Here is a 144,179-nt window from a genome sequence, read left to right as displayed (position 1 = left end):
TTTCCTGTTCCCTTTCCACAGTATCCAACAAATCATGCCCAATAGAGCATAACTTTGTCTGCTTTTTAAAGACCTTAAAAAAATTGAATTGTACAACTGCCATCAATGATTTGGTCAAATGTTTGGGAAGTATCAACAAGAAGTTCTTCCTTAAACTGAAGGGCTGTCCATCAATTGAAAAATGGCTGAATAAATTATGGTATATGAATGTTATAGAATATTATTGTTCTTAAAAAATGACCAACAGGATGATTTCAGAGAAGCCTGGAGAGGCTTACATGAACTGATGATGAGTGAAATGAGCAGAACCAGGAGATCATTATACATAGCAACAACAAGACTATACAATGATCAATTCCTGATGGACACAGCTCTCTTCAACAATGAGATGATTCAAATCAGTTCCACTTGTTCAGTGATGAAAAGAGCCATCTACACCCAAAGAGAAGACAGTGGGAACTGAGTGTGGACCACAACATAACATTCTCACTCTTTCTGTTGTTGTTTGCTTGTATTTTATTTTCTTTCTCAGTTGTTTTTTTTTCCTTCTTGTGCAGCAAGGTAACTATATTAGACTACCTGACATATAGGGGAAGGGATTGGGGAAAAGAGAGGATAATTTCGAACAGAAGGTTTTGCAAGGGACAATGTTGAAAAATTACCCATGCATATGTTTTGTAAATAAAAAGCTTTAATTAAAAAAAAAAAGTTCTTCCTTAGTGCTAAACTAATACCTTCATTGCCAATTCTTATGTCTATTTATTCTTGTTCTTACTTCAGTGAAGGCTGATAACAAGCTGATTACATTCCTTTTGAAGACAGCACTATATTTACAATTCTTGGAAATCACTATGGAAGTGCTTCTTAGCCTTCTCTCACCCAGATAAATAATTCCAGGTCCTTTAACCTCTCATTTTATATCTTTATTATCCTACTCTTTAATCATCTTTGACTTTCCTTTTAACTGAATCCAAGTTCTCTTCATGCCTTATAATTTAATTTATGATGTGAAGATCAAAATAGAAGTAAATTAAAAGGATCACTAAAAATGATTACTTCTGCCCTCCTACTTCTATAGGACTGCTTGCCAGTGGAAATATCCTATTTGTTAACTAAAGCTATATAACCCACAGAGTGCATGACTATTGGTCAGATAATTGGGGTCTGTGAAGCAGAGAGTTGAATGTATGTACTTTAAGGAAAAAAAAAATCAACATTCTCTAATAGGTCACTTCAAGTGATATCTGAAAACTGATAAAGCAAAACCAAATACCTCAAACTCCTCCAAGAATTATTAGGGAGGGTATAAACTCCTCCTGACCAGCTTAGCGTGAGAAGAACACTTACTTCTGGATTTAATGAAGGTTCTTTGTGCAAGTTTTGTGCAAGCTACAAATGTCATTTTGAAAAGAGCAGTCATCAAGAATTTAGAATTTAAATCATCTTTTGCTTATGTAACTGGAGTGAGAGTCAGACACTCTGAATTACAAAATGGATGGTAAATTGTGCACTTTAAAATTTAGCTGCTACAAGGAGTTTCCTCATATATAAGCCTATGTCTTCTTATGTCTATTTATTCTTGTTCTTACTTCAGTGAAGGCTGATAACAAGCTGATTACATTCCTTTTGAAGACAGCACTATATTTACAATTCTTGGAAATCACTATGGAAGTGCTTCTTAGCCTTCTCTCACCCAGATAAATAATTCCAGGTCCTTTAACCTCTCATTTTATATCTTTATTATAATGCATTGCACAGAATGAGGGCTTAATAAATCTTTTAATGGATGGATGGATGAAATACAATAGTCATAATAAACAGATCAGATCATCTTCATAGACCTTGCAAATCATGAATACATAGCTGATTTAACTATTTTTGTTGACTGATGAAATAACTACTACCTAAGAAAGAAAATGCCATAAGAATTAAATCATGTCAAGACTTACTTTGAACTCCTTCATGGAAATCCAGGAGGAGAGGTGATATTTTTCCATAGATGCTGAGACAACAGTGAAATATAATGGGAATAAAGGGGAAAGAGAGGAGGAAATACCTGGAATTCATCTTTCTTTCTCTCAATCCCAATGAATTAGGCTCTAGTTTAGCCAAAATGATGATGTGGGTGGTATAAATATCAGATCAAAATAAAGTAAGCATTATATTTGAAATCAGGATATAAGAGTTTTTGCCCCACCTCTATTAACTCCATTGTATGACTTTTAATATATTTAAGACCCAATTTTAACTCCACTTAACACATATTTATTAAGGACTTAATGTGTTTAAGACTGCACACTAGTCATTAGGGACCCAGATTTTTTTAAATTATAAAATCCTTGCCCTCAAGGAAATTATATTTTATTGAGGAAGCAGGATAAATATTTAGGTGTTAGGGAAGGTACACATATGCACAGGTAAATATAACTTAAGGTAGGAAGTGACTTCAGCAAAAGAGAGATTCAGATGTTATTCTAGAGAAATTTGAGAGTAGATATGATATTATTATCTGAATGGGGATCAGTGAGTGGTAGGACCTGATTTTAATCCTTCAGGATCCTAAAAATAAGAGAAAAGAAATAGTAAATTTCAAGGATGTAGGGTAACCTGTTTTATAGGGATAAAAGGCATTAGTGAGTTTGGGCAATGCTTAGTAGGTCACTTTGCCTAAAACATAGAGTGCACGGGGGCAAATAATATGAAATGAAATGACAAAGGTAGGTTTTAAAGGCCAAACTGAGAAATTGTGTTTTGCCCTAGAGACTACTGGGAGCAATTGGCAGGTTTTGAACACTTTGAAAATAGGTTGTGAATGAGCAGACAACAAAAAAAGAACCTGACCCTAAAAAAAATTACTGTGGTGACAGGGAAGATCAAGACACAAATCAAAAAGAAAACAGTTAACTCAAAGTAGCTTTATGCAAAGCCTCAAAAAAAAAAAAAAAAAAGTGAGTTTGTCACAGCTCCAAAAAGAATTCCAAAAAGCTTTTTAAAGTTAAATCAGAGAGGTTGAGAGGAAAAATTGGGGGGGAAATGAGAATGACACAAGAAAATCGTGAAAAGAGAGTCAACAGTTTGGTAATAGGGGCACACAAATCCCTTGAAGAGAAATCTTTTAAAAGCAAAATTGGCCAGATGGGGAAAAAGTACAAAAAACTCACTGAAGGAAATAATTGCCTAAAAATTGGAAATAGACAAAGAGAAGCTAGTGACTAGATAAGATGTCAAAAATAATGAAGTAAAATTAGAAGAATTAAAAAACAGAAGAAAATGTGAAATATTTCATTGGAAAAATGACTGACTTGGAAAGTAGATTTGAGGAAAGCTAATTTTACTATTGGATTATGGAAAGCCATGATTTAAAAAAAAAAAAAAAAAAGAGCCTAGACATCATATTTCAAGAAACTATCAAAGAAAATTGCCTTGATATCCTAGAATGAGTGTAAAATAGAAATTGAAAGAGTTCACTTATCATTTTCAGAAAGCAATTCCAAAATGAAAACTCCCAGGAATATTATTACCAAATTGCATAGCTTCCAGGTCAAACAGAAAATTTTGCAATTAGAAAGAAGCAATTCAGATATCATGGAACCATAGTTAGGAATGTACACATGAGATTTAGCAGCTTCTACATTAAAAGATTGAAAAGCTTAAAATACGATGTTCTGAAAGGCAAACAAGCTAGGATTACAACCAGGAATCACTTTCCTAGTAAAATGAATGTTTAATACTTCAAGAACAAAAATACTTATTCAGTGAAATACATGACTTTCAAGTATTCCTGATGAAACTACCAGAGCTCAATAGAAAACTTGACTTTTAAATACAAGATTCAAAAAAAGTATTTTGAAAAGGTAAACATAGGGGCAGCTAGATGACAGGTGGATAGAGTACCAGCCCTGAAATCAGGAAGACCTGAGTTCAAATCAGGCCTCAGACACTTAATACTTTCTAGCTGTGTGACCTTGAGTAAGTCACTTAACCTTAAGTCAGCAAAAATAAATTAATAACTTAATAAAAGGTAAAAATAAAAGAAAAATAATAAGGCATTCAAAAGGGTTGAGCCCTTCCTAAATGGAAAAATGATACTTGTAACTAAAAGGAACTTTATTATTTTTAGGACAATAAAAATCAGTATAAATAGAAGGAATGGTTGTGAGTAGACTGTGATGGAATGATTTCAAAAAAATTGAGGGGTGAGAGAGGAATGCACTGGAAGAAGGGGGAAAGGAGAGGCATATAGAAGAGGTACAAAAGGAAGAATTTTAACAGAAGAAAGGAAGATGGGGATGGTGGGCAATGCTTGAACATTATTGTCATCAGAATTGTACCAAAGAAGGAATAACATACATAATCAGTTGAGAATAGAAATCTATCTTATCCTATAGGGAATAAGGAGGAGAAACAAGAGAAATGAAGATGGGGAGCTGGTAGAAATAAGGGCAGATTGGGGAAGGTGATGGATAGAAGCAAAACACCTTTGAGGGGGGACAGGATGAAAGGACAGAAAGAAAAAGATAAACAAAGGAAAATGGGATGGAAAAAATACACAATAATCATAACAGTAAATGTGAATGGAATGAATTTGGCCATAAAATGGAAGCAGATAGCAGAGTGAGTTTTTAGATTTGGCAATATGTTGTTTACAAGAAACACACTTGAAGCAGAGAAACACATATAGAATAAAGAGGCTTGAAGTAGAATCTAATATGCTTCAGCTGAAGTTAAAAAAAACTGGAGTAGAAATTATAATCTCAAAGTAAAAACAAAAATAGATGTAATTAGAAATGATAAGCAGAGAAACTACATTTTGCTAAAATGTATCACAGATAATGAAGGAATATCAATACTGAATATATATGTACCAAATGGTATAGCTTTCAAATTCTTAAAGGTAAAGCTAAATGAGTTATAGGAGAAAATAGACAATAAAACTATACTAGTAGGGGATCTCCTTTCTCAGAACTAAATAAATCTAAAAATAAAGAAAAAATGGAATACAAGGTTTTGCAAGGGTGAATATTGAAAATTATTTATGCATATGTTTTTTGTTTGTTTGTTTGTTTTTTGTTTTTGTTTTTGTTTTTTGCTGAGGCAATTAGGGTTAAATGACTTGCCCAGGGTCACACAGCTAGGACATATTAAGTGTCTGAGGCTGGTTTCAACTCAGGTCCTCCTGACTTCAGGTCTAGTGCTCTATCCATTGGGCCATCTAGCTGCCTTATATGCATATGTTTTGAAAATAAAACGCTTTAATAATAATAATAAAATAATAAATAAATAAGAATAAAAGAAATTAAGGAGATGAAAAGAATTTTAGACAGAGACATAGAAGAATGAATGGAATAGAAAGGAATATACTTCTCAGTGGTATATGGAACCTACATAAAAACTGATTATGTAATAAGACATAAAAACCTTACAACTAAATGCAAAGAAGCAAAGTATTAAATGCATCCTTTTCAGATCATAATGCAACAAAAAATGCATTTAACAAAAGGATATGGATACATAAACTAAAAATTAATTGGAAACTAAATAATCTAATCCTATAGAATAAGTGGGTAAACAAGCCAAATCATAGAAATAATCATTAATTGTATTGAAGAGAATGACAACAATTTGTGAAAATGTGCCAAAGCAGTACTTAAGAAAAAATTCTGTCTCTAAATGCTTACATAAATAAAATAGAGAAAGAATAGATCAACGAATTGGGCATGCAACTAAAAAAAACTGGGAAGGGAATAAATTAAAATCCCCAATTAAACACTGAATTGAAAATCCTACAAATCTAGGAGAAAATAAATAAAACTGAAAATAAGAAAATCATTGAACTAATAAATAAAACTAGAAGCTGTTTCTATAAGGAAAAAACACAATAAAATAGATAAATCATTGACTAATTTGATTTTTAAAAGAAAGGAGGAAACCAAGTTGTCAACATCAAAAATTAAAAGAAAGTATTTATCACCAATGGAGATGAAATTAAATCAATTTCAAACCAATAATATGATAATAAATCTAATAATCTAAGTGATATGGATGAATATTTTTCAAAAACATAAATTGCTCAATGTCCAGAAAAGGAAATATATTATTTAAATAACTCTATCTTAAAAAAAAAAAAACAGAAATTGAACAAGCCATCAATAAACTGTCTAAGAAAAACTTCCCCAAAATTGGTAGATGTAGAAATGAATTCTCCCAAACATTTTTAAAAATTTAATTCCAAAAACTACATAAGTCATATGGAAAAACATGCGAAGAAAAAAATCCTACCAAATCCCTTTTATGACACAAACATGCTGCTGATACCTAATCCTAAAAAAGCAAAAACAGAGGAAAAACTCAAAACTATAGATCACTTTTCCTAATGAATATTGACAAAAAAAAAATGTTAAACTAGCAAGGATATTGCAGTTATACATCACAAAGATCATGCACTTTAATCAGGTAAGATTTATACCAGGAATGCAGAGCTGGCTCAGTATTAGAAAATTATCCACATAAAAGACCACATTAATAATAAAATCAACAAAAAAGCCCAAAATTATCGCTATCGATGCAGGAAAAGCTTTTGACAAAATACAACATTCATTCTTAATTTTAAAAATGGAAAGCATAGGACTACTTCCTTAAAATTAGAAGTAATATCTATCTAAAACTATCTACATGCATTATCTGTAATAGGGATAAGCTAGAAACTATTCCTGTAAGATTAGGGATAAAGCAAGGATGCCCACTACTATTATTTAATTTTATACTAAAAATATTAGCAATAGCAATAAGAGAAGAAAAAAAAACTGAAGGAATTAGAAGAGGTAATGAGGAAACAAAGCTATTAATCTTTGCAGATGATATGATATTATACTTTAAGAACTGGCTAAAAAACTAGTTGAAATAATCAACTACTTTAGCAAAATTACAAGACATAGAAGAAATTTACATAAATCATCTGCATCCCTACACGTCACCAACGAAGTCCAGCAGCAAAAGGTAAGAAGAGAAATTTCATTTAAGACCATTGCAGATGATTTGAAATACTGTGGATTCTACCTGCCAAGACACACCCAGGAGCTCCATGAATATAATTATAAACTCGTTTTCACACAAATAAAGTCAGATTTAAACAATTGAAAAGAATATTAATTGATCATGGGTAATCCAAGTCAATATAATAAAAATGACAATCCTATCTAAATTAAGTTACTTTTTTGGTGCAAGTTACTTTTTTTGGAGCAAGGGAAAATTAGTAACAAAATTCATCTGGAAGAAAAAAAAGTTCAAAGATATCAAGGGAATTGATGGGGGGGAAATGTGAATACAGTATTACAGAAAAGTAATCATCAAAACAATCTCGTAACACACCAAGATCTTTTAGGCTTCACTCTCTCTCAAAATCTGTTCAAGTTCATACTCATCATTTATGTGATGCTATCTTTTAAAATTTTTTTAATAGTTTTTCATTCTTCCAAATACATGCAAAGATAGTTTTAATCATTTATCTTTGCAAAGCTTTGTGTTCCCTTGTGTTCCAAATTTTTCTCCCTCTCCTCTTCCTTACACAGCAAGCAATCTGATATAGGTTAAACATGTGCAGTTCTCCTAAACATATTTCTATATTCATATTGCTGTGCAAGAAATATCAGATCAAAATGAGGAAAAAACATGAGAAAGAAAAACATACAAGGAAAAAACAACCAAAAAATTGAAAATATGATGCTTTGTTCCATATTCAGTCTCTATATTTGTCTTTCTGTTTGTGGATGACTCTTTCCATCACAAGTCTACTGAAATTGCCTTGAATCACTTCATTGTTGAAAAGAGCCAAGTCCATCACAGTTGAGCATCACATAATCTTGTTGTTGCTATGTACAATGTTCGCTTGGTTCTGCTCACTTCACTTAGTATTAGTTGCAGGACACTATCAATCTTGTCCTCTGCCATGCCCCTTTCCTTTTCCCTTCAATCTTTCCCAATATCAGAATCATTTCGAGCGAGTCTCATCTTATGTGACCAAATTATTAAAGTTTCAGATTCAGTATTTTACCTTCCAGAGGAGAGCCTGAATTATTTTCTTTAAGTAGTGACTGATTTGACCTCCTTGTTGTCCCAGGAACTCTCAAAAAATCTTTTCCAACATCACAGTTCAAAAGACCAATTCTGCAGTGTTCAGCTTCCCTTATAGTTTAATTCTTTTTTTTTTTTCCTGAGGCAATTGGGGTCAAATGACTTGCCCAGGGTCACATAGGTAGAAAGTGTTAAGTGTCTGAGACTAGATTTGAACTCAGGTCCTCCTGACTTCAGGCTGGTGCTCTATCCACTGCACCACCTAGCTGCCCCTATAGTTTAATTCTTACAATACATTGTCACTAGTAAAACTATATCTTTGATTATATAGACCTTTGCTAGCAAGATAATGTCTCTAATTTTTAGTAATGGCCTGAGTTGCCATTGTTTTCCTTCTAAGGAGCAAGCCTATTTTAATTTCATGACAGCAATTACTTTCTACAGTGATTTTTGAGTCCAAAAATATAAAATGTGACTATTTCCATTTCTTCTGCCCCTGTTTGCCAAGAAATGATGAGAAAAGTCAAGATCTTAGTTTTTTTGACAAGCTTTAATCCAATTTTTATACTCTTCTCTTTCAACTTCATCAAGGGAGTATTACAAGTTATAAAATTAATCATTTTGAATGCATTAAATTTAAAAGGATTTGCATAAACAAAATAAATGCAGCCAAGATTAGAAAGAAAACAGAAATTTGGGAATGGGATATTTACAGCAAGTTTCCCTGATAAAGACATCATTTCTCAAAAACATGGAAACTTGAGTCAGATTGTTAAGAATATGAGTTATTCCCCAATTGATAAATGGTTAAAGCATAAGAACAGGCAGTTTTCAGAAGAAAAAAAAGCTATCCATAATCACATGAAAAAATGCTCTAAATCACTATGGATTAGAGAAACGAAAATTAAAACACCCCTGAGGTACCATCTCATACCTATCAGATTGACTGATGTGACAGAAAAGGACAATGATAAGTGTTGGAAGGAACATAGAAAAATTGAAACATTAATACAGTTGGTCAAATTGTGAAGTGATCCAACCATTCTGCAGAACAATTTGGAACTATGTTCAAAGGTCTTCAAAATTGTACATACTTTTTGGCCCAACAACATCCCAAAGAGATAAAATAAAAATGAACCAGTTTGTACAAAAAGTACAAACTTTAGAGCAGCTCTTTGTATGGTGGCAAAGAATTGGAAATTAAGGGGATGTCCATCAATTGGGAAATGGCTGAGCAAGTGATAGTATATGATTATGATAGAGTACTATAAGAGATAATTAATAGGATGATTTCAGAAAAACCTGAAAAGACTTAAATGAACTGGTGCAAAGTGAAATGAGGAGAACCAGGAAAACATTGTACAATATTATATGATGATCAACTGTTTTCAGCAACACAATGATCCAAGCCTTATGATGAAAAATACTATCTACCTCCAGGGAAAGAACTAATGGAATCTGAATACAGATTTTTAAAATTCATACTTTTTTTAAAAATTATTTTTCTTGGGGGTATTTTAGGGGGAGTCTGTTTTCTTTTGCAACATGACTACTGTTGAAATATATTTTGCATAACTGCATGTGCATAATTGATATCTAATTGCTTGCCATTTCAGGAAGGGATGAGAGGAAGGGAAGAAAAGCAAGTTATAAACAACCATTTGAGGAAAATGCTCCAATTTAGAAAGGCAGACAGACATGCTCATTAAAATAACTGGTATTCCAAACTCACATCCATTAAATTATCAAAAATGACCCCGAAAAGGAAAATACTAATTTTAAAGGGGTTCTGGGAGGGAAAACCCTCACATAAACACACACACACACACACACACACACACATACTAACACACTGCTGTGGAACCATGAATTGATCTAATCTTTTTGGAAATCAATTTGGTGCCATATCCCCAAAGCCACTAAACTGTAAAGATTTGTTTATCCATCAATGCTACAACTTGGCATATTCTCCAAAAATATTTTTAAAAGAGAAAAACAACCTTTAGGCCCAAAAATATTTATATCTTTTTATAGAAAGAACTGAAAAAATGAATATCTATCAATTGGAGAAAGCTGAAAAAAAAAATGTGTGAATATAATAGATTGTTATCTTAAATGGCAAAAGGGATTCAGAGAACCCTATTAGAATTTATGTGATCTGATTCAATTAAGAGAATACAATCGTTGGTTTCCCCATATTTGGGCCCCAAACCTGGATCACTTTTCATGAGGTGCTACGTATCCTATTCTTCTACCATAAATGGGAGAGATAATGCTGCTTTCCTCTCACCCCCGTAGAGCCTACTTCTAGAATCTTCTACATTGTCAGGCTTCCTCAATGAGCATCTTCCAGTCCCCGATAACCTTTTTCAGGACAAATAAATAGCTCTGGCCTCCTGACCTATGGAATATGGAAAATTCCATATTTCTATCTGTTCCTCTCTGTTGTGAAATGGGCCTCCTTGAATCTTACATCATCTCCTTGAGGCTGAACCTCAAGGTTCACACTTGAACTCTGTCTGAACTCATTATTTAATCCTTAGCATGCTTCTATTCCCTTGTATTCACCTCAACTTAGTGATCTTGAGCCCCAAGTATTGCATTACAAACTCCTTTTTCCATCTTCAATTTGATACTCTCTTAACCTCTCTATAACATTCCTCTCCAGATATTCCTATACATGTACTGTGCCCTGTGGGATGCCTATTCCATAATTAACAAATTGCTTTTATTTAAAAATTTTTGTCTTACTTCCTTTATCTTCTAACTCTCACTGAGATCTCTACTCCAGATTATACTATTTCCCTCACCACCCTTTCCATTATCACCACATTTTTCTCATATCTCCCAAATCATATGAATGATTCCAAGTATTCTTGTTCTGCATTGCCATTTCTAGATCCTCCCTCAAAACATCATTATTAAGTAACTCTTTTCTTTTGAGGAGGAATTAACATCTAAGTATAATTTTGAGAAGGAGAATATAATGTTATCTAAATTTATCACTCAATCCAAATCCTGGAAACTATTATCTCTACTATCTTCAGTACATTGTCATTTCCCTACTTCCTTTCTCTCCCCTTACTTAATGAGTTAAGTGCCTGGCTCACAATCTTTCTTCATCCTATACCCCACCTGCCCTTATATTAAGAGATGCATGCTGATACTCCCTCAACTATTCTAAATTTTCAATTCCTAAATCTTCTCAATACTTAAGTATTTCATTTCCATATTCATGAATTCAAAAACTACTTGATCAAGTCATAATTTTTTCTCTTCATTTTCTATGCCTCATAACTATAATTATATTCTTCATATTTACCCTGATCTTTTCTCTTTGTCCCTTAATTTTCGCCCAGACCATCATCACTGAACTGATTACATAATTCTCCCTTACATCTCCTATCATAGAAAACTAAGACCATTCCCCAATGGGTCATTCTCCTTTTCTCCTCACTTGATCACATTATCAAAACGAGGCAATAGATCTTCTTCATTACATCCCCATTGCTAATTTTCTTATATCCCTTCTCCTCTTCATAGCTAAATTCCTTGAGAAAAACATCAACAATCAGTGTCTCCACTTGTCTCATTTTCCCAAACCCTCTGCAATCTGGATTCTGATTTCATGATTCAACCAGTTACCAGTGGTCTCAAAATTAACAATTGTGATGGTCTTTGCTCAATCTTGTTTCTCCTTGACTCTCTGAAGCATTTGACATTGTCTATCATTTCTCCAGGGCAGGACTGTACCCCAATATTTAAATATTTAAATACTCTATCTTCTTATCTCTTTCTCTTTATTTCTTTATTTCTTTCCTTCAAGATTCAGTTCAATGCCCATTTATTGGAGACAGGCCAAACAAATTGTGGTTCAAAATAATGAATTCAAGGAAATGTGGAAAATTTTATATTAACTGATACAAAAGTAAGTATTCCAGAACTAAGAAAAAAAGATATACAATGATTGGAAAATCCTAACAAAGCAAGCAATCAAAAGTGAATGTTGCAAAATTACAAAAATAAGCTAGCTTCAAAAGAAGAATTATGAGAAAACACTCCTCCATCTCCTTTACAAAAGTGGGAGTCAAGTTTAAAACATCGTATTTATTTTCAGGATTTTTTTCAATTTTAGTTTTACTAATTCTTTTTCCTCTTTTAAAGAAAATTCTTTGTTATATGGAATGACTCTCTGAGAGGGGGAACAGGGAAGAATTTTGGAAGGAATTTTAACAATGTAAAACCAAAAGATAACAATAAAAGTGTATTAATTTTTAAAAGAATGTTTTTTTGCAAATCTAATCAAAAAGATTTTAAACTTAAATGAAGGAAAAGGGAGAAATATATCACAGAGAGCAAATGACACTAGATTTTTGGAAAGCATTGGAATCTATGCTCCTTTGGAAGAGGAACTATGAAGGATGGGAAGAAGATTGCCTTCCTTTGAATCATTAGCTCTTAGCACAATGCCTGGCACATAATGACTACTTGCTAAATGCTTGGTGATTAACTTGCGGAATTTACAACATGGCTATAACATTATAAAGAATGAAATGATTTCAAAAGATTTAAGAATTCTGATTCCTAAGGCCCTTTCTGGCATCTCATGTTAGAGTGTTAGGAAACTCAGAGCCCCTAGCTATCTAAACCCAAGTATTCTGTAACACCATTATGATTGTCGTTATTCTAGTCACTACCTACTTCTGGTCTCCAGGGTTTCTAAGGTCCATATCCTAGGGCTTTATGAAGGAAGTCTTATGAACGTCCTGCTTTTGGACACAGAATGTTACTAGCTATATGTGTCCTTAGACATCTGTTGTGATTCTTAGAGGCTACTCTGCCCTGACATTGACCTTGCCAGTTAAATAATAGTTTTCTACTTCCCTTCTAATCTTGTCTATTGCAATAACCTTCTGTGTGGACTCCCTGCCTCAAATTTCTCCCCACTCTAATCCATCTTCCATTCAGCTGTCACACTGATCTTCCTAAAACACATATCTATTTTGGTCATACTTCCCCTCCACTCAATAAAATCCAGGACCAAATATTAAATCCTTTGTTTTATTTTTAAAGTTTTCTATTACCTGGCCTTTTCCAGTCTTCTTTCACCTTTCTCTCCTTCATGACCTCAGATCTAGTGAGTGACATTGATCTCTTCTCTCTTCCTTAAACAGTTCATCTCCCAACTCCAGCATTTTCACTGGCTATTCTCCATGCCTATAATATTCACTCTTCTCAACTTTACCCCTTACTTCCCTGGTTCCTTTCAAATCTTAACCAAAGTCCTTGTGCATGAGGACTTAATGTTATTGCCTTCCATCTGAGATCAGCCTTGATTTATCATATATGAAGCCATGTTAGCTTTTTGTGACTTCTACTTCCTCTTCTGGATGTTGACTAACTAACTATCTCTTTAATAAAATACTCTAATTTTACTGTGAATGAATTTCAAGACCACTGCCCTATATTTGGATTCCATCCTCCTATGTTTTTTGAAGATAAGAATATTTGATCTTCCTTCCCCTTCCATCTTTCCTATTCTGTATTGTCTTTCAAAAATTATTCACTTCTTCCCAAAATACATGTTTGAATTTGAGGCAGCTACATTCCTACTCATATTGGGGGGTTGTCTTGGAGGTTTTTTTAGCAAAGATTGGAGTGGTTTACCACTCCTTCGACTCATTTTACATATGAGGAAACTAAAACAGGGTTAAGTAACTTGTCCAGGATCACACAGCTACACGGAGATGAAGGACCAAAATAGTGTAGAAAGTGATATGAATGATATCTGAGTGATATAAGATGAGGAGACAAACAGAACATCTAATTCAAAGTCTTAATTTTTTTTTCAATTAAATGTGTCAAGATTCTCAGCTGAAGAAAATGGACAATAGTGGAGGTTTGGTTACAGATGAAAAGTTTAGAAAAGCCATTTTGCTACAGTGAGGGCTCGGTTCAGATTATTATTTTTTTCTGATGAGAGTAAGGTTTACTCACCCATCATCTTCTCCATTGTAAAAATTTTTCTTGCCTCTTTTTTTATGGCAGATAATTTGCACCATTCTACTTCTCCCTTTCCCTTTCTCCCAGTACATTCCTCTCTCACCTCTTAATTTCATCATTTAAAAAAATATTCTCTGTTATGGAATATTATTGTTCTGTAAGAAATGACCAGCAGGATGATTTCTGAAAGGCCTGGAGAGACTTACATGAACTGATGCTGAGTGAAATGAGCAGAACCAGGAGATCATTATACACTTCAACAACAATACTATATGATGATCAATTCTGATGGACGTGGCTCTCTTCAACAATAAGATTAACCAAATCAGTTCCATTTGTTCAATAATGAATAGAACCAGCTACACCCAGTGAAAGAACTCTGGGAAATGAGTGTGAACCACTGCATAGCAGTTCTAATTCCTCCGTTTTTGTCCGCTTACATTTTTTATTTCCTTCACAGGTTAATTGTACATTATTTCAAAGTCCGATTCTTCTTGTGCAGTTATTGTTAACTGTATGGATATATATATATATATATATATATATATATATATATATATACATATTGTATTTAACATTTGCTTTAACATATTTAACATCTATTGGTCTGCCTGCCATCTGGGGGAGGGGTTGGGGGGAAGGAGGGGAAAAATTGGAACAAAAGGTTTTGCAATTGTCAATGCTGAAAAACTATCCATGCATATATCTTGTAAATAAAAAGCTATAATAAAAAAAAAGATATACTCCCCTTTAAAAATACATTTTAAAAAATATACCTGTGCCCTCTGTCTACATGTAATGCTAATTGCCATAATAATGAGAAAGTTCTAATGGGTTATAAGTATCATCCTTCCATGTAGAAACGTAAACCAATAAATCTTATTAAGTCCTTTATGATATTACTTTCCTGATGACCTCCTTATGCTTCTCCAGAGTCCTGTATTTGAAAGTCAAATTTTCCATTCAGTTCTGGTCCTTTCATCATGAATGCTTGAAAATTCTCTGTTTCATTGAATAATCACCTTTTTCTCTGGAGGATTATACTGCTTTTCTGGGTAAGTGATTCTTAGTGTAATCCTAACTCCATTGCTCTTTGGAATATCATATTTCAAGCCCTCCAGTTCTTTAATGTAGAAACTGCTAAATCTTGTGTTATCCTGACTGTGGTTCCACAAAACTTGAATTGTTTCTTTCTGAATGCTTGCAATAGTTTCTCCTTAACCTGGGAGTTTTGGAATTTGGCTATAATATTCCTGAGTGTTTTCATTTTGGGATCTCTTTTAGCAGATGATCAGTGGATTCTTTCCATTTCTATTTTATTCCCTGGCTTTACAATATCAGAATGGTTTTCCTTGATAATTTCTTGAAAGATGATGTACAGATTCTTTTTTTGATTATGACTTTCAGGTAGACCAATAATTTTTAAATTATCTCTCCTGCATCTATTTTTAGGTCAATTGTTTTTCCAATGAGATATTTCACATTTTTTTCTATTTTTTCTTTCTTTTGGGGGGGTTGCTTTATTGTATCTTGATTTCTCATAGAGTTATTTGTTTCCTTTTGCTCAATTCTTTTTTAAGGGTTTATTTTTCTCAGTGAGCTTTTAAGTACCTCCTTTCCACTTTAGGTAATTTTACTTTTTTCAGCACTCTTCTCCTCATTAGCTTTTTATATTTCCTTTTGCACCATTCTCAATTCTTTTCCTAATTTTTCCTTTATCACTCTTACTTGATTTTCAAAATTCCTTTTGAGTTCTTTCATGGCCTGAGCCCAGTTCTTATTTTTTTTTTGGAGGCTTTGAATGCAGGAGTTTTGACTTTGTTATCATCTTCTGAGTATGTGTTTTTATCTTTCTTGTCACCATAATAATTTTCTTTTTTAAATAAAGCTTCATTCTCTAATTTATGAGAAATCAAGCCATTCTCCAATTGATAAATGGTCAAAGGATATGAACAGACAATTTTCAGATGATAAATTGAAACTATTTCCACTTATATGAAAGAGTGTTCCAAATCTCTACTGATCAGAGAAATGCAAATTAAGACAATTCTGAGATACCACTACACACCTGTCAGATTGGCTATGATGACAGGGAAAGATAATGCAGAATGTTGGAGAGGATGTGGGAAAACTGGGACACTGATGCATTGTTGGTGGAGATGTAAAAGAATCCAACCATTCTGGAGAGCAATCTGGAATTATGCCCCAAAAGTTATCAAACTGTGCATACTCTTTGATCCAGCAGTGCTACTATTGGGCTTATATCCCAAAGAAATACTAAAGAAGGGAAAGGGACCTGTATGTGCCAAAATGTTTGTGGCAGCCCTTTTTGTAGTGGCTAGAAACTGGAAAATGAATGGATGCCCATCAGTTGGAGAATGGTTGGGAAAATTATGGTATATGAATATTATGGAATATTATTGTTCTATAAGAAATGACTAGCAGGATGTACACAGAGAGGCTTGGAGAGACTTACATAAACTGAGGCTCAGTGAAATGAGCAGAACCAGAAGATCATTATACACTTCAACAACAATTATATATGAGGATATGTTTGATGGAAGTGGATATCTTCAACAAAGAGAATATCTAATTCAGTTCTAGATCAATTACGGACAGAATCAGCTACACCCAGAGAAGGAACACTGGGAAATGAATGTAAACTGTTTGCATTTTTGTTTTTCTCCCCAGGTTATTTTTACCTTCTGAATCCAATTCTTCCTGCGCAACAAGAAATTTGGTTCTGCACACATATATTGTATCTAGGATATATATAACATATTTAACATGTATGGGACTGCCTACCATCTATGGGAGGGGGTAGAGGAAAGGAGGGGAAAATTCGGAACAGAAGTGAGTGCAAGGGATAATGTTGTAAAAAATTACCCATGCATATGAATTGTCTAAAAAAAAGTTATAATTATAAAATTAATAAAAAATAAAGTATGAAATAAAATAATAATAATAAAGCAGCTTCATTTTCAAAACATATGCATGGGTAATTTGACAGCATTGACCCTTACATAGGCTTGTGTTTCAGATTTTCTCCTTCTTCCCCCTATCCCATCCCCTAGATGACAGGCAATCCAGTATATGTTAAAATACATGTTAAATCCAATATGTATAAACATATTTATAAATTCTCTTACTACATAAGAAAAATCAGATTAAAAAAAAGAAAGTAAATGAATAAGAAAATAAAAGACAAGTGAACAACAACAAAAAGAGTGAGAATGTTATGCTGTGATCCACATTCAGTTCCCACAGTCCTCTCTGTGGGTGTAGATGGCTCTCTTCATCACAAGATCATTGGAAATGACATCAATCATCTCATTGTTGGAAAGAATCATATCCATCAGAATTGATCATCATATAATATTGTTGTTGCCTTGTACAATAATCTCCTTGTTCTGCTCATTTCACTGTAAGTCTCTCTAGGCCTTTCTGAAATCATTCTCCTGATCACATAATAACTTTCAATGGTCGAAAACTTTTTCTGTTGTCTGCTCATTTTTCTAGCCTATTATTCTGCTTTTAATTCTTTATTAAACTCTTTTTCCAGGGTAGAGGCTGCACAGTTCTAAGCTTCAGGAATTTTATGCAACTCTTTTTAGAGATCCTTCTAGGAACTTGACCATAAGCACTGTTTTCTGCCCTGGAGGTGTTAGGAGTGTTCCCATCACACAATAGCTGTAAGATCTAGTGTGCTAAAATAACAAAGTCCTGCTTTGCTGATGCTGGGGTCAGGGCTGCATTGGCATAGCCTATGGCCGGGATTGAATGCGCTGTTTCCACTCTGATTCCACAGACCTTTTCTGCTGACCTTCCAAGTCTTTGGTGTCTTTGGGCTGAGTGATCTAGAAACTATCAGAAGTTGGGGCTGGGGCTGGGTTCAGGGCTGTGCCAGGATAGCCTGCACTACATGTCAGACTCCCACCCTGGTGTCACAGACTTTTCCTGCTGATCTTCTAAGTCACCTTCAGCTGGAAATGTTACAATCTATCTTTTGGGATGTTCAATTATTAAACCACCATCTTGACTCCACCTTCCAGTTCAGATTATTTAACAAAAACTTAAAGTAGATTTCATTTTATTCTCCAGTTTCACTCAGCAATACATGAATAGGAGTAAAAGCAGAAAATGGTAAGATCTTATATTCAAATTGAGAAAGGCAACACATAAAATGACACTGAGAAGGAAGTTAGAGGAAAAGGTGCTCATATCACAGTATGGTAGAGATAGTCCATAGGGTTAGAAGCCTGAAGAGGACTGAAGATATGGCTGGCCTGAACACTTAATTTAAAATAAATCAGTGAAGCCAAAGAAGAGACTATAAGGGTTTAATGTATAACTAGTATGTTTCTAAGTGATGTTCAAGAACGAGGATGCATTTGTGATATGGTAAGGAAAAATGAAATTACATATTTTCATCAATGGCAAGAATGCTACCAAAGAGTCATAATGGCCATATCCAGTATGAATCCTCACCTTTCCAGTAGGCTGTGAAGAATTCTTCAACCTTTAGGGAATGCTTTTTCCTCTCTTCCCTGTCCTAACTACTTCAAACATAGCCTCAAGGAAAAATTATGTCTGTGCCTCTGTTTGAAAAGAAAAAAAAACAAAAAAACAAAAAAACAAAAACAAAAACTATTTACAATTAGATCTCAGAACTTTCTGAAAGAGGAATGATCAAAACAAATTTAATTTTAACATATTTTTGAACATATCTGTCATGTTATGCAAGAAAAATCAGAACAAAAGGGGAAAAATCATGAGAAAGAAAAAGCAAACAAAACAAAAGGTCAAAATACTATGCTTTGATCCAAATTCAGTCTCCATGGTTCTCTCTCTCTAAACGGCAGATAGCATTTTCCATTGGAATTGTATCACTGTATTGCTGGGAAGAGCTAACTGTCAAAGTTGATCATCATACCATCTTGCTGTTATGTGTACAATGCTCTCCTGGTTCTGCTCACTTCACTCAATACCAGTTCATACAAGTTTTCTGGGCTTTATTGAAATCAGCCTGCTCATCATTTCTTATAGAACAATAGTATTCCATTACATTCATATACCATAACTTATTTATCCATTCCCCAATTGATGGGCATCTATCTACTAAATGAGAAAATAATTGAAAAGTGCCTACACATAATAAGCATTGTAGAAATATTAATCATTATTATAATTTTTCTGAAAGTGAGTTTTCTTTTTAACCCAAATTTAATCCTCAGAGATCCTGACACCAAAGAGAAGAAATTAGGTTTTTTTCTCACACTCTTCAGTTTATTGTCCCCATTCTAGAGTGAATGCAAAAATTCTTAAAGCTTTTGATTAACTCTCTCCATCTCCACCTCTTAGCAGGATCTGGTCTAGAAAAACATTAAACATACAAAGTAAATTTCTTACATAGGGCAGACATTTATTTCTTCCACCACAAAAATAAATGCTTGAGCAACGGAAGACCAATGAACTCACAATAACACTTAAAACATGAAACATTTTGGGGAAATGAACACATAGTTCATCTTTACTTGAACTTGTACTATCTGCATAACTCACCAGCTCAAATGTCCTGGCAGACCAGGGCACAGTTTAGGTTGTTTTAGTTTTTTTAACTGTATCCTATTCCTGATGATTTCTTCTGATCAAGGTGCATTTTTTCCTTCAAAAAGTAGTATAACTTCAGGAAGTAACTCTCACTGAGCAACCAACACCAACTAGGGAACTCCTGACCTCTAGAAGTCCAGCTAAGGCTGGAAATGTACATTTTCAAGATGGCTATTTGGTGACCATGGCTCACTAAAGAAATGAAACAGAAGTAGCAGCCAAGGCTCTAAGATCCAGCCTCAGACTGGCCTAACCTAGAATATTTCCTTGAGCTGTGTGTGCGTGTGTATGTATGTGTGAGTGTGTGTGTGTGTGTGTGTGTGTGCATGAATACATTCATACACATAAGTGTAGTCACCTTTGCTGAAAGTCTCTTCATTGGAAGTTCAAGAGAGTGTGGACAAAATTCCAAAGAAGAAATCTAAAAAAAGATAAGTTGTTTCTCTTCAGATTCTCTTATAATTGACTTAATTGTTTATTTTATTTTATTTTTTTGCTAAGGAAAGTTAGATTAACTGACCTATTCAGGATCATACAAAACATAAATATTAAGTATCTGAGGCTAGATTTGAATTCAGGTCTTTCTGACTTCAGAGCTGACTCTCTATCCACTGCGCCATCTAGCTTTCCTTTTTCTTTGTTTGATTTTTTTTCTTACAATTGACTTGAAAAAAGTCTTCCTACCTCAGTTATTAGTCTTGTTCAATACATTCCCTAGTCATGGGAACAAATCAGGAACAACCCGGAGATGCTGCTTATACCATTAATTTTACAAGAGGATAAAGTATGTAGTTCACAGGAAGTTTATAGGGTGCATGCTTAGCCTTCCTTGCCATATTTCTGACTTTCTTCTATTCTCTCCTCCATTCTTACTGGTTCCCTGCCTTAGCTCCCTTTTATATACCTTGAGAGCAAGGACTATTTTAGAAGGTTTTTTAGTTTAGGTTTGTTGTTTGTTTTGCTTTAATTTATATCCTCGATGCTTAGCATCATTCCTGTCATATGGTAAGCATTTAATAAATGCTTGCTGCTTTGCCTTGCCTTAACTCCATCACTCCTGCCACATAAGAGTTTGAATTAAGAAACACATGGATGTTAGATATGTTCTGCTTCACTCCAAAGGATAGGAACAATGAGTAGGAACTAGAAAGGCATAAGTTCAAGTCTGAGAGAAGAAGTGGAATGTACTGACTCAAGAAGTACTGATTTGTCTCTTAGCAAAGATCACTTAGTACAGACTAAATGATCACTTGCTGGAGATGCTTCAGAAGGAATTCCACTCCAGGTAAGGGTTAAAAATGTGAAAATGACTCTGGGCATCTGAGTGGATCACAACTAAATGAGTCAGTAGTATATTATGGCATCCAACAAAGCTAATGAAATACGAGGTTACAGTCATAATAATTAATAATGATAGCTAGCATTTATATAGCACCAAATATGTATTAGGCACTGCATTATCTCATTTGATCTTTACAACAACCCTAGGAGAGAGGTGCTATAATTATCCCCATTTTACAGATGAGAAAATTAATGCAAAAAAAAAAAAAAAAAAAAAAAAAAAAAGGTTAAATGACTTGCCCACAGTCACACACTTGGTTAGTATCTAAGGTCACACTTGAATTCAGAACAGGCCCAGTGCCCCATCCATTGCACCACCTAACTATCTAGAAGTATAATGTATCTAGAGCAAAGCTTCCTAAATTTTGGATCACAACTCCATATAGGGTTGTATAAATGAACATGGGAATCATGAAAAGTTTGGCAATAGTAAAAGATTTCTGAATGCAGCAACCAAAAGTTAATTCAAAATCAAACACGTAATTAACATGGTGTCTCTGGCAGCACTTGCCTGCATTTCCTTGAGTGACTAGTACTGTCTTGGTTCTGAATACACAACATGTACAACTTTGCAATGCACATGCACAAACATGCCAGAAATAATGTGGCTGAGATTCGAGATGGGAGTTGTGTAAAAATTTCTTAGGTGTTGTGAGAGAAAAAAGTATAAGAAGCCTTGTTGAATAAGGGAATTGATAGTTCCTCTGTACTCTGCCCTGCCTGGTTAGATAACATCTGGAATTGGTAGTTCCAGTTGCCACATTTTCGAAAGAATGTTGACAAGTGTAAGTACAATCCAGGAAAAAGTGACCAGGTGAAGAACCTCAAGACCATGCCAAATAAAGATTGAATAAAAGAACTGAGGATGTTTAACCTGGAGAATGGACAATTTAGAGGAGACACTTGAGAGCTATTGTCAAGGATTTGAAGGCTATGACTGAGGGACTCAAGTTGCTGTACTTGAAATAGAAAGTAGGATTAGAAAAATGGGTCAAATTTAAAATTAATTAAATTAAAATCTAATAAATGTTTATTATGCATTACATTCAAGGTAATTGTTAGTAATTAGAACTGTTCAAAAGTAGACTGTGTTGATATAGGGATAAGAGAACTAACAATGGAATCCTAGCTCAAACCAGACCAAATCAACCAACATACATTTACTAAATGCCTACAATGTTTCAGGCTCTGTGCTAGACATCAGGGATACAAAATAATAAATAATAAAATGTCACTTACATTCTATGGAGAAACAATGCATATACTCACACATAAATGAAAAACATATATAATGTAACTACATAGGACTAGGGGATGAAATACTAACAAAGCCTCATGTAAAGGGTAGCATAGGAAGCTCAGATTTAAAGGAGCTTAAAATTCTAAGAAGTCGAAATGAAGAGCGAGTCCATTCCAGGCATAGCCTGGTAGACTGCAAATAGGCTGTTGTATATGAGAAGCAAAACAAAACAAAACAAAACAAAAACAAAAACAAAACAAACAAACAAACAAACAAAAAAAAGTTAGGAGCATGGCACCCCCCATCTGGCTCCAAAATCTGGAAAGTTGCTGTAAAATTTTTTTGGCCCTCTCTTTGTACCAAAAAATAATTCTGAATTTTTTTTTCCTTAGTACCTTATTGTAAAATTTGGGTTAACTATTTAGTCATAAACTATATATAGGTCAATGTTAAGCATAAATATTAATTAGCCTTCCTGTGTTGTATGCTGGCTTTTGGGTCCTTTTCACAAACTTTTAACTTTTTTAAAAATATAAGTTTTTTTGAGGACTCTAGATATATTAACCACAATGGGGAAAGTCTCGATGTAGAAAAAATAATTATAGTTTGGTTGAGCTACAATGTTAGAAAAAGATTAATTGTGTTTAATTCAACTGGCAAAGAAGGCTGGAGCCAGATTGGGAAATTTAAATGTCATTTGAAGGGTTTGGTCCTAGAGGTAATAGAAGTCATTGGAGTTTATTTAAGTACAAGGGAAATGACAAGTTTGCACAGGGACTCAAAGCCTAACACAGATGTTAGCTCTAGAAAAAAGCCCTGAGTCTTGCCCTTTGATTTGATCCTGAGAATAATTGAAACTCAAATAAATGAATGAATGGTGGGGAGAAGCCTTATTAAGGGCTTACCTTGTGCAAAGCAATGTCTTGAGTGCTGAGAATATAAATAGAAAAGAAAGGTGGAAATATCCCAAGGTCCTCAGGGAGCAACGGTAAAGCAGATGGGAATGCTTCTTTTTCCAAAGCAAGAGATGTGGATGAAAAGTAGCCTGTCACAGCAGTTACTTCACTTTAGTTTTTTGCCAAAAAAAAAAAAAAAGTTTAATCTGGGCCAGTCTGATAAGGACAGTATTGACTTTGAGTCAATCATCAATTTGAAGGAATGACACAAACAGCTTCATATTGTGAGAACAGGATGGCTAAATTGAGCTTAAAAGTCAGGCTCCAAAATATCTGGAAACATGGCATAGGAAAGTTTTCTCTTGGGCAACTTCATCATCATTTCCACCGTGTGGAAGGAAAGAAATAAGGATGTAAGCACTTGGAGAGAATATTTGAAGGGAAAAAAAAGTGGGATTTTCTAATAATTGTGTGTGTGTCATTTCCAGTCCCATTGGAAAAACTGAAGAAGAAAAACCTCTAGGGTAGGGAGGAAGTGTTTCCAATAACACATTTCTTTGTGTTGTTCCTCACCTCAAGTCCTTAATGGAAAGCCTGAGGCATCCAGTTGTAACTTCCAGAATGGAAAGAGAAAGGAAGAAAAAGATGGGTGGATAAATCCACCTGAATTAGTTTGACTCTTGAAATGATCCCATATCCTTTCAAACCAACTATACTCTTATTGGTCTAGTTGGCATGAATTAATTCAGTGTGACCAAATAGTGCTCATCATAAGAATTGGAGATGGTATAAAGAGAATGAGATGAGGAAATTCCATCCACTAAAGCAGATAAGCACTTTCTCTGCAACTTATAGTCTTATAAATTTGCCTAGAGCACTGACAAGCAAAGTGACTTTTTCAAAATCATATACAACCCATATGTGTAGAAATAGAACCAAAGTCTTCTGAATTTAACATCAAGTTTCTAACCATCCTACCACATGGTCCCTCTTAATACTGGCATGCTGTTAATAATCTCAGGCAGAAGTATAATAGGAATAGGGATAAGGAAGCAACTACCCAGGATGAAGAAAGGAAAGAGAGGAAGGAAAAATGAGGGAGAAAGAAAATTAACGTCCCTTAACTATAATCTAAAAGTGAAAGAGTAAAGGATTTGTACAATGGGTGAATTGAGAGGATATGGAAAAGGAGATATGGGAGTGACTTGAAAATAGTTTTAGAACTTCTTTGTCCTCTGATATGTAACAAATCAGGTAGCAAAAACACAGTAATAAAATTTCTGATTTGAGTTCTCTAAAAATGAATTCATGCTGTGATTTCCATTCCAAGATATCATATAGCATATGATTAAATTCTTCTTGAAGATTTGAGGAAGAGAAAACCACTGCCATTTGTACTATTTTTCCTCTTCCACAGTCACTTTTGGACAGTTCTAATCATTAAGAAATTTCCCTTTCTATCAAGCTAAAATTTGTCTCTCAAAAACTTTTACCCCTTGTATTTAGTTTTGCTGTTATTTGTTGTTTAGTTGTGGCAGGCTCTTCATAATGCCATTTTGGATTTTCTTGGCAAAGATCCTCTAGCTCATTTTGCAGATGAGGAAACTGAGGCAAACAAGGTTAAGTGGCTTATCCAGAGTTCCACACCTAGTGTCTGAGAACTGATTTGACCTCAGGAAGATGAGCTTTTCTGACTCCAGACCCAGAACTCCCTCCAGAAACATGCTCTAGTTTTGTTGCTAAAGACCAACTAAACTATTCTTCCCCATGACAATTTTCTTAAATACCTGAAAGCAGATCTGAACACAAACACTTACTAACACTAAGGAACTGCTGCTGGTCCCAAAGGTGTTAGAAGACTGTGCCTAAACCCTACTCTTCTCAGACATGGTTCTGAAATTAGAGGCCTCTTCATTTTCCCCATTATTCTCTCTTTTCTTTTTCTCTTGAGATTAGTTTTCCCCATTTTACTCAGCCTGGAAGTTCAGAGGCCATATGTCAGTACTGATCATACAAGACCTTTGACCTTATTTTTTCTGACCTGGGCCAGTTCATCCCTCCTCAAGCAGCCTGGTTTTCTCAGGCTCTTCCTCCCTCCTACCCAGTTCCTGGGGACTCACAATATTGATGCTAGTGTTAGTATGAAAACCTAGTTCATTAAACTGAAATGCAATTCAGTTCAAGCTCAAACTATCTAATAATTGTAGTTTCAGTGGCAGTAGGGATTACAGTTGTGTGCCCCATGTCCCATTACCTTGAGGAACCTGCTTCTAATAAGAAAGGATAAACTTTCTTCTCACGTTCTTCATCTCATTAAACCCCAAACCCGGTGTCCTAAATATAAATTTATTTAAAGCTTTGGTTATGATTCATATCTAGTATCTCCCAAAAAGGAGGAATAAAAGGGTACAATAAGAAACAGGCAAAGCACAGGCATTTTATTTTTATACATAAAAGAAATGTTAAGCAAAAACAAACACAATAATTGGAATGTCTTAAGATTCAGTAACTTAATATAGCTTTGTTACATTTTACTGGGAGAAGCTAATGGAACTATTAATTAGGCATTTGACATTTTACCTTAGATCTAGATGCCCCAAAACTCCCAGTCCCTGTCTGTTGGTAAAACTATCAGGCTTTCTTTTTAATGGCTGCCTCTGGTTAAGAAGCTTCCCTGGACATTAATCACTTCCAGTCCAATGGGTGCTAAGCATCTCCAGAATTCTTGAATCTACAAAGTTACCAACAGATCTAGAGATGTCTTCTTCAAGAATAAAGTTCAAACATGTAGGCATGGGTGTGGGGGAAAAGCATGTCTCATGTCCTCATCCCCTCTTTACAAGGAATCAAGACAAAACATTCTGCCACACCTGAGACAGAGAAAAAATGTTGAACCAGAAACTACTATGCCTTTCCCTTATCACTATCAAGAAGCACAGGAAAAACAAAGGGACCAACAAACAGTTTGCTATAACTCACCAAAAAAAACAGTTTTTGAAAAACAGCTACTAGTACTGGGCCACCACATGAATGAAAGCAGATCCCAAAACTTTAACATGTATGACACAAACCAGGATGGGCAATTTCAAATTCAATCCTTGAGATGGCACCAGTTCTACTTGGATATTTGCCCTCCAGAGACTACCCTTCTCTGTCCAGTAAGAGTTCCCAAAGTAAATTATTTCTATTTTCCAACATGTTTTAGAGGAAAGTATACACATGATAGAGAGAAGAGGCAAATCAAAACTGTAGTACAAATATGAATGTATAAAGCATTTCTTATTTATTATCCTTAAGTGGTATTTTAAATAAATGGGAAAAAAAATCAAAGCAGGAAGAGATTAGGGAGATTAGAAAAAAAAATTTCTTGACTTCTGATCCAATGCATTTTTTTTTATTCATTTTTCCAAATTATCCCCTCCCTGCCTCCACTCCCTCCCCCTGATGACAGGTAATCCCATACATTTTACATGTGTTACAATATAACCTAGATACAATATATGTGTGTAAATACCATTTTCTTGTTGCACATTAATTATTAGCTTCTGAAGGCATAAGTAACCTGGGTAGATAGACAGTAGTGCTAACAATTTACATTCACTTCCCAGTGTTCCTTCTCTGAGTGTAGTTATTTCTGTCCATCATTGATCAACTGGAAGTGAGTTGTGATCCAATGCATTTTTAATAAACAATTCTGAGAAAGCATTATATCTCCCTCAAACTCCTACTTGCACCATTTCAGTGATAAAGTAACTTTCTTAAAGGCTAAGCAAAGAATATTAGGAATAAAGGTAGACATGCTCCAGATTCTGCTCCTTCTTCCCTTCCACTCTCCCCTTCTCCCTCCTCCTTTCTTCTCTTCCTCTCCCTTCTTTTTTCCCCCTCCTTTCTTCTTCCTTCCCTTTCCATGTCTAAAAAAGTAGGATAAAGCTACCCTCAGAGTAAAAAAAACTGGGTTCAATTTCTACCTCTGAAACACCTAGCTGTATGATCTTGGGCACATCATTTATCGCCTTATTATCCCATATACTCTTAAGAATATAAAATGCAGAGGTAGTGCTATCTATTTTGGTAGAGGTTGTTCCTCACCCGGAACACCTAAAAGCTATGAAATCACAATGGAATTCGAAAAAGCAAAATATGCATTAACTTTAAGGATGTCAGTGTGCCTGGATCCAAAGTGAAAGAGAAGGTACCGGGAAAGAAACTGAAACCTGTTGACCTAGCTTGAATGAGTGAGAAAGAAAGAGCAGAAGCATGATAGGAATCAGAACCAAGGGACCCAGTGCGGATCAGGGGGCAATCGGGTAGCAAAGCAGATCCCGAATTGGTTTTGGAACAGAGGACTTGAATTTTAATCTTGCTTTTGCCACTTGGACACTTTTCAGGGTCTGGGTTTCCTCCCTTACAAAATGAGGGAGTAAGACCACACGACCTTTAAGGTGCTTTTTAGCTCAAAATCTACCCACCTACGATCAGTTCTGATCACAGCAGTTTTTTTCGAGGAGATTGAAGTTGTGATTTCATTGACAAATGGAAAAAAAAAAAATCCCTTTGCTGCTGCTGATCGATCTGAGTGTATGTGACAATGCAGGTAGTAAGACTATGAACTAGGATTCAAATCCAGGAGTTAGAATCAGATATTTGGAGAAGGAATGGATCTTAGAAAGCCATCTATCTAATCAATATTTACATAGCGTTTCAAAACAAAAATAACAGCAACTTCCCGAGGTAGATACCATTCTTATCCCAACTTTATTGATGCAGAATTTGAATTCAGCTCTTCGAAGCTACAAAGCAAACACTCTTGTATACTGCATCATACTGCCTCCTTGTAACCCAGCTAGTCATTTTATTTTACAGACGAGGAAACTGAAATGGTCATCATATCTAGAGCACTTTTTTACTATTTCAGACATGGAAAGTGGGAGGTAGAGAGAGAATGTAATTGGTTTTATTCTTATTCCTAGAGATTCTAGCAAAGCACCCCTTCAGGACTGCAAGCTCCTGGTGGGCTAGCGAAGATCGAGTCCTGTCCTGTGGTTGATGCACAAAAGCTTGATTTGGGTTTGTAGGACAAAGCTGAGGGGGGGAGGAGAAAGAGGAGGAGGAGGAAAATGAGGGCGTCTCCGGGAAGATTGAGGCCCGCCACCATTGGTCCCAGGACCTCCTCTGGGCCCCAGGGGCGAGGCCAGGGGTTGGAGATAGCTAGGGGTGGAAGAGGCGGGGTCCGGAGCTGGTCCCTCTCGGGCTCGGGTAGTCGGGGCTAGTCGGGGACACAAACCACAGCAGCTGTTGAGAAGGGAGAGGAACCGGGGGAACCAGATAAGACGAGGTGGTGGAGCCTGAAGTCCCCGCAGTGTCCCCGATCTTCATTCATACCATCTTCCTCTCCTCACAAACGGTTTGCCCTCAAATCCAAGAGCCGGAGAACCCAGCGGAATCTGGTACCGCCGTCCGCGATGAGGGAGATCGTCCATATTCAGGCTGGACAGTGCGGGAATCAAATTGGCACTAAGGTGGGACTGTAGGGCTGCGCCCGGAGTGAGGGTGGGTTTGGAGCGGTGTGTGGAAAGTTGTCTGTGTTGGTAGGGGAGGCGCTTCTTAGAGGTTGCCTGCAGGAGTAGGAGATGGGGTTGGGTGGTGCTAAGAATTGCTGTTGAGTGTGGCCCCAGGAGAGATAAATTAGTTGCACGATCCCTCTAAAGCGACATCAATCATTTCCCCTTCCGCAACTCCGTGCACCCACACCCCCGACTCCCTCTCCGCAGCTCCTCCTCTCCTGGGGTCCCATCCCATTATACTTCCCGCAGTCCTCTCCCTGCCCAAAGTTACACATCCAAATGGATATGTAATCCATTTGTTATCCAAAGTTACACAAAACCCTACTCAGCCCAACCGCGTGTAACTCTAAAAAGAAGCTCGAGGCAATAGAGGAGGCAGAGGGAAGGTAGGGAACAGCAGGAAGCCGAGAGCCCAAAATCCGGCACAGGCTACCCCGACATCCCTCGCCCCACCTTATCCCTGGTCCCCCATCCCCCATCCCGGTTTGGCCCATCCAGTCCCGTACTTTCCAGTCCACTCCCTCCCGATGCGGAGAGGGAGCGGCTCAGCGCTGAGCTCAGGCGCGCCAGGAATTCAACAGCTGCTATTCTACGTCCCCCTCACCCCCCGCTCCTCAACTTCCCCACCCACCCACCCACGGATCCCCCCACAGCCCTCCCCTCCGGCCGGGTCAGGAATACTTACTACCCGTCCCTCCCTGAGATTCGAAGAGAAAAGGAGGGGCCGGTGGATGGGGGCTGGAGGGGGATCGGATGGAGGGAGCAGGGATGTTTGGGTGGCAGGGCAGGAAAGGGTCTTGTCCCTCTAAGTGCTTACTTTCTCTCCCTCTCCTCTCCCCCAATCCTCTTTGTTCCTCTTTGCTCTTCCTCCTCCCTCCTCAAGTTTTGGGAAGTGATCAGCGATGAGCACGGGATTGACCCAGCGGGAGGCTACGTGGGTGACTCGGCGCTGCAGCTGGAGAGAATCAACGTCTACTACAATGAGTCATCTAGTGAGTTGTGCCCTGTGTTGTGTGCCAGGAAAGGGGTCAGGGACTGTCTCCTTCCATGAGCTAACGCTCCACCCTGCGAGGCTGGACCTGCTGCAGAGGCCAGCACTCTCCTCCAGGACATGATTCCCTGGCCGTCTGCCTCGCTAGTCGGGCAGGATTCATCATTTCCCTCCTTCAAGACCGCTCTTTTCTGCGCAGGAGAAGAAAGAGGTCCCGGAAGACAGTTATGTTTTCGGAAAAGTTACAATAGGAGTTGCCGCTGCTCCTCCTCCCCTTCTGAGGCGGGAAATCCGCTGTTAATTTAAATGAATTCCAACCAGCAAAGTTCAGCTGTCTAGGATGCCAGTTTTTTCTTCCCTTCCATTTTCAAACCACCTCTCTCCTATTCTCCCTCCACCCCACGGCACCCCTCCCCAATCAAAAAAACACCTTTACACATTTAGGAGAAAATATATTGCAACTCTTGATTCAAAAGGAGTTTGTGTTATCAAACCTTTGGATCATTTGGATTTTTGACTTGCTGCCTGCCTTCTGAGTTTTTATTTCGTTTTTCTGCTTGTGCCTCCAAGGGCAAGACAGTTAAATTCTAATCTGTCAATTTTGCTGCCGAAATTATGATGATTAGTCTTTATGGGGAAGTAAGTTAATAGTGGGGGGTAAAGGTTAAAATTTTAGATTATTGGTGGATTTCAGTTCTCTAAGAACTGGTTATGATTGGTTTTCCAGAAACTTAGGTTATCTTGAACTCTTTGTGTCTAGGGAGTGTTAAAATCGTTTCTGTCCATATTTTACAACAGAAGCAGCTATCCTCTCATTGGGTAGATGGAAACAGTTTCTTTGTTGTCCAATTGGAACAAAAAGACTCCATCCAAATGAAAGCAATCAGCAGGAAGGCAGAGGGCTACATGACTTTAATTTGGAATTTTAAAGAGCCTATTTTGGGAACCAACACCAGTAAGACTGAACTTTTTTAGAGGAGAGAAATTGGCCAAAAAACCAAAAGAGCACCAAATCAGTTACAAAAGAAAAAAAAAAAAAAGTTTATTTTCCATGGAACTAAAAATGGAAAACTTTCCTTTGAAACAAGGAAGTCATAGCCGGTTCATAGCAGTCTCTCCAAATGAGATCCAACTGCCAGGTTACATCCCAAGCAGCTGTCAAGCTTAATGGAATTAGCAAGAGGGAATTTAGTTTCTGCCTTGAAGAGAACCTTAGAAAATAACATGATGGGATGGGTTTTCTTTCTTTTGCAGCCCAGAAGTATGTTCCAAGGGCCATCCTAGTTGACTTGGAACCAGGAACCATGGACAGTGTGAGATCTGGGCCTTTTGGTCAGCTCTTCCGGCCTGACAATTTCATCTTTGGTATGTATGTTCCTGTCCAGTTTTCTCTTGTCACTAGGTGACCATCATAAATATCACTTTAAGCTTTTGTGTCTTTCCTTCTCCACCTGCAAAATGGGAACTGGGCAGTTGGGAGGAGAATGATATGCCTCACTTTCAAACTCATGAGGAACAGGAAAAATGAGGTACTACGTAAATATGAACTTTAAACTCTACAGAAACAGAAAACATTCTTGTATAAAAACAAAATTGTACACTACTGTTAATACCTCTTAAAATATGCCTGATGAAAAAAGTATTTCTCATTCATTTATTCCTTTATTCATTTATAAATTCCTTCAACAAATGCTGCTTACATAATTGCCCCAATGAATCCATAGGCATTTATTGAACTCCTACCACAATCCAGTCCCTAAGCCAGTATAACAAAGGATACACTAGGGATACAAAAACTTTTAAGATATGGACCTCTTCTCCAGGAATTGCAGTCCCATAGGGGAGATAAGACACATACACATGAAAAGATAGATAGCAATTATAAGGAAGTACAAGATCAAATCTTGACAGAAAAAGCTTCTATGAAGGCGAAGATACTTTCAGACTACTGTGTTCGTAGTTTCACAGAGGAATGGATTGAACAGTCCTTAAAGAATGGGGAGGAACTTGAAAAGGAGGGAGATCATTCTAAGCATTAGAATTAGAATTAGCATTCTAATCTTAGAGTAAAAAAGATTTAGTGAGATGGAATTGGATGTATCTCTTCTCTACCCTGTGTTCTATCTCTCTATTTGAATCAGTGTGGTCCATTAATTTTAGCGACCTTCTGTGGCTGTTGCAGAAACCGATTCAAAGTGCAAAAAATTTACTGCAGAAGAGAATTTACATTAAAGATCATAAAAGTTAAAGTGTTAAACATATGCCCACAATTAGATAAAATATTTTCAGAAGCTCTACTAATTAAATTGGTGTTGGGGAAATGGAGTGAATAAGGAATATGCCAATCTATGGGAGTGTTGGGGGGGGGGCAAGGTGGCACTTAAAATGAGCCATACTGAATATTGCTGCTCTACCCAAATCCTGAGTGTACACTACAATACCTAAACATCAGGTTAGGTATGCTGTCATGGGAAAAAGGGAGACCCCCGCTACAGCCCATTGCATTACCATTCCTAAGGTTGTAGGACTAGATAGTAAACTGTTGCTACTTAGTTGTACAAGGTTATCTTTGCAAAAACTAGAACACAGACCAAATTTCTTGGCTTGTCTGGCTTTCCTCTCTCTTAAGTAGTAAATAAGCTGATGATATTAGGAAAGCAGGTATCCCAGCCTATAGAACTATACTTGGCTCATATTTTCTGACCTCCATCACTTTATAAATGAGGAAAGTGAAAAAACTAATTTGCTGAAGGTCATACAATTGTTATAGACATATAATTTTATGTATATATGTATGTATATGAGACTTGAATCAAGAGTTTCTGGGTCCAATACCAATAATCATTCCACTATCCCCAGAGATAATGGCTCAAATGTAGAGCAGGATCTATATGAAATGTGGGCAATGAGTAACTGATGGGTCTAACAAAGTCATGTGCCCAACTATCCCAGCTCCAGGACCACTGCAATAAGTCCTGGAAAGACATAGTTGGCCAAAAGAGGGAGTGATTTGGGTAGGGCTCATGTCTGAGTTTGACTTCGGTTTCTACAGTTATTTAGGAAAATAGCCAAAATCCCCAAAGCTCTTCTCTTTGTAAAAGAGATGTTACCAAGCTGAACTTTCACTGAACCTTGCCTCTAAACTTGTAGGTCTATTTTTAGGGACCTCCCACTATCTTTATGACAACACAGAGATCATAAAGATGTCCATCCTTCATTTTCTCCCCTCACTGAGAAAATATTGATAAATAAGACTAGTCACAGTATACTTACAGGAAATATGCAGAAGAAATGGCCCAAGTCCAAGGGGAATTCTCTCTTAGGGAGAACCAATGAAGTTTGGGTTTTAGTTTCTTTTAAATAGCAGCAAAATTCCCACTACCTTAAGGAGATATCAGTTTTATAGAATGAAAAATATCTATTGTATCCAACTACAATTTCAAATCTGACTCATACCCAGGGAAAAGAGTATTAGAAAGATATCTGCTATTCAGGTATTATTAATGTGACCAGTACCAAATGACTCTCTCTATCTGTGCTTTACTTTTCTTGACCATAAAATTAAAGAAATGAACTAGATGATTTCTAAGGGCCCTTCTTACTATAACATTTATAAATCTATAAGCTCATTTAGTAGCTGAATATCAGCTTAACAATGTCAATAATAGCCTTTTGCTGGGAAAACAAAAACAAAAAACAAAACTGTGCTCAAATCTCCTTCTCTGGGAGGGAGATTTTGTGAACTCATCTTGGTTTCCTCTAGATCATATGAGCTTCTGCCTTTTGATTCTCTAAGGCATGTAGGAGAACAATAATCACTGACACTTTTCTGTAGCATAAGTCTGCAAAGCATCTTATTACATACCTTATCTCATATGAACTAAGGACTACAGGTATTATTATCTTCATTTTTCAGATAAGGAAACTAAGTCTCAAATACGTTGTTAGAAGAAATGGGCATCCTTCCTGGCTTTTGCCACTTACTATTTGTATAGTTTCCAGGTTATGCCCTAACTCATCATTGTTTGGGTCCTGATTGGGTGAGAGTGGTTTGTAAATAGAAATTATTTCTGTTTTGGCTTGAATCCTGAGGGTTTTATCCTTCCAAATTTATTTATTTAGATTTTTGAAAAGTCTTTGCCTCAATTTCTATGGAACCTTAATCACTGAATGGATATGGCTTCAATCCAATAGATCTATTGAAGACCTTAGCTTTTTAAGCCTTTTTAAGGCCAAATTCTCCCATTGCATCCAAGGCTATGTCTCGTTATCCTGATCTCTATCTGCCCACTGGACTCAGATGACTCTGAGTGATATGCCCTTCCTAACTTAAGTTCAATTCACTTACATGTCATGGCATTACCTCCCTGATGTCATGGTCCTCTTCGAGAATGAAGGACAAACAACAACAAATGTGTGATTGAACAGATTTCTTCTTTACATTTCTGGACCTGTTTCTTCATCTGTAAAGTTAGGGGAATGTACTAAATGGCTTTTGAAGACCTTTTTAGCTCTACATCTATGATCTTATGAAGTGACTTGTCAATGGTCTCTTCTATAATAACTATCAAAGGCAAGAATCAAATCCAATCTTTTTTCACTAAACTATGTAGTCTTTCTGAGAATGACTACCTTACATTTATTTAGCTCTTTTTCAGTTTTTGAAGCATGTTACCATGAGAAACACCTTTGTTCCTTGCAATAACCCCATTTAGTAAGCAGAACATGCATACTTTTTCTCATTTTTAAGATGAGGAAAAACAAGGATTATTTTTTTTTTGCCTTTTTGTATCCCCAGCATTTAGCAGAGTACCTGAGGCACAGAAGGCACTTAATAAATATTTACTGATTGAGCGAAACAGAGCAAGGTGAAATAATTTGCATCAAGTCATATAACTAGCAAGTGGTCCAGCTGTCATACTCATTCAAGTCACTTTACAGTTGAGTAAATGGAGGCCTAAGGGAATAAATAATTATGGTAGATCAAAGGGATAGTAATAAAAAAAAATAGCTGGCATTTAGATGGTCTCCAGTGTAAAGAACTAGAATGAAAAGAAATGAGCAATACATATGTGTTTGAATTGGAACTGAAGGGTCAGGGATTCCCAGTGAAAACCTGTGATTTAATGGCTATTTGAATAGCTGAAGTATTGATATCAGCTGCTTTAAACCAGGGACTTTTAATCTTTTTTGTGTATGTGTCATGAACAACTTAGGCAGTCTAGTGAAATGTATGGACCTTTTCCCAGATAATGGTGAGGTTTTAAAAAATAAATAAATAATTGAAGGGAATGCTGAATTTAAGTTTGAGGTTAATGAAAATAAAAATCTAATTTTTTCCCATATAAATTCACAGACCTCCTGAAGTCTATAGGGATCAATGGACCCTAGGTTAAGAACCCCTGATTTAGAATAGAAGAGATATTTCTATTTAGTGGTCACTAAGAACAGGTAATTAGTTTGGTGGAAGCTCCTTACTCTTGCCTCCCACTCATCTGTGACTTCCAACAGAATGGATACAAATCAATAATATGTAAAGTTGATTTGATTTGTTTTAAGTTGTTATAAAGTATATTTTGTAAAAGCCTTCCCCTGAATTGGGAAACATTGGTAAACAATAAGGCTTAATAAAGGAACAGGAATGCAGTATTTTGGTAGGAAAAATGAATTAAATCCCATTTTTCTGACTAGCAACTCAAACCATTTGATTTCTACTTAGGTTATAGCATGAAGGCAATCTGTGGGAAGATATCTCAATGAGTCAAATGGGTCATATGCATATTATAGAAAAAAGAGTAGCTAAAAGATAAATTTATTTTTCCCCTTTTGTAACTTTTTCTCCAGTTTCCAACTTGGCAAACCCCGGTGTTAGAAAACTTACGCAGTGCAGTGGTAACTTCAGAGAGGTTTGAACAGGACATAAATCAAAGGGTGTGCCCTTTGTCAGGGAAAGACAGCTCAGGGGTATCTGTTGAGGCTTGACTAAAGCTTGGTAAATTATAGACTCACTTTCTACAGTCAGGAGTCACTGACTGAAATGTCACAACACATTATTATTGGTGATGTTCATTTCATAACCCCCAAATATTTAACTAGAAGCTTCAGTTGCTATGAAACTGTTGCAAAATATTCAGAAGTCTCTAGCTTCCTTCTTTTTCCAAGAACACAGAGAGAAAGCTTCAGGACTAATCAATCTACTATAAATATTTAGGCACCATAGCAAATGGTATAAACTCAGGAAAAGGGAACAGTTATTTGGAGTCAGCTCTCTTAGTTCACTGAAGAAGCAACTTCTTACTTGATTTATTCTTGTTTTATGTTTCTCTAAAATAAGCTGTATGTTTCATACTCACCTTTTTGTTATTTTAATTGAGGAATGCATGCCCACTTTTTAAAAAGTACCTATAGTAATGTTATCTTTCTTGTAAGAAGACCTAATCTTTATTCATTGATCAAAGGGGAAGCATAACTGATTTTCTGAGTCTTGTAGATTCAATAGAACTAGGAGCTGGGATGTGGCCTGTACAAAGTCTTAACTTTGTTATCTGCTTGCCATGTATGGCTAGCTACCTTAACAAAGGAATACGAGGAAAAGGAGGAGGAAAGAAAAAGAGACAGAGATGAAAGTGAGGGAGGAAAAATAGAAAGCAAGAAAGAAGACAGACAGAGAGAGGAGAGTTTGGGAAAGACAGAGACAAAAAGGGAGAAAGAAGAAGAAGAAGAAATAATGATAGCTGTTATTTATGCTGTTCCACAGCTGTGCAGGAAGTACAGTGATTTCTGTATCCTGTGAAGGGAACAATCATATCCTAGACTGTGCTTACAGTCAGGGGAAAACGGAACAAGGAAATGGCTCACTTGAAACAATTGAAATGGTCAGCAATTATAGCATGCTCTGATTCCCCATGAGAAGAGTGGAAGCATGGGTTTATGGGTCTGCTTTGGCCTGATCTGAACCTTTCTTGATAAATATCAGGTGCTCTTGTGTAAAATAGTCATTGTGCCTATTTCACCAGAGGAAATCTGGGCCAAGAGCAACTGGAAGGAAAAATAGAATTTACTCCCAAGCTGGATAAATGACTGAATATCCCTAGAGTTCTTGTCAACAGGTATAGATACCAAGTGTAGCATATACCAGAAAGAAATCTGTTGCATCCCTAGAAACAAATCATTAGTGGCTTAAATGCTTTTTGTTGTTGTTTTTATCAGTCAGGAAAAGAATTTGATAGTTGAAGTGTTTGTTTTTCCCCCGTACCAATTTCTCCAGTTTTCAGAAATAATAAAAAATTTAAACTTTCATTCAGCAAGCAGTTGATAGGCACCCATGATATGACCAGTACTAGACTAAATGCTGGGAGAGAATCTGGCTGTCTCAAATATCAAGAAGCTTATAATTTAGTGGGAAGAGAAAGAACTATAGAGGAGGACTGGGATAATGCAGAGGTATCAAACACTCGGGCAGGCTCAAACTAGAGTAAAAAATAATTGAGGAATAGTTATCAAATAAATAATATAGTATGTAACCTGCAGGGATCTTCATATATGTATTTTGTTGTTATTTTCAATCACGTCTGACTCTGACCCTATTTGAGGTTTTCTTGGCAAAGATACTAGAGTGGTTTGCTATTTCCTTCTCCAACTCATTTTACAAATAACAAGACTGAGGCAAACAGGGTTAAGTTACTTGCCCAGAAACACACAGCTAATAAATGTCTGAGGCTGGATTTGAACTCAGGTTTTCTTAACTCCAAACCCAGTGCTCTATTCATGTACTATGTACCTGCTCTATATAAATGAAATTTGTAGTCTTTTTTTTTTCAGTCACATCCAACTCTTTGTGATCCCATTTGGGGGTCTCTTGGCAAAGATACTGGGGAGATTTGTCATTTCCTTCTGCAGTCCATTTTACAAATTAGGAAACTGAGACAGAATTAAATGATTAGTACAGGATCACATGGCTAGTGTTTTGAGACCAGATTTGAACTCAGGAAAAGGAGCCTTCCTAACTCCAAGTCTGTCACTCTATATACATTGAGCTATATGTGGTTTAGTGGCCCCCATTTCTAGAGACCTGGAATCAGGAAGACCTGAGTTCAAATCCCACTTAAGTCACTATCTCTAGATCAGTTTTCTTATTTATAAAATGAAAAGGCTGGACTCTATGGCCTCTAGAAGCCATTCTGGTTCTAGAATTGTGATACTGACTTGTCTGACCAGTAGTATACTGGTATACCAAAGAGATTTGATGTGTGTGTGTATACACACACACACACACACACACACACACACACACACACACATATGTATAGCTTCATGATTTTTTATTTTGTTCCTACTCATCAGATACATATGTATATATGTATATATACATATATGTACATATATGTATATATATATGCATAACTTCATGATTTTTAAAATTTTGTACCTACTCACGAAATACAAATATTTTAATATACACAAAATAGGAAGAACATATTAAGAAATGGACTTAATTAATATACAGTAAGGAATGTCAGGTTAGGGTCCATATTAAACTATTAAGTCTTAGCTCATGGACTCATAGAAAAACAGTGTTGTTGTTTTTTTTTTAAAGATTATTATATAGTCTTAAAGCAAAGTAACAACAAAATTGCCCCTTTTTTGTACCCTTCTACCATTTTCTTAATGTATAGAAAATGTTTTCTTGCTTTTATTTTTTTCATATTTATCACTATCACCAATTTGGTTTTTAATTTTTTAATCACCTCAGTTTGTGAATCATGAATTGTCATAATTGGTGAAACCCAGACAAAGCAGCTTGACCTTTTAGGTAGCTGGTTTCAAACCAATAAAAATGAATAATGATTAAATCAGTGGAAGCCGTTGCCTAGATAACATCAAGTGAACCTACCTTTGATATGGCAGGCATTATACAAATAAAATCATATTTGGATTATTTCAGGGCAGAATCTGTATCTGAGAACTGAAAAGCTTGAGAATTCTTAACTCTTTCCTTTTTAAAAAAAAGTCTTCCTCTTCTTACCCCAACTTTCCTAGCTTTATGGTTTGGCTTCATATTTTCTCTCTTCATCTGTGGGAAGGTCTGCTAGCCAAAAGTCAAAATTAAGGGATGTGTACCTTCCTTTGCCATGACTCAGTATGATTTTGGAAGTTGTAGAATTTTGTTATCACTTAGCCTATCATTTGTAGGTAGAGAATAGTTTCTTCCAGTCAATATCTTAAAGTATTTGAAAGCTGCCAATGAGAGATGTTCTGGGAATAAATGAGGTTTCTCTTTTTTGTGGGTTTTAGTGGTCTTAAAGTTCAGTGCAAGAAAATAGTAGAATGAGACAGCTAGGTGGTATAGTAGGATAAGGCACTGGGCCTAGAGTCAGGAATACCTGAATTCAAATTTGATCTCAGATACTTAGTAGTTGGGCAGGTCATTGAGCCTCTGTCTCAGTTTCCTCATCTATAAAATGGGGACAATAATGGCAACTCCCTCCCAGAATTGCTTTGTGGATCAAATGAAATATTTGTAAAGCACTTTACACAGTATGTGGCACATAAATAAGCACTCTGTAAATGTATTGACATTATCAAAAAAGCTAAAGTGGTATCAATATAGTATCCAAAATGAGATGAGATAGTTGTTATTGTTGCCTTTAATTACATGATAGTAATCAGTGTTTATACTGTTGACTATTCTTCCTTTATATAATATCAATTCATATCCCATGAATTCACATTTGTTGCTTATAATGTATTTTCTATTATATTCACATACCATAATTTAGCCTATCCATTAGTTTGTTTCTAGTTTTTTGCTGATACAAATAATACTGCTAGGAAAATATATCCACATGAAGCATCAGGGAATAATGAAAAGAAAGCAATCTTTGAAACCAAGAAGACAAGGATTTGAATTCTGCCTCTGACACATGACTGTGTGACCTCTTGGCAAGTCATTTAATTTCTCAAATTCAGAAAGAAATATTACATGCAGATGTAGAAAACCACAAGTTAATATTATTTATGTGGTATTTTAAATTTATTTTTAAAAGTTTCCATTTACATTTTAACCTGGTCACAAAAGTCACAAAATGTGTCACTTCTTCTTGACTTAATTAAAACCACAAGTTGCAATAACTTACCTTGGTAGAGGATACTCCTACATCGTGTAAATCATAGTTCCATATCCAAATATATATCTCCACATACATGTCTCTGTGTTTACTGCCAATACCTCCTTAAGAGTATTGAGCCTAATCAACAAGTATTTACTAAGTGCATAATAAATATACTAGGGATACAAAGAAAGGCAAAAAGTATAGTCCTTGCCCTCAAAAAGATTATACATACAAATGTATAATGGGAGATACACATGCAAACAATTATACATATAAGATATATATTAAATGAGAAGGAAACTTAAAGGGAAGGCACTAGCAATGGGAAGTCATGGCATGAAGATAGGGTGAGTCTTGAAGGAATAGATACTTGGGAGAAAATTCCAAGCATGGGAAAAGTTACAGAATCAGGAGATGGAGTGTCACATGCAAGAAGGCCCATGTTGCTGTATTATAAAGTATGTTAAGGGAAGCAAAATGTCAGAAAAAGTAAAAAGGGGAAAGTGATAGACTTTAAATACTAAACAGAGGATTTTATATTGGAGAGGCAGTGTGCCAAAGCCAAGCCTATATTTAGGAAATTTACAGATTGATGTGTGGAAGAAATTTATAGTAGGCAGACCCAGCAGAACACTATTGTAATATTCCAGGTATGAAGTGATAAGGATCTGCACTAGGATGGTAACTGTGTGAATAGTGAAAATGAGGATACACATGAGAGATGTGAAGGTAGAAATGACAAGATCTGGTAACAGATTGCACATGTGGAGTACAAACAAGAGTTGAGGATGACATGAAAGGTTTGGGTGGTGTAAGGATGGTACTCTCAACAGTAATAGGGAAGTTCAGAATATGGGAGGTGTGGGAAAGAAGAAAATGGATTTTGTGTTGAACATGTTAAGTTTTGACATCCCATAAGAATTCATTATTTGAAAAAAACTGTTGGGAAAACTGGAAATTAGTATGGCAGAAATTAGATATGGACCCACACTTAATTAACACCATATACCAAGATAAGATCAAAATGGGTCCATGATTTAGGCATAAACAATGAGACCATAAATAGATTAGAGGAACAGAGGATAGTCTACCTCTCAGACCTGTGGAGGAGGAAGGAATTTATGACCAGAGAAGAACTAGAGATCATTATTGATCACAAAGTAGATTTTGATTACATCAAATTAAAAATCTTTGGTACAAACAAAACTAATGCAAACAAGATTAGAAGGGAAGTAATAAATTGGGAAAACATTTTTACAGTTAAAGGTTCTGATAAAGGTCTCAATTCCAAATTATATAGAGAACTGACCCTAATTTATAAGAAATCAAACCATTCTCCAATTGATAAATGGTCAAAGGATATGAACAGACATTTTTCAGATGATGAAATTGAAACTATTTCCACTCATATGAAAGAGTGTTCCAAATCACTACTGATCAGAGAAATGTAAAATTAAGACAACTCTGAGATACCACTACACACCTGTCAGATTGGTTAAGATGACAGGGAAACATAATGCAGAATGTTGGAGGGGATGTGGGAAAACTGGGACACTAATGCATTGTTGGTGGAGTTGTGAAAGAATCCAGCCATTCTGGAGAGCAATCTGGAACTATGCCTAAAAAGTTATCAAACTGTGCATACCCTTTGATCCAGCAGCGCTACTATTGGGCTTATATCCCAAAGAAATACTAAAGAAGGGAAAGGGATCTCTGTATGTGCCAAAATATTTGTGGCAGCTCTTTTCGTAGTGGCTAGAAACTGGAAAACGAATGGATGTCCATCAATTGGAGAATGGTTGGATAAATTATGGTATATGAAGGTTATGGAATACTATTGCTCTGTAAGAAATGACCAGTAGGATGAATACAGAGAGGTTTGGAGAGACTTACATGAACTGATGCTGAGTGAAATGAGCAGAACCAGAAGATCACTATACACTTCAACAACAATGTTGTATGAAGATGTATTCTGATGGAAGTGGATATCTTCAACATAAAGAAGATCCAACTCACTTCCAGCTGATCAATGATGGACAGAAACAGCTACACCCAGAGAAGGAACACTGGTAATTGAATGTAAACTGTTTGCACTACTGTCTATCTACCCAGGTTACCTATACCTTCGGAATCCAATTCTTAACATGCAACAAGAAAAGTAGATTTACACACATATATTGTATCTAGGTTATATTGTAACACATGTAAAATATATGGGATTGCCTGTCATCTAAGGGAGGGAGTAGAGGGAGGGAGGGGAAAATTTGGAAAAATGAATACAACGGATAATCTTATTTTTAAAAAATTACTCATCCATATGTACTGTCAAAAAATTTTATAATTATGAAATTAATTTTAAAAAAAAGTTTTGACATCCCAGTTTGAGATGTTCAAAAGGCAGTTACGGGTAATGTCAGACTGGAGCTCAGGAGACAAATTAGGGCTGGGTATATAGTTTTGTAAATTATCTACATAGAGATGATAATTGAACTCATGAGTGCTAATGAAATAATCAAATGAAATTGTAGGAGAAAAAGGGAAAAGACCCAGAATTGAATCTTGGGTAATAATCATGGTTAATAAAGGAGACTGATCAGACAGGAAAGAGAAGAACCAGGAGACAGCAGTATCTTGAAAACCTAAAGAAAAGAATATCAAGAAGGTGATTAACAATGTCAAATATGGCTCTTTTCAGCAATGAGGTGATTCAGGCCAATTCCAATAGACTTATGATAGAGAGAGCCAACTGCATCTAAAAAGAGGATGTGGGAACTGAATGTGGATCACAGCATAGTATTTTCACCTTTTTTTGTTGTTTTCTTGCTTTTAGTTTTCCATCTCATTTTTTTTCTTTTTTGATCTGATTTTTCTTTTGCAGCATGATAAATGTGGAAATATGTTTAGAAGAATTGTATATATTTAACATATATTGGCTCACTTGCTATCTAGGGAAGGAGGTAGGGGGAAGTAAAGAAAAAATTTGGAATAAAAGGTTTTGCAAGGGTGAATGTTGAAAGCTAACTGCATATATCTTGAAAATAAAAATCTGTTATTTAAAAAAAATGTCAGAGGCTGAACTCAAGTATAAGGACTGGAAAAAAAAGGACTGATAGTTGGCAGTTAAAAGATCTTTAGTAAGTTTAGAGACAATTTCAGTTGAATGAAGTCAGAAGACAGACTGAAGAAGGTTTAGAATGAATAGCAGAAAAAGTGGAGGCACTAAGTAGAGATGGCTTTCTCAGTTTAGCAATAAAATGGAAGAGAAATAGTATAACTAATAAGGATCATCAGAAAAATTAAGGTCTGGATTTTTTTTAAGGATGGGAGAGATATGTACATGTTTGTAGGAATGAGCAAAGCAATTAGTTAATAGGAAGAAATTGAAAATTAGATAGAAAATGAAGATGGTGTGGGACATGTTGAAGAAGAGATGAAGTAAGATCAAGGGTGAATGCATATGAATTTGCCTTTGAAAGGACCACTTTTTCATGAGATAATGGGAAAGACATCAAAGTAATATAAGATTAAGAGGGGAAAAGAGGAAGTTCTCAATGACTAATTTTTTTTTAGTGAAGTATAAGGAGGTTGGGGGAGGGGGTGCCATAGTAGGTTTAAGGATAGTTTTGGAATGTCTGCTACAGTGAGATAGTGAATCAATTAAGGAAGTATTAAGGATTGTCTTGCTGCAAAAAGGACCTGTTGAGATTATTTATATTATAAATCTACAGTGCCTGAGAATATCTGGCATATAGAAGGTGCTTAATACTGATTTGATGACTTGTAATGAACTCAGTAGAATGTGAATAGAACATGATAGGAAAAAGGTTAAGAAGGTAAGGGATTCATGTAACCATCATCCTGAAAAGCAACATCCATAGAGATGTAACTCCTTCTGTGAATGCTGCAGCCACAGCTACTCAAGACTCAAAAAAAAAAAAAAAAAAAGAAAGAAAAAAAAAAAATTCTGACCATCAAAATCCTTGGTGCTGTCAAATGGTTCAATATTAGAAAGTGAAGTTTTATATGTAGAGATGATTTTAAAGAAAATGTTTTTGTTTTGCTGCTGTATCCTAAGAATCATAAGGATCTTGTAGCTGAAATTTTGTTACGTTGTTACAGAGACTTTTCAATAGAGTATGCTCTACTTAGCTAAGCTGTAAGAACTTCAGGCTAAAAATAACAACTTTATGTTAACATTTTACCTACATATTAGTATTCTTTTTAGAAAATTAATTTAAAGTCAATAACTCTGAAAGACACTGATCAATGCAAAGATCAAACATGATTCTGGAAGATAAAGAATTCTGCCCACCCACCTCCTAACAGAAGTGATGGACTAAATATGGAGAATGAGATGATACAAGAAAATGTTTTGGATGATGATATTTTTTTCCCAGTAAGAAAGAAGTAGGAGAGAAAAAAAAAATGTTAGTATATACATTTTGTTAATTTAAAATATGTAAATTTTAAAGCATTTTATTTTTAAAATATGTTAGGTTCTTACTAGGTGCTAAGTCGGTACTTAACAAGACTCAGTAGAAACACTGCTGAATCAAAAAAGTATGCACAATTTTATATCCCTTTGGGCATAGTTCCAGATTGTTCTACAAAATGGTTGGATCATTTCATAACTCCACCAACAATGTATCAGTGTCCCAGTTTTCCCACATCCCCTCCAACATTTATCATTATCTTTTCTTGCCATTTTAGACAGTAGGAGAGGTGTGTAGTGGTACCTCAGAAGTGTCTTAATTTGCATTTCTCTAATCAATAGTGATTTAGGGCATTTTTTTCATGTGACTATAGATGGCTTTAGTTTCATTATGTAAAAATTGGTTGTTCATATCCTTTAACCATTTATCAGTTGGACACCTCAATACTTCTGATAGTTGCTCTTGTGCTTTCTGTGACTGTTTCCACTATGGGAATGAAAAGGGGTGGTACAAATCAGTCAAAGAATTAACTACTCCTCCCCAGAAGTTCAAAGGGGTAAAGCTCCCTGTAAAGGCCAGAACTAAAGAATTGTTAAGTACCGACTTAGCACCTAGTAAGAACCTAACAAAAATATATGTATAATTTTCAACATTCATCTTTGTAAAACCTTTCTCTCAATATATCTTAAACATGTGTAATTCTTCTATACATATTTTCACAATTATCTTTCTACACAAGAAAAATCAGATCAAAAAGGAAAAAAGATAAAAAACAAAAAAACAAATAAACAATTAAAAAGGTGAAAATACTATGTTGTTGATACACATTCAGTCCCCATAGTTCTCTTTCTGGATGCAGATGGCTCTCTCCATCACAAGTCTATTGGAATTGGCTTGAATCATCTCATTGTTGAAAAGAGCCATGAAAACATGTAATTGTTAAAAAGTTACTAAGTTGGGACAGCTAGGTGTCGAAGTGGATAAAGCACCAGCCTTGAATTCAGGAGGACCCGAGTTCGGATCTGTCTCACACACTTAACACTTCCTAACTGTGTGACCCTGGGCAAGTCACTTAACCCCAGCCTCAGGGAAAAAGAAAAAAAAAAAAGTTACTAAGTTTAAAAATTAATTCAAATGTATGGTGGTGGGCTTTTTTTTTTTTTTTTTTAAAGATTTGCTTTATTCTTAAATGCAAATTTATTACATTTTTAGATCAGTTCTCTACTAAAGTCCTAGTTGTGATGCCTTGTCACAGCAGTGAAATGTCTTGAGTTCTCAGATGCTGTGCCAGGGAAGCACAAATTGAAGTGAAGCTCATTTTTCACAAGTAGGAATACTTAAGAGCATAGGCCTAAGGATAGCCTACTGGCTGATGTTTCAGAGAGGCTAATAATCATAGAGGTTGAGTACAAGGAAATCAATTTTTTGGTGACAGAAACAAATAACTACTAAAACTAGAATGGTCACAGTCCAACAGAAATTTGAACAGAAGTTTCTTTGAAATATCAGTACAAAAAAAATTTTTTATAGTGAAATACTTCTTTCTCCAAGATCAAAATAAAAGTCACAAGGAAACAGGATATGACAGAAATTTGCTTCACAGGAAACTTTTTTAGGAATAAACATATCAAGACTCATTTGAAAAAGGTAAATTCACATCATCAGTCAAAAAACAATCAAAAAAGAGTTTTTCCAGATCCTTGAATGCTTCAGAGGAAATACAATAATTGTAAATTCATTTCATTTGTTAAACTTGTTTCTCAAATTCAACAGGAAGCTCTGTGAGGGTAACATAGGATAAACTTCTTTGATAATTGTCAATGTCTGGCAGAATACCACATATCTTGAGTACATACCTTGAGAGTTGAATCTGTGTACAAGTTTTTAAATTTTGTAACTCAGGCTACAGGCAAAGAGTTGAATAATTTTATTATACTATTATTATTATTATTATTAGGCCTCCTCACATCACATGCATTTTTCTTTTTTTTTACTGCAGGACAAACTGGTGCAGGAAACAACTGGGCAAAGGGACATTACACTGAAGGAGCAGAGCTAGTTGATTCAGTGCTTGATGTGGTGAGGAAAGAATGTGAACACTGTGACTGTTTGCAAGGATTTCAGCTCACTCACTCCCTGGGAGGAGGAACAGGATCTGGTATGGGAACATTGCTCATTAGCAAAATCCGAGAGGAATATCCAGATAGAATCATGAATACCTTTAGTGTCATGCCTTCACCCAAAGTGTCTGATACTGTGGTGGAGCCTTATAATGCTACTCTGTCAGTCCACCAGCTGGTTGAAAACACAGATGAAACTTACTGCATTGACAATGAGGCTTTGTATGATATCTGCTTCCGTACCCTGAAGCTTACCACCCCAACTTATGGAGACCTTAACCACCTGGTGTCTGCAACCATGAGTGGAGTGACCACCTCATTGCGCTTCCCAGGGCAGCTCAACGCCGATCTCCGCAAATTGGCAGTGAACATGGTCCCTTTTCCACGCCTCCATTTCTTCATGCCAGGCTTCGCTCCTTTAACAGCTAGAGGCAGCCAGCAGTACCGAGCCCTCACAGTGCCAGAACTCACTCAGCAGATGTTTGATGCTAAGAATATGATGGCTGCTTGTGATCCAAGACATGGACGGTATCTCACCGTTGCCACTGTCTTCCGAGGCCCAATGTCCATGAAGGAAGTGGACGAACAGATGTTGGCCATCCAGAACAAGAATAGCAGCTATTTTGTGGAGTGGATCCCTAATAATGTCAAGGTAGCTGTATGTGACATCCCTCCTCGTGGTCTTAAGATGGCCTCCACATTTATTGGCAACAGCACTGCAATTCAGGAGCTCTTTAAACGTATCTCTGAGCAATTCTCTGCCATGTTCCGCCGGAAGGCTTTCCTTCACTGGTTTACAGGAGAGGGAATGGATGAAATGGAGTTTACAGAAGCAGAAAGTAATATGAATGATCTGGTGTCAGAATACCAGCAGTATCAAGAAGCTACAGCCAATGACGGAGAGGAAACTTTTGAAGATGATGAGGAAGAAATCAATGAATAAAGAAAAAATTGTCTATCACATTAAAATAAAAATGAAAGCTTAATAAAATCCCTTTAAATGTATAAACTGTCTTCAATTTAGTCTTTTGACCATGACAGATAATTGACATAAAAGGTAATTGGAAAAATATTTCTTTTCTTTTTATCATTTTGTGGAAAAAATGGGCTTCACATTATTATATTATACTTAATATACAATATAAATCTTAAGAAAATCTATTCATAATAAAAGAGGAACATTATTATATCTGTTTTTGTTTTGGGGAAAGAAGAATACCAAATACAAATTAAAATTTAGAGAAGAAAAAAATTATTATATTAATAGTTATAAGTTTTTTTATGACAACTATAGTAACTCATAGAGTGTGTAATTGTACTTCCGTTTTTCTTTGGGGTTGTGCAAATGCTAGTCTCAGTCACTGAAGAAATAAGCTGAAAGGGAAAACCAACAGAGAATCTTGGTGCTATTTTTGGTAACTTCCATGTTTCAGCAAAGCTTGACAGTAGTTTTAAGATAAATACAAAGAAATATTACATTACATAACAGGAAAATGATTATTTCCTTAAAACATAATTGATAACATAAAAGTAATCATAGAATTTAAGAACTAAAATACACTTAAGAGATCTAATCCAGAGATTGGTAAGCCACAGTCCAAGAGCTAAGACTGTTTTCTACATTTTAAATCAAATTTTATTGTATTTTAAGATGTACAAAAACAAGTGGCAAGTTGAATTTAGCCTGCAAACAATAGTTTGCAAACCCTTAATCTGGTCTTTAACAGTTAGAAGGGATCTACATTATTTAGTTCAACTCCCTCATTTTATAGAGGAAATCTGAAGCTCAAACAATAAATAGAAAATCATAGTTCAAACCCAGGTTCTTTTAAAAATCCATTACACTTTCTGCTATATGCACTTGTTTCACAAGCAATAAAAATGAGGTTCAAAGAAACTGTGTAATGAAGAATTGAAAATAAATTTCAGGATTTCAAACTGTTTTTCCTGCTGTATTTACTAGACCAGTGGTTTTCACGCTGGTTTGTGGAACTCCAAGCGTCCACAAGACCTCTCAGACATTTCTTGGGCAAGTAGTTATACTATAAATACTTCTTTACTTCAGATTTACTGTCAAGCCCAAATGCCTTGCCAGGGATTCCACAGAAGGTCACTTCCTATGATCTCAAAAGGTTGGGGGGGAGGGAGGAACAACACTGTGATAAGTTGTTCATTTTTTTTTTTTTTTGGACAAATTTTCAAAGGTATTGAATACTAAGGACATGGAAAGAAAATTAATTTTTTAAAAAATAAACAAGTTTAATTGAAAATACATAAAAAGTGATAATTTGTTGGATTTATCAATTGATATGGTAAATTGTTTCACATACAGCTTTTTATAAGCACTTTGAAATACTCCTGACAGTCATTCTAATAGAAGGCCTTAGAATTTTACAGTTCTGACCATTTTATAAAAAATCTGTAGATCTAGAAAAATTATGGATGACCTTCAGCATGAAAGTCTCCAACAGTATGGCTTTTTGCAGAATGGGCTTGATGTTAAGATCTAAATGAATATTTATAGGCAAGTTAAAATTGAACTAATTCAGTCTTGATGCTTTGTCTCTAAAAAAGGGACAGTTTAAGAGATTTAGTATGCTATTCCAAGTTCTGCTGAAACTGATAAATCAACAAATAAGTTCTTAACAAGAAGCATTAATAAACTGGACTATTTCAGAGTTTCATTTAGAAAATTTCCCATGTGCACCAGAAACTTTATCAACATTTCATATTATAAAAGAAGAAAAGCTAGGATGCTAATGTCAAGCATTGTTTCTAATAAGATCATCCATCCAGAGTTAAGTTTACTAAAAATATATTTTCTTAAAGTAAACAAATCTATATTCAAAAAAGGACATTGTATATATTTTATTTTTTGTTTCAAAGAAGCCTTATTTACACAATACATTCACATTTTTATTATCTTACAGCTCCCTGTAGAAAACCTTTTGATTAAAACACAACAAATGATCTGAATTTTTAAAAAATATTACATCAAATTAGAATGTTTTCCTCATTAGGTGTTCAATTCGTTTCACAGTCTATCTGCCTTACGCAGGTATAAGGGGAACCACTGAAGGATAATGAGAATGAATTAAGGGTGGGTAGGTTTGTGAGGGGAAAAAACTGACTTCTCTCAAGTACTGCAAAGTTATATAAATTAATTATACTTGACATGTTTAGGCACATGTTTCATAGGTATAAGAGACTAGAGCTTGGCACAGTCCAAGAATCTTTCTTATCAACTCTATTGAAATCTTTATTTAATGATTTCTCCTCTGCTAGTCCTTTGGTGTGAACAAGAAGTCATACCATTCCCCACTGACAATGACTTCTGAGGCCTAGAGATAAAGTGCCTGCCTTATACACAGCTTTCTTTTGTGTTATCAACCTTTGGGTAAGTAGTAGGTTAAGACCAACTTAATAAAATGCTTCAGCACTGGATTTCATTGATCTGACAAAGCCAAAGTTGAAGTACTGTGCAAACTGATAACACAACAAAAATTAAATTAAAATGGCATCACTCCTTTGATCTGTTTTATTGTCTTGTCATCTGGTGGTTCCTCTTTTTCCTTCTCCTTTTCACGATCTTTGTTCCAATCTTTAAGTCCTTCTGGAAGAGAAGTGTCCTCATCCAAGCTTCCAGTGCCCTCTACAAAATCTTCATAGGTAGATTTTTCGGCAAAGGGTCTGGGACCCAAAAGTTCAACCATATCAGACTTATCTAATACTTCTTTTTCTAATAGTCGAAGAGCAACCTAAAACAGGAAAAATTTCTATTAAACACATACACTAGGAAAACACAATATAAGATTGTTCCAGATCACTTAATAATAAATGCTCAGATTGAAAACTTTAAAGCTGGTTTGTTTCAGACTATTATAATCTTACAAGGACTAATTAGTTACCAATTCTATAATTGGCAAGTAACACGGTGTTTTACACAAGATGTATTGAACACAATCTCTGTCCCTGAGAGCTTACAAGCTAATTCATATGAGTTATCCAAGTACATATGAGTTATCCAAGATACTTGTCAACCAGTAAACATTTATTAAGTGTCACTAAATGCTAGGCATAGTACTAGGTCTTGGGGATATAGACAAAATAAAAAAGTACCTCTCTCCAAGGAGCTTACATTCTATCTGGTAAGACAATATATAGGTAAATATGTACAAAAAAAAATTTTTTAGGTGATAACAGCTGGGGAAAAGATTTCACGAAGAACATAATACTTCAACTAAACTTTGGAGGGGAAGAGGGGGAGAAGAGATTCTAAGTAGAAATGAGGAGAGTACACAGAGATGAGAACAACCAATGTAAAGGCACAAACAGAATCTTATGGGTAAGGAACAGAAAGAAGGCTACTGATAGGATTATAGGATACAAGAAGGGAAGGAATAAGAATGAAATGCTAGGGTGGGGCCAATCTATGGAGTTTTTAAAGCCAGAATGTGTATTTTCTCCTAAAGGCAATAAGTATAAGATGGAGTTTAGTGAGTATAAATGACATGGTCAGACTTGTACTTTAGGAAATCATCTTGGCAAGTGTATTGAGGATGCTTTGAAAGAAGAAAAATGATTAGGAAGATATAAAGTAGAGATAATGAGACCCTAAAAAGGGATTGTAGCTTGGTGGGTAGATATAAGGGAACAGATGAGTAATATTATAGAGGAAGATAAGATTTGGCAACTGATGGGTTACATGGGATGAGGCTGACTGAAATATAACATCAAAGGTTGCAAACATATATTGGAAGACTGGAATACCAGTGAAACCTTTGACATATATATATATATATATATGAAACACAAGTATAAAATGTATAGCTATACCTTTGTTGATCTAACAAAGACAAATATTCAGTTTATTACTTTAATTTTTGGTAAAATTTTTCAGAAGTATTAATTCATTAAATACCTACCTTCTCCACTTCAGCTTTTTTCTCTGTAAGAAGAGATACTGTTCGTTTATGAGCATCATTAATAAGTATCCGTACTTCATCATCTATCAGTCTTGCAGTAGCTTCACTATATGGTTTCTCCAACACCATGTCTCCCTGTCGTGGAAGGTCAAAGGAAATCTGTCCCACTTTTTCATTCATACCAAACTGAACAATCTAAAAGAGAAGAAGAAACATCTTAATGACTTGCATCTTAATGCTTATACTTTTGAAACCAGCAAAGATGATCAAACAGGAAAAAGCAGAACAGTCTAGCTCTTTCCCACAGCTACTCCAATCAAGATCTATCAAAAACACTAGATTGAACTGTGATCAAGAAACATAAGGAAAAAATCACCCTGGATCATTTTTCTAGCTGGGATTGAAATAGGGAGACAATTCAGCAGGCATTAAAGACAGGATCTAGCCATAAGGATGCTATTCAAAGTCTTCCAAACTGTAAAACAAAATGAAGAATGTAGCTAGCAATATACTGAGACAAGATGTGATCACAAATTATGCTGTTTAGGGAGAAGGAAAAGGATCCAACTAGAAATCAGATTGTTCTAATCGCACAGCCAATTCACAGAACTAATATAGATTTAGGAGGGAGTCTATGCCTAGAAATGGTCTGCTTATAGTTATATATTAGGCCAAGGAATCATCATAGACCTGAGGATGTGTATTAGGCAGGAATAGAAACAGAAGCCAGCAGTGGCTATGTGCTTCTGAACCTGGCCTCTAGAATAGGATCTTAGAATCCATTCGTAGTTTTGATCTGAAGCCTACAGCTGAGTAAGTAGAGTAGGGAATTCACACTTGTGTTGTTTTGAAACAGATAACTGACATAGCTAATGTCAGCAGCAATTTTAGATCAAAAACACAAATTTGTCTGGAGTATAATCTAAGTTACCTAGCAGTTTTTTCTTTTCCTTCTTTACACTTATCAGGCCACAAGTTTTGATTTTTTAAGTGTAATCACTCTCTTTTCTGAAATACATTTTGACCCAAAGATTATAAATGTCAATTTCATATACAATCTAAGGAGAGAAACCCCATTTCAAACACCTACTTGCGCATATGCACTCTGAGTTACTTTCCTCAAGTCATCTTGAGCTCCAGTTGTAATTCTTCCAAAAAAGATTTCTTCTGACACACGTCCTCCTAAAGTCATACACATCCTATCCAAAAGCTGTTCTTTGGTGTAAAGGTATTGCTCTTTGGGTAAATATTGAGCATAACCCAAACCTTTTCCACGTGGGATAATGGATACCTTTGGAAGGAAGAAAGAGATATGTTAAATACTCTACAATATGCTAAATTTAACAAAACATTCCCCTATAGATGAACAAATTTCAAAGTCTCCTCTCTTCATGGGAAAAATAAAAATAAAAATAAACCCATATAAGAACCAATATATACTCAAATGACTGACAACTTTTAACAGTCATGAGTTTTCTTTTGGATTCACTCCCTATTAGTGCCACTTAATGGTTTTTATTCTTGTTTTATTTGATAACACAATATGAACCATTTTACTATGTGCCAATGACTAAACACACTTCAGGTATGCAGTGATTCCTTTTGGCTATCTCCCTGAAAGCTCATCAAAAATTATGCAAACCTCATTTAACTAGTAAAGCTTGAAATTTTATATATCATAGGATCCACTGCACATTCTTATGAAAGAAAATGGGGGAAATAGAGCTGTTCTGGCAGTCTACTTGGAAATGTCATACATACTTCAATATTTCTATTGTTTGTTTTCTTACTAATGTGATTATTCCCTCCAAGAAAAAGATCACAATTTAGCTTTCCCATTTTTATTCCGCACTTCTGATTCTCTTGTAAATCTGAAAGCAGGAGTATTCCTCCAGATCTCTTAATATTATAAGAATACCAATGTTGCTTGCCAGCTGTTAATGAATATGGGAGAGGGTAGTGGAGAGGAGGTTCATATATGTTCCTACAATTTTGGACTGAAATGCTTAAATTCCTTAAACCAGTCTCTTATAGATAAGGTCACATACTGCTGTGACTGTGACATACTGTTCTGGAGAACAATGAAAAAAGAAAAATAGAAATGGAACAAGTTTTTCTTTCTCTTTGCCCTTTTAATTTCTTTATGTATCCTAGAATCAATTCCTCTAGTCTATTTGGATTTTGTTCTCAATTCTCATGTAAGGAATTTGTTTGTATAAATAATGAACATTAGGGGGCAGCCAGGTGGCGCAGTGGATAGAGCACCAGCCTTGAATTCAGGAGGACCTGAGTTCAAATCTGATTTCAGATGCTTAACACTTCCTAGCTGTGTGACCCTGGGCAAGTCACTTAACCCCAGCCTCAGGGGAAACACACACACACACACACACACACACACACACATATAAATAAATAATGAACATTATGAAAAACTAAGTACTATTTTTAAAATCTGTAATACCATCATATAATAAAATCTTAATTAACTAAAATGTTTTGGTAATGGCTGAGGTTAATTAAACTTTACTAGGATTTAAAAGAAAGCCCTGTTTTGCATTCAAAAATCTTTAAAAAGAAAAATGCAAATTAAAGTAACTCTAAGATTCTATCTTATAGACATTAGGTTGACAAAGTTAAGAAAAAGGGAAAATGACAAATACTTGAGGGACTGTGGCAAAACAAAACATTAATGACAGTAAAACTGCAAACTAATACAACTACTCTAGAAAGTAACTTAGAATTATGCCCCCCCCCATCTACTAAACCGCACATATCTTTGGATTATCGTTACAAAGAGATTAAAGAAAAAGGAAATGAATCTATGTGCACAAAAGTATTTATAATGTTTCTTTTTGTATTGGGAAAAAAAAAAGGAAATCAAGAGGATGCCTATAAATTAGAGGAAGAGTGAACAAATGATATATGAATGTAAGAATCCTAAGGAATGATGAAGAGGATGGTTTCAGAAAAACTTGGTTAAACATATATGAACATCATGATGTATAGTGAAGTATTTATGGCCAGAAGAACAATTTACATAATAAAAATATTGTAAAGACAAAGAAGTTTGAAAGATATTAACTGATAAAATGATCAAATACAATTCCTAATAATCCAGACCAAAACATGCTAACTACATCCCGACAGAGAAATAGTGAATTTAGCATGTAAAAGGAGATAAATATTTTTTAGACATGGCCAATGGAGGAATTTGTATCTGTTACAATTTGTTTTTCTTTCTTTTTCAATGGAGTTGGGAATAAGGTAAAAGGAAGAGAAAATAGATTTTTGTTCATTTAAATTAATTTCAAAACTTTTTATAAAATACATTTGTGGTTTCTTGACTTTGTAAATATGGTTTACAATCTTTCTTGGATGACGCAGAATCTTGACGTGTTTTGGGATCACAGTTTTTCATAATGATAATTGAACAGTATCATAAATATAAATGAAAAAATGGGTTATGTTGAATAGATACTAACTCAAGGATAACTGTCACTTGAATTAAATCCCTGATATCACTTTGTCTACCTCCCCACCCCTGCCTCATTTTTTCCTCAAAGTTTTAGAATAGAGCAGATTTTGGAGGTAGAAAGAGGGACTCTTATTAACTGAGGATTCCAATTAAATGAGTCCTGGATGTTTGTTTTCAGTACATATTTTAATGTATTCCACAATCTACACTATTCTACATATGTGTGAAGCAAGTCAAACTTCTTAGGTCATACCCTAGGAATGTAAATAACTTTTTCACATTATTTCCTAAAACACTTCTGGAAAACAGAACACACATTAATGTTCACTATTTGATCCTCTAATTTTCAATCATATTATATATCTTCAATCATTTTTCTCAAAAAGATGGTTGTAATGGATAACTAGGATCATAAAATCATAGATTGAGAGCTAGAAAGGGCCTTATAGGTTTTACATTTTTATCTTAACTCTACTGTGCTTCTTCTGAAAGAATTAACATATATATGAAATAATATCTATTTGCTAAGGTTTGCCTAAGTATGGAGTTAAAGATGCTACACAAGTGTTGCCAAAGGTCAAAATCTCTAATATTCCATCTTTATTCACAAAAAAAAACCTCTTACTTCTAAAGAATCCTGTTCAACTAATGATTTTTCAAGATTTAAACTGGAGTACTATCATTTACTAAATTAAACAAGCAACAGTGTATTAATTCTCAACACTAACCTCAAGTAGTAGAAAGTATTCTTATTTGAGATTTATCATGTGCAGATTATCATGTACCAACTTGTTCTTTTTAGCTCATTTCCCCTTCCACTAGTTGGAGACTAGACTCTTTAAATCTTATGAATGTTTTCTGATAGTAATGGAATACAGTACTATAAGAAATGATGAGCAGACTGATTTCAGAAAAACCTATTAGATTTATATGAAATGATGCAAAGAAAAGTGAGCAGAACCAGAACATTGTACACAGTAACAGCAATACTGTACAATGATCAACTATAAATGACTTAGCTATTCTCAGCAATGCAATGAGCCAATGATTCATGGTAGTCCAAAGGAATGAATGTGAAAAATGCTATTCACCTCCAGTCTGAATGCAGATGATAGTATACTATTTTTCACTCTCTATATTTTCCCCCCTTTGGGTTCATATCTTCTTTTACAACAAGAATAATAGAATAATATGTTTTACATGATTGAATATGTATAACCTATATTAAATTGATTACTGTCTCAAGGAGAAAGACAATAAGGAAAAGAGAAAATTTGGAACTGAAAATTTTAAAGAAAAATTAATCTTAAAAATCATTTTTACATGTAATTGGGGAAAAAATAAAATGCTATTTTTAAAAAAATGATTCTTTAACATATGAGAAGATATGCTTTTCCCACTTCCTTGCAGAAGTGCAAAGGTTCATAAGTATTACTCATCGTATATATTTTCAGATTTTTTTCAATCAATCAAAAAACATCTATTAAGCCCTTCTAGATGGCAGACAGATGGACAACTAACTAGATGATATAATGAATAGAGTGCTAGACCTGGAATCAGAAAAACCTGAGTTCAAATCTGGCATCAGATATTTACTAGCTATGTGACCCTGGGTCAGTCATTTAACCCTGTTTGCCTTGGTTTTTTCATCTGTAAAATGAGCTGGAGAAGGAAATGACAAACACTCCACTATCTTTGCCAGGAAAACCCAAATGGGATCACAGAGAGTCAGACACAACTGAAAAACTGAAGCACAATAAGCAATGCCAAGCATCATGCTAAACTCTAGAGAGAGGAGGGCAAACATGCAAACTAAAGAGCAAGTTATATACAGAATAAATAGGAAATAATGAATAGAAGGCAATGGAATTAAGAGAAGTTGGGGAAAGATTTCCTGTAGAAAGTGGAATTTTAGCTAGAACTTAAAGAAAACCATAGAAATCAGTAGTTTGGGTGGAAAAGAAAGAGCATGGAAGACAAGGAGGACAGCCAGAGAAAATTCTTGGTCCCAAGAAATGAAGTGTATTGTTCATGGAATAATCAGGAGAGCAGTATCACTGGATTTAAGAATACATACTGGACAAGTAGAAGGGGACTAGTTTTTTGTGATGTGTTGATAAGTTATGCTTATTTTTTATCTCTTATTTTTTGTTTTTGTCTTAAAAATATTTGTTATAAAGGAGCACTCTCAAAGTGGGCAGGGGGAAGAGATAAGAAAAGTTACTATAGGGAATCTATGGTAATATTTTTTAAAAGACACTAATTAAAAAGTTTTTTTCCTTTTTTTTTTTTTTTAAACAGTGGTTTTTTTATAGATAATTATTAATACCTATCCTGCCTATCTTAAAAGTTTATCATGATAATTAAATGAGAATGTATGTGAACATGCCTTCAAAATGATAAAAGCACTCCACAAATGTAAGTAGATTAATCTTCTCTTAAAAAAAAAAAAAAAACAAAACAAAACCTACCAACCTATTATTTCTGATTTACACACACACACACACACACACACACACACACACACACACACACACACACACACACACACACATTCTAGTCTCCAGGAAAATAAACATGAAATATAAAGGCAAGAAGACATCATTACCCTCTCACCCTTCAAAAACCCATTATATTTCCTCTATGGTCAACATAACCCTATTCTCCCTCAACTTTTTTTTTTTTTTTAAATTTTAATGTTTCCCCTGGTTTCTATTTCATAGCACTCCTGATCTTTAAATATTTTTTCTTCCCCTACTTCTATCATTAACATAATTTCTTGGTGCCCAATTCTACCAATTATTTTGTTTTCCCCTTTCTTTAGTTGCTATACTCTTACAATAATGTATTTTTTTAGTCTTTATTTACAAGGGAAAATAGGACATAAAAAATTAAGAAATAAACCACCAATCTAGGATAATTAGAAATATATAAAAAACAGCCCAGCCTCCAGCTAAGTGGTACCTAAATTTTCTAAGCTATAGTTTTCTGGGGCTAGTTTGAAATGCTTTTGCAAAAAAGTATCTGAAATGCTATCTCCTCATATTTTCTTCAAAGTATCCCTATCATTCTTCAAAACACATCTCAGGTGGCACCTCCTACACAAAATCTTTTGTGATCCTCCCAGGTGTTAGCAGCGTTTCCCTCTTGACATTATCTTATAGGTACTATGTATTTATTTGTAACTCTACAGGCTGTTATTTCCATAGCAGTTATTTTTCTAATGAAAGACTCAAGTATCTTACAATACCACAAGTGAAAGCAATCTTCTAATCTACAAAATCCTCAGGTGAATCAGAGATTCAGTCACCTATACGTAATCCCAGTATTGTGCTCAACAAATGAGAAATGCTCTCAATTGCCTTGTGGAGTTTTGAGAGGTCTATGTATATTATCACAGAATTGCTCACAAGCTTTCTAGTAACTCTTCTTCATACCTCCAATCAAAAGAAACAGAAAGATATGGTATTCCAAACAACCTTGAAAACAGACTATAAAGATATTTCCAGAAGAACATAAAGATGTATGTCATATTGCTTCATTAAATTTTCTCTATTTCCCCTAAATAAATAATTTTTAAACTATTTTCCAAACTGGATTTTATTTTTGTTTTAATACTATAATCTCTTTAGATAAAAACAATCTTATATTTTTATGCACTATTAAGTATAGAATTTTCCTTTAAAAACATTGTATAATTTAATGTAATGTTGATGAAAATTACTTTACCTTTAAAAGTGGATCTGCATGTTCCAGAAACCAGCCTGCAACTGCATGTCCTGCTTCGTGATATGCTACTGTCTTTTTTTCCTCTGGCTGTAAAACCTGAGTTTTTTTTTCCAAACCTAAAAAAAAAGAACAAAGAAAAGCCAACTATTTTAAAAAACGTTGGTATAAGATAATCATATACTCCAATAAATGTTATCTCAACATTGATGTAGGAACTTAGTTGCCTATGGCATTTCAAAAGTTCCAACCAAAAGTTCCTATGGCTTATAAAAGCTAAAAGTCACTTCAAAATACACTAAATTCCTGCAATAACACATTCTAAAACCAACAACACATACATACTCTTATTGTCCACAAAATATTTAGCAATTAAAATGAAATTTGATAAGTCTAAATCTAAAAAATAAATTAACTGCTGGCAGCCCCACCTATATTTCTAATCTACTTCTTCTAACATTCTTTAATCTTGTTAAATGGACCTGATAACTGATAGTCATATATACATTCACAGGATCACAGATCTAAAGCTAGAAAGGCTCTCAGAGAGAGTCCGACTTTCTTTTTATGGATGAAAAAAATCAGAAAGGCTCAGGAACTTGTCCAAAACCACATAGTATCTTAAGCAGATTTGAACATAAATCCTATAACTTCATAGTAGTGTTCTTTCTTCAAGTACCAGGCTGCTCTTGCACATGCAAAGACGCCCCTCGTGACTGGAATGCCTTCTCTCTCTCCTCATGTTCCACTCAGAGAATCCCAATCTTTCTTCAAAATACAGTTCAGGAAGCATTTTCCTACACATCGCTTTTCCTGATCCTGTGAGCAGTTTTTTTCTTTTGAAATTATTTTGTATTTTATTTATACAATAAAATTTTATGATAGAATGTAAGATCCTAGAGTCTGTTTAATGCCAATTCACAGAACAATTGCTTGCATATAGCAAGTACTTACTTAATTAATGTTTCTTGATGAACCTGCTGACCAAGAAACTGAAAAATTCCCCCTGGGGTGCGCGAATTTAGGGTTAGGGTTAGGGTTAGTACTGGGTAGCTAAGAATTACCTATTATAACAGTCTAAATGTCTCTGAGTTTCACCTAGAAGGCAAAAGAGACTCAGGAAAAGAGAGGAATAAATGTTGAATTGCTTAAAAGGCCAAAAGAGCTAGCCAGGAGATAGAATTAGGATTGAGAGGGATGTAAATAATATTATAGGAGATTCAAATAAGCTACTTCAAATTGGTATGGGAATAACAAAAACATTGAACTAAAATGTGAAGGACAAAATGGACTTCAATAGCTAACAAGAGACCCCACCCCCCCAATGAAAGATCTTTCTTATGTAAAGTATTTTTTAAGCTAAATAATATTGATTTTAAGATCCTGTTATTTCAGAATCAATGAGTTGGAAAGTGCCCCAAAGTCCATCTAATTTAAAATTTTCTTAAACCAGAAACCATATTTATATAATATTCCCAACAAGAAACCATCTGGCCTTTGCTTAAAGAACTTTAGTGAATGATCTTAAGCAAATTAGATCATGTAATTATTCTATATATGTATAATTGCCATATGTGTGTGTTTGTGAATTTTACATCTGTAGTAAATTAATATGTGGATTGTATTCATTTTGTTTGACTCTAGAACACTCGCCTGGGAGTGTTGATTTTGATAATTTCCTGTAAGGAACTGTTTAGTTTGATAATAAAGGTAAAAATGGCATCAAACGTGAAGAGAAGCATGTATCAGAATTAGAAAGATAAAAAAGAATGAGATACAAAGCTCTAATACTTTTTTCCTAAAAACAAGATATCTTTGCTAACAACTGAAATCCCACAAAGACTAGACACAGGGATTTTCATTTTGATATGTTATCCTATCATAAGTCAGCTTCTGGTTCAGTAAGGCTGAAATTTGAACTTACAAGTTTTCACCTCTCTCACAATGTATGGGCACACTATGTCTAATATCCATTCTCTCTCTTGAATTTTTAATCCCGCCCCCCATCTTTTTTCTCTCTAACAACAAATAAATGTAAACAGGTCTCCCTATCTGGAAATTTTAAAAATCAACTTTATGATTACCCTGTTAACTATCATCCTCTAGCTGTGCTTCCTTTAAATCTCAAACTTGTGTAATTGGAATCCTACACGCAAAGTCTCCATATCCTCTCCATTCATTCATTAATCTCTTATAATCTGGTTGCTATATCCATGAGCCACTAAAACTCCATTCATAAAATTCAATAATCCTCTGCTCAATTCAATGGCCTTTTTCAAGAATCATTCTCTTCAATGCCCTTGTAGCTTGGCATTACTAACTAGCCTTCATTGAAATTCTCTTGCCATGTTTTTTCCAGTCGGTTGCTGCTGCTTTGGGGCATTTGGGAAGTTTCTAAGCAGACTGGCTAACAAAACTAAAAACAATAAACATGTATTCAGTGTTTTAACTTATAGAAATATAGGTATCTATGTATTAACTTGAGAACATGGTGATATGGGAAGAGAACTGAAAGTTACTTATGGATCACAATCACCAAATACAACAATGGCACAACTCACATTATCTGGCAGATATAACATAACTGGTATCTAGTATCTAAGCCTTGAGTAAGATTATCTTCAGACCATAGACCTTCAGAAGAGGAAGGGGATCTATAAACCTCAGAGAGACATCCTCTAGAATAGACACTCAAATTATGCCAGGCTTTTGTCACACTTACTAAGATATGCCTGGATTTCCTCCCATATAAAAAACAACTTTAGGATTGGAAAAGGACTCCTTAGAGCTTTACAAGGAAGAGGGAAATATTGCTAAAGCATGTCTTATAGATTTTGCTCTTCTGATATAATAGGCAAGGAGGTACAAATTACTGAGGTTGCTGGGAACACAAAGATTTCCATTGAGAAAGGTACCAGGTAAAGATTCCATAAAAGGCAAGTTATACAGTAGATATTTTGCTGCATTACCTACTGTGGAAACAGTGTATTTCAAGAAAAAAGGAGTCAAGAAAACCAGAAAGGTTATCTAGACTGTCACATACCTGACTTCCATGATACTGTGCTACTCTGGTTATGATCCTTACTTCTTTCAATCCCACCTATTCTTCAAATATAATTCTGTTCTTACCTGATTTTGCCTTGACTGCCTTCTACCCACTATCCCCTGAGAAATCTCCTTCAGAACTTTCATATTTGTTTATAGAATTCATCTGACACTTACCATACTCAATACCACACTGTTAACTTTCTATGTATAAAAGTCTTTTAGTAAGTTATTTTTTTAAATTTTGAACTTAAATACAAAATAAGAAAAGAAAAAAATTTGCCATATACACAGCAGACCACGAGAGGATCCAATATAAAACAATAAATTTCCATTTCAAGAAAATCTATATAATAAATATCACATGTTGTTTTCAAAGCTGCACATCTTTTTTTTTGCTTCCTTGTAGTTTTCTTTTGCTGTGTTGTGTACCTTTTCTTCTATTTTTTCCCCATTCCTCCTCCCCTAAAGAATGCTAAAATTAAGCATGAAGATATATACACATATGCATAGATATATAAATATACAAATATAAAGGTATATGTACATTCATACACATATATGTAAATCCATATTATGCCACCCTATCTCCTTAATCTTTCATTTCTTTTTGAATTTAGAAGAGTTTTATACTATTTTAGATAAACATATGTGTCTGTGTATTGTTCCCTCTTTAACCCATTCCCACTCCTGAAAAGTGAGGTTCCAACATTACCCTCCTGTCAACTAGCTTCTTCTGTATCAATTTTCCTTTTATGCCTCACTTATATGGATAATTACTCTCTCCCTACACCATTTTATTTCTTTAGAATCACCCTATCACACTCAGCTCAGATCAAGACTTTCTTTCAAACTACCCAAATAAGAACAACAATCATAACAGTACTGCTAATATTTTCACATATGCAAAGTGAACAATTTGACCTTATTGAATCTCTTTTGTTTACCTTATATTTCTCCTGGATGTTACATGTCAAATTTTCCCTTAAGTTCTGTCACAAAAACTTCAGTCTTTCATTTCATTAAGTGTCCAATTAAAAAAAAAAAAAATTCAGAATTACACTTAACTTTGCTAAGTTACTCTTGCCTGTAATTCCAACATTTTTGCTCTACATATTATATTATTCCAAGACCTATAGTCCCTCAATGTAGTAGCTGCTAGGTCTTGTGTAACCCTTATTCTAACTCCATGATATCTAAATTGTTTTTTCTTGTCGCTTCCATTATTTTCCTCTTAACTTGGAAGCTTTGAAACCTGGCTATGGTATTCCTGTAAATTTTCCTCCTGGGATTGCTTTCATTTGGTAATTGGTGTCTCCTCCTCCCTCCTCCTCCTTCCTTATTTTTACTTTGCCTTCTTATTCTAGAATTTCAGGACAATTCTCCTTGATAATTTCTTATACTATTGTATCAAGATTTTTTTTTTTAAATCTTATTTTTCAGGTTGTCTAACTATTCTTATATTACTTCTCCTTAATCTGTTCTTTAGATCTGCTGTTTTTCTGATGAGATGTTTCACCTTACCTTCCATTTTTTTTTCTTTTCATAATTTTTCATTTTCTTAGATTGTTTTTCCCCCTAATTATTTCTCAATATCTCTTATTTGATTTTTTTAAAGTCCTTTTTAAACTCTTCCAAGAATTTATTTTATGTTAGGAACCATCTGACATTTCTCAGTGGAAAAGAAGGGGCATTTTTAGTGCTATTATCTTTCTCTGACAATGAACCCAGATCTTCTTTCTCTATCTCCACAATAACTATCTAAGATTGGGTTCTTTCACCTTTGCTTGTTCATTTTTGTTTGTTTGTTTGTTTTTTTATTTTATTTTTAGTAGCTATTACACTAATAGTTGTAGTCCTGTGGTAAGGGGAAATGAATGACACTCCAAGTCTCAGATCTTTCTTACTATTATTTTCTGAGGTTTTGGGGCCCAACCTTGGGCTCACCTCTCTACTAAGTCAAAGGTACAGTCCCTAGTTACATGGGCCAGCAAAAGATCTTGTTCCCTATGGCCCCTTTGATAGCTGCAAATTACAGCTGTCCCCTCTCCCTGGGAACTGAACCTGTAAGTGCCCAGTCAGTAGGGCCGCTGCCCCTCATTATTGTACTCACCAGGTATGTGCTTGCCCTTTCTCCTTGCAGCCACCATCTGGGACATGTCTGATCAGCAAAGCCGGGCCTGGCTTCCCTTGACAGTGGAAAGTCCCTCAATCTCCTATTCAGCCATCAGACCCCTTCCCATACACACATACTGTCTGCAAAATTAAGTTTCTGAGTCTGTTTGCCTCTCAACTGAGCTTTCTAGGGGCTTGTTGTTTATGGATTCTGCAGAATGGGCCTGGAGATATATGCACGTCACTCAGGCCACTGGAGATTGTCTTAGGAGGACAAATAATTTGCCCCATATTTATTTCTGCTGTTCAGAGATGATATTCTGTCTTTTTTGTGGAGGAAATTTGGAGAGCTGAAAGTTTTCTGACTGATTCCACTATTTTCCCAGAATCCTATCCCTATGTATATAATTATGTATTATAAACTCCTTAAGGAAATATACCGATAGGCAGAATGGCACAATTTATGGAGCACCATCCTGGCAGTTAGGAAGATGTAGCTTCAAGTCCTATCTATGCTAACTGCTTACTAATTAGACTTTGGGCAAGTCACTTAATTTCTCAGGGATCCAAGCAACAAAACTCTATATCATTACAGAATTGTTGCTGATACGCACTGCCAGAGGGAGCCCTACACCCGAAGTTTCCCCACACTGATGAATTCTCAGGTCCATTTTAAACAAAATATATTTTAAAAAACCAAAACGAAACATCCCACCCACCCACCCACAAACTATATATTATACTTTTTAGTACACCAATAGCACTTTGCATAAAGCTTATTACCCAAATAATGTATTATCACATGATCACTGACCAAAAGGGAACAGAATTTGCTATTATATCCAAAAATTCAATAAATGATTATGTTATATTTGTTTGATATCTACTATTTGTAATTATAATTCACTTAGTTCATTGTGTACAAGTTTTAGAAATTAAATATCTTTAAAAAAAAAAAACAAACAAACTACATTCTATTCATGAATCAATAGCCCCTAGTATGTGCTATGTATGTGAGGGTTAGTATAGAATGGGCTACTGCTCAACTATGTCTGTTTTCACAAATATCTTTGCCACTCTCATTACTACTTTCTACTCAGGTATCAAGGAGGGAAAGCCAATGAATACTTTCATCAATAAGTGAAAATCTAAAATTTAGTAAACACTTTAAAAATAAGTGTAATATGTAAATATTTTCTATCAGTCTCAACTTTCTAGTTGATAAGCTTAACTGTGCTATTCTCTTCTCTTGAAACTTTAGCTCCCTTTTTCCACTGTCTATACCCTGCCAATCTTCAACCTTGGGTCAAATCGCTCTACCTATCTTCTCTATGCCTATTACATAACTCCTGAATATGATTAGAATAAAACTATGTTGCTAACTGGATCCATTAAAAATTTATGTTATCTAAAAAGAACTAAGCCCTCACTACTGCACGTCAATACTTTTATATGACTGATTGTAAGGCACCTCTATCAACTGTTATGAATGTTCTCTCTTCTCCTTAAGCCCCTAATGGCATACTACTTCCCTACCTCCTAGGACATGACCTCTCCTTTCCTGAAAAAACTGAGGCCAATTACTGTGAGTTCCTTCATCTACCTGAAATATTTCAAAGCTCCACTACATCTTTAGTTATTCTCTTCTCCTTTGCTCCAATGAAGTGATCATTCTCTTTGCCAAGTTAATTCTAATATTATTCCCTGGATCCTGCACCCACTACCCATATTGATAATTTGTTCTAACAATGATTCCGTCCTAAATCTCATGTTCAATGTCTAACTATCTACTAGCTCTTTCCTTGCTGCTTAGAAATATACTCAGATCTTATCTATTAGCTACATGGTACAATGAATAGAGCACTGGGCTTGGAGTTAGGAAGACTTGAGTTTAAATCCAGCCTCAGCCATTTACTATCTTTATGACTCTGGACAAGTCACTTAACCTCTATCTGACTCAATCTCCTCAACTTTAAATGGGGATAATAATAGCACCTACCTCCCAGGATTGTTGTGATGATCAAATGAGAAAATATTTGAAAAGCTCTTAGCACAGTGCCTGGCACACAGGTAGCTGTTTAATAAATGCTTGTTTCTTTCCTTCCTTCCTTCCTAGCATTTAAGGAAAAAAATAAATAAACTTCATTTTACCCTGCCATCCATACTAATATCCTACATGTCTCTTACCTTTCCCTTCTATTTAAAAAGAACAGCCTATCGTCCTTTGTAATCTAACTTCTGCTTCCACTATTCTACTGAAGCTTTCCCTAAAAAACTATCAAATCTCAACTGCTAAATCTACTGGCCTTTTCAGGATCCTCATTCTCTTTGCCCATTTTCCTGCTAAGCAGATTTTGGTAATATTGACTGTCCTATTAAACAAAATCTACCCCTTTACCTTTCACAATACTGATATTTCAATTATCTTTTCCCCTGACTTCCTTCTTCTCAGCCTTTTTCCTATAACTTTCTATTTCATGCCTTCTAAAATATCTGTGTCCCTCAAAGCTCTGTTCTTGGCTCTTCCTCCTCTGTATATGTATTCTTTGTGATCTCATTCATTAAAATGGCTTCGATTATCACCTCTACACAAATAGCTCCCAAATCCATATATTCAGTTCTATAAATGCCTACTGGACATCTTTACAAGGCTAGTTCTAAAGAATGTAAAACTGAATATATTCAAAATGAAAACTTATCTAATCTTCTGTCTTTTAAGGAACCTTACCATTCAGAAGGCTGAGACATTGTTAGATTTTTCTCTCTCACCCTTCAAATTTAAATCCCTTCACTTAAGAAATCCTATCAATTCGATCTCCACAAAATCTGACTCCTTTTCTCATCTCTCATATCCAGGGCTATAATAGTAGTCTCCCAATTGCTCTCCCAGTTGTTTATTTTTTCTCTTCTACAATATCTGCCACAAAACTGTCAAAATAATCTAAAGACAGATCTGATCAATTTATTATTCCCCTAATCAAAATGACTTATTAGTTTACCATTACCTTTAAAAGAAATACAAACCCTAGCATTAAAAGTCCTGCCCAATTGGATTCCAACCTACCTTTCAGCCTTCCTTTATCTACTCTCTAAAAGTGTATATTCTAATCAAATTAGACTTACTGCAACTAGCCAATTTGACTCTTATTTCCTACATTTATTTTGCATATATTGTACATCTTCCCTTATTTCCAACCTCTTAGAATACTTATCTTCTTTAGAGACTCAGAGCGAGGTACTACTTCCTTCAGAAGCCTCCTGTTTCTAGTGTTTTCCTCTCTCCTCAAACTGCCTTTTATTATATTTAAGTTATGTTTCTATTAAGAGTAGGCATGATACTGTGAATTTAGTCCTACTTTTTGGATTCAAATGTCTAAATCTTACTTCTCTTTGATTCATTAACTACATAAACAAAGGCAAGTAACTGTATTCTTTCAGCCTAAGTTACTCCATCTATAAAAATGGGTTATCTGTAGTAACTGAACTACAAGGATTCCTATGAGGCTCAAATGTAATAATGGATGTAAAGCATTCCATACATTTTAAAGTACAACATAAAATGTTGGTTAATCTATATTGTTTTGTCTTTGTATCCAAAATGCTCTGCACGGAAAAAATAACTAATAAAAACTTATTCAGATAAATTAACATTTCTGTAATTTGATTTGTCACTGTTGTTGGACTAACCTTATTTCTCCTCTTTCCCTATTCCAGTTCTGCTTAAACAGAAATGTTATCTATCCCATCTTATTTTTCCTTATCTTTGGATTGAAGTCACATTTAATTTTCTTACCCCCAATCACTCGTTCAATTGCTTGTTCAAAGTGAATTTGATTGATGGCATCTGAAAGGTGTCGTGCAGCTATCAAAGCAGCTTCATTACAGACATTAGCAATATCAGCTCCTACAAAACAAAGGAGGAAAATAAATATCTCACCAATGCAAAATATGCTTAAGATAATTAAATAAATTATAGTCCTTTAAATTCAATACCTTCCTTCACCTCAGAATTAGTTGGTTTTTCAAAATGACAAGTGATATATTTGGTGAATGTTTTACTACAAAGTTCACTTAAAAGGATAAAAATGGCAATGCTTTCACTATAATGTTCAATACAAATAAATATACTGTTGGAAACAAAAGCAGTATTACAAAAAGAGAAATACTAAAGTTACTAAAAGATTATTAAGCATTTACATTTTAAATTATGCACAGCACTTACAAAATTTTTTCATATGGTAAATTCCTTTAAATAAATTTTTCAGAAAATGATGTATGAAGGTCAAGTACCTGAAATGGTACTAATTCTAAAATCCAAATGCAACAATCAAGTAAAAGATTAGCATATTATTAGCATAATAATTATCGACTCCCCATTTCATTCTTAGGAATAACAGTTTCTGATAATTTGCTTTATTTCCTTTCTATTGGTGGCAACTCTTACCTCATTTCTCTCTCTTTCATCCCTCTCTCTCCCTCACCTCTTCCCTCTCAAATAAAATTAGCTAGTAAACTATTTTATTAATCTTAAAAAAAAAACACCTTAAGCTTTTTAATCAGTGCAAATCTTTTGCTGTAAACTTTGTTGGATTTCTTGATTTTCAAAATTCCTGCTTGTTTTTGTTAATCTTTTGGATGGATGTTTTGATTATTTTCCAGTTTTTTAAGCTGCACCCCAAGTTAATTGGCCTTTTCCTTGCCTCTTTTAATATGTGTTCAAAGCTATATATTTTCTATTAAGCTTTAACTGCATCATATATATATATATATATATATATATATATATATATATATAGTTTTAAAAATGTTCTCTAATTTAACTCTGTATTGTTTTTAAGACATTATGTGGCCCATTAGTTCTTTAAATTAACATTATTTACAATGACCAGTCTTGGTCATCTTAAGAACAGATGAGAAATACACTTGTTTCCTCTGGATAGGGAGGTGGTGGGCTACAGGGTGGTGTAATGGATACACTCCCAGAATCCATTGCTATATTGCTCAGGCCTTTTAACTTGATTTTCTTTGTTTCAAAGTTGAGAGCTACTAGGAAATGATTATGATTATCCCATAAAACTTTAATTTAAAATAGCAGAATGGTTATCAAGTTGGGTAATGGCTAACAAATGAGATTCAATGACATATTATGTGTTGCAAGAAATGACAAATATGATAAAAACAGAGAAGCATGAGAAGACTTATATGAACTGATACAGAATGAAGTTCATAGAACCAGAAAGATATTGTAAACCATTATGCAAATATAAGGAATAACAATAATAAAAAACAAAACAAAAAAGTTTTGATCAGATTTTGTCCAAATAATAATAATAATAATAATAAATTAATTAATTAACATTATTTAGTCTTCATTTAATTTTTTATTCTTTGTTCTATTTTCTTTTCAATTATAATTTTTATGGCTACAATCTATAAAATATTTAACATTTTTGCTTTCTTGCATTTGATTCCAGGTCCTAGTATGCGATATTGTAAACATGGCTGTGATACACTTTTAGACATAAGTATAATGCTTAAGATTCCCATTCTATAAGCTTTCAAAGAAAAAATATTTTGTCATTAAGATCCATCCTTAATTTTCTCATTTATTTTTTTTTAGATTTATATAAATTTGAAAGAAACACACTCAAATACTACTTGTTTTGATAACAAGTTCTTCTATGATTGCCAGTTTTTCCTTTAAATGTTTACATGTGATGGATGCCATTTGGTACCTATGAATTTAATATTAATATTGCTTTAATTATTTATGATACCATTACACACAATGTAGTTTCTCAGCTTGTCTTTTGATATCTATTTTTACTGTTCCCTTATCCAAGTTCATGCTCTTGCTTTTTTTAGACATATCTGAAATATAACAATTCTAGTCTTTCTCCTCCCTTTCAAAGCACTGGTTAATTACTTAGCCTTTTGAACTATTCATGCTTACTTATCTTTTGGGAATTTCATTTGTCTATTGTATAAACTTTAAAGATTTTTGCCAAGCTTTGATTTTCTTAACAGAAATGCTTAGAAATCATAAATTCTATTAAAAATAAATTTTAAATACATGGTTATCTCAATTTTTAAATTATTCTTGGGTACAAAGCCACTGTCTTTTCATTTTGATAAATAATTTTCCAATCTTTCTTTTCCTTGCTCAGGACTGGTGTATATCTTGGAGTGATTCTTTAGTTACATTATAACTATCTATAATCAAAATAACCTCTCTGATATAGAAGCCTGTCAATTATATTCTGAATGCATTAGTCCTGGAGTTCCTCCTCTGTCCATGGGATTCAAATCTCTTCTCTGCTTTCTTTGCTAGTACTTATAAGAAATCTTCTTTCATGATAATTTGAAATACACCATTCAGGTTTTTTACTTCATCATGTTTTTCTGGGAAGTCAATCATCTATGAATTCCTCTCTAAACCCTATTTTTGTGGGTCAATTGTTTTTTATTTGCTATCAGAATTTCATATATTTTTCCAGTTTTATTGCCTTTTGAGTTTGCTCCAAAACAGTTTCAGTCTAATGATAACATTTTTTTCTCCTTTTCTTTTTCTTCTTATAACATCTACTATTCCGTTAAGATTTTCTAACTTCGAAGGGCGGAGCCAAGATGGCAGAGAAGATACATGTGATTTGTAAGCTCTCTTCTTCCCTCAATACCAACTAGTTAAATCAGCCTCAAAAATAATGCTGGACTGATAAAAACCACAAGGTTTAGAAGCACAACTTACCAGCTGAAGGGAGCCTGGAATTTCAACAGAAAAGGTCAGTTCCGAGGGGAGGAAAAAAAAAGATCAGCACGGACAGGGTTAGGTGCTAGTACACTGTGCCAAATGGGCTGGGGAGAACTCTGGGATCAGAGTAGCCACTGAGATAGAAGAATATGGCACAGGCTGATAGCTCATCTCTGCTTATAAAAGAGCAGCTCAGAAGAGAAATCAAGCCACTTTAAAATATAAAGCCAGATCCTAGAACCTCCCCAATCCAGAAGTGACCTAAAAAATCTTGGCACTGCTGTGCAGCCACCTGCTGCTGTCCGGGGCTTCTCCTTGGGGCAGTTAAGAACCTAAACAGCGGGGACACAGATGGGGCAGCCTCTAATCCATATAGTGCAGGGCTCAGCCTGAGGCAGTGGAATTCTAGAAGTAGCGAAACTCCAGCAGTAGTGGAACTCCCAGAGCAGCTGAACTTCCGCAGCAGGGACTGTGCTTTCCGGGCAGACACTTCCTGTTTGAGCGCAGGGGCTTTTCGCCTCAGCTGCTAATACCCATGGCCCTACGGGGGCTTTGGCTGGGGTTTGTGATGTTTTCACTGTTCAGCCCCTAGCCTCAGGGCAGTCACTAGGCCACACAGCAGGGTTCCTCACTGGGCACTCCTCACAGAGCAGTAGAGCTAACCAGCTCTGAGGCATTTGGGGGGGGGGAGGGGGTGGAACTCTCTCCCAGAGCTCTCTCTTAGCCCAGTCACAGTTTTGCTGCATTCCATCCTATCTGGGAGGAAGCTGGTAAATTTCCTATCCAAGGGCAGACCCCCAGAGTTTTAACAATGAGTAAGAAGTTGAAGAGAACGATTTACACCTTCTATACAAAGAAAGAGGGGGTATCCAACCCCAGGAGACTAACAGCAGTCTCCAGATAACAGCCTAAAGGGGAATGATACCTGCCCCCCATCACATAACTCTCTCCTAGAAGAGACTATTAAAAAGGTAAGAGAGTTTGAATAAAAATGGGGAAAGGAAAGAGAAGCTATGATAGAGAATAACAATGTCCTGAAATTTGAGTTGGAAAAAATAAAGAATTCACAGGAGGTGCAGGGAAACAAAATCTGTGAATTGGAAAAGGTTAAAAAAATCACAGGAAAGTAGGATTTCTGAATTGGAAAACATAAAAAATTCCCAAGAAAGTAATTTGGAAAAAGAAAATAACTCACAAAAAAAAAAAAAAAAAAAAAAAAATTAGTGAAATGGAAAAAAATTCAATAGAGAAAAATAATTCATTTAAAAACTCAATTGGACATATACAAAAAGAACTAAAAAATGTGAATGAAGAAAATAAGTCATTAAAAATCAGGACTGAGCAATAGGAATGAATGATTCATTGAGAAACCAAGAATCAGTCAAACAAAACTGGAGAATAACGTCAAATATTTACTGGGAAAATCTATAGACCTGGAAAATAGATCTAGGAGAAATAATCTGAGGATCATTGGACTTCCCGAAAATTATGATGAAAAAAAGAACCTAGATTCTATTTTACAGGAAATCATCAAAGAGAACTGTCCAGAGAGAATAGAAACAGAAGGGAAAATAGACGTTGAAAGAATTCATCTAAAGCTATATTATATAGCAGCAGTCACCAAAACCATTTGGTACTGGCTAAGAAATAGACCAGTGGATCAGTGGAATAGATTAGGTACAAAGGACAAAAAAGGGTACATCTATAGCAATCTAGTGTTTGACAAACCCAAAGATACCAACATTTGGGATAAAAATTCATTATTTGAAAAAAACTGTTGGGAAAACTGGAAATTAGTATGGCAGAAATTAGATATGGACCCACACTTAATTAACACCATATACCAAGATAAGATCAAAATGGGTCCATGATTTAGGCATAAAGAATGAGACCATAAATAGATTAGAGGAACAGAGGATAGTCTACCTCTCAGACCTGTGGAGGAGGAAAGAATTTATGACCAGAGGAGAACTAAAGATCATTATTGATCACAAAATAGAAGATTTTGATTACATCAAACTAAAAAGTTTCTGTACAAACAATACTAATGCAAACAAGATTAGAAGGGAAGTAACAAATTGGGAAAACATTTTTACAGTTAAAGGTTCTGATAAAGGTCTCAATTCCAAATTATATAGAGAACTGACCCTAATTTATAAGAAATTAAACCATTCTCCAATTGATAAATGGTCAAAGGATATGAACAGACAATTCTCAGATGATGAAATTGAAACTATATCCACTCATATGAAAGAGTGTTCCAAATTACTACTGATTAGAGAAATGCAAATTAAGACAACTCTGAGATACCACTACACACCTGTCAGATGGGCTAAGATGACAGGGAAAGATAATGCAGAATGTTGGAGGGGATGTGGGAAAACTGGGATACTAATGCATTGTTAGTGGAGTTGTGAAAGAATCCAGCCATTCTGGAGAGCAATTTGGAACTATGCCTAAAAAGTTATCAAACTGTGCATACCCTTTGACCCAGCATTACTGCTATTGGGCTTATATCCCAAAGAAATACTAAAGAGGGGAAAGGGACCCACATGTGCCAAGATATTTGTGGCAGCTCTTTTCGTAGTGGCTAGAAACTGGAAAACGAATGGATGTCCATTAATTGGAGAATGATTGGGTAAATTATGGTATATGAATGTTCTGGAATATTATTGTTCTATAAGAAATGACCAGCAGGATGAATACAGAGAGGTTTGGAGAGATTTACATGAACTGATGCTGAGTGAAATGAGCAGAACCAGAAGATCACTATACACTTCAACAACAATACTGTATGAAGATATATTCTGATGGAAGTGGATATCTTCAACAGAAGATCCATCTCACTTCCAGTTGATCAATGATGGACAGAAACAGCTACACCCAGAGAAGGAACACTGGGAATTGAATGTAAACTGTTTGCACTACTGTCTTTCTACCCAGGTTACTTATACCTTCGGAATCCAATTCTTAACATGCCACAAGAAAATTGGATTTACACATGTATATTGTATCTAGGTTATATTGTAACACATTTAATATGTATGGGATTGCCTGTCATCTAGAGGAGGGAGTAAAGGGAAGGAGAAGAAAATTTGGAAAAATGAATACAAGGGATAATGTTGTTTAAAAAAAAAAATTACTCATGCATATGTACTGTCAAAAAAAATTTATAATTATAAAATTAATAAAAAAATAAAAAATAAAAAATTTTCTAACTTCCATTCTAATTCAATAAATCTTTAAAGTTTTTTTACACAGAGCTCTAATTCAATTTAATTTCTTTTTTTTCTTTTACTAAGGCAATTGGGGTTAAGTACTTGCCTTTTGTCCAGGGTCACACAGCTAGGAAGTGTTAAGTGTCTGAGGCCAGATTTGAACTTGGGTCTTCCTGACTTCAGGGCTGATGCTCTATTCACTGCACCAACTAGCTGCCCCTCTAATTTAATTTCTCATCACTTACTTCAGTTGTTTTATTAGATCTTCCAACCACTCTGAGGATATTGCTGAATTATCTTGTTCTTCTGAAATCTTAAACTGGGATTTTCTTTTAAGTTGTATTTTTTATTTTCAAAACATATGCAAGGATGATTTTTCAACATTAACCCTTAAAAACTTTGTGCTCTGATTTCCCCCTTGCCTTGCCTCCACCCTCTCTCCTAGATGGCAAGTAATCCAATATTTTAAACATGATAAAAATGTATGTTAAATCCAATATAGGCATACATATTTATACAATTATTTTGCTGCATACAAAAATCTGACCAAAAAGGAAAAAAATAAGGAAGAAAATAAAATTCAAGCAAACCACAACAAAAGGTAAAAATGCTATGTTGTGGTCCACCCACAGTTTCTCTCTCATCATCACAAGATCATTGGAACTGGCCTGAATCATCTCATTATTGAAAGCAACCACTTTCATCAGAATTGATCACTGTATAATCTTGTTGTTGCAGTGTACAATGATCTCCTGGTTCTGTTCATTTCACTTAGCATAAGCTCATGTAAGTCTCTCCAAGCCTTTGTGAAATCATCCTGCTGGTCGTTTCTTACATAACAATAATATTCCATAAATTCATATACCATAACTTACTCAGCCATTCTTGAACTAATGGGCATACACTCAGTTTCCAGTTTCTGGCTTGTACAAAAAGAGCTGCCACAACATTTTTTGCACATGGGGTCTCTTTCCCTTCTTTAAGATCTCTTTGGGATATAAGCCCAGTAGTAACATTGCTGGATCAAAGGGTATGCACAGTTTTATAAATCTTTGGGCATAGTTCTAAATTGCTCTCCAGAATGGTTGAATCCATTCACAATTCCACCCATAAATTGTATCCCATAAATTGGAATTTTCTTACTACCCTGTATTAGGAATTCTTCTGAAGATTTCTGGTTTGTTTTGTAGGCTCATTACTTTAGTATCTTTTTCCCACCCACCTCCCAGAGACTTTTGTCTGGGGAATTTCCTTTTTCCTCTTTGATGGTTTTATCTTATTTTGCGTGTCTTCAGCTAATTTAAGGGAGTACATTTCTTATAAATATCTCAACTAAGTCTTATCAGAATGACAGTGGAAAATTCACTGTATTAGTGTTTAAATACTGGCATTCAATGAACAAAAAAATGGGAGATGTAGATAACAATTAATTTTCCCTCAATCCTTAAGATTATAACCATACTTCTTATTCCAAACAGCAATAGAGCAGATTATGTGATAAGACTAAAAGATATCAACAATGATTTAGATGGCTATTGAAAATCCTTAGTATAGGGACAGCTAGATGGCACAGTGGATAGAGCACCAGCCCTGACGTCAGAAAGATCTGAATTCAAATCTGCCCTCAGATACTTAATACTTCCTAGCTGTGTGCCCCTGTGCAAGTAACCCCAAGCAAAAAAAAAATAAAAAAGAGAGAGAGAGACAGAGAGAGACAGAGAGAGAGAGAGACAGACAGACAGACAGACAGACAGAGACAGAGAGAGCGAGGGGGGGGAAGGGAGAGAGAAAAGAAAGTCCTTAGTATGGAAACATAAAATCTGCTAATAGTTCCAGCAGCCTCATGTTCCGGTAATTGTTATAGTCATCACTGTCACACTAATTAGTAGAGAAAGTGAAGTCTGCTCATCATAGAATGACTTTGTAGCATCCCTGTTAATTTTTTCCTGTAGCCATTGCCTTCTGAATATTTCTTTCCTCTATTTTTTATCTTTATTATGTTTTTTATATTTATTGTTTTATTTGGCTATTTTGAAGTAGTAAGGGGGATTTGGTGTTAAATGCTACTTCTTAATGAGGAATCTTCTCTAAGTCTTCTTGCTGACCCATTCTTCATTTTTTAAAATCTCCACAATTTTTCAACAAATTCTTTCATTTTGATTTGGGGGCTTTAATTTTTATACAAATTCTTAAATAGTTCAAGGGTGAATTCAAGATGGGAGAAAATGAAATTATTGTATTCCTTGTAATTATCACACTATGAGAAATATACTTGAAAAATACAAAAGTTAATCTTCTACTTACCTGAAAATCCTGGAGTTAAGGATGCCAGTTTTCTTGCCAATTTCTCTTTATCCAATTCAACTTCTAGTTTTAATGGTCTGAGATGAACTTTGAAAATGGATGCTCTTCCTTTTATATCTGGTGGCCCTATATGATTTTTTTTAATGAAAGATTTTTAAAAAATAACTTAATATTTACATTTATCCTCTTTGAGAAATAATATTCCACAATGAAGATATCTCACCAATAAAGATTTGTCTATCAAAGCGCCCTGGCCTCATTAATGCAGGATCTAGGATATCTGGTCTATTGGTGCCTGCCAAAATGACTACATTTGTTGTTGTATTAAAACCTGAAAGAAGATAGTAAACATGGAAGAATTATTAATGTTGTAACACAGAAAATGAGAGCATGTTTGCTTTCAAAGTGTTTTATTATCTAATAATCTTTTGGCAACAAATCAGAAATAATAGTCACTAATGATAATAAAATAGCACAATGATAGGCAGATTTTTAAAAAAACTTACAAAAATACTTTTGAAGCAAGATATCACTTCATTAAAGTTAATACTTTAGGCTGGTAACAGGCATTCACCATTGAATAACCAAAAAGCAAAATCTTCATGGACTCAATTCTATAATACTCAAGATCACTGAAAAAAATGGCTAAATCATTTGGATTGGTTTAAAGAAATAGAAGAGCTTTATGATAATATTTCAGGAACATCTTTGCAACCAGAAGGTTGTTCTTAACAGATTCAATGATCAATGGGAATAATGTAAACTATATGTAGAAACCTTGCAACATATTACTGAGGACTATAAAATTTATTATCTACCAAATGGTAGACTTTGTGGCTAGAATTCTAAATCAGAAACTATCTTTCATGAAATAAAACATGACAAATCTCCAAACTTCAAAATATCCAATAAAACTGCTAGAACCACAATATTATCATAGAACAAATTCCTGCCCATAAATGTTCATACATAATACTGATACAATAGAAACTTTAAAAAGAACAGTTTTAAGATATATATATTTTTGGGGCAGCTAGTTGGTATAATGGATAGAGTACAAACCCAGAAGTCAGGAGGACCAGAGTTCAAATCCGACCTCAGACACTTAACACTTTCGGCCGTGTGACCCTAGGCAAGTCAACCCAATTGCCTCAGCCAAAAAAAAAAAAAAAAAAAAAAAAAAAGGATATATTTTCTGGCCAAAGACTTATATAATCAGCCAAGCAACATGAAATGAAAAATTTTCAAAATACAGAGAGCTAGCAGAGATCAAAGTAATGTGTGAACAGGATGATACTCATCATCCCTGTTGTCTTTTCTGCTAAAACTATACAAAAGATGCTTTCAGTGACTTTATAGAAGATGAGTTTATATTCTAATCCTCATTCCATCACAAAAGAAATTGTTTATCTACTGGTACAAGAGTACACAGAAGGTTAAATGTATGTAATAATAATAATAATAATAACAACAGGAGAGCAACTTGCTCCAAAACCATTTTTATCTATTATCTCAGCAAAAATGAGAGAGAATAAAGGATGATAATAGTTAACATTTAGCGCTTAAAGACTTTACAAATTTTTTACTGAATTATCTAATTTATTCTTTATAATAATTCTGTAATTATTATAAATAAAAGAGGTTCTATGGACATTAGTATTATTCCCATTTTACATATAAGGAAATAGAAACAACTATTCATCTTATACCTGTAGTTTTGAGGTTTGCAAAACAATTTTATCTCATCTGAGACTCACAACAATCCTAGAAGACAGATATGTTATCATCCTCATTTTACAAATGAAGAAGCTGAAAAACATTGTACCTAAGAATCACAGAAAGTTAGCAACGGTCTAAAACAGAATTTGAATTCAGGTCTTTTGGGCATCTGTCCAGCATTCCATTCATAATACTACCTAACTTCCTCATAGCTTAATAATTGTGGTAAAGGGGGCAGCTAGGTGGCGCAGTGGATAGAACACCAGCCCTGAATTCAGGAGGACCCGAGTTCAAATCTGGTCTCAGACACTTAACACTTCCTAGCTGTCTAACCCTGGGCAAGTCACTTAACCCCAGTCTCAGGGGGGGAAAAAAATAATAATTGTGGTAAAATTGTCACATATATAATTTTAAAAGTTCAAAATCAGGTTCTTGAGGATAGACAAGATAAAATATAAAAGATATTTATTTAGATAAAAATACAGATAATTTGGAAAACTAAATGCAGATAAGAAATGTTATTTTTTTTCCCCTACCTCCAACTCTTAAAGTCAGGATGAAGACTCAAAATGTTATAGTAAGTTGGCTTAGGACCAAAACTTGTGAACCCAAACTATTTAACAATTATACATATCTCTGAAATTTTACATAGCAGTCATTTATGCACTATGAAACATTGTATAGGTCAAAGCTCCCATTTCTTACATATTTAACAGTGTTCAAATGTACTATGACAGAAAAGAAGTGAAAGGTTACCTAAATTGATTCTCTTAAGTGAAAGAAAAAAAGTAATTTCTTTCTTTCTTTTTTCTTTTTTTTTTTTTTTTTTTTTTTTTTTTTGGCTCAGGCAATTGGGGTTAAGTGATTTGCCAAGCTAGGAAGTCAGGTCCCTCCTGACTTCAGGGCTGGTGCTCTATCCACTGCCCCATCTAGCTGTCCCCAAAGTAGTAATTTCTAATAAGCTTTGGGTGATAACAGAGAAAGACCACTATTTAATCAATAAAGGAATATATATATATAGAATCAAATTCAAACTATTATCTATAAATTTCTCTGTGGGCTCTGAACGTTTCAGAATGGTAAAGAATTCTGAGATCAAGATGAAGTTTTCATTTAGTATGCCAAAAGCTGGTTTTTATTCTGGCATTAAGCAAAAAACACTTTAGTATGTAATTAAAGTCAAAAGATTATATTTTACTAGAATATAAGCCTCCAAAGGCAATAACTATACCTGTCTATAAACACAACATTCTGTAAGAGGTCACTTACTGAATCTTTTAGTTGAATCAAATTGAAATTTTAGTAAACTAGCAAGGACCACTTGATTTTTATGCTTCCTTATATCAATTTAAGTTATAAATCACCTACAGGAAGGTTTAATTGGTTAAGTTTTAATAGCCGTAGTATTTTTGCAGGGTTTTAGTGAGAGGTATTATCATTCTATCTTCATGGCCACTTTTTTATATACATAAGAGAACAGTAATAGTTATTAAATAAAATAAGTTTGAATATTTACCATCCATTTCTACAAGAAGTTGATTAAGTGTATTTTCCTGTTCACTTTGGCCTCCAAAGTTGCCTCGTCCTCTCTTCCTACCCACTGCATCTATTTCATCAATGAAGAGAATGCAAGGGGCATTTTTACGAGCAACAGAAAATAAGTCACGGACCTTAACAAGAAAACACAAAATTTGAATTCAGTTTAGTCAATGATATAGTATTTTGAGAGCAACTAGAGTTATATTGTTTTAATATTTCAATATTACATACTGGAATATATTTTGAACAAGCCAGCTTCTCAAGGTAACAAATAAATATATTATGTGGTAATTAAATTGTTTTAAGATCTCAAGGCAGTGAATGAACAAAACTATTCTTTAATTCTTTATAACTATGTTCATATCATAATAGAATAATTATCCTTTATAACAAAAAATGCAAATAATATCATATCTTTATCCCACCAAAGGTGAAATGTTATCAAACTCCAATTTTAAGAGAATACAACTAGTTTTAAAAATTCAGACTATTCTGAAGTGATCACATATCATTGTTGAAATAGTTAACAAATCAAAAAATGATCTAAATTTCACTTTCAACTTATTTGCAAAATATTAAGCAAAGCATATTATTTTATTTAATATGTATCAGAGTTTTTTTTCTCTATAAAAATGGTGAAATTGAATGCGACCCTCTTGAAAGGACTATTGTAAAAACTAAGGGGGAAAAAATTTATAATATACTTTGCAAAAATTATTTCATAAATAAATAGTCTAGAAGTGTTAATATTATTGCTGGTACTTGCAGTATCTATAATCAAGTATTAAAAAAATCTTAAAACACTTCTTTTCTATGCTATGTTATTTTTACAGATTAAATAGGGTTTAGACTTTTTTACAGATTAAGTAGGGTTTAAACTTTCAGAATTGTGCATTAGCCCTCATTTTCAACTAAGCATTTCATCAAAAGAAAAAAGTAACAAAAAGAAAAATCTCCAACTTTTTGGGTTTTTTCTAACTTCCATTAAAATTGTACTTCAATGAACATCCTAATATGAAAATAATGAAAAAATTTCTCAACAGTTAGAAAGTGCAATAAATCCTATCAACCTGGGCAGACTTTTACTATAGGCTTGATGACAGAGTGTATTCTGCCATCTAAGGACCAATATTGCTAAATCAGGAAAGGTTCATCACTAGAGGGTTGGCTCTATGATAATGATGCTTATCAGCTTATGAAAAGCTGCTTATGAAAATCAGGCATACAAGGGTTTAAATCTGTTTAAATGGATAATACATATACACTCATAAAATCATGGATTCTTGATATGATGAAGTTATTTTCTTCATAAACTTCCAAACTGGTAAATGAAAAAAGGATTGAGGGATAGGAAATTCAGACATTTCTAATAAGGACCAATTTTAGGTACAAGAGATTTATTTTCAGAGGCACCTGGAAAGTGTTCTGTCCAGAAAAAAAAAAATGCTACTCCATCTTTTTATTTATGCTTTATCCCTAATTAATACTTAATTAACTTGAAACTTTTTTTTTATAAATACAAATGTTCTCAGCAAAAATTACATTTTAAAAATCTTTTTAAAAATTTTAAAAGTTTTCATTTTTAAAGTTTTTTGAGAGGTTTTAGGTAAAAAGATTTTAAGCACTAATTATATAAGAATAAAAATTTGACCAGAGAGACATATTCATGTTATGTTCAACTAATTAATAAAAATTACTTCTTAAAAGAGATAGCTAAATGCTATAATGGTTACATAAAATTGTATTCCTGAGGAAGAAAAAACAAGATACAGGCTTGCTATAATATGGGTCACTGAGCCCACTGTAATAAAAGAAATCCTCAAAGCTAGTAATAAGAGATTCATGTATTAAGAAACAAAATATATATGACTATTTTCGTAAATTCTCAAGTAGAACAAAAACTTACTCTAGCTGGACCCACACCAACAAACATTTCCAAAAACTCGGAGCCATTTACTGTAATGAAAGGGACATTGGCTTCTCCGGCTGTTGCTTTGGCTAGAAGTGTTTTTCCAGTACCTGGAGGACCTGTTAGAATGGCACCCTTCAAAAACAAAAATGGAGGGAAAAAACCCACACACAATTAAATTTGATTTTCATGAAATAATTATAATATATAATTTATATATTTAAAACAAATTATACATACTCTATTTTCTCAAACATTTGAATTAGTTATAAAATCAAAATGCAATTACTAGCAAAGTAAAAAAAAAAAAAAAAAAAAAAAAAAAAAAAAAACCACCAAGGAGTCTTTAGAAGATTAAATGACTTTAAAACATGTGAATTTAATTGACAGCATAAGAATTTCATTTCATGACCAGCAGGATGAATTCAAAAAGGCTTGGAGAGACTTGCATGAACTGATGCTGAGTGAAATGAGCAGAACCAGAAGATCACTATACACGTCAACAACAATACTGTATGAAGATGTATTCTGATAGAAGTGGATATCTTCAACATAAAGAAGATCCAACTCACTTCCAGCTGATCAGTGATGGACAGAAACAACTACACCCAGAGAAGGAACACTGGGAATTGAATGTAAAATATTAGCACTACTGTCTATCTACCCAGGTTACTTATACCTTCGGAATCCAATACTTAACATGCAACAAGAAAATTGGATTTACACACATATATTATATCTAGGTTATACTGTAACACATGTAAAATGTATGAGATTGCCTGTCATCTAGAGGAGGGAGTAGAGGGAAGAAGGGGAAAATCTGGAAAAATGAATACAAGGGATAATGTTATAAAAAAATTACTCATGCATATATACTGTCAAAAAAATTTATAACTATAAAATTAATTTTAAAAAAAAGAAACTCAAAAATAAATAAATACATAAATGAAAATGAGACTTGAAAAAAAATTTTTTTAAATAATAAAAATGAGAGACTTGGAAAAAAAATTTCATTTCAAAGGTAAGTTTCTTGCTATGCCTTTGCATTACCAATTATTTAAGTAAGTCATACTTACTTGCATAAAGTTAAGTAAAGGTCCAAGAACACAAGGATAAATAAGACAGGCCTTGCTCTCAAGAAGTTTACAATCTAATAAAGTAAATGTTAAACTTAGGCAATAAAAAAATAAAAAACTGCCTAGATATTTGAGGTAAGGGGATTCTGGCTCAAAAAGGATAACTTACCTATTACCTATTATCTATTCCTTTTTTCACATTTTCTTATTCTCTCAATTGTTAGTATTTTCCTCACCTCACCTCCAAATTACTTTGCATATCTTTGAATTTTCTTATCTTTACATATTTTCTCCCAATAGACTGTAAGTTACTTGAGACCTAAGGAAATTTTATCAGTGCCTTTATATGTAGTTGGCAACAATGTTTTAAATAACTGGTTTTATACAATTTTTCAGGAATATATGTACCAAACATATATTGTATTGTGTATTATAAATGTGACTAATAATGCTTTAAGAGAGATTTTGTTAGGTATTCAGCAATACATTTTTATGGAAAGAACAGAAAAACAGCTACAACTATTTTAGGAGTGTATCCTTTAATCACAATTATATATCTATGCAACTAATACATTCATATACTGAAAACTAATATTCACAGTAACTCAAATGTGATCATGTCAGAAATCAATTTTTCTAAGTTAACTTTACCTTTGGAATTTTTGCTCCTAAGTCTTGATATTGCTTTGGATTTTTCAAAAAATTCACAAATTCCATTATCTCTAATTTGGCCTCCTCACAGCCAGCCACATCTTTGAACTTTACATCCATTTCATCCTTTAAGACCTTGGCAGTGGTTTCTCCTACACTGAAGAGACCTCCCATACCCCGGCCTGTCCGACCCATACCAGCAGGCCCTCTTCTTAAAGTATATAGTAAAAATCCAATTATGAGGACTGTTGGAAACATGCTCAGCAGAAATGAGCTAAAGGAAAACAAAACAACATTAGTTTCTTTTATGATCAATTTTTTTTAGTGCTTGATAAGATTTTCTTTAATTTATGTATTTCTAGTTAGAATTCAACGTACATATTTAACATGGAAAATGAAGAATGCTAGTATTTGAGGGCAAAAAAGAAATTTCTATTTCTAACTGAAATCATGTACTCTTATCACAAATGAAAAAAACAGCTTTTAAGCAGCAAAATGAAAAAAAAAATTAAATAGCTGATTAAAAAATACTAAGAGATGGGAAAATTTAAGTAAATGTTTAATATGCCAACAAGCAAACGTTGGAACATTTTTGAGAATTTATTTTATCAATACTGCCATCTAGTGAAATAATAAATATTAGTAGTTTAAAAGTTCCATTAATGATTCTTACCCATCACTTTCAGTAATGTAAACTACAGGTAACCGATTCTCCCCTTCTATGCCTAATTCTTGTTGTAAAGTTTCCAGATTGCGCTCAAAGGTATCCACACTACCAATGTTAAACCAGACATATTGCTATAGAAAAGGAAAACAAAAGATCATGACTGTGTCAGGTGAAGAAATAAAAAAGTTTAGGTAAGTATAAAAAACTAAGGGTAGTAGTTCAATAATAATTCATGTTTATATAAATATAAGAAATTTTCAAATCAAGTGAGGAGAAATAACATCAACAAAACAAAATCAGAGCTTCTTTAGTTATTAAAGTAAAAACTATTACAGAATGGTTAATTCACTATATCAATTAAAAAACTAATTTACCCCATCAACAGGAGTTTTTCCTGGTGTAAAAGTCACTCGAACAAAACGCTTGTTCACTACTTCTAGCCTGTCCACCTATATTAAAAAACAAAATAAGAATGTTACATATTTAAATATTAATTTAGAAAGTGTAAGTATTGTTTTAAATTCATTTTAAGCTAGAATGTATTCCAAACTTCTACCTTTGCTTTTAATCAACAATTACCTTGGCAATAATAAGTGAATCAAGAACATATCTTGGGATGATCTTAATTATGTCCACAGCAATAGTCATTGTTAAGGTCAATGAGTCTAGATCTTTAAATAGCAGAAGTATGACAAGAATAGAACCCCACAAAACATCTTTAGAAATACATATAACTTCCTTAAAAGAAACAGGGTAGATACGATATTGAACTTTTAATAAGGAATACTTGGGTTTAAATCCCACTTTTGACACTAGCTGTGTGATCACAGATAAGTAAAGTAGCCTTCTATTATCTTTAGTTACTCCATTTGTAAAATGGGAGTAAGTTATATAGAAACTACCTATACCTTAAATGGCCTTTGAGAGCCTCAAACAGAGGTTTCTAAAGCACCTTTTTAAGGTAAATTTAAATTATTCTATAAATGTCAGGTATCCTATTTATGATGAGGGGTAGAAGAGGAGGAAGAAGGGAACAAGCATTTATTAATTATTAAGCCCCCACTATGTGCCAGGTACTGGAGGTTAATTGCTTTACAATATTATCTTATTTGATGCTCACAATTCTTAACAGGTATTATTTTTATTCCCACTGTATTGCTGAGTAAACTAAGGCAGATAGAGGAAAAGTGACTTTCTTAGGGTTATAAACCTTTTAAGTGTCTGAGGCTAAATTTGAATTCAGGTCTTTCTGACTCTAGGCCCATTGTGCTACCTAACTGCCTTTAACAGGATCCACGAAGAGTTCACCAGAGTAGTTTATTTAAGAAAAGAAATCGCGGGGGCAGCTGGGTGGCGTAGTGGATAGAGCACCACAGCCTTGAATTCAGGAGGACCTGAGTTCAAATCTGGTCTTAGACACTTAACACTTCCTAGCTGTGTGACCCTGGGCAAGTCACTTAGCCCCAGCCTCCAAAAAAAAAAAAGAAAAGAAAAGAAAAGAAATTGCTGCTGTCATCCCCTACAAGATTTTTAGTAGTAATGAACAGACTCCAAACAAATGAAGGGAACCAGGACAGAATATTCTGGAAGAATCTATCATCACAGACTAACAGGCAAAAGTAACTATATGTAAAGGATGAGCTTTAATATCTCTTGAGGCTGCTCCAAAGAAAAAAAGGGAATTCAGTGGGTCAGCAGGAGTACATAATCACATTTTTCTTCAGCAAGATATATTTTTGCTTTAGTCATCCAAAGAGGTACCCATTTCTACTTCTTAAACTTGTTTGTTGTGCTTCAAAAACAACTGTTATTCTTTATAATGCCATTCTGTGACAATATATATGCAAAATTATATCCAACTTATCAATTTTAAAAAGGTCTACATAAAGTATTTAATTCACTGCCTAAGCTTATACAATAACATTAAGGGCATAAAAGAATACATGACAGCAAAAAGCAGGCCAATCATATAGTGAGAATAACAGATGATAAAATGGATTGCACTGGTAACCCTAAATAGTATAAAATACAGAGGAAAACACTTCCAAGGCCTCAGGTGGCTTCTCTATGAAGATCTAGAGGAAGACAAGGATAAGAATCACACAGAGTGAAAAAGCTCATTGGAAGAGTGTAGTAAGAACACACATTTCTATGAAATTATAGATCTATCATAGTAAATTTACAACGTATCTGACAAATCAGTTCTTATTAAGGTGTCACTGACTGATATAACTTACTCTACTCTCCTTAGAATATCTGTATTTTAACAAGAAAATAGCAAATGTTACTTTCTAATGGTACAATTCCAGATATCAAAAGATTTGTTAAGACATTCTTAAGAACACTCAGATCTACTCTGATTGCTTCTAAAGTTAGTCTAGCTTGTGACACGCTTATTAAACAGTAAATTCAACACTCATTAAACAGTGCCAGTCAACGGGGAAAATACAATGTTTAGATAAGGCACAATCCCTTTGTTTTTGTGGAGATAATACTTTATTAGCTACAAAACATATTCACCAATTGTTGGCATCATCAACAAAACATATTCACCAATTGTTGGCATCATCAATTTCTTACTAGACCATTTCAATCTTCGTGCCTTCATATGTATCTCAAACTCAATCTGTTCAAAACAGAATTTGTTTCCTTTTCACAACAAACCTACTCATTTTCTAAACTTTCTCTATTTCTGCCAAAAGCACCACAATCTTTTTAGTTTACAACCTTACAATGATTCTTGGCTCTTTATTCATTTATCCCAGAAAAATCAATTGCCAACTCTTTTTCTTTATTCTGACCATAATATCCTTAACATATTATCCCTTCCCCACTCACAAAGTCATCACCCTTGTTCAGGACCTTATAATAAATTTCATCTGTTGAATAAGCAGTAAATGAGTAAAGAAATCTTATCAGCTATCATGAAATGACAAACAAAACCATCCTTGACTAATAAGGGAAGTGAGAAATATATAAACAGGTTAAGTAAAAAGAACCATCAAGAGACATTTAAATGTTAAGACTATTAAAAACAGTTATTTTTAGGGTTCACTGGTACAGCAGCTCTAGCTTCAGTTTAGAGGCAGACTTTATATACTACCCCCCCCCCCGCCTCCAGCCTCTATGTCACCCTAAACTTGCTTGAGCTCATCAGGACCAGAAACATCACAGGCCTTCTAGACAGACCCAGAGAGAGCCTAGAAAGTCTAACTTCACAATCCAGTTTCTAATCCTTCCAAAGTTCCCCTTGGTCCCCCTACTTGCAACACTTCTAAGATCCTTCAATAATTATTATGTGAGAATATCATTGAGGTACCAGGAACTTCCTTTCATTTCAAAACAGTCAAGGCTTAGCAGAGGAAGGGGGGCAAACCCTTGCCCTTACATATTCTCCAAGTGGCAGAAACAGTTTTTCTTCACTGCCCCAGCTATATCCTACTGACTCCATTCAACTAGAGACAAAAAACAGAGCTCCTTTTGGTCAAGATCTTTACCAGAGGTCTGAAATTTAAATCATAGCCTACTCCCATGTTCCTGGGAGCTAAGATGGGATTACGGCCCCTTCCAGTGTGGAAGTCCAGATAGGAGAAAGAGATAAGTTGGGACAGCTCTAAAGTCAAGAGAGAGAAAGCATATATTATGAATCAATAGTATTAAAAAACTGCAAAAAGGGTCAAAGTTAAGGTTTGAAAATTCTATTCAAATGTCAATGTACTGAGCACTTAGATCAATGATAAACTTTTTGAAAGAGTAGCTTCTAAGAGGATTCTAGGGAAGATGGCATAGTAGGCCAGAAAATTCCAAGTCTCCAGATTTCTTCCATAAATAAGACAAAATGGCACCAGGAGTGAACATAGCAGGTTAAAAACATATAATGTTGGAGCAGAAGAGTAGTCCTCCAAAGACAATCAGAAAAGATCTGACGAAAGACAGTAGAACCAAGGGCTTGGCTCCAGTAAAGTGTTAATGCCTCAAGGCTAGTTCAGTTGAAACAGCAAGCAGCCCACCTTGGGGCTAGCTGGATTGGGAGGTAGTCTTAATCACAGTGAAAGAAATTTTCACTTCCCAGACAATATAAGGAGTCCTGACTCTTGAGTGGCTGGGAAGGACTGAGGGGAATTTCTGCTGATAAGAAAATGCCAGGCCCCACCTGAGCTGCTGAAAACTCCACATAGAAAACCAGCATAGGCCCCAATAAGCATAGTAGTGGGGGCAGGTCTTACCCCAAAGAGTAACATCAAATGGTCACCTGCCCAAAAAAGAATTCATAGAAAACTTTAAAAAGACTAAAAATCAAATGAGAGAAATTGAGGAAAAACTAAACAAAACAAAACAAAAAACAATTCAAGAAAAACAATATTATATAAAGTTAATCAACTAGAAAAGATTTTTTTAATCATCAGTTTTTTATTTTTCAAAATAAATCCAAAGTTTTTAATCTTCACCTTTGCAAAACCTTGTGTTCCAAATTCTTCTCTCTTCCTCCCTCCCCCCCACTTAGACAGCAAGTAATCCAACATAGGTCAAACATGTAAAATTCTTCTAAACATATTTCCATACTTATCATGCTGCACAAGAAAAATGGGGAAAAATGAGAAAGAAAAAAAACAAGCAAGCAAGCAAACAAAAACAAGGGTGAAAATACTATGTTGTGAGAAGATCCAGAATGTTTTGGTTTTTTTAAATTTATTATAGCTTTTTATTTACAAGTTATAAGCATGAGTAATTTTACAGCATTGACAATTGCCAAATCTTTTGTTCCAATTTTTCCCCTCCTTCTCCCCACCCCCTCCCCTAGATGGCAGGTTGAACAATACATGTTAAATATGTTAAAGTATAACTTAAATACAACATTAGTATACATGTCCCAAACAGTTATTTTTGCTGTTCAAAAAAGAATCTGACTTTGAAAATGTACCATTAGCCTGTGAGGAGAGATCCAGGATTTTAAGAAAAAAAAAAAGATTCCTTGAAAAATTGGGTAAGAAAAAAGCCAAAAATGCTATAAGAAAACCAAGAAATAGTACAAAAATATAAATGGAGTAAAAGCTGAGTATGATATGATTCTAAAAAAGCAAAACCATGAATGAAAAGTTAAAAAAAGTAACTAAGTTACATGAATGAAGTACAAGAGCAAGAAGTGACACAGAGAATTAGATGGGGAAGGAGGACTGGTAGTTCTCAAATCTTATATTGGGAATCAGTTAAAGAGAGAACAATGCATATATAACTAGAAGAATATAAAAGCCTTCTAAATTTATTAAGAAAAAAGAGGAGGAAAGAATGAGAAGAGAGTGTATAGAAGGGGTGTGAAGATAGGAATAAGATAAAAGAGGGAGAAAAAGAGTAGGAAGAAAGGATGGAGAAGGATAAGGAAAGGATATTTTCATATCCTTATTTCAAATGAATAGAATTTATCAGAAAAAAAATGCAGTTTTGATCCCAGAGGGACAAAGTTAAAGTTAAAATAGATTCAATCAAAAGAGAAAAAAATTAGGGAACTTCACTATGTCAGTCTTATTAATCAATAACGTTTTAGATATTTAAAACAACTAAATAGTATAAAATTGGAATAATGCTGTGGTATAAGTTAATTATAAATTCATAGATTTAAAAAAAAATGGAAAGACTTAGACCTAAGAAGAATGATGTTATTCACCACCATAAAAAAAGAGGACAAAGATGCACAGTACAACTTTTTATACACACACACATTCACACACACACACACACACACACGTGTATGATTATAGATCTTTAAGCATATGAAGATATGTATGATATGTGTGTGTATGTGTTAATGTTTAACTGTATTCTGCTTAAGGAAGGGAAGGGAAGGGCAAAAAAAAAAAAGTAAAAAGTACACATAACAAAAGAAATCTTCAAAGAAAGCAAAGAAAAATTGGATAGTTCTGACATTTATTATAAATACTTTCTTGAAATGGAAAGTCATTGCTTCTTATTTTGAATCCTTTCATGTTTTGCTGTGCATATGACAATGTCTTTTACTTTTTCTCTTTTCTATTTTGTATTTAAATTTTAAAAAATTAATTTTTAAAAATATTTAAAAAGAACAGCTTCATGTGAGCAGCAGAGACAAATTCAAATTTAAGTGGAAAATTCAGAAGGTGTGGAAGAAGCTGAGAATACACAACTCTCTGAAGAAGTCAGTAAGTGTAGAATGAATACTAAGTACTAGATAAAAGTCAAGTAAAAGTTATGTACTATAATTTAATGACTGAATTTGATTCTATTTTCAGAGGTATCAGTTCAAAGACTCAAAAAAAAAGAAAAAAATTTATAAGATGGATCTATGAAAGGAATGAGAATTAATGAAGTTGAAGATAAAAAAATTATGAATTATAAGGTAAAAGTTAAGTGCTATTCAAATGGATTCGTAGATTTAACCATGAAGTCAGGATTAGGTATAGAAATAAAATGAGGGAGAGATGGAGTGGGAAAATAGAAAAAGGTCAAGGAGGTCATGATAAGAATGATAAGCAATTTCAGAATACAGAAATGACAGAAGAGGCAACTGGTATTTGTGGGAGAAATCTTGCTGCTTACCTGACAACTGTATTTTTGCTTAAAAACACACACACACACACACACAAAAAAAAAAGAGTTGTAGAAAGCATCTGTTTGTATCAAGACTTAGAGGAATCTGCTAATTGTCTATCTAAGGCAGATGAATGATGGAAGAAAAGAATAAACAATTAGACCTGTTCAAAAGTAGAATGGGCTGCTTTTGTGTATAGCTATTTTTTTTTTCTGAAAAATGTTACAGAAGAAGACATAAGACCACTAGTCAAAGAAGTTGCAGAAATATTGCTGGTTAAGCTGAGTTAGATTAGCTAGCCATTTGATTTATTTCCAACCCTTGAGTTTCTGTAAATCAAATGGCTTGGAGATGAAAGTGCAACCCACCTTCACAGAAGTTGAGAGGAAGAAGTAACTAAAATTGAGAAGGTTGAGGAATTAAAAGGATCATAGTTTTGAAGTATCATCAATATGAACAATGAAGCCAAAAAGGAAAACAGTAGTAGAATGTGACATACAGACGAAGACAAGCAGTGAGGTAGCACATATTAAGTTTTTACATAAATCTGCAGAGATTTTCTATAGAGATACAATGTATTCAATTTTTGTAAAATCCTTATGTTTCTGGAAAAGTATGCTTAAACTGAATTTTTCTAAGCTGAATCATTTTAAATGAATTAAAGATACCTATGAATTAAAGAAATAATATGGTAAGTACATTTATTTTTTAGGTAGAACAAATCACTGTGTTCTATTTCTGAATTATCATACCTCAGTTTTTCTAAAACTCAGGGATCCAAAACTCAACTACAGCATTATCAGCATAATTCAATTATTACAGAGTTTAATTTCCTCTAGAAAAGCTATCTTACTGATTGTTGTATTAGTCACATTTTTGTTATTCAAATCAGACTACTTTATCCTCTTATCAGACATTTTTATCACCCTATCCATTCTTATACTAGATCTTACTTACCACTCCTTTGGAAAGATAATTATTAACAAAGTCCTTCCAAGTGATTTCTCTCCCAGAATTCTTGAAGAAAAAGTAAAACATGATAACTGCCCAAGAAAGAAGACTCCAAACAAAGTACATTCTGAACTCCTTGTCATCCCATGGAATGTCTCCCTAAAACACATACAAAAAAGGGAAAAATGAAACTCCCCAAAACTAAACTTCCTATGGAACAATGAATATAAGGTAAAGCAAAATATGCAATGAACAATTTCCTCCAAATATTGTGAATGCTTTAAAATATTTTCTGTGGCTACTTTTATAACATAAGAAAAGGGAACTCAAAATTGAAGACAAAGTATGAAATCAAACCTTCTGAAACCTGGACAACCAATGAGAGTCATCTCTCTTGCCACCTCGTTTTCCACCTCCTCCTCCTCCAGAAGGACGCTGTGTACTAGATGGCTTTGCTTCTGCTTAGGAAAAAAGAGGCATGTTAGACTCTATATACAATATATTTTTAATAATATTATATTTCATTTGTAAAATACTTCATGATAGCTCTCAAAAGTGACTATTATATATCTTGAGGAGGGGGCAGCTAGGTGGCACAATGAATAGAACACCAGCTCTGAAGTCAGGAGGACCTGAGTTCAAATCTGACCTCAGACACTTAATTAACACTTCCTAGCTGTGTGACCCTGGGCAAGCACTTCAGCCCAAATGCCTCAGCAAAATAAATAAATGAATGAATGAATGAATGAATATCCTAAGGAAAAATTATTTTGTCAAATGGTCAAAGTCTTAAAATTAGTTCTCAGGACCAAAAGCTGGATGTGAGTATTTTACATAATCCCCTACTCCTTCAAAATACTCAAGGAATTCCTTTTCTTTCCAATGAGTTTTCTATCTTTTATTAATCCTTTTTCTCTTTTACTTTTCATCCACTTTTTCACACAATAAAGTGAAATAACATGCTCTCTAATAAGTGCTCAGATACACAATAAGGGAACCATGCCCTTCATGTTAAATCCAGTAAAAATTTGTCGGATTTCATTAGACTAATTAATCTGAGAGTTTAAGTCAGTTATTATTTGTTATCAATAATGCTACTTCCAAACAAAACAGAGAGAGAAGCAACATGGGCAAGTCATTTTTAATTTGGCAGATATGTCCAATACTGATCTAGAAAAGCACAAAGATGCAAAAACAAAAGAAAAATTTTAAATTTGCTTTAGTTTCCAGATCTAATTAGACAAAATACTCCTTTCTTTTTCACAAAGTTAGTCAATAACCTCACATGCAAGTATTACAAATTGGTCACTGTTATCTTTTTAAAGAAATTGGTCATTAGTACTTAGTACTAAAACCAATTATTCAGAAGTAAAATAGTAGCTTTCAGTTTTACCCTGTATTATTTTAACCTACAACTTAAAAAGCGACAATAATTTTTATGATCTATGAAACAAAGGAATTAAACTTTAAACTCATGGGCCATAGTAAAATAATTTTACTATTTTAAGAACTTAATCAGCATGGATACTCCTTCCAGCAACTGAGATATAAACTTATCTATAACGAGATAGATGGCCTTTGGGACTGAAAAATTAATCACCAATCAGCCAAGCAAAATTAATGAGCCTTTCCAAAATTATCAAGGCTAGTCTTTGAATAACAGACAAACTCCATTGTTGGGCCTGAGGACAAAGCTTGTTAAAGTTTACAGAACCTGCCAAACCCTGCCTTCAAGGACAGCAGTCCTTCACTGAAGAGGGACTTTACAATTCTAAAATTTTCAAATGGATCTGTATTCTCATCAATTCAGAAGTTTCCTCCAATGATGCAACACCCCTCCCATCCCCATGCCTGCCAATCTGATGCTATGTGGTTCGTGTCCTCCCAAGTTTGCTATAGCCTCCAAAACTTTAGTAAATTAGGTAAATATTTTAATATTAATCATTAAAAAGTTACCTTTTGTTTCTTGCACAGGCTCTTTAGATTCATTAGCTTTCTTTTTGTTCTTTGCATTAGGAAAGTATTTTTCAAATCCTGTTATAAAAATAAGGAAAACTCAAGCTGAATTTTTAAAAATCTACTATCATGAAATTTAATCAGAATAAGATACAAGTAGTCCTTCCTTCAACCTATAAAAATGTATCAAATTTATAATAAAAATAGCTAGCATTTACGTTGTGCTTTAAAATTTGCCAAGAACTTTACATATATAATTTTTACTGAATCCTCACAAGAACTTTAAGAGGAACATGCTATTACTAAAACCTATTTCTAAAATGAGAAAAGTGAGACAAAAGAGATCAAGTAACATGGCCAGTTCCACAGCTAATGAATGTCTGAAGTAAAATCTGAGCTAAAGATATGATAAACTGAGGTTTCTGGGGGAAAAAAAAAAAAAAAAAAAAGCTTAAAATAATTTTTAAAAGAGTTTCATTTAGCAATATTGGCATAAACTGAAATTCAAAAACAGGATAAGACAGTGCACTGTATGTATGGACAAGAAATTAACTACAACGTTGGATGAAATTTTAAAAAAAACAGCCAAGATAGAAATTCATAGAAAAAGCACAATAAAGAAGCTGATAAAATGGTTTCTAAGATCGAAGATGAATCAGTACAAATATATAACATATGGCTAACAATAAGAAAAAAATACAAGTAATCATGCAAAGAGGCAAATTTTATCTTAGAAATATCATTGAAACTTGGTAAAATAAGACTAAAAATGGGACTATAGTTCTGGAAGGGTAGACATCCAAAAGAAATATGATAAAAAGGTGATGAGAGGAAAAATCATTATATATTAAGAAGATAAGTCCCACAGTGATTACAATAGTGAAAATAGAATGAACAACAGTCAATTAAACCTTAATGCTACAAAATTATAATAACTTACCACAATCCCAAAGAAGAATTCTGGTTTAAATTTATCACTGCCTTAAATCCAACCATCCCTCAGTTTCCATTGATTTTACTAATAAGATCTGATTGAGTGACTTACCTGCTGCTCTAAGAGTTCCAATAGTTCATTATAGACTTTTGGATCAAATATAAATGCTTCTTTTGACATTTAAAGTTCTTCATAACCTAGTCACTTCCAGTCCTTCCAGACTTCTTCTTATATTCTCCTCTAATCTACCAATGCAGGCCTACTTGAAGTTCTTCAAACAGAACCCTCCACTTCCCACCTCTTTGATTTTACACTGATTATTTTCTAAGTCTAGAAGGCTCTACCCCTTCATTTCCATCTTTCAGTGTGTGCCTTGTTCTAGCATTCAGCTCAAATCTTACCTTTTACAAGAGAGTAGACCCCTCAGCTGCTAATGCCTTCTCTTCTCAAATTCCTTCTCTACTCTGTATACATCTTGCATATATTTAGTTATTCCCATGCTGTCTTCTCCATTAGAATGTAAACTCCTTAAAGACAGAGATTGTTCCTATCTTTTTTTTTGTATTCCCAGTGCATGGCATTGTCTGAAACACAGTAAGTGCTTAATAAAGTGCTGGTTAACGGACTGCCTGTCACCTCTCCCTATTTCTTTGCAGATGAAGAACAATGGGTATGGAATGGTGCATATATCAAATTTTTCTGAAATTTTAGCCACTTTTGCTGAATTTTTTCCTTCCTCTTTTTCTTTATTATAAAGAAGGGCTCAATTGGGATAGAGATATAGTTGGAAATGTAAATGATATAAAAACAAAAACTATTAAAAACATGTTTAAAATAAGAGGAAGAATGTGTTTAAATCAGGAATATAGAAACCAGAAGAAGTAAATGCAGACACAAAGCAGAAATGCCAATTCCCATATTTGTCAAAAAGAATGAGTTTTGGACTGAAAATAATGCAACAAAAATGTCTACCCTTGGTGAATTCAAAGTATTTGGGCCAGAAAAACCATATAATTAAAAACAAACAAACAAACAAACAAAAAAAAAAAAAAAAAAAAAAACCAAAACCTGGCAAATGTGACTAATAAGCCACTTTAGTGATCATTGAAAGATGGTCCCAAAAAAGAAAAAAGAAAAAAAACCAATAGTTAATCACCTTAAAAACTAAGTATATAAAAGGGTTTTAGAGACCAAACTGAGGATTTTACATTTGATTATGGAGGTTAAAAACAGAGCCACTGGACTTTACTAATCAACAAAATAACATCATTAGACCTGAGCTTTAGAAAATTCATTTTGGAAACTTTGTGAAGGATGGCCAGGAGTGGGGAAAGAATTGAAAGTACCCTCAACAATAACTGGGAAATTTAGAAAAGATGTAAATTTGGGGGCAGTGGGGTGCAACAAATTTTGTACTTGTTGAAACTGAGATTCTATGGGTCATCCAATTCAATATGTCCAAAAGACAATGGATGATGTGAGATTGAAGATGGGGAATACAATTAGGATTAGATAAACATCTAAGAACCAGATACCTAGAGCTAATAACTGAACTCGAGTGCAAATGAGATCATTAAGTAAAACAGTATGGAAGGAAAAGGCATGGGCCAAAACAGAGACTTAGAAGGACATGCACAGTAAGTGGGCACAATTTGTAATAAGATCCAATAAAAGAAAATAAGGAGTCATAATATAGAATGAATGAGAACCAGGAGAGAACAGTTATAAAAACCTAGAGAACAATATTTGGAAAAATGTGGTTTAAAAGAATTCAGAATGAAAAAAGACTTATAGGTATGGCAATGAAAGATCTATGACAACTTTGGAGAGAACAGTTTCCATTAAATTATAAGGTTGGCAGCTGGACTGCATAGAATTTAGAGGTCTGAGAGGAGAGGAAGAGATAGCATCAACTGTAGAGAATTTTCTCAAGAAGCTTAGCCATGAAAAGCAGGAAAGATACAGAATATCTAAAAGATTAGCTCAATAAGGGGTAGATTTTTTTCCTTATTAATTTTTTTTATTTTCGAAACATATGCATGAATAATTTTTCAACACTGACTCTTGCAAAGCTTAATGTTCCAAATTTTTCCCTCCTTTCCCCTACTTCCTCCCCTAGATGGCTAGTAATCCAATATAAATTAAATATGTTAAGCATGTTTAAAAAAAATTGTTAAATTCAATATATGTATACACACGTATACAATTATCATGTTGCATAAGAAAAATCAGATCAATAAGGAAAAAAATAAGAAGAAAAATAAAATGCAATGATAAAAGGCATCTAGAAAACACTAAATAAGAAAATTATCACCCATAAAAAAAAGCAGTGACCCTAAAAGACCAACATGGCATCAATAAGAATAGGCCATGCTAAACTAATTTTACCTCCTTTTAAAACAAAATTACAAAACTTGCAGATCTGAGCAATGCTCAATATAGTTTCATGGATTTTAGCAATTTTTGTAAAATGCTGCCCATTTCATGTTAGAATAGCTCTATTTTTAGGAAGATTTTTTTTCCCCTTTTATTAAGTTTAAGTTTGCTTCTTGGCAACTTATACCCATTGAATCTACTTCTACCCTTCAACCAAGCTGAACAAATTTAATTTCTTTTTTCTTTGTTTCTTTATTTCTCTATTTCTTTCTTTTATTTTCTCTTTCTCTCTCTTCTCTCTCTTTCCCTCCCTACTTTTCTAACATGAAATGAGCAGCATTTCCCTGCATAGGAAATAAAGCAAAGCCTGAGAACATTCAAGTCCAGATACTGGTTTGCCTGTGGTCTCTCTACATTTCTTCATTTGTAAAAGAGGAATGATAATAATAGTTACATCAAACATCTCAAAAGTTTGTAAACTGAGGCAGCTAGATGGTACAGTGGTTAGAGTAGTGGCCCTTGAGTCAGGAGGATCTGAATTCAAATGTGACCTCAGACACTTAACACTAGTTGTGTTACTCTTATAAGTTATCTGAAGTAGACCAGTTAAGTTTTCAGTATACTAGTAATTCACATAAAACAGAGAAGACATATATTTTATGAAACTGATATCCTGAATATCTAAAATGATATTATTTGTCCTTCTGGGGGCTCATTAAGACCTACTGAAAAAGCTCTATTAAAAAAAATAAGGAAGTCAAGGACAGTAGTGTGGCACTTTGGTGATAATACATAAGAGCTTACCTTTTGGAGGTCTAGCACAGAATCTTCGATAAACAGTAATCACATCTGTCAAAAGAGAATTTCTACTGGGAGTCGTCTGAGTAGCAGCATATCGATAGAGCTGAAATATGAAATATAATAATTATAAACACACAAAAACAACATTACATACATTTTATCTATTATTGCCAATCAATATAGAGAAAACAAACAGAAATAAAGACACCAATCTTTTATCATCAAGTTAATCGAATGAGATACAATAGGGTAGAGTGACTATCATGCAAGAGTTGGAGGCAAGAAAACCCAAGTTTCAACTTGACCTAAGATGCTCACTGGCTCAGTCATCAGGAACATTTAAACCTTTCTGGACCCCAATGCTCTTCTCTAACATGAGGAGCCTGGATTTAATGATCTCTAAGGCCTCTTCCAGTTCTAAATCTATTATCTTTCTATAGCAAATAAAGACTAGAAAAGAATGATTAACAGAACAGATAAGGTGTAATGTTTTAAAATGAAAGGAGCACTCATTCAACTAGGGCTTTCATAACTAGGGCACTCTATTTTCTTATTCATAAGATAGAGATAATATCTAGCCTTAAAGTAAAACTGTGAGCATCAAACAGCATAATGCACATGCAAAACATTATACAAATGTGAGGTAGTATTGGAGACAGCTAAATAGCCTAATAAATAATTTGGAATCAGTAAGACTTGGATTCAAATACTGCCTCAGAAACTAACTGTGATCCTGGTCTCCTTCAGTCTCAATTTCCTTATCTGTAAAAAAGGTAATAAAAATAGTTATCTACCAGGATTGCCAAGAGGATCAAATGAGATGATGTGTTTGCAAACTCTAAAGAGTTATATAAATGTTAGCTATTATTATTAATGCTTTTAAATTACTTTTTAAAATGACTTTTGAGGCTGGGGTTAACTAACTTGCCCAGGATCACACAGCTAGGAAGTGTTAAGTGTCTGAGACCAAATTTGAACTCGGGTCTTTCTGAATGCAGGGCTGGTGCTCTATCCACTGTGCCACCTAGCTGCCCCTTAAAATGAATTTTTAAAAGCTTTAAGCTTTTTTAAAGTTTTATTCATTTTTCCTCTCAAATGATCAGAAGTATGTATTCCATTCTTTTGGTTCTACTTTTTTTAAATTTTTATTTATACCATAAAGATTTCTAGATTTCTTTGTATTCTTCATATTTATTCATTTTAATTGCATTACAGTCTTCCATTAAACACAATTTAAATATTTATCTATTGTCAGATACTTTGGTTGTTCTTAATTTGGATTTGTAGGGAGGGGGGTTTGGTAGTGGTGGGTTTTTTACAGTTACATATAATGCTAATATGAAAATCTTTGAACAGATAAAATAAACTTCTTAAAAAGCCTTTTTTTTAAGTGCAAAAAAATAGAAATAACTTAAATTTTTTAAATGTGATACATTAATGTAACAATATACTGTCAAAGGATATTTCCTTACTCTTTTATTGCATATTGTCAAATTGTTCTCTAAAAAGATCCTAGAAATTTATAATTCTACCAGCAATGGATAAGCATAAATCATTTTTATTAGTTTATTTTGTAAGCATTTTTTCTTTCCCTCTTACTGTTCCTCCCAATTGAATAACTCAAAAAGGAAAAAAAAAAAAAAAAAAAAAAAAAAAGCCCTCATAACAAACATGCAAGATATAGAGGGAAAAAAATCCTCTATTGACTATGTCCAAAACTGTGTATCTCATTCTGCAATTTAAAACCAAAACCCTGTTGGCAGAAGCATGTATCATATTTCATCTTTAATCTACTGGACTCACTTATTATTGCATTGAATAGAATTCTTTTATCTTAATTTTTGCCTTTATAATATTGTTATTGTATAAATTATCCTAGTTCTGCTCATTTCACTCTACATCAGTCTTAGTTTTCTCAGAAATTATAAATTTAATCATATCATGTTACAATTACATTTTTGTTTTTATAGAGAGGAACTAAGCTTACTTTTCAGTAACCTAATATAAGATTTTATAGAACTAGAAGATAAATATAAATTATCTTCTAGAAGAAAAGTTTTAAATGCACACAAAATATACTTATTACTATTATTTATCTTTCTATTACCACTATACATCAACTGTCTTTCACAATACATTAATTTCTCTACAATATGATTTAACTGCTCTAAAAAGGCACATTCTAAGACACCAAGTGATGACTTATTTTCAAGATCTAAAATGTAAACACAGACAGTAACCTCACAAAAAAAAAATACATTGACACAAGGATAGATTCAAGATAGTTACAATTTAGTAACAGTAACAATGATATACTAGCTACATTTACTACAGATATATTGTAACCATGACAATAATTCTGGTAATTTTTAAAAAGTGTTATAGCATGTCTCATTAATTGTACTTCCTATAATAAAAAAAAATCTAAATTACTGAGTGGTATATAATTTGAAAATTGGATTCTATTTTAAACGTACTAGAGGCAGCTCACTGTTTTAAGCATTTCACTGGATTATTAATACAAAGGCAAGTAATAGCAAAAAATTGTGTTAAGTATCTTAATTCAGTAGGAAACTGAAGGTGAATCATTTTGTAAAATGAAGAATGTATTATAATTTAATGTTTTTTATAAATCTGAATTTTTATATTAGACTTCTCCCATTACAAGTTACAGCTCCATTAGTGTCCTTAATAATTTGTAATCTCTTCTTTAATATATTAAAAAAAAATTATCTAAAAGGCAAATAAATGGATACAAAGTTTAATTTCCAAAAAGCTCAAAATTCTTCCATCCTGGAACTGATTCTTCTGCTTCTTAATTTTATGGCTGAGTCCAACAAAATTTGGTTTTAAAGTCACAATTCCACAATGAATCAGAATATAGTTTCTCCAACCTGGAGAATCTAGTTTTTCAAAATCAATTATATAAAAAATATTGATTAAAGTGACTTTGATCTATTATAAAGATCACTTTAAAGTGACTTATTATCAATAATTTTCATCTTTTCTGGACTAAAATGTCTGCTACTCTTTGATTGATATTACCTCTCACTAAGATTCCAAATTTAAAGTATTCTCTATACATGAATATTTATGAATTTCTAAGAGGCAATTACAGCCACTAATACCACTACCATGAAAATTTTTTTAAGTTTTTTTAATGCAAATTATGAACTAAATAAAAATCTTATGTCTCTGCAAACTTCCATTTGACTTCTACAGGAGTTACTTAGTTGTTACCTTGTGGTGGGAGGAAGGAAAATATCTCAATTGATAAAATACAAACATTAACATAAAGCTGCAGAAAGAGCACTACAATTGGAATCAAGGCCTGGGTTCAATTTCAAGCTCAAAATGTACAAGGTGGGTGACTTTGAATCTTTGAAGTTCATCTTTCTCTTCTGTACGGTTTTAATCATTGTTCTACGTATAGAATATGTTCTTGGTAAGCTCATGCTATTATTACAATATGTTGTGGTCATAGTAAAACTGGACCATTTATAATGATCAAATGAAATAGAAGTACTACTCATTTGTAGTTTTGTCGAAAGGTAGACCAATTTACCAAGAATCTGCATAAAGCTTTGGTGATACCATAAAAACACAGTTGTCTTATAAGTATGTGATTTATTGATGTTAATTTTGTTTCACTGGTGACTTTTTGATCAATCAAAAAACTAGATGTTATATTCAATAAGAATCAAAATGGTTAAGAGTAAAAGGATTTCAGTATTAGCAGGCTAAAAAATTAGTACTCCAGTTAATAATGATGAGTTGGACGTTATGATGAAGACTTATAGGACCAGAAAAGTACAGATATGGAGAACGTGGCCTTACAGGAAAGATCTTGATTTTACAAAGGGTAGTTTTTGACTAATAAGTTTTGGAGCTAAAATCCTGCAGAAATTTTTCATGCTTCAAATTCATGGCACAAAAAAGGAAAAGAATTTTTGTGAAAACTAAGTAGATTTCAATGACATTACAGATTCTAAAATGAGACCCATTTCCAATATTCAATAGAATAGCAAATAATTGCATCAGGATAAGATGGAGGCCAAAAATATAAAAAAGGGTTGAAATATGGGGAATATAAGTAGAATTTAGATAAAGGATTAAGTGAAGAGTAGGATGAACAAAGTTTTACATTATTTTGGTTAACTAAATGAAAAGTAGTAACAGCATTTCCTTACTCTTTTCTGACTTATCTCATGACATACATTAGCCTCAGTAAGCATTTTCTCTTTATTTTTAACTACATTTATATATATATATATACATACATATATATAAAAGATGAGATTTTTCATACATTTATATGAATATATATATTCATATAAATGTATGAAAAATCTCATCTTTTAGAAGAAAAAACTAAGTCAAGATACTTCTTTTTTATAGGAAGACCCTGGTCTTTACTATGACGTTCTTTTCAAAGGATAACAAGTGGACAACTAAAGCATCCAACAGTGAAAAAGCTCTCAAACTCTTACATAAGAATATAGCTACGTGATCTTGGACAAGTCACTGAAATTTTTTGGCCCTGGAGTATGTACAACCATCACCTTATCCGACAGAAATCAGGTAGCCTGATTTGTTCACAGGCTCAAAGATCTAGACCGGGAAAGGAACCGTAACTAATTTAACTGTCCTCATTTTACTGAGGAGGAAACTGAGGTTCACAGAAATTAAGGGACTTGCTCCCGGTCTCATGGCATGTGGCAGAACATGGATTTAAATTCAGATCCAGTAACTCCAAGTTCAGCACCCTCCCCATTTACAGCCGGAAGATCCATAATGTTTAGGCTCCTATCATTTAGATAAATAGGGACAAGACTTTGAATAACAAAGGAGGATTAAAAAAAAAAAAAAAAAAAAAAAAAAAGGAAGGAGAGGGAACTCAGTCACCTACCTATATCCTAGCTTATTAAATACTGTGATTCACAACCCTATATTTGGGTCTCGTAATTGAACGTAGGGATCGCGAAATTACGATCTGTTACCAGTAAATGTCTGGTTTTATTTTATATACCCATATGCCTGGGTCATGTAAAAAATTCTCGGGCAAAATGGGGTCGCAATTGGATAAAATTAAAGAAGCCCTAAAATACACTGCTTTCCTCTGGGCTATTTCTGCACCCTACAGGCTCCGACCGCGGTCCTACTGGCCAAATTTGGGGCACTTTCCCCAAACTGACAAACTGAAGGGGAGGGCCTTTCTTAGCCTCAGTTTTCTCATCCGTAGCTTCTGCGGGGAGGGGGGAGGGGTAGGACTGCCAGCTCTAGGGTAGCTTCCACTCCACAGTCCAGAGACCAGGGGCGCAGAAGCCGGGCACAAGGATGGAGGGAGTGGCGGAGGGCGGACTTAGGAGGAGACCAGGATGGGGCTCAGAGGCTCGGTTCGAAGCGGGAAGGAAGCTGCGGGTGACCTTGAAGCCGCGGCCGCCACCTCAGTCCTCGGGAAGGGCCCGAGGGCCCCGGAGGGCGCGGGGTCCGGGGCCCGAGAGAGGAGGAAGAGGCCGGGAGCCGACAGCAGCGGGAGGGAACCAGGACACCGTGGGACTCACCGTCCGAAGGCAGGTCCCCTTGCCGCCTCCAGGAAGGAGGAGCATGGGGGGCGGCTGCTGCCGAGGGAACAGAGGAAAACCACGGGACCAGCAGCAGCCCCGGCGGGAGAGCAGCAGGTAGCGGTGCGCCATGACCGCCGCGGGGTCCGGGCCGGCGCAGGCGCCCTGGGTCACCGGGACCCCGCGCCCGGCTACCTGTTAGCTGGTCAGCCGCTCCCGGAGTCAGCCTGGAGAAATAAACAAACACTTTACGGCCTCCGTCGTCCTCCCTTCTCGGTCGCGCGCAGATAAGGTAGTTTTACTATTCTGGAATCACACCTACCTTCCCTAGCTCAACTCCGCCCCCAGTGCATTTACGTCATTACGCAAAGCACGACCGACCCCGGTTCACATCTACCTCCCTTTGCTCAACCACGCCCCGGTTGCGTCTTTGCGTCATCACGCAAAGCACGACCCCGGATTATACCTATCTCCTTTTGCCTGACTTCGCCCAAGTGCGTTTTACGGCATCACGCACAATGTGTTCAGGTTTACTGCACTGCCTGGATTGCAACTGGGTACTTATTCTACGTAAGGAGTGTTTCCTTACCTCCAGTCCAATCTGATCCTTCTGGAACAAACTTGGGATACATATGCTAATATCTTAACTCTAACGGAGCCTCTCCGCCTATCCTCCTAAGCACAAAGTGCGGATCTCCATCCTTTTGGCATCAGTGGGAGGAGCCAAGGTTGAGAACGAGCCAAAAAATTGTACAAAACTAGAAAAAAAAAAAAGTGAAAACTCACAAAATTAGATTTTAAAATGAGAAAATATTTAAAGACAAAGGACTACAAAGAATTCAATAATGTCTGGTTTTATACGGCAAAGTAATACCTATATTTATTTGGAAAATAATCATATATGAACAAGACACGATTCAGTCAGCAAAAGTATATTTGCTTATTTGATACCCTTACCAAAAAAGCTTTATAACATTCTCCTAGAAGGGGAACCACTGTTCTAGTGATCTAGATGATCCTCTGCAAGAGTTCTTAGAAGGATAAGGAGCAGAGTACCACTGGACAAGAAGTGGAGGGCTGGGTGATCTGTACCAGTGGGAACACCACACCAAAATATCGCTGATATTTCTTAATTGTACTTAAATTTATAAGTGTTAAATTCTCAATACCGTATGAAAGGATTACTAGACGGCTGCTCTGAGTGGCCCTGGAACATATCCGAGTATATTTATTTTGGTGTTATATGTTTTTGCCCACTGGGTGTCAGTAATTATCTATATGAAATTAAGGTTATCAAGGAAAGTTTACTGCAAAATACTAATGCATATCAGGTGAGCCTGTTGTACATGTATTATTTTTAAAATTTTGTTACTTGTGTAACATAAGGGCTAGCGTGTGTGCAAATTGCCTCTCAAGAGTGTCAGACCACAATTAACCTTATAATCACAATACCAATAATGTTCATGTGCCATCTTTTTTATATGAAGAAACCCTAACACACTCTATCTTACAAGGTGCAATGTCTTTGAGTTGATTTCCTAATCATGCTTTTCTTTAATCTGATCTATCCATATTGAATGTCTGGTCCACTCTATGAATGAAGTAATTCTTCTGATAATTTTTCTTGGCTTTATAGATTTTTTTTTTTCCCAAAAAAACTACTATATGTAATTAATATTCATTGAATGGCTAAACCAATCACTAGTTTGAGTTCTATATATAATAATTATAAGAACCAATTAAATTTAATTTTAAAATTGAAATACTAAGAATATAAGGATAGATACAGCTAAATTGGACATTTATTTTGCTTGACTCTACTTGTAATGGGATTTGATTTTCTTGCCTACTCAATAATTGGAGGAGAGGAGAAGAAAGGGAGAGAATCTGGAACAGAAAATAAAATTGAACTAAAAAAAGAAAAAATTAAAGTATAGAACTTGTTAAGGTACTTACAATCTAACTGGAATGAAAAGCTTACAGAAATTATTTTTATTTAAGGGAGAGTATGGCAAATGAAAAGCAATGGCCCACGATGTGATAAAAGGAATTAGAGAAAGGAAGAAGCACTATTAATTTGCAGATCAAAGAAAGAATCACAGAATAGGACCCCAATTGGACCGTTAGTTAAGAAAGGAACTTTTAGTGGGCAGAAAAGGTGCTATATGATGGAAGAATCCATTCTATGCATGGTGGATAATTGATTGATTGATATCCTTTGTTCTTAAAGAGGACCAAAATGACAGTACTATGTTGGGATAAAGGTGGAGTGTGTCTACTAAGGCTGATCAGACCAACACAAACTTGGAAGACTTTACCACAGTTTGGGCACAGATAGTCCATATGAACATTTGGCGTAGAGATGTCTAAATTTGCATATATTATGCTTCCTTTGAGCTACTGCAAATATGTTTTGCTCATAGAGCATAACCCCTTCTTTGATAGAGGTACACTATGTTAGGAGTCCTGCACTCATCTCCCATGTCTCACAATCAATTCCAAAGTTCTTCAGACAGACCTTGAAAGTGTCTTTGTATTGCTTCTTCTGACCTCCATGTAAATTCTTACCTCATGTGAGTTCTTGGTAAAATAATCTTTTAGGTTAACATATGTTTGACATTCATCATAAAGTCATCAGACTTGTACTCTCTGCAGTAGAGTTTAAGTGGTTGGCAGTTCAGCTTGAGAAAGGACTTCAGTGTCCAATACCTTATCTTGCCAGATGATCTTCAGAATCTTCCAAAAACAATTCAAATAGAAGCAATTCAGTTTCCTGGCATGGCACTGGTTTTACAGACATATAACAACGAAGTTAGCACAACAGCTCTGTAGACTCAGTTTGGTAAGCAGTCTAATACCTTTTCTTTATCATACTTTTGTTCAGCTTCCCAAAGTGAGCTAGCTCTGGCAATATATATCAATCTCATCTTCTATGTGAATGTCTCTGAAAAGTATACTGTTTAGGTAAGTGAGCTTCTCCACAGCATTCAAAATTTCTCCATTTGCTGTAAATAATGATTTCACATATAGCTGATGTGATGCTGACTGATGGGGAACCTCCAGTTTCTTGATATTAATTGTTAGGCCAAATTAGTGCAAGTAGCAGAGAAGTAATCTATATTTCTTTACATATCAGCTTCAGAGACTTTATTGAGTGCACAACTACTTGTGAATGAAAAGTTATGTACTAATTCTCCCTCCACTTTAATCTTAAAATGGCAAAATAATATGGATGATGTCTTTTGACTCTAATAAAATGAATTTAATGAAACAGCAGTGAGATGAAGTAGTCAGCCTCACCCTGTCTTCCAGAGTCATTAAAGTCCAGTGGCAAGACAAAAGCTAAAATCACTGGCAATGGCCCATGATGCAGTTGATGAACTGAGCGTGTTCAATGTCTATCAGGTTTTAAGTACACCACAGCACTTACTTCAGCTGCCTTCATGGCCATTGGAACAAATTGTTCTGGTTCATTCATTCCACCAGAGGAAAACCTTACAAGCTTGGAATACATACCCCTTTAACTAACTAATCAACAGATCTGAGATGCCTTGCTTAACCTCAGCCTAGTTTAGCCCATCTGCTGAATCAGTTTACCAGGGTATGATCACTGTACATGCTTCAGTTTCTTGGAGCCACCGGTAGACACCAAAGGTGGAAAACAGCTCTGAAAAGGTTTGGTAATGTTCACACCAGAAGTGTTAGTATTCCCTGAATACCTTTATTACCCACAAGGTGGTTAGGATGAGAAAGGCAAAGAGAGAGAAGAGAAAGACTAGAAATCACAGACAAATTAGAGTTCAGGCCCTCAAATCTGTGGCTTCAGGCTTAACCATTCCAGACTTTGTACTTTTCTCCCATAACCACTTCTTTCAAAGTCCTCTGTCCATATCCACTTTTATTCACCTATATAGGTGCACAGCACCAAGCTTTAGCATTCTCAGACAATTAAGATTCACTTCCCTTACATATACATAGCATGATCACAAGATTACCTTTCTGGGCATTGCCCAGTCATAGTAAAAGGAAGTATTATACCAGAATTAGAGATTCATACACCATTCAATTGATAATGGGAAGCCATTGAGAGTTTTTGAGTAAAGGATTGTTGTGATCAGTATTAGGAATGTTGTCTAGGAAATGGCAATGGCATTTGTTTATAAGAATTTTGAGACTTTACTTAATGTGTAAGATATATAGATCTAAATAGATAGGATGATGCAATAAAGATAGATGACAACCTCTGGAGAATGACATTACTGCGTTATCCCAAAGGGCCACTTACCTGAAAGATATACTGACAGTGATCACTGAAGACAAACTTTGGAGAAATATGAACAATTTGAAGTATCTAGAGATGAAAGTTATTTCAGAAGGCAATAGAAACCTGAAGAACTTAAACCTGAAGTATGTAACACTTCAGCCTTATTTAGATCATATCCTATTAATTGTGAACCAGGAAGCAGCTTTAAAACAGATAGTCTATACTTTAGAACCATGTTTGAGGAAACTAGAAGCAAAGTATAAGAAGGTACAGAAGTGATAAGTGAATTAATCAGTAATATTTAGCACAAAGACTTTTTTAAGCTATAAGGATGCTTTCTAAGAATTGAAGTTTGTCAGGCAAAATTTATCAAATTTGTATGCTTAGAGTCCATAAAAAGAAGTCCAAAGAGCAATCTAAGCCCTAAACTTTGGTTGAATATTATATTTGTGGCTATCCTTAGTGCATATGTCAATCAACTTTTACTTAATATCTACTATTTGTCAGGCATTGTGCTAAATTTTAGGGATATAAAAAGGGAGGAAAAGCAATCTCTGCCCTCAAAGACTTTATAATTTCATAAACAAACTAATATATACAAAACAAGTGCTTTCTCTCTCTCTCTCTCTCTCTCTCTCTCTCTCTCTCTCTATATATATATATATATATATATATATCTATCTTAATAATCAATACATTAATCATATATTTATGTATAATAATTAGAAGATGATTAATAGAAAGAAGCTACTGAATTAAGAGAGGATGAGAAAGGCTTCCTGGAGAAGATGCTATTTTTACTTTGTTCACTCATTTCAGTCTTGTCCAACTCTTTGTGAGTATATTTTGGGTTTTCTTGGCAAAGATTCTGGAGTAGTTTTTTATAGATGTGGAAACTGAGTCAAACTAGTTATATAGCTATTAATTATCTAAGATCAAATTTGAATTCAGGTCTTCTTTACCCCATATTATTTACTGTGCCACCTAGTGTGCTTCATAAGGATTTAAGGGAAGCCAGGGAGGCCAGTAGGTAGAGCAGGGGAAAAAGAACATTCCAGGAATGGGGTACAGCCAGAGAAAATGCCCTGAATGAAGAGATGGAGTGTCTCATTTGTGGAAGAGAATAAAGGCCAGTGTCATTTAATCAAAGAATCCAAGATTGGGGAGGGGGGGAAATGTAAAGTGTTAGAAAACTGGAAAGGTAGAAGTAGGGTAGGGAAGCTAGATTATGAAACTTTGAATGCCGAACAGGATTTTATATTTGATCCTGGAGGCAATAAAGTATCATTAGAGTTTATTGGGAGGGATATATAACATAGTTAGACTTGTACTTTAGGGAACTAACTTTTGGTTAGAATGAATGGTGACTTGGAGTGAGAAGAGACTTAAGGCAGGCCAATCCACCAGCAAGCTTTTGCAATAATCAAGGTATGAGGTGACAAGGGCCTACATTAGAGTGGTAGCAATATCAAAGGAGAGAAGCAATAATATTTGAGAGTTGTTACAAAGGTGTACAATTGGCAACAGATTGAATATAAATGCATTTACAAAGTATTGAAGAGAAACTAAACTAATAAGAGGAGGGAGGGGAAAGGAGTCCCACAGATTAAAAAGTCCCTAGTGTATATTAGGTAGGCAGAATAATTTATCTCCCCAAAAATGCAAATCTATCCTATTGTTTAATTTTTTTTTATCATGAGTTGAAATATCAATAATATTAATGGAGATTTTTACTAAGCTAGAATCTACAAACACAGTTCATTATTATATTATTTATAACGTATATGTAGTCCCATTGACCTAGGTTCCAAATCACAGGATGGCTTAGAGGAGGAGGACTATCTCAATATCAAAGTACTATATGGTATTGTACTTAAACTATAGGTCATGAGTTCCCATCAATGAAGTTACTTTTAAGAGTCAAAGGATACAACTCAAGCACTTACTGAAATGATATTGTAAGAAAAGTAGCAACAAAATATCTTCTCCATAACCCAGAGATACATTTTCCTACAAATATACCTCACAACAATTAGTATAGACACATATAAAGGGTAGAGAAATAGAAGGTGGCAGAAAAGGGGCGTACATGAAAGGAACTTTATGACAATGACTCATACAGGGAAGGGTTACTTTTTCCTATAGGGCCTTTTTTCCTATAGGGCCTTTGATGACCTAATAGTGTTTCTATTGACTGTGGTTTTATTGAACTCACCACCAGACCTGGCTCCACAGATCATTGTTTGGGCATTGTTTCAGTCCTGTCCAACTCTTTTGTAACCCATTTGAGTTTTTGATTTTGTTTTTTGATTTAGTTCTTTTCTTTTTTTGCAAAGATACTTTAGTGGTTTGCTATTTCCTTCTTTAGTTCATTTTACAGATGAGGAAAACAAGACAAACAGGGTAAAGTGACTTGCCCAGGATCACACAGCTTTCCTAGCTTCCATGCCTGAAGCTGGATTTGAACTCAGAAAGATGAGTCTACCTACCTCCAGGCCAGGTACTCCGATGCAAATTGTCTCATATCAGAAAGGAATTAACAAGGAATTTTTGGGCCAGGGTCTTAGAGGAATAATAGTAGAAAGTAGTCAAAAGCTCCCACAATCCTAGCCTAAGGGCTTCTGCTCTAGTTGCTTACTTAATCTTAAAGAGGACTTATGACCTGGGACAATGATGTAGACAAAAAGAGATCAGTTTTCTTTTTTCTTTTTTTTTTTTTCTTTTTTTTTCCCTTGAATTCATTTTTCCAAATTATCCCCCCCTCCCTCTATTCCCTCCCCCCATGACAGGCAATCCCATACATTTTACATGTGTTACAATATAGTCTAGATACAATACATGTGTGTGAATATCATTTTCTTGTTGCACAATAAACATTAGATTCCGAAGGTACATGTAACCTGGGCAGACAGATATTAGTGCTAACAATTTACATTCACTTCCCAGTGTTTCTTCTCTGGGTGTAGCTACCTCTGTCCATCATTGATCAACTGGAAGTGAGTTGGTTTTTCTTTATGTTGAAGATTTCCACTTCCATCAGAATACATCCTCATACAGTATTGTTGTTGAAGTGTACAGTGATCTTCTGGTTCTGCTCATTTCACTCAGCATCAGTTGATTTAAGTCTCTCCAGGTCTCTCTGTATTCCTCCTGCTGGTCATTTCTTACAGAGCAATAATATTCCATAACCTTCATATACCATAATTTACCCAACCATTCTCCAACTGATGGACATCCATTCATCTTCCAGTTTCTAGCTACTACAAAAAGAGCTGCCACAAACATTTTGGCACATATATGTCTCTTTCCGCTCTTTAGTATTTCTTTGGGATATAAGCCCAGTAGTAGCGCTGCTGGGTCAAAGGGTATGCACAGTTTGATAACTTTTTGGGCATAATTCCAGATTGCTCTCCAGAATGGCTGGATTCTTTCGCAACTCCACCAGCAATGTATTAGTGTCCCAGTTTCCCCACATCCCCTCCAACATTCATCATTATTTGTTCCTGTCATCTTAGCCAATCTGACAGGTGTGTAGTGGTATCTCAGAGTTGTCTTAATTTGCATTTCTCTGATCAATAGTCAGTTTTATTTTTTCAAGGGAGAGCCTTATTTTAAAAAACCCAGCAGATGGTAGCAAAGGGAAACAAATGGACAATGTAAAGCAGACTGGCTGAGGGGTAGCTGATAGCTTGATGATAACCACAGCTAGAGACCAACATTTAGCAGAAATAATATAACAAGCAGCAGAAAGTGCAGATGCAATTCCCAAGAGAAAGAAGCACTGACATTATAAGAGCCTACCTAAGGTTCTACAGCATTGGAAATTTGAATTGTTCTAGCCACATATCCCCTAACATCAGTCAGTGTCTCTCCATGCATATTCCCTGGTGACACATTTTCTGAGTTTGTGCATTCTGCCACTATTGGAATAACTTGGGAGAAAGGAAGATCTTTTCTTAGCACTTTATTTGCTTAGCTGTTTGATTAAGCCTTTTGTTTTCCTTTGAAGTCATATGACTTCTGTTTGGCTTAAGTACAATGGTGGAGTCATGTGAGTCATGGTCTTGAATGAGAGCTGACCCACTAAATGCCTCAAACTTTGGATAGTTTTCTGGGTACCATGTGTAAGCTCCTCCTCCTCCCCCCCTCCACTCCCTGCAAATCTTACAATGACTTGCCCAAGATCACACAAATATAAAAGATCACATTGGAATCCAGAACTTCCACAGGAGGAAAAACATAAAACTTTGAACAGATGATCTCTCAGACTTCAGAAATAGAGAAACGAAGAGATGTCATAACTCAGAACCCTTTCCTATTATTGTGGGTCTCTAAATTCATGCTTAAACAAAGATATGATGCAGTAAGGGCAGTACCCAGGGAAATGGGTAAAGCCAACTGAAAGTTAGGAATTCCCTTTTGTGGATTATATTTACAAAATCAGACTATTAAGAAACTCAGAGAAGGTAAGCCATAGCAATGACTACTAAGAAGGGCAATGAAGAGCTTGCTGGTTTCCTTCCAGAACAGAGTTGTTAATGATGATTTTCCTAAATGTTGCCTTTCCATTTCCAACTAGTGCAATATCACCCCGTCCCTACGAGTACCCGCATACTGATCCTAAATTCGCCTCCATCTCTGCCTCCTCCTCGGTACAAACAGTGCATTCCTTAACGGGACACTGCTGCGACAACCCTATTTTTAGCTTTGATTCTGATACGCATTAAGGAAAGCATCCCTATGAAGGCTGGGGGCGCGAGAAGGCGGCGGAGTGGGGGTGGGGATGGAGGTGGGGGGGAGAAGAGGGAGGGGTGTCTGTCAGAGTCACGTGAGAGGGGGAAAAAAGGGAAGAGAGCACTTAGAATCCCGAACTCGTCAGTGCCCCTGGGCTGGAAACTGCTGGATCCAGAACCAGAGAAGGATGCCTCCCTTGGGCCGCACAAATACCCAGGGACGCTCAGAAACGGTGCGCATGACGCAGATGCCATGACTGCCCCTTGGGCCCTCGGATCTGAGTGAGTGACAAGTGTTCCAGGCCCGCTGCGGGAGAGTAGTGTGCTGGAGAGTAGGGCAGTCTCGCACAGTTCGGCGGGTTCTGAACGGAGAGGTGTCTTTCCGGGCTCCGAAGCTGCTGCTCTGCACAGAGACTAAAGAGTGCCTCTGGTCCCTGGAGCTGCAGCGGGGGAAAGATGAAGATCTGGAGCTCCGAGCACGTGTTTGGGTGAGGAGGGAGCTCTGGCTTGTGGAGGGGGCAAAGGATGCAGAAAGTGACCAAGCTGGGGCCCACGAAAGTTGCATCTCTAGAGATGCAGGTATCTTGTCCTCCCGCCGTGAGTATCTGTGTATGCTTTCAGCCGACGTTAGCCCAAAGCTTTAGTGCTCCCTTCGTTCTGGAAAAAAAATAAAAAATAAAAAATAAAAAAATAAAAAAAATTTAAATATCAATGAGCTGTCTCATGCCTCTGAGGCATTTCCCCCTGTTGCCTAGCACATTAAGAATCTTTGATGTGATGTGCAAATAGTCAAGGCAGCTGCTTGGCAGTTAATTTTGAACATTTGTCTGTCCGAGAGGCTTAGGGAAGCAGGGTTAGTTTTTTAATACACCAAAAAGCAAATATAAGAAACGAGAGGCCTAGTTCCTTCTTAGTTTCAAACTCGTGATTGCTTCCTATTTGAAAATGGTTTGAGGAAAGCTTGATTTAAATATAACAGAATCACAGATCTGATTTTCCTCAAAAAACACTTGCTCACAAAAAACAAGGTCAAGGGGTCCGTCAAGTAGAGGGTTTCTTTTTACTTAGTTCCCTTCTTGGGAAATGAATCAGATGAACCTGAGCAATAAATAAGGAAGCCAGTACAATGCACGATGTAAATCAGGGATTCCCTACCTAAGATTTGTATATACTACAATTTAGTGATTTGGAAGAAATAACAATTATTATTATTATTGTTATTTCTTTCAAATCACTAAATTGTAGTTTTTACATGGTACTTTCTATGTGTTTATGTGTTAAGAGCTTTACAAATATCTCGATTTGATCTTCAAGGAATAAAGAAATGAATCGGGAGTTAGGAATGAAGATAGATGGGAGAAGGAATGGTAAACTAGAGCCCAGCTTCTCAAACAGTGGTTTTGAACTCCATATGGGTCGAATAACTAAATGTGGGGGTTACAAATTTTGATTTATTATCCGTAAATGGTTGATTCGCATACCTATTTTATATACCTATATACCAGGAGTCACTTAAATTTTCTCAGGAGGAAAGGTCTATGAGTAGAAAAGTTTAAGAAACCCTGAACTAGAGGAATTGAAAGGAGGGAAAAAGATATATCAGAAGATTTGATTATTTCCCTTTGGAAATCAAAGCTCACCAGTCATGAAACCTAAAGACTATATTTTAGTTTCCTTATAAGAGTAAGAATGTTTAAATTGTCTGTTAAAGTTAGGAGAGGCAATCCCATTTCTGATCAAAAATGTATAAACTGAATCTCAACAATGGCACTCTTCTTAAACAGCTTTTCTTTTTTTTTTTTTTTATTATAGCTTTTTATTTACAAGATATATGCATGGGTAATTTTTCATCATCGACAACTGCAAAACCTTTTGTTCCAACTTTTCCCCTCTTTCCCCCCACCCCTTCCTCCTGATGGCAGGTTGACCAAAAATGTTAAATATGTTAAAGTATAAGTTAAATACAATATATGTATCCATTATATCCAATATATCCATTCAGTTATATTGTTGTGCAAAAAGAATCGGACTTTGAAATAGTGTACAATTAGCCTGTGAAGGAAATTAGAAATGCAGGAGGACAAAAATAGAGGGATTGGGAATTCTATATAGTGGTTCTTAGTCATCTCCCAGAGTTCTTTCCTTGGGTGTAGCTGGTTCAGTTCATTACTGCTCCATTGGAACTGATTTGGTTCATCTCATTGTTGAAGAGGGCCACGTTCATCAGAATTGATTATCATATAGTATTGTTGTTAAACAGCTTTTCTTAATAAAACAACGATTCTCTTTTTAGCTTTATTGCTCTACAGACTATTATAATTATGTTAATTCATTTTAAAATGTAGGAAGTAATTAAATTTATGAAATATTTTCTAATCTATCCCTGCTTACTTTGCTGAGAAAATTGAGGACATGTCTACAGTAGTCTCCCTTTTCTTCCCCTTTTTATCTCAAAACCTCTTAACTTTATCCTCCATTTTCTTTCTTTCTCCAAGTCTCTGATAATGAGGTGATTCATTTTGCCGAGGTTCACATACAGCCCCCATCTATCCTTGATATTATTTCCTTCTGTCTTCTTAAGCAGATTTCTTCCTCATCCAATCCTTATCCTCTGATGTTCAGATTTTCCCTAATGGCTTTTCCTCTACAGCCTTCAAATATTATTATGACTCCTTCATCATTTAAAAAACAAAACAAACTTTTACTAGACCTTATCACCCACCTAAACTGTTATCCTATATCACTGTCCTCTTTATCAGGGAAATTCATATAAAGACCTATGTATATTTCCCTTGCTCTCACTCAATTATTTGAAACCTAGCTTCTGACCTCATAAATGCATAAAACTGGGCTCTCCCAAAATTACCAGTATTCTCTTAATTATCAAATCTGAAGTAATATTTTCAGCTGTGTAAAACTGTTGACTACCATAAGTATATGGTATATAGTTTTCACTACCCTTCTAGTTCTCCTCTCATGACTCTGATCACTTCTAACTGTTCAATTTGCTGGATAATTATCTGTACCATGCCCCTGATTTGTGGGCATTACCCAAGGCTCTCTGTCTTGGACCTTTTTCTACTTCCTATACTCTTGGTGAACTCATCAGGGTACCTAGCTTCAATAATTATTTCTGTGTACATGATTCCCAAATCTGCATATGCACCCCTCTCTCTAGCTGGACTTTCAAATCCTCATCACCAATTCTCTGTTGGACATTTTGAATTAAATATCCCTTAAGATATCTTAAACTCAATATGACCTGAACAGAATTCTTTATGCCTCCTCCACCTACTCCAAACACATAATCATTTTTATAATCACTCAGATTTGCAACCTGTGTGTTACCCTGGATTCCTCACTCTCCTTCACCTCATGTGTACAATTGGTTGCCAATCTTATTTCCACCTCCTTTCCTTCCAGTACTGTTACATCTCACACCTACCTCCACATGCTCTTTCATCCAGTGACACTTTACTTTACTTGTTCTTTACTGTTCTTTACTTTACTTTACTGTTCTTTGAACAAGACACTACATCTCCCAACTTTAGGTGTTTTCATTGGCTGTTCTTATCCCCTCATGCTGAAATGTTCTCTCTCATCTATGTCTCCTAGATTCTATGAATTCCTTCAATTCCCAGGTAGTCTATTGGAAGCCTCTCCCAATCCCTTAATTCTGAAGCCTTCCTTTAAAATTATGTTCTCTATATATCTCGGTAGTACTTATTTGTATGTTATCTTTTAGATTGTGACTTCTTGAGAACAGAGAGGATTTGATTTGATTCTGTCTTTTTGCCTTTCTTTACATCTTTAGCATAGAGTCTAGAACATAGTAGACACAACTGTTTATTGATTGACTGTTTCAGATTTTTCCCACTCCAATCTATCCTTCATACATATTTTACAGGTTTAAAATATACACATGTGTGTATATATGAAAAATGTACACATTATCTATATATACTTATATATGTATGTATACACAAATATACCTACATGTATATTGTTTCCATCATTTAGAATGAACATTTCTTGAAGGCAGGGATTTGGGGGTTTTTATATAAAAATTTTTTTCTTATTATATAAGCTTACTAAGTACTTTATAAATGCTTAGTGATTGTTTGCTTAGTGACTTCATGAATTGCCTTATATTTATTATCTCTGCAAATGACATATAGATCTATATATATATCCAGCTCCAGTGTCTCTCATGAGTTCTAATCTTCCAATCAATTCCAATCACCAACAATCTATTGGACATCTTACATTGGATATATTCTACAGACATCAGAAACTCAATATGTCAAAAGGAGTACTGGATATTTTTTCCTTTCAAGTCTACCCTTCCACCAAATTTATCTGTTGTTATCAAGAGTACCATCATTCTTGCAGTTTACCATGTTACTAATCTTGGCACTACTCCAGACTCTTCCCTCACCTCACTCTATACATCTAGTCATTTACCAAATTCTGTCAATTATTTCTATATCATCTCTCACTTCCAGTCCCTTTTCTCTAATCACAGACACCCTCCGTTCAGGTCTCATCACTTTTTGTTTAGAATCTAGCCTTCTAGAGTCTAGAGTCAGCTTCTAATTTGACTATCATCCTTCTTCACAGAACTGTCAAAGTGATTTTATCTTAAGCAAAGATTTGACGAGGTCACCCTTCAGTAATCTTCCATGGTTCCCTGTTGCCTTTAGGATACAATATAAATCCCTTTCAGGGCACTTTAAGCTCTTCACAACCTATGTTTCCAGATTCTTTATTCATTATTTATCTTCCCAAATTCTATAGTCCACCCTTCTGGCCTTCTCTGTGTACTTCTCACAAAGCATTCCAACTCAGTCTCCCGAACTCCATTTATTATGTGTTTGCACAGATTCTCTGTCATGCCTGGAATACACATCCCCTTCACTTCACCTCAAAGAATTTTTCACTTTCTTCAAGCACGATCCTATATATCAAGGCTTTCCTGATTCTTACAACTGCTATTATCTTCTTTTCTAATTACATTATAATTAATTACCTTGTATTTTATATCCCCATCACTTAGCACAGTGCCTGGTACATAGTAGATGTTTTATAAATGCTTATTGACTAAGTATCTTGTGTTTATTTTTGTATTTCTTGCATATACATAGATTTTAAAAAACCATATCTATATGTGCATGAATAATATATACATATTTATAACACTTGCTCTCTCTACCTAAAACATTTAGGCTATTCAAAATTGAGAATTGTTTCCTTTTTTATCTTTTGTATCCTCAGTATCTAGTACAGTTCCTGACAAAACTAACAATAACCAAGTAATTGAGTTTAATTTTAGTTTAGTATGGATTTTACTACCCATCATGGAGGTACATTAAATATTTGTCACAGGTTTAAGTGATTTGTCAGTTACAAACAAAGTAACTATTGATGACTTTGAAAATTGTTTCAACTGACTGTCTTGTCATTGAATTCTGGCTTTAGACCAAAAGCTAAATGGACTTTGACAGATATTCACTCAGCTGCTTATTTAAAATTATCATTTATGTTTTGTTTCATAGGACTGATTTATGAATGATATAAATGCTGTCCAGCATAATTTTCTGTATGATAAAAACTAAAAGTACAACTTTCTGGTTGTGTTCAGGGGAAATATTTTGGTCTACTAAAAATCCTCAGTTTTTTCTTTCTAAGATTATAGATACTTCTTTGGTTTTGTTTATGATATATTTTTTTCTCTTCACATTTTTATTGGATTTATTATTAAACCATTTGATTAGTATTTGATAATTTTACTTTGAAGTAAAAGAAAAAAAAAGATTGGGTATAAAGAAGTTAGATATAATCAGCTTTGCTTGTTGGCATTCGTGTTCATGAGAAAAGTCCATGAGATCTGGAAATTGTATCCAAGTATAATCTCAAAAGTAAGTCCTGATAAAAATAACCTTTTAGAAAAGCTAACTGCCAAGAAGAGCCATCTCACCATATTTTAAGATGATCAGGCATTTTTTAAATGGTAGACTTTCCTTGCTAATTTCACCCTGTAAAGATTATAAAAGACTATAAACTGCTTATACTTTGGATAAATACCAAGGGATTAGATACGGCATGTAGAAATCCAGTGATTTAAAAAGAGATACCAACCTCTAGATGATTTCAAAAGTAGGTATCTTTCTGCTACCAGTGCCAATATTCTGTCTATTTCATGATGACACAAGTGTACTGATAAAGGCTGAACAATTGGCTCTTTGAAGAGCTAGTTTTAAGTTTAATTTGCATAATTATCATTTTCTCTATCTTTACAATTTACAAAATCATATCAACTCCTGATTTGTAGAGTTTACCAATTTCTGCTCTATAAAAACTACAAAATGAAGTTTTAACAATCTTGCCAGTTTATAATTTTTATCTCTGGCATACCCTCATTCATGTGGACTATAATAATAACAGAAAGAAATTACATTAAGCAGCATGGTGGTATGAATTCTGCATTAGAATCAGAGGACCTGAGATTCAGGATTTGTCACTCTAACTCTGGGCAAGCCACTTAATTTTCTATACCTTAATTTCCTCATCTGTAAAACTAAAATGATTAGATTATCACTAAGGTAGTAATTAGCATTTCTGTAGCCCTTTTAGGTTTGCAAAGTGCTTTACAAATATTAAGTCTTTTACTCCTCACAACAATCTTGGGAAGTGGATGATTTTATGATAATTATCCAACAGTTGAGGAAACTAAAATAGAGAGAGGTTAGATTACTTGCACAGAGTCACACAGCTAGTAAATGTATAAGATCAGATTTGAACTCTGGTCTTTCTGACTCCCTATTATAAATCCTGTAATTCCAATAACAGAACCCCTTAAGTGAATGTAGGGCACTAATTTAGTAATCCTCTCTGTGGTTATCAAATATTTATCATGTAAGGAAACTGACATAGTAAGAAAAAAATCATTTTCATTTATTTAATATAAGTTTTTAAAATTTCATTCTCTTATAAGATAGGTTAATTCTATTAGTTCATGATAGTATATAACATTTGGTGCTATTGGTTAGTTATTGCTAGATTTGATCAACAATAAAATAATAATAATTAGCATTTTTATAGCATTTTAAGCAGCTATTGGGAGGATGGGGGGGAGGGAGTGGATAGAGCACTGCCTCTGAAGTCAGGAGGATCTCAGACACTTACACATACTAGGTGTGTGATCCTACCTAAATCACTTAATCCCAATTGCCTTGCCAAATAAACAAAAGATTTGCAGTGCATTATCCATATATTATCTCATTGGTCCTCACGGCAATCCTGTGAGGGAGATGCTATTATTTCCCCCTTTTTACAGATGAGGAAACTGAAACTGACAAGAAGTTAAGTGCCCAGGGTTACACAGCTAGTAAATGTTTAAGATGGATTTGAATTCAGATCTTTTAGTGCTCTTACCCACTGCACCGTCTAGCTGCTACATTTATTCTAATTTGATTTTTACATTGTGAATAGATGACTGCTACAATGAGAAACAATACTTGTGTACAAAGAAAAGAATTTAGCTATCACATAAATTGCAACAAACTTAATTTGACTCATGATACTCATGTAATATGCTGTTTGATAAATATTGTGAATAGTAAATGGTGCTGACAATCATTTTTACAAGGTTGAATGCCATTTTTAATTTTTCTTTTATTTGGTTTGGTCTCCCATTCTTATAATCAGTATCCATCCTGATAGTTTTCCTTGGTGCTGAGTACAACTTAGTCCTTCATCTACATGAAAATTATTACTCTGAATTGAATTCTATTCAATTCAACAAGTGTTTATTGAGCAATTTTCACATTTACCAGGTATTGTGCCAAGTCCTAGGCATGCAAAAGCAAAAATAAAATAGGATGTACCTACCCTCAAAATTTTTGTTTGTACATGAGAAAACATGTACAGAGAGAAGTATGTACAAAATGTGGACATAGTAAATAGAAATAATTTTTCAGGTGGAAGCAGAGGAGGAGTAACAACTGGGAAGGAATGAAGAAAACGCTTTCTCTAGAAAATAACCCCCGAGCTGGGCTTTGGCAGATGCTAAAAGTGCCATGAGGAGGCGTTGAGGAATGCTAGTATTTTAGGCATGATAACAGCTTATATAAAATCAAGGAGACAAGAATGCCATGTATGCCCAACAGAAAGTGGGCAAATTTGGCTGGAAGTAGAGGCATAAAGGGGAGAAATATGAAATATATTGTGAAGGCCACGTCAAGTCTACAATCATGGGGTAGGTGACACTTTAAATGACAGAGGAATTTATATTGTTTTGGAGCCGTTGAAGCTTCTTGAGTAGAGGAGCCACAATTATTTGTACATATTGGTTTTTTTCCTCTGTAGAATATAAATTCTTTGAGGAAAGGATTGTTTCATTTTGTCTTTATATTCCAAGTACCTGTCCCAGTGTATGAGATATAGTAGATGCTTAATAAATGCATGTTGATTGATTGGCGTGGTCAGACCTGCAAGTCAGCAGTATTAGTATTGTAATTATGCATAAGATGGGTTTTTGGGGGATGGAAAAGACTTGAATTAAGGAAAGAAATTAGTCAATCTCAAGTTTAGGATAGAGGTGATGAAGGCTTGCCTTTGCGTTGTGGCTATATGTGAGTGGAGAGAAAGGATGATTATGAGATATATATTCCAATAAATGACTCACCCCTGTGTTCCAACACCTCCCACATGATGGACCAGATCTAAATTTCTCTAAGATATTCCTTAAGTCCTTATCCTACTCTCCCTTGGGAAGCACAGTGAATTGTCAATTATTCTTGACATCCTAAGGGTTAGAGAGATGAGGGCAAGGAGGTTTGAAAGTAATTTGTGGAATATATATTTGAAAGCCTGGTCACTATTTTATAGGATTGAGTGAGGAACACTTGTACTCAAATCTAGGACAATAGCACAGGTGAGCACTGTGCACATTCAGAACTGACTCAAGGGATTTCTACTGTGTGGGCATCTTAAAAGGAAAGCTCTGTAAGGAGAAATCTTAGGTAAACCAGTCAAGGGATTGTTGTTTTTGGACATGGTTTATTCCAGGTTCCCAGATATGTAGAAAGAAAAAATCAATTATACTAGGACACCTGATCTCTTGCCCTAGGGGAAAAGGTCTCTGGCATCTTTTGGGTTTTCCTCAGGGAAGCAGAGAAGTGTCTCTTAGGGTAGTCTACCCACTTCATAGCAAACCTAAACTAGGTTTTTCTTTAGGGCTTGCTTTAAACACAGTGTGATTCCTAGGGGCAATGAGAACAAATCACCTTGTTCTGCCCCCATATCTCTCAACTTTCCTTTTCTTTACATGTCTAAAAATTTTCCATTAAGAAACAGAGACTTCCATTATCAAGAAGTTGGAATAAAAATCTTGAATTATATCTTTTTAAAAAAAAAAATTGCATTCTAGGAATAACATAGTGCCTTTAACATAATTAGGTGCTATGTAAAATATATGGGATTGCCTGTCATGGGGGGAGGGAGTAGAGGGAAGGGGGGATCATTTGGAAAAATGAATATAAGGGATAATATTATAAAATATATATATAATAAAAAAATTTTAAAAAATTAAAAAAAAATTAGGTGCTTAGTATCAAGGAATTCAAACAAGGAATAGAAATTCTTGGTCTATCAGATAGTGTGTGTGGTGTTTGGGAATAAAAGATAGGAGGCCAAATTAAAAGCAGAGATTTATTAGTATGCCAAGGAAGGCTGTTCTTGCTCAATAGCAGTTTCAGCTTCCTAGGACACAGATTGAATTTTTATAACTTTTCATGCCCACTTAGAGTATACAACCAATCAGCATTCTAAGTCAACTTAGATTAAATAAGTAAAATATTTAACAGGAGAGGGAAGAAGGAAATCATCTGAGGAGAAAAGGGAATTATTTGAAATGTAATTGGCAGGACTTATTGTAATGTTCTCTTCTCTAAATTGTAACTGTTCTCTGTGAGCAGGTTCCTTGGGGAGTTTCTGGGAGCAGCCTTAGTTTCAGTTCAGTTCAATAATCCCAAATGCAGCCAGGAGTTAAAGTCCAGATCCTTTATTGTGTCCTTCAAAATCCTGAATCTTTTCCTGGGCCCAGTTAGCTTTAATAAAGGCCTATATCTCTCCTTGGTTCCCAAGAGTTCTTGTCTGAATGTCTCCAGCCAGCACCAAGGTGGAAGTAGGAATGAATTTTGAGTCTGCCTCCAAGAGAGGGATTGTGGGTTCTGTGGGCTTGTGAATCTCCCAGAAGTTAATCCTGGTTGTGCATCTCCCAAAGTCCAAGAGTGAGCTTATGAACTCCTTATTTATGCTCTTAAAGGTGGGAACTCCTTTAAAAGTGTGAACTAAGCACCTTGTTTCAAGTTCTGGCCCATAACATCTTTTTATAGGGTCAGATCAATCATACTGAACCATGCTAAATTAGATAATTATTGTCTCTTATCCATTCCAGTGACTTAGCACCTTGTAAGAATCCTAACAACTTATTAATAAGAAAATGATCACCATTGAAAGACAGAGAACAAAAGGAAATGATCAAGTATTTTTACACTTGTGAAGGAAGTTCTTTTAGGCCAAACTCTTATCTAAGAACAAGTAGTTGTTATATTAGTTGATGAGACCATCTGCTTTATAGTATCTTTGCATGGTTTTATTTTTCCTTCAATAGGGGTTGGGCTTAAGACTGCAGGAAGTTGGGGATTTATCCATCAATGTTGCAAAATAATTGTGCCTCCTATTTTGTCCTGCTTTAGTAAATATTCCTTGGGTAAGGCTAACAGGGTAGGTCAGTCATGCCTCACTCTTTTTAACCATGTTTGGAGTTTCTTGGCAAAGATAGTGGAGTGGTTTATCATTTCCTTCTCATTTTACAGGTGAGGCAACTGAGGTAAATTGGGTTAGGTGATTTGTCCAGGGCCATACAAGTAGTGTCTAAGACCAAATTTGAATTTATGAAGATAATTTAATTTATGAAGGAGTCTTCCTGACTCCAGGCGCAGTGCTTTATTCACTGTTCTACTTATTTGCCCCAACAAATACAAAGTACAAAATATATAGTCTGTACAAATTACACAGATTTCATAGTATTGTAATGCCAGAGAAAATGAGGCAAGATAGAGATTAGAGTTTCCCCCCCCCCCCTGAGGCTGGAGTTAAGTGACTTGCCCAGGGTCACACAGCTAGGAAGTGTTAAGTGTCTGAGACCAAATTTGAACTCAGGTCCTCCTGAATTCAGGGCTGGTGCTCTATCCACTGTGCCACCTAGTTGCCCCGAGATTAGAGAGTTTTTAATATTTTATTTGAAAGGGAGAGATTTACTGGGACCAAATGGATCCATGGTTTGGTCCCAGGGCTGAATGAGACTATCATCTCCAAGAATCCAGCCATGAATACAGAGATTCTTTTATAGGATAACAAGAAGGATGGGGGAGACACCTGGGATGGGGATGATCTAATGGGGGGAGGCACTTGGGATGGGGATGACAAAATGGAGGGAGGTACCTGGGATGACATACTGGAGGGAGATACTGGAAATGGGGAGAGGCTCCTGATATTCTAATGATGTCTAAGATATAAGACCTTTATCCTATCAAACATTCTAATGATTAAGAGGGAAGGGTTTTGGCCTGAGGCAGAGTAACTGAGGTAGGACAATTAGGGAAACTGGGTCTGGACTTTAAAAGGGAACTGTGGAGGGGCAGCTAGGTGGTACAGTGGATAGAGCACCAGCCTTGAATTCCGGAGGGCCCGAATTCAGATCTGGTCTCAGACTCTTAACACTTCCTAGCTGTGTGACCCTGGGCAAGTCACTTAACCCCAGCATCAAAAAAAAAAAAAAAAAAAAAAAAAAAAGGGAATTGTGGCACAACATTATCACTTATAAAAATCAGATCCTTCCTTGTTTTGATTGGTGACTGGGGTTCCTGGAAAGGAAGATAGTAAGGGAACTAGTAGATAAGGACAAAAGAAGGGTCTAAGTGAAGGAACCTTATGGAACTCTTAAGCAATTTTTCCTCACTTCACTATTTTGCCTAGGACTAATTCTGAATATTTTTAGACAAATAGAAACCATTCCCAAAGGCATTCTGGGTCCAATCATGCTAATAACTTGACTGTGAGATCAGGGGATGTTGGAATTTTAACCTAGAAGATACTGTACTTTCCTATTGTATTAAATGCAGAGGTACACCATTTCTCATTTACTGTAAATGCCATTACATTGTAATCACCAGTTTGCTTAATTTTTCCTTTCTCTGGGTCCTGTGTGCTGTGTTTTCATGAATCTATCATTCAGTATTTATTAAACACTTACTGACACTGTGGGTTCTATCCTCTGGGAATGCAAATACAGTGAATGAAATAATTCCTACTTGCAAGGAGGTTAAGGACTCTTTTGCCTGTTACTGTATCCCATTCCATTAATGAAATGTTTTGTTAAGAGTAGGAGCTAGACACTAAATAGTTGATTTTTTTCTTCCCTCCCAGTATATACTCACAGGTGGCTGAAGTGCTAATATAGTATTGAGGTATTAACTTTTTATTAAATGTGAACACTTTTTAAAAAATTGAATCAGGAAGGATGAAGCTAAGTGGCCGAAAAATGGTCATGAACCCGGAGAGCTTTAAATAGCTAAGCTACAGTAGGTCTACTAGTCAAATTGATTTAATTTAGAACAGTTTTGTAAAGTGTGAGTCTCCACCAGAGGTCTGTGGGGACTAGGAGAGGGGATTTTTTTATAAAAATGGAAAAAGGAGACATTAGAGCAGTATAGAGCTATAGATATGAGTTGCTCTGACCATGTGTGCTCCCCCACATGTGTGCTTTTTCTATTAGTGTACTCTAAATTTGTGACCACTCTTCTTATTAATGCTATCTGTATTTGTAGGACAATGCACTCTGCTTTTAGGAGAAATTATTTTTTAGCTGTCTTTTTAAAAATGCCTTCTTAATAAATGCCTTTGTTTTAAGAAAATTTTGTTTACCTGCTGACTTAAGAAGGAAGCACATTGGTAAGGGCTGGTGAGCTATAATTTTAGAATAAGTATTATAGAAATTTGAAGTACTATTTTATATGGAAATTCATGTTCAACAAAAGGTTCTATTTGGTTCCAACTATAGTAGTAATTAGGGACTGAACTTGATCACTGGAACTCCTTTATTTGTTAACACCCAAGGTGCCAAGTCATTGACTAACCATAGTTGCCCAATGATCAGTTACCCAGCTATTGAGCAATTGCCTTGGTGACCTACTTGATCCTCTATGTTGCATTTCTAAGGGTGATCTTTTTTTTTTTTTCCTGAGGCTGGGGTTAAGTGGCTTGCCCAGGGTCACACAGCTAGGAAGTGTTAAAAATGTCTGAGACTAGATTTGAACTCTGGTCCTCCTGAAATCAAGGCTGGTGCTCTATCCACTGCACCACCTAGCTGCCTCTAAGGGTGATCTAAATAAAAGTTACTATTCAAGTTGATCTTGTATAGTCTCTATCCAGATCTAGCTCATGATGCTTAATGTTTCCCATTTTGTCAGTTGTTTAGCCTATCTACAAAATGAGAAGGCTGAACTCAATGGTATCTGAGCTAGAAAGCACTAGAGATATGATCCTTTCACTAAGTAAGTTGCTGATTCAAAAATCAATTTTTCCTCCAGTTATGAAAATACAACACAGATGTGCATGATTTATCTACCAGTCAACAAACATTTATTAATGAATGCTTTTTTTTTTTTTTAAGGCACTGTGGATACAGACAGTAACTATCCCTGACCGTAAGCAATTTTATATTCTGTAAGGAGAGTAAGTGTATATGTGTATGTAACATATGTATATGCATATATGTTTTATATGTGCATATATATACATATATATAGGACTGAAATAACAGATATGCTATGAAATGCCATATGTTAAATATCTATGGGATGGCTGAAATGACTGGATAACAAATATAATATATATGTATACATTATATATATTATCCAGTCATTTCAATCATATTCATGACTCCATTTGGGGTTTGCTTGGCAGAGATAAGTGGAGTGATTTGTCATATCTTGTTCAGCTCATTTGACAGCTGAGGAAATTAAGGCAAATATAATCAAGTGATTTGCCCAGGGTCACATGGTTAATAAGTGTCTGAAGCTGGATTTGCACTCAGGTCTTATTGATCTCAGGCTCAGCACTCTGTTGCCACCAAGCAACAGCAACAACAACAAAATTTTAAAAGAAGGCACTATCTGCAAGTGAAATCTGGATAGGACTCTTGGAGGAGATGACTGCTCTTTAAAGGAAGTCCGGAATTCTAAGAGATACTAGAAAGAAGACTAATTTGGTTGGATCATAGAGTATGTGAAAGAGAGTAGTGTATAAATCTAGAAAGATATGTTAGACATTATATGATGTTCAACTTTGATAGACTACAGGTGTTCTCAGCAATACAATATAAGACAATTCCAAAAGACTCATAATGAAAAATGCTATCCATAAACAGAGAAAGAATTATGTAGTCTGAATGCATATTAAAGCACACAATTTTTTTTCTTCCTGTGTTTTCTCCCTTTTGTTCTTATTCCTCTTTCATAACTTGACTAATGTGAAAATATGTTTAATATGATTGCACATGTATAACCTAATAAAGAAAGAAAGAAAGACATGTTGGGAGCCGGGTTGTGAATGACTTTATTAAAAAAGGAACATGTATTTATTTGATCCTTGAGGTAGTAGAGAATTTGGAATTTGTAGAGAAAAAGAATTCCATAGTAAATGCTTTTTTAGAGAAATAATATTTTGTGTATCTATGTAGAAGATAAATTGGGATGATGAGAAGCTTAAGGCAGGAAGATGAATTAGGAAGCTACTGTGATAGTCAAACTGAAAGATGACAAGGGCTTGATTTAAGGTAGTAGCTATGTGAGTGGTAATAATGCAATATATCCAAGATATATTGTGGAAATTGAAATGTGATTTGGTTACCAAATGGATAAGAACAATTTTTGCATGAAGAAATTAAAACCACTTCTAGTCATATAAAAATGCTCTAAATCAATATTGATTAGAGAAATACAAATTAAGACAATTCTCAGGTACCATTACATACCTCTCAGATTGGCTAAAATGACAGAAAAAGATAATGATGAATGTTGGAGGGAATATGGGAAACCTGGAACACATACATTGTTGGTGGAGTTGTGAACTGATCCAACCATTCTGGAAAACAATATGGAACTTTGTCCAAAGGGCTATCAAACTGTGACTACCTTTTGATCCAGCAATATCTTTACAGGGTCTGTATTCAAAGAGATCATAAAAAAGGACTCACATGTGCAGAAATGTTTGTAGCAGTCCTTTTTGTAATGTCAAGGAACTGGAAACTGAGTGGATGCCCATCAGTTGGGAAATGGCTGAATAAGTTATGGCATATGAATGTTATGAAATATTATTGTTCTGTAAGAAATGATCAGTGGGAAAATTTCAGAAAGACCTAGAGAAATTTATATGAACTAATGCTTAATGACATGACTAGAACCAGGAGATCATTATACATAGCAACAGCAGGATTATATGATGATCAATTCTGATGGACATGATTCTTTTCAACAATAAAATGATTCAGGTCAGTTCCAATAATCTTGTTATAAAGACAGCTATGTGCTACTAGAAAGAGGACTGTGGGGACTAACTGTGGATCACAATATTGCCTATTTTATTGTTTGTTTACTTTTTTGTTTTTTCTCTTTTTCTTGTGCAGTGTAATTGTGGAAATATGTATAGAAGAAATGCACATGTTTAACATATATTGGAGTATTTGCCGTCAAGGGGGGAGGGGAGAGGGAAGGAGAAAAAACTTTGGAACACAAGATTTTGCAAGGGTGAATGTTGAAAATTATACATATATTTTGAAAATAAAAACTTAAAAGAAAAGAAAAAAGTATGTAAATCAAAAGATAACATTATTTACAGTGGGATCACAAAATCATATATAGGAATATAGAATTAGACTAGGAAGAGAATTTAGAGATTGTCTAATGTACCTCTCTTACAGCTGAAAGATATAAGGCCCCTAAAAGTTAAGTGACTTCTTTGGGGTCATTTAAGTAATAAGTGAGAGAGATGGAATTTGAACTCAGGCTCTCTGATGCCAAATCCTGTACTCTTTCCATTGTTCCATGCTGAGGAAATACTAGAAGACTCCCAAATAAATGCACAAATAAAGTAAGAAGATCCCTTTTCTGGACATTAATAGAATGTTAGAAATTAAAAACAATAAGAGAAGAGAAAGAAAACATTTTTTTAAAAACCCTATAAAAATAGGCAAACAAAATATTTTTATCTACTGATGATATAAGAAGGAATGCTTAGATAACCAGCAAAGAATAAAAATAATAGTTCCTAAAAAAACTGAGCTCAAAAAATTTTTTTAAACTAGCTGCAGCTTTCAAAGGCAGTTAGGGATCAAGTAGAGGCAACCTGTCCTGATAATTAATGGCTTCAATAGAATATCAAATAGATATGTAAAATGAATAGCATTTCTACATTACGACTATATTGAAAACAATAGGAAATTATGCAAAATGGGGAGATTAAAATGTTTATAATCCTTTGACCCAGATATCATATTCCTAGACATATGCCCTGAAACAAAATGTTTTGAAGCAAAGAACTGTTTAAAAAAAAAAAAAAAAAAAAAAAAGATGCCTGCCAAATAGGGGAAACACTAACCAGATTTTTCTTTATAAATGTAATAAACTATCACTGTGCTATCAAAATAATAAATATGAAGAAACCAGAGAAGTGTGAAAAGAAAGAACTAATGTAAAGTGAAATAAAGAGACCTTAGAAAACAGTATAGGTGGTGATTATGACAGAATAGATGGAAAGAACTCAAAAAAAGAAGGAAAAAAACCCCTGAAATTGAGCTATAGGTCATTATAATGGCATTAGATAGTCCCAGAGAAGTGTTGAAAAAAATGTACTTCTCTCCTTTCATTGTACAGGTGGGCACAATGGGTGTGGAACATTGCATATACAGTCAGATATGGTTGATATGTTGATTTGTTTTATTGGACTATCTTTTTGAATTTTTTTTTTTTTTTTTTGGTAGAAGAATGACTTAATTGGTGTGGATGAAAGGGACATTTGGAAATGTAACAGATGTAAAAGCAAAAATATCAGTGAAAATGAAAAGTAAATTTTTTAAAAAATTGTTACTCCTAAAGTTTATTGAAGAAATGACAGGCACAGAGAACATTTTAGTATTCATGAGATTTGCTAGCTAGATGACATAGAGGAGAAAATGCTGGACCTGGAGAATCAAGAGATCTTTGTTCAAATGCAGCTTAGAATGCACACTAGCTGTTTGAGTTTGGACAGATCACTTAACCTGCACCGCTTTTTCTTTATCTGTAAAGTGGATAATAATAACATCTATTATATAGTGTTGTTATAAAGATCAAATGAAATAATATTTATAAAGCATTTTGCAAACCTCAAAGCAATATATAAATTCTAGCTATTATTATTTCTAGATGTAGGTTTGATCTGGGAGTTGGGTGTTAATAGTCCAAGTATCTTCACATATGTAAATATATTTTCAAAAATGCTGGTGTGACAATTCATATGGCTAATTGCATTTTTTTCCCATAGCCACCCATGGGACACTGTCATCAAAGCTGCTATGAGAAAATATCCAAATCCTATGAACCCTTGTGTAGTAGGAGTGGATGTGTTAGACAGGAACCTTGATAACCAGGGCAGGTTACATAGCCATCGCCTTCTCAGTACTGAGTGGGGACTTCCAACGCTTGTGAAAGCAGTAAGTTCTTATATGAAATTATTCTTTTTAAATAGCTCTCTATATCATAATCTTTGTTGTTCTAGAGATATCAGTCAAGCTGTCTGCGTACTTGCTCCTCTTTAATTATTGACACATTGACCATTTGTGAGTTTCTGTCATGCATTTTCCTAACACTTAGGACTTTTTTTATCTTTCAGGTCTTGGGAACCAACAGGACTTTGACATATATTCAAGAGCATTCTGTTGTAGATCCTGTGGGGAAAAAAATGGAGCTGTGTTCTACCAATGTAAGTTAATAAATTGAGTGTGAAAAGAATTTTAATTTTTTTGGAGAATAAAGTTTATGATTTTTTCTTCAAAACACTCTAAAATTTTTGACTGAAGAGGGTGTTTCTTCTTAGTAAACAGAGTAGAGGTATTCATAAGTATTTTTAGAGCTACTTTTTGTTGTTTCATTTTTTAAAAACAACAGCGCCTTCTATGTCTTCTGACCAAAACCATGAGGAAAGAACATGAGCTTGAGTTGCAGTTATCATTTTTTTCTGAAGAAGCATAAAGAAAATGACTGCATCCCTACCTTTATGCCAACTCTGAATAGTGCACATCTTTTGGGAGTCATGAATTTAAGAATATTATTGGATAAAATAAAAAATTTTAGAGACTCTTATTAACCTTTATGTATGATAGTTCCAAGTATGGTAATTGTAAATTACAGAATCTCTGAATTTCAGAATGAGAAGAGACTGCCATTTTGTCCAACACATACATGAAAAAGAATCTCCTTCATGTGCTTGACAAGTATTTTGCTTGAAAATTCCCATTGAGAGGGAACCCATTCATTTTCGAAGAAGTCTTTCACTTTAGGATAGCATTAATTGTTAGGAAGTCTCCCCATCCATCAAACTAAATTTACTGCTCAGACACTTCCAGTCTTTGCTACTTGTTCTTTATTCTGGATCAAACTGACCAACTCTAATCCCTCATTAGAAGACAATTCTTTAAATACTTAAAGACCGCCATCATGTCCACAACCTAACCTTTTTTTCCCTCAATTAAATATGACCAATTCTTTTATCACCTCCTCTTGTGGTATAATTTCAAGATCTTTGACCATCCTTTTCACTCTTTTCCAGATGATCTTTAAGTTATCAAGGGCTAGACTTAGTAAAATTGGATTGAAATCTTGTCTCTGATGCTGTTTGGTTGTATGATCATGGATAAGTCAATTAGCCATTTCTTTGGATTGTTATTTTCCCCATCTGTAAAATTAGGAGATCCATAAGTTGGGAGGTAATTTGGTATAGCAAAAAAAAAAGTCAGTCTTATAATCAAATAGTACTGGGTTCAAGTTCTCCTTCTGACATATACTGTCTGTATGATTTGATTTTTTCAAATCATTTTAACTTTTCAATGCTCCCAAACAGCTCTCTTAAGTGTAAAAAAAGTTGACAGCTTCATTGATAAAGGAAGTTTCCTTATTTGGTAAGACCTTATACAATGAATCCCACACTAATAAAATATCAATCAGAATAGATTCAAGGACAAATTCCTCTTGAGATCTCCGTCCAAGTTTATATCCAACCATAATTAACTACCTGTTGAGTCAGGTCTAGCCCACAGTATTCTATCTTATCCACAAGAAAAACATGAACAACTTTGTCAGCACTATGCTCAAATTCTAAGTTTTATCTATACTATGACCTTGATCTTCTAATCTGGTGACTCTATCAGGAAAAAGAAAAGGAAATGAGATTAATCTGGCATGACCTATGTATGATAAAACCATGCCAGCTTCTTATCAACATCTCTTACTTTTCTAAATGTTTAGCAATTTTGCCTTTCAGAATGTATTATAGAGTTTTGGCAGGCATCAAAATCAATGAAGTATATATTATAGGTACCATTCTTTCCCATTTTTGAAAATAAAGATATTTGCTCTTTTATCTTGGGACGCTGCTTTGACTATCTGTGAACTTCAAATTTCACTGAAAGTAGCTATGCAGTCATGGCTCAGTTAGACCTAGTGATCTGAATGAACTCCTTAGGGGCAGCTCAGCACTCTCTCACTATCTTCTCAGTTATCATAGTTTCAGGTTCCTTGTAGTCATATTTATTCTGCCCTTTCTACTCCAAAAGTTGTTCTTGGCAGAGGAAACAGAAACATAAGAATTTCCTAGTTCTGTTTTCTCTCTGTTGTTGTTATCCTCCCATCAACAGTGAGCATTCATGCTATCCCTTCTCTGATTTTCCTTTTTTCCCCTTGGCATATAAAACAAAAACCCAATTTTGTGATTCTTAGATTTCCTCACTCATAGCTCTTGAATGTTAGCTTTCCACACACTGTTGTTCCTTTGTATTAATTCTCCATTTCATTTCCTAAGCTTATGTCTTTTCAAAGTCTGAGTCAGTCAATAAGTTCCCTGGCCATATACATAAGTCTCTTTAGACAACTGTCTCATTTTTTAGTACTTCCCATCCATGTGACAATTCTAAGCTCTCTAGAGATTTCAGACCTGACTCTTTTTTTTTTCTTTTTAATATAGTTTTTTTTATTTTCAAAATACACACAGATGTGTTGGATTACTTGCCATCTAGGAGAGGGAGTGGGGGGGGGGATTGGAATACAAAGTTTTTCAAGGGTCAGTGTTGAAAAATCATCCTTGCATATATTTTTACAATAAAAAACTTCAATTAAAAATACATACAAAGATAGTTTTCAACATTCACCTTTGCAAACTCTTGTGTTGCAAATTTTTCTCCCTCCCTTTCTGCTATTCCTCTCCCCTAGACAACAAGTAACACAATACATGTTGAACATGTGCGGTTCTTCTCTACATATTTCCACATTTATAGACCTGACTCCATTCATCAAGAGGTTGGTTTTGATTTTCTTAGGGCTGTGAGAGTCTCTTAATTACAGGCTATATAAGATCTCAGTACTTCCAGGAGTTTGTGCTGCTTTTGATCTCTTGAAAATGAGATCTTGAGTTGGCATTAAAGGAGTTGAAAAGCTCATAAAGCTATCAACTTCCAAAGCTTTAGTTTTTTAGACTATCATTAAGGGAAAGTTTTGCACAGATAGTTGATAAATCTTGACTTTGCTGATACAAAGCATAATTACTTTTAAAATGGAGATAATCATTCTAAATGACACAAACTTTGTTTATAGGTCTAAAACACTCTTATGAGTTCCTGAGGAACTTGTATTTCAAGATGAATGTTTTGGATATATGTGGAGAAAATAGCTAACTCATTCCCTTGAGAACTAACTGAAGAATATATTGTCCTTTTCCACAACTGCTAGAACCTCTTGATTGTAGTTTGGAATTATTCTGAAAGCCAATACCATTCTCAGCAGGGAAGATAAGCAAGTGGAAGTTAACAACAGGAATACCTAGGAGATAACTTCCCCTGAGGTTTTAAGGACAATTAGTACCAATACCCAGATGCTGCTTCCTATCTGGTCTCAATAAGTACTATTATTTAAACTGATAGATCAGGCAATTGATGAATTATGATTTGGAGAGAGCTTAAAAGAGGAATTAAAAAATGGAAGTTTTCTGTTTGTTTTTTTTAAGATCACACTCACAAATTTTGTATTGGTGAATGAGAGGTTGGTGTACACACCTCATCCTGACAACCCTGAAATGTAAGTAGTCATAACTTAACTTTTGCAAGTCAAATTTGGAGAGTGAGGATGGGGGAGAGGGGGCAGAAACCTTGTCTTTTTGAATGCCAGTGAATTCTTCTGGTATGCTCCTCTATAGGACGGTGCTGACACATGAAGCAGTCATCACTGTGAAGGGATTTAGCTTAGGCAGCTACTTGGAAAGCTTAATGGCAAACACCATATCATCCAATGCACGGAAGGTATGTATTGCAAGCTCTAGTGCCATGGGTACATATGTTGCTAAAATTCAAGGTATGAAATATTTTAATCATTGTCTTCCTCTTGTGCTAAGTTCCAAGAGTCACAATTTCCACCAAATAAAGTTCTAGACAATACAATATGGGTTGGTGCCTAGAGATCTTAGGGTTAGATGAGACTATTTCAATCAGTAAAGAGGGCCATTAAAGTTGGCAAATAAATCATACCAAATCTGCTTCTTCTAAAATGTTACGGGCTCAATGAATATTTCATTAAAACAAAGTCAAGAAAGATAGTATGGATTTCCAATACTTTCATATTTAAATGCATTTAGCTGAATTTTTGGTATTGGCGAAATGACTTCCCTAAGGATTCCTGAATCCCAGTGCATCTTGATTCTGATAGAATGAGGGTAAGGACACACAGGAACCATAGTTACAACAGAGATGTTGAATCAGAAGTGTGCTTTGTAGCACCAACATTGGAAAAGACAATGGAGGGTATCTTAGTAAGCCATTCATGCTTCCTACTTTTTTCCCAGTCTATAACCAATCTTATCTAGGACCACAATTGGAAAGATAGCCAGGAGTGTCTATGAGAATTGATGATAAAATTGATAAAACTCTCCTCATACTTCTACTGTATATGGGTTCTTTGAGCTCACTGGAAGAGAAAAGACTTTAAAATCCAAGGTATATCACTTAGTAGATCAGATCCATTGCTTTCAGTCTTGTCTTCTGGTAATTTCTCTGGCTTATTTAATTCTTTCCATTCGAAAATCATTTTCTTCTTTCAAGTCTTTATGTTTTGTATTCATTCAACCCCAAAGTCACATACGTTTGAAAACCATTGTTCACATAAATCCTAGGATGATAAAACATAGATTTAGAGCTGGTTATCTAGTCCAACCATGAGACTCAGAGATGCTAGAGAACTTACCTAGGCATACATAGGCAAAACTGAACTTAAAAAAAAAAATTTGCAAGGCAATTGGGGTTAAGTTGCATAGGGTCACACAGCTGGTAAGTGATAAGCGTCTGAGACCATATTTGGACTTAAGTCCTCTTGACTCCAGGACTGATGCTGTGTCTACAGTGCTATCCAGCTGCTCCTCAGAGCTAGATTTTAAATCCAGGTCTTCTGACTCTAAGTGTAGGATTTTTCTACCTCACCTATAGACTGATGAGTTTATTCTGTTTTAACAGATTAGAATTTGAGAAATTCAGGCAGTTTCAGGCAAGCTCATTTGAGATACATTGGAAAATTATGATCAAAGGGTTGGATTAAGTATTGTCCTTTGAATCATGCTAAGTTATCTCTGATTCCATCCAATTTTGTTTTAGGGCATGCTATATTGAAGCCTTGATGCAAAAAATATTTCATTTGACAATTAAACTCAATGGTTGCAGTGTTGGTTCTGTTTTTTGTTTTAAAACTATTTGACATAATAATTATAATGGTTGTATTTTATTTCCTTAAAGTTGGGGCAGTGAGAGGTTCTTGACCTGGCGTTAGTAAACTTCTTTTTATTTTTTTTTCACTTTTTTTTTTAATTTAAATTTTTATTTTTATTATAGCTTTTTATTTACAAGACATATGCATGGGTAATCTTTCAGCAATGACCCTTGCAAAATCTTCTGTTCCAACTTTTCCCTCTTTCCCCACACTCCCTCCCCTAGATGGCAGGTAGATCAATATATGTTAAATATTTTAAAGTATATGAGTAAACTTATTTTTAAAAATTATTTTGATAATTGTATTTTATTATAGTTGCTTTTCCCTGTAATACTATGAATTTTATTTTATGTATTTAAAAATCTTTTGAGAAGAGTTCCATAAATTTCATATGCATATATATAAAGGATTCATAACATAGAAAAAAGATTAAAAACCCCTGGTCTAAAAGATTGTTGACATATAACAAGGTTGGAAAACTTGTGTTATGATATGATTTTTATTAGGGTTCTTATCAGAGTCATGAAGAGGAGTAGGCACATGCTGCAGTGGTCCTCAAACTTTTTAAATACAGGGCCAGTTCACTGTCCCTCAGACTGTTGGAGGGCCGGACTATAGTAAAAACAAAAACTCACACTCTGTCTCTGCCCCTCAGCCCATTTGCCATAACCCGGCTGGACGTAGTTTGAGAACCCCTGTGAGCATGGTACTCTAATTCCCATTATCTTGGCTCCTAGAAAACCTGAGGGAATGTTGTTCCAGATCAGAGTATTACCAACTCTGCCATTGACTTTCACTTGCCTGGCTGTGTATATCTTAAATGAAGTGACTCCTTTATTTTTCCCAATCTCAAAGAAATGAATGAAAGTTCAGCTTGCTAATTAAGATCCCTGCTATCTGAGATCTTGAATCTAACAGATAATCTGCTTATATGGGAAAAATTTGTGCATATTGAATGAACAGCATTTTATTTCTGAACCCAATAAATGACCTACAAATGTTAAAAACTTATCTTATGGGGCAGCTAGGTGGCGAAGTGGAACTTAACACTTCCTAGCTGTGTGACCCTGGGCAAGTCACTTAACCCCAGCCTCAAAAAAAAAGCTTATTGTATTAAGTAGGGCCTTTCCTGGTCTTTCAATTGTTGTAGGCTGTTGTTGTTTTTTTTTTCAGCTTTATTGACTGTACACTAGAGTGATAGTTGAAAAGTCTTACTCTATTTTGTAAATCTTTTCTGTGTTGCTCCAGGGGTGGGCTGCTATTGAGTGGATAATTCAAAATTCTGAAAGTGCTGTAAGCTAACTGCATCCACACCTACCATTTGGGATAAATAGTGGTAACTACAGCGTTATTGACCCTGGTATAGCATCTTACCATTTTATTGAATGTGTGCATGGTATGTTGTTTGGGGGAATGGGAAGTGGGAGGGAGGAGTTTACAGATTCCTTTGCATGAATTGTGTAACACCACTCCCTTAGCACCCTTACTCATTCTGTAAGACAGGGATTGAAAACTGGAGATCTCAGGTTTCATTTACCTAAGTGAATTCCATTCACTAGGATATGGCTCAAGAAATGCCTTGTCTAAATGGAGCAAACTGTTTTTTGGATCCTTTTAAACCCTGCTATAACTCATTATGAATTTAATTTGGGTCTTGACTTATGAATCAAAGCAAGTACCATAGAGTAACATGCTGCTATTTTTATTTCTTGAAAGCTGAAAAAGTAGTCTGCTCTTTAATATTGACGTTGGCTCTTGAATTGAGGGCAAATTTGTTAAACAGTGTGAAATAGGTCATTCCAACTCACATGCTGTATTTTCTCCTAAAAAGACAGCATGGCAAAATAGAAGAAAGCATCAAAGTATGAATCCAAAATTCCTGCCTATGTGACCATAAAAGTTTTTTTTTTTTTTTTTTTTTTTTTTTTTTTTTTTTTTAATGATCTCTGAGCCTTTCTTTCCTCAACTGTAATGTGAGGGGATAATATCCATAATATTTCTTTCACAGGTTTGTGTGAGGATCCAGTGCTTCTTAGCCCAGTGCCTGGCACATACTAAGTGCTTAATAAATGTTTATTAATTGGCTGATTAACAAAAATGAAATAATTTAGGTAAAATATTTGCAAGAGTAAAATGTTATGCAAATGTGAATTATTATTTCATGACAAGATTTTATTTATTTATTTTTTTGAGACAATTGTTGTTAAGTGACTTGCCCAGGGTCACACAGCTAGGAAGTGTTAAGTATCTGAGACTAGATTTGAACTCAAGTCCTCCTGACTTCAGGGCTGTTGCTCTGTCTACTGAGCCATCTAGTTGCCCCTCAAGATTTTATTTCTAGATAAAACCATATTGATTCATTTTTCTGTAGTTTCTAGTAAAAGCAATTTATTCTTTGAAAGTTGTCTTTGATGCTTACTTTCAATAACTACTTTTTTATTTTATTTTTTAAGTTAATCTTTTTTTTTTTTTTACTATTATATATTTCTATTTACAAAACATATGCATGGGTAATTTTTCAACATTGACCCTTGCAAAACTTTTTGTTCCAAATTTTTCTCTCCTTCCCCCTTCTCCCCTTCCCTAGATGGCAGGTAGTCCAATACATATTAAATATGCTAAATTATATGTTAAATCCAATATATGTTTACATATTTATACAGTTATCTTGCTGCACAAGAAAAATTGGATCTAGAAAGAAAAAAAAAAAAAAAAAACCTGAGAAGGAAAACAAAAGTACAAGCAAACAATAACTGAAAGGGTAAAAATGCTATGTTGTGGTCCACACTCAGTTCCTATAGTCCTCTCTCTGGGTGTAGATGGTTCTCTTCATCACTGAACAATTGGAACTGGCCTCAATCAACTCATTGTTGAAGAGACCCACGTCCATCAGAATTGATCATCATATAGTCTCGTTGTTGATCTCCTGTTCTGCTCATTTCACTCAGCATCAGTTCATGTAAGTCTCTCCAGGGCTCTCTGAAATCTTCCTATTAGTCATTCCTTACAGAACAATAATACTCCATAACATTCATATACCATAATTTATTCAGCCATTCTCCAATTGATGGGCATCCACTCAGTTTCCAGTTTCTTGTCACTACAAGAAGGACTGCTACTAACATTTAATATCTCTTTGGGATATAAGCTCAGTAGTAACACTGCTGGATCAAAGGGTATGCACAGTTTGATAACTTTTTGAGCATAGTTCCAAATTGTTCTCCAGAATGGCTGGATTTCTAATCTTGTCTGCATTAGTTTTGTTTGTACAAAACTTTTTTAATTTAATATAATCAAAATTATGTATTTTGTGATCAATAATGATCTCTAGTTCTTCTTTGGTCACAAATTCCTTCCTCCTGCACAGGTCTAAGAGGTAAACTATACTATGTTTTTCTAATCAGTAACTACTTTTTAAAATTTACATAACAATAATTCTAAAAGTTATAAACTGATAAAGGCAAATAAATATTTCATTTTAGTTAAAATTTAAAGGTTTCCATACTTTAGCTTGTAACATTCATTTTAGGTCATTAGAGTAAAATTTCAGCAATAAAGAAACTTGCCTGGTCTAACATGAATTGATATGGCCAACATTTCCTTTACTTTTAGCTTTGTGGTAGCCACAATTTTCTTTTAGTAACCAATAGACATTTACAATTTTCTTGAATTTTCACATATTAGTTAAATTTGCTGCCAACTGCTTTTTTAGTCACAGACTAATAATAAATATGAGGGGCAGCAAAATGACATGATTGATAGAGTGCTGGAGATATATATATAAGCTTTTTGACCCTGGTCAAGTCACTTAATGCTGTTTGCTTCAGTTTCCTCATCTTTAACATGAGCTGGAAAAGGAAATGGCTTTCCCAGAAAACCTCAAATGAAATCATTAGAAGTCAGACATGACTGAAAACTACTGAACAACAAATGGAAACTGAAATAGCAATTGGTTTATTAATTTGTTTTTTTTGTAGAGTTTTTTTCAGTAAGTAGTTTGTGCTATCTCAGCACAGTGGCTTGGGAACAAAATAGTTTTCTGCTTCTTTAGATGAACTGATACTCTCACATTCCTGCCCTGCGGCTTTACACCTGTAATAACCTTCAGAGCCACGTTCTCTAGGATTGCCAAGTTTTCTAGGACTTATTTATTCAGCATGTATGTGCACATTGTTCCATCAGTTAACAAATAGAAGTTAGTGGTTTCCAGATTTAGTTTATTAAGTTGTTGCTTATGTTTGACAAAGACTACCACCTTGAAAACAACTTTGAGCTCTTCTAATATTTACAGAAAAAAAAATGTGTTCAATTTATTAAATTAGCATGCTTGCTTATGAATGTGTTTGCTCAGAGAGTACATAAACTCAGTCATTAAATTTGCTCATTAAATAGAATTAAGTGGCCAGCTTTTACTCTAAGAAGCCCCCCAAAGTGAGTATAACTCCAGAATCACAACATTGTGAAAGATCTCAGAAACTATCCTTTCATGCTTGTTGGCTGACTAGAGCATTTCTAAAGGTGTTTTCCAGCTTTGCCACTGAGTGGAAAATATATATATATATATTTGAAGGATATACATAGATATATATGTATATCCTTCAAATTATGCCATTGTTTTGGTTTTAGTCTTGCTCTTATTTTTTATAATACTTGTCTTTATACATGGACTTTACTCTTTTTTCTTTCCATGAACTCTTTTGGAATCTTACTGAAACACTGAATCCTTTTCATGCATTACAACCAAATTCCCCTTGAGATTTATTCTCCACCCCCACCCATTCCCCACACCCACAACCTAAATCTGGAGCTTCTTCATCTTTTGCTGAGCTCCAGAATGGTACTGATTTTTACACTGGCTCTTTTCACTTGCAATCCTTTTGTACACATTATTCTCTGTTTCTTTTTATGTTCAGTCCTATTCAGTTGTAGAGAAAATAACAAGATATTATCCAAAACCAACTGAAAAGTCACTGTGTTAAAAAACAAAACAAAAAACAAAACAAAACAAAAAACCCCACTAGATTTCTGATGCAAATGTAAAGGTGTTGTTAGCTATAATAAAGAAAAATAAAGAAAAAAGAAAATCCCTTAGGGATTTGTGGACATTCAGACTCACAAATCAGAAGGTGACCCAAATCCTCCTTTGGATGGGGTTTGTTAATGCTGTCTTTCTTGAAGACTGGCTAACAAGGTGATGGGGTGGGGAAAAGAACAGACATTTATTGAGTGCCTACACTGTGTTAAAATGCTTTATAAATATCTCATTTGATCCTCACAACAATACTGTGAATAGTGAATAAGCATTTATTAAGTGCTTCTATGTGTTAGACACTATGCTAAGTAAGTAAGCAGTTTACAAATGCTATCTCATTTGATTGTTACAATAACAGTGCAAGGTAAGGTACTATTATTACTCCCATTTTACAGTTGAGGAAACTGAGGCAGACAGGTCAAGTGACTTGCCTGGGGTCACATAGATAACAAGGTATGAGTCTGGCTTTGAACTTAGATCTTCCTGACTCCAGCCCTAACATTCTCTCCATTGAGCCAATTGTATATATAAAAATTATAATATTTCACAATAATCCTAAAATTCCTCCCTTCTACCTCCCATTTGAGGTTATGTAGATCCTTGCAAGCAAGCAAGTTGCTAATGAGCAGCAATTTATAATTCCCAGGAAGTATTATGGCAGCAATTGCTGATAACTGAAAAGTTAGTAATCAGTCAAACAAGATTTTATTAAGTGCCTACTGTATGCCAGGAATGACACTGGGTACTAAGAAACAAGACAAAAATCAAACAGTCTGTGCCCTCAGGGAGCCTATATCATATTTTAGTTTGATTTTTAGAATTTACTATGTCTCTCCCATTTCATAATTATTTCAAAGAAGCCTTTTTCAAAAGTAAAAAAATATATATCCTTAGTAATTAGCAATGCTATTGAGCAGCTGAAAGTTAAGGTGGTTCAAAAAAGTTAGGGGTAGTAATATTTTCTGTTGGAAATATTTTTCAAGTATTGATTTATGTTCTAAATGTGCTTCAAACCTAAGTGGTTGGAACATCCTGGTTATTTCTAAAATATGTTCATTTTTAAAAATTGATAACTGGAGGAATCAATACTTTGCTTTTCTTTTAATACTAAAGTAACTGACAAATGTTCATTCGAGTAGTTGTATATTTAATTTATTCCTACATGTGTATTTTTGGCAGGGCATTGGGTCTATGGCAGATTCTAAGCTCTTGTGCTACAAACTTTTTAACTGTTCTTTTAAAAAATTTGGATATATTTATGTAAACATTTTTTCCTTAACTTTTTCCTATGGTAGTAACTTTTTACTTATTAAATACTTTTCCTGTAATACTGTTCAAAATTCTATTGTCAGTGTTTGAAAAACAGGTTTAATTATAGAAGCAGCATGACATTGGAAAGAACCTTGGACTTTGATTCATGAGACCTGGTTAAAGAATTGGTTTTGCCATTTACTTGGGCATGTCATTTCACTTCTTGGGGGTGAATTATCATTAGCACTTTGAATATTTAATGTCCTATGAAATGATTATTATTTTCATTATATAGCCATTATAAACAGAAATGCAGATTTTTGTATAGCAAATTAATGAAATTATGAAGGAAGAATGAAGATTGCTATATACCCTAACATTTGTAAAGTGAACACTATGCGAGGAACTTTATAATTATTAACTTATTTCATGCTTATAACAACCCTATGATGTAGGTGCTATTATTATTGCCATTTGACAGATGAGGAAATTGAGACAAACTGAAGTTAAGTGACTTCCCTAAAATGACAAAGTTAGTAAGTGCTTAATTATAGCCAGCATTTATATAGTACTTTAAGGTCTGCATGTGTTATCTCATTTGATCCCTTATAACAACCTTGTGAAATTGATGCTGTTATTATCTCTATTTTACAGATGAGAAAACTGAGGCTGAGAGAAGTTGCTCAGAATCACCCAGTTAGGAATTGTCTGAGATAGAATTCAAACACTAGTCTTTTTTGATTCTAAGTCTTGACTTTTTGAATGTATCCTTCTGATCAATCTAGTTAACATTAATAATGAAGTTTTATCATTATTGTTTTATACTACCATTGCCTTAATGTTTCATAGTTTTTCTTAGCAATATGAAGAAGAGATTTATCGACTGATCCTAGAGAACTTCATTTATTGAAAACCTTTTTGGCAGAAGTAGTAGAATAGAGGCTTAATGGATTCCAAAGAGGAAATATTGATTAGTAGTGCCATTTGTTTAACTTTTGGGATTTCATCCATTGGCAAGTTGTTCATCACTCTCTTTTATCTGACAGGGTCGAGATGCCTTGGAATGGGTGATCAGCAGACTTAATACAGAATTTGAGGAACTAGCAGCACCACCTTGACAAAGCATTCAACATAAGCAAAAACAGCAGCAGCCTCAAGATGTCAAGGCAATGAGGAACATGCAGAAATCTACCTAGACAAGGGTGTGTTTTTCCCTACTTAGTGCCATCTTGGACTGATATGCAATTTGGGGCTCTACTTGGTTCATCAGACCTTCAGCTATTAATAGACACCTAGAAAATAATTATGAGTTGAATTAGGAAATTATAAAAGAAGCTGTGAATTAACCATATGAATGCATATGGTGGGGATTGCAAGGAAGATCATTTTATTTTCTGAGAAAAGATAACCTTTTTTCACCAAATGAGCAAATGTAAATCTTTGATTCCCCCTCCCCAACCAGAGAATAAAAATAATTTAAATTGGAATTAAGATTTCAAAAACTGTGACCAAAAAAGACATTCTCTGTGAGCCCTAAATTAGAATTTCCTCGCATTGTAAAATAATACTTTCTTAAAGTCTCTGCTTAAATCTTTGAAGTTCACTGGAATAACAGTCAGAAATGTTTCCTTTGGTCAAAGGAGAAAAAATATATTTTCTTGGATGAGAACAGGGGTTTTTAACTTTATTGCATCACAGATTTTTTTTGTTAGTCTGTTGAAGCTTATAGAGCCCTTCTCAGAAAAAATGTTTTTAATGCATCAAATAAAATATTTAGGATTACAAAGGAAACCAATTATTTTGAAATACATTTTTAAAAAAAACAACTTTTTAAAAAGTTTTCCAATTAAGAATACTTGAACTAAAGGCACATTGATAAAGCACAACTGAATATTGCTGCAGATGGGTTATATTATTGTAAGGTCTTGGCACTCCTCAGAAGGCACATATCTACTTGCCAGTACTTACTGTCCTTCCATATCCTGCATCCATGTTACATGTACAACAAATTTAGAGGGAATTTGAGAAGTAGATCTTGGCTATAATTACGTAATTAATAACTTGAATAACAAATCCTTATTTTAAACTAATTTCTGGAAATGGTAATGAGGATGTGTCTTCCTAATTTATGTTTATTGTTAACTAATAAAAATCAATTAAGTTGTTTGAGGTACTTTAAAGAGAAATAACTTTTTTTTTAGGATATTCTTTGCTTCAGATATATGTTTTTTCTCTTTGTCTTCATCAGTTTTTCTGTCTCTGTTTCTACTTGCCTCTGCTCCTGCTTGTCTGTCTTTCTTTTTTAAAAAAGACCAAGTTTCCCCATCTGTCTCACTGAAATTTCAGGAGTTCTCAAGGACCTGATTCCACTACAGATTGGCCCAGGGAACTTTGACCTGCTCTTTTTCCAGTCTAGGTCATGTCACCTTTCTTTTTGTTGTTGTTTGGTTGTTTCAGCTGTGTCTGACTCTTTGGGATCCTATTTGGAGTTTTTTTTTAGTAAAAATACTGGAGTGATTTTCCATTTTCCTTTTCCAGCTCATTTTACAGATGAGAAAACTGAGGCAAACTGGGTTAGGCGACTTATCCAGGGTCATGCTGCTAGGAAATGCATGAGGCCAGATTTCCTGATTTCAGAGTTAGTGCTCTATTTGCTTTGCTACATGGCTTCTTTCCAGGCAACCTAAAAATGCCATGTTTTTGAACTTAGGTCAGCATCTGCCAGCTTCAGCCTTCCTGTTGGCTGGGATCACAGGCATGTGTTGCCATGTTTGGTGCCATGTATATTTTTTTCCACAACACATATTTCTGCCTGAGGTGCACAGGGTTCTCTCTCCCCTAACTCTCCCCCCTCTCAACACAGAACATAAAAATAAGTTACAAAAACATAGAAGTGGAGCAGCTAGGTGGCGCAGTAGATAGAGCACCAGCCCTGAAGTCAGGAGGACTTGAGATCAAATCTGGCCTCAGACACTTAACACTATGTGATCCAGGGCAAGTCATTTAACCCCTTAGCCTCAGTAAAAACAAACAAACAAAACATAGAAGTGATTTTGATGGATCTCATATCAGGTTGATAAGGGTTTGAATCCTGTCATAGAGGATTATCACCTCTGACCCTGCCTTATCTGTAAG

General features: G+C 34.7%; 3 protein-coding genes across 9 annotated transcripts; 2 read left to right on the top strand and 1 right to left on the bottom strand.

Annotated features, from left to right (window-relative positions):
• Positions 1–28,342: 28,342 nt before the first annotated feature.
• TUBB6 (tubulin beta 6 class V) lies at positions 28,343–47,389 on the top strand. The gene is made up of 4 exons (XM_074274767.1): positions 28,343–28,679; positions 29,608–29,716; positions 30,970–31,080; positions 46,260–47,389. The coding sequence occupies exons 1-4, from the start codon at positions 28,623–28,625 to the stop codon at positions 47,321–47,323; spliced, it is 1,341 nt and encodes a 446-aa protein (XP_074130868.1). The 5' UTR covers positions 28,343–28,622; the 3' UTR covers positions 47,324–47,389.
• A 1,844-nt stretch (positions 47,390–49,233) lies between these two features.
• On the bottom strand, positions 49,234–103,029 carry AFG3L2 (AFG3 like matrix AAA peptidase subunit 2). Of its 3 annotated transcripts, XM_074274741.1 has the most exons (18): positions 102,967–103,029; positions 102,645–102,871; positions 97,084–97,183; positions 92,970–93,047; positions 91,371–91,474; positions 91,020–91,172; positions 83,875–83,949; positions 83,507–83,631; positions 82,834–83,107; positions 81,104–81,241; positions 79,175–79,328; positions 76,163–76,270; positions 75,940–76,065; positions 67,460–67,570; positions 58,510–58,625; positions 52,396–52,596; positions 51,306–51,500; positions 49,234–50,138 (listed from the first exon to the last, which is right to left on the bottom strand). In XM_074274741.1, the coding sequence occupies exons 2-18, from the start codon at positions 102,774–102,776 to the stop codon at positions 49,890–49,892; spliced, it is 2,439 nt and encodes an 812-aa protein (XP_074130842.1). In that variant the 5' UTR covers positions 102,777–102,871; positions 102,967–103,029; the 3' UTR covers positions 49,234–49,889. The 3 variants fall into 3 exon arrangements, with proteins under 3 accessions (XP_074130842.1, XP_074130852.1, XP_074130833.1); XM_074274751.1 differs by having other exon boundaries at positions 91,371–91,471; positions 102,645–102,988; XM_074274732.1 differs by having other exon boundaries at positions 102,645–102,981.
• An 8,720-nt stretch (positions 103,030–111,749) lies between these two features.
• PRELID3A (PRELI domain containing 3A) lies at positions 111,750–143,219 on the top strand. Of its 5 annotated transcripts, XR_012483404.1 has the most exons (7): positions 111,750–112,129; positions 129,288–129,456; positions 129,636–129,725; positions 133,017–133,087; positions 133,206–133,308; positions 136,010–136,121; positions 142,091–143,219. XR_012483404.1 is itself a non-coding variant. In XM_074274699.1 (6 exons), exons 1-6 carry the CDS (start codon positions 111,895–111,897, stop codon positions 142,160–142,162), a joined length of 534 nt encoding a protein of 177 aa, XP_074130800.1. In that variant the 5' UTR covers positions 111,750–111,894; the 3' UTR covers positions 142,163–143,219. The 5 variants fall into 5 exon arrangements, 4 of the variants coding, with proteins under 4 accessions (XP_074130800.1, XP_074130789.1, XP_074130808.1 ...); XM_074274699.1 differs by lacking the exon at positions 136,010–136,121 and having other exon boundaries at positions 111,750–111,923; XM_074274688.1 differs by lacking the exon at positions 136,010–136,121.
• Positions 143,220–144,179: the final 960 nt, after the last annotated feature.

This window comes from Sminthopsis crassicaudata, chromosome 1, assembly GCF_048593235.1.
Source record: "Sminthopsis crassicaudata isolate SCR6 chromosome 1, ASM4859323v1, whole genome shotgun sequence".
NCBI classification, from domain to species: domain Eukaryota; kingdom Metazoa; phylum Chordata; class Mammalia; order Dasyuromorphia; family Dasyuridae; genus Sminthopsis; species Sminthopsis crassicaudata.
This window is presented reverse-complemented; position numbering and strand designations above follow the sequence as displayed.

Excerpts from the sequence above, each read along its gene's own strand:
- TUBB6 (XM_074274767.1), top strand. The coding sequence starts at position 28,623 with ATGAGGGAGATCGTCCATATTCAGGCTGGACAGTGCGGGAATCAAATT. Across the intron at positions 28,680-29,607 it reads GGAATCAAATTGGCACTAAG|TTTTGGGAAGTGATCAGCGA; the intron begins GTGGGACTGTAG and ends TCCCTCCTCAAG. Across the intron at positions 31,081-46,259 it reads GCCTGACAATTTCATCTTTG|GACAAACTGGTGCAGGAAAC; the intron begins GTATGTATGTTC and ends TTTTTACTGCAG.
- AFG3L2 (XM_074274741.1), bottom strand. The coding sequence starts at position 102,776 with ATGGCGCACCGCTACCTGCTGCTCTCCCGCCGGGGCTGCTGCTGGTCC. Across the intron at positions 91,475-92,969 it reads GCCTGTGCAAGAAACAAAAG|CAGAAGCAAAGCCATCTAGT; the intron begins GTAACTTTTTAA and ends TTTTTTCCTAAG. Across the intron at positions 52,597-58,509 it reads ATGCAGATCCACTTTTAAAG|GTATCCATTATCCCACGTGG; the intron begins GTAAAGTAATTT and ends TTCCTTCCAAAG.
- PRELID3A (XM_074274688.1), top strand. The coding sequence starts at position 112,098 with ATGAAGATCTGGAGCTCCGAGCACGTGTTTGG. Across the intron at positions 133,088-133,205 it reads CATCCTGACAACCCTGAAAT|GACGGTGCTGACACATGAAG; the intron begins GTAAGTAGTCAT and ends GCTCCTCTATAG. Across the intron at positions 133,309-142,090 it reads TATCATCCAATGCACGGAAG|GGTCGAGATGCCTTGGAATG; the intron begins GTATGTATTGCA and ends TTTATCTGACAG.